The sequence below is a fragment of the Mesocricetus auratus genome, unplaced genomic scaffold (assembly GCF_017639785.1).
Source record: "Mesocricetus auratus isolate SY011 unplaced genomic scaffold, BCM_Maur_2.0 Super-Scaffold_100010, whole genome shotgun sequence".
NCBI lineage: Eukaryota > Metazoa > Chordata > Mammalia > Rodentia > Cricetidae > Mesocricetus > Mesocricetus auratus.
Window position 1 is genome coordinate 85,077,938 of NW_024429194.1, and position 139,669 is coordinate 85,217,606.

The 139,669-nt window shown below is 49.3% G+C and overlaps 6 protein-coding genes across 10 annotated transcripts in view; 3 read left to right on the forward strand and 3 right to left on the reverse strand.

Moving 5' to 3' along the window:
• The first annotated feature begins 13,447 nt into the window (after positions 1 to 13,447).
• Sun2 (Sad1 and UNC84 domain containing 2) lies at positions 13,448 to 30,074 on the forward strand. Of its 4 annotated transcripts, none has more exons than XM_040754128.1 (18): positions 13,448 to 13,581; positions 15,871 to 16,027; positions 16,775 to 16,965; positions 17,109 to 17,249; positions 18,133 to 18,228; positions 18,519 to 18,612; positions 19,982 to 20,061; positions 21,496 to 21,623; positions 24,000 to 24,254; positions 24,809 to 24,886; positions 25,250 to 25,293; positions 25,666 to 25,831; positions 26,119 to 26,340; positions 26,591 to 26,675; positions 27,014 to 27,129; positions 27,238 to 27,405; positions 27,588 to 27,680; positions 28,663 to 30,074. In XM_040754128.1, exons 2-18 carry the CDS (start codon positions 15,906 to 15,908, stop codon positions 28,774 to 28,776), a joined length of 2,193 nt encoding a protein of 730 aa, XP_040610062.1. In that variant the 5' UTR covers positions 13,448 to 13,581; positions 15,871 to 15,905; the 3' UTR covers positions 28,777 to 30,074. The 4 variants fall into 4 exon arrangements, with proteins under 4 accessions (XP_040610062.1, XP_040610065.1, XP_040610063.1 ...); XM_040754131.1 differs by having other exon boundaries at positions 19,988 to 20,061; XM_040754129.1 differs by lacking the exon at positions 13,448 to 13,581 and adding an exon at positions 13,966 to 14,069.
• A 1,663-nt stretch (positions 30,075 to 31,737) lies between these two features.
• On the reverse strand, positions 31,738 to 55,475 carry Gtpbp1 (GTP binding protein 1). Its single transcript, XM_040754133.1, has 12 exons — positions 55,260 to 55,475; positions 51,905 to 52,016; positions 45,099 to 45,279; positions 44,246 to 44,594; positions 40,215 to 40,338; positions 39,346 to 39,460; positions 37,367 to 37,511; positions 37,064 to 37,246; positions 36,212 to 36,347; positions 35,571 to 35,749; positions 34,060 to 34,260; positions 31,738 to 33,326 (listed from the first exon to the last, which is right to left on the reverse strand). Exons 1-12 carry the CDS (start codon positions 55,449 to 55,451, stop codon positions 33,234 to 33,236), a joined length of 2,010 nt encoding a protein of 669 aa, XP_040610067.1. The 5' UTR covers positions 55,452 to 55,475; the 3' UTR covers positions 31,738 to 33,233.
• A 7,300-nt stretch (positions 55,476 to 62,775) lies between these two features.
• Josd1 (Josephin domain containing 1) lies at positions 62,776 to 76,006 on the forward strand. The gene is made up of 4 exons (XM_005066988.4): positions 62,776 to 62,960; positions 72,113 to 72,241; positions 72,334 to 72,528; positions 74,017 to 76,006. The coding sequence occupies exons 1-4, from the start codon at positions 62,776 to 62,778 to the stop codon at positions 74,114 to 74,116; spliced, it is 609 nt and encodes a 202-aa protein (XP_005067045.1). The 3' UTR covers positions 74,117 to 76,006.
• Positions 76,007 to 76,692: 686 nt separating this feature from the next.
• On the reverse strand, positions 76,693 to 79,458 carry Tomm22 (translocase of outer mitochondrial membrane 22). Its single transcript, XM_005066987.4, has 5 exons — positions 79,359 to 79,458; positions 78,279 to 78,475; positions 77,996 to 78,114; positions 77,476 to 77,593; positions 76,693 to 77,298 (listed from the first exon to the last, which is right to left on the reverse strand). The coding sequence occupies exons 2-5, from the start codon at positions 78,393 to 78,395 to the stop codon at positions 77,224 to 77,226; spliced, it is 429 nt and encodes a 142-aa protein (XP_005067044.1). The 5' UTR covers positions 78,396 to 78,475; positions 79,359 to 79,458; the 3' UTR covers positions 76,693 to 77,223.
• A 4,480-nt stretch (positions 79,459 to 83,938) lies between these two features.
• On the reverse strand, positions 83,939 to 93,802 carry Cby1 (chibby family member 1, beta catenin antagonist). Of its 2 annotated transcripts, XM_040754135.1 has the most exons (6): positions 93,685 to 93,802; positions 91,314 to 91,425; positions 85,806 to 85,911; positions 85,605 to 85,723; positions 84,506 to 84,609; positions 83,939 to 84,210 (listed from the first exon to the last, which is right to left on the reverse strand). In XM_040754135.1, the coding sequence occupies exons 2-5, from the start codon at positions 91,389 to 91,391 to the stop codon at positions 84,529 to 84,531; spliced, it is 384 nt and encodes a 127-aa protein (XP_040610069.1). In that variant the 5' UTR covers positions 91,392 to 91,425; positions 93,685 to 93,802; the 3' UTR covers positions 83,939 to 84,210; positions 84,506 to 84,528. The 2 variants fall into 2 exon arrangements, with proteins under 2 accessions (XP_040610069.1, XP_005067043.1); XM_005066986.4 differs by having other exon boundaries at positions 83,939 to 84,609.
• A 349-nt stretch (positions 93,803 to 94,151) lies between these two features.
• Fam227a (family with sequence similarity 227 member A) overlaps positions 94,152 to 139,669 on the forward strand; it is a 54,657-nt gene continuing 9,139 nt past the window's right edge. The window contains 15 exon segments of the mRNA XM_040754134.1: positions 94,152 to 94,291; positions 101,638 to 101,847; positions 104,364 to 104,446; positions 112,195 to 112,264; positions 112,834 to 112,913; positions 115,055 to 115,201; positions 117,176 to 117,277; positions 118,058 to 118,162; positions 121,656 to 121,779; positions 123,988 to 124,095; positions 126,374 to 126,453; positions 130,393 to 130,480; positions 133,780 to 133,874; positions 136,096 to 136,253; positions 137,521 to 137,673. Coding sequence (XP_040610068.1) covers positions 101,706 to 101,847; positions 104,364 to 104,446; positions 112,195 to 112,264; positions 112,834 to 112,913; positions 115,055 to 115,201; positions 117,176 to 117,277; positions 118,058 to 118,162; positions 121,656 to 121,779; positions 123,988 to 124,095; positions 126,374 to 126,453; positions 130,393 to 130,480; positions 133,780 to 133,874; positions 136,096 to 136,253; positions 137,521 to 137,673 — 1,535 coding nt within the window. The 5' untranslated portion in view covers positions 94,152 to 94,291; positions 101,638 to 101,705.

Sequence of the window (139,669 nt, forward strand, 5' to 3'; positions counted from 1 at the left end):
GGTGTGCAGGAGGTGGTGGGGGCGCCAGTCTGGAGGAGCTGTGACTGATCACCGCCTGCCTTGCATCTGTTCGTTCCTTAATCTACCACACGTGGGTGTGGGTGGACAAGTGAGGCTGGCTTAGCAGCAGCCAAGGTGAAATAGTGGCTGGGATTATGGGCTCCAAGGTCCCCAGATCTGGTCCCTCTGTTATGTTCTAGGCCTCAGCAGCTTTGTCTATAGAGTGGGCATGACACTTGCCTCCAGAGGTCGTGTGGCCGCTGTCAGGTGGGTAGGTGATGGGGCCCCATAGCAGGGTACTTCCCTGGACAGTCCTCCTTTGTCTTCACCACAGTGTGTGAACGCATAATTATAGTTTAAGGGTGCAAGCTCAAAAGATGTCATTATAGCTAGAAATCAAGTGACCCCTCCGTGTTTCCCCCACATAAAATCATAGTTTTACTACTTCACGACCTCTGATAGTTAGCTTTAATTGTGGACACAACCTGGAACCACCTGGGAAGAGCCTCAGTGAGGGCCCGCCTGCATTGGGATGGCCTGTGGTGTCTGTGGGAAGACTCAGCCCACTGTGAGTGGCACCAATCCCAAGAAAAGGATCCAGAACTGTGCAAGACTGGAGAAACCGATGGGAGCTCAAGCGAGCGAGCGTGTCTGCTCTTGACCGCAGATGGGATGTGACCGGTTCCTTCACGCTCACTGTGACCTCCCCACGGCACTATAACCTGGAATTCAGACCTAAAATGAACCCTTTCTTGATTTTTCTGTCGGCTTAGTGCTCTGCCTGGTGAGCCCTGTGGTCTACGTTCCTGCACCGCTGCAGCCTCGATATGTAGGCTTAAGCTAAGTGTCTATCATTCAATTCACCAACAAAAGACTCGGAAGTCAGAAGCAGGGGTGAAACCCTGCTAGATCAGAGGAACCCAGAACCAGCTGACCTTGCTTTTTGGCTGGAGACCCAGCAAGAAACACATCTCTTCACTTGCCCCCAAACCAAAAAGACCCACCAAATCCCAGTCCCCAACCTTTCCTTCCTGTGTGTCTGTCTATCCAAATTGCTGGCTTCTCTATGGCTAATTCCGATCACCTAGCTGCTGGCTCCACCCCCTGATTCGAGGTAAACTTTACTGATAGTCTTGGAGTGTGACAGTGTGACCAAAATATCTGCAACACTTTGTCCCCTAATTTTTTTCAGGATATTTTATCATGGCAACAGAAATGAAACTAGGACATCCCCAACCTTAGCTTTTGTTCAGTACAAGCTAAGCACGGTGTGCATAGAAAAGATGTGTCGTAATCATTTCTGCACACAAAGGAAGTATTTAGTATAATTACTTCCATGGCTCAGCTAACATGCAACACAAATGACTCCAAAACTATCATGTGATGCAACTGAAAAGCCACAATCTCGTCACAAATCCCCTTCCTAAATTACACAGAGCATACAACGGGAGGTGTTCAGTGGAGCGCTTGCTGCCCAAGGCTGAGGACCTGAGCCTGACCCCCGCACCTGCGCAGAAGGCCAGGCGTGGCAGCACGCTCCTGTAACCCCTGAGCTGGAAGGGCTGAGACAGGAGGACCCCTGGGGCTCTCTGGCCACCCAGTCTAGCCACGTTAGCAAATTTCAGGGACTCTGTCCCAAATCATGAAGTGGGTGGGGGTAGGTTCAATGGCTGAGTGGGTAGTCACCTGCAGCCAAGCCTGATGACCCGAGCTCAATCTGTAGGACCCACATGGTGGGTCAGACAACTGTCTCATAAATTTCCTTGACCTCTGTACACTCTGTGGCATGCACACACCCAGAATGAATAAACAAAAATGTAACAAGGTGGAGAGCAATTGAGGAAGACTCAGAATGTCAGCCTCTGGCATACACACACACACACACACACACACACACACACACACACACACACACACAGATGCCGTACACCATGGTCATGTTTGCTTCTCAGTCAGGTAGATACCCCAGTCCACCTCAGTACAAAAACAACTATCAGATGCCAGTTTGAAGGGAGCAGAGATAAATCATTAAAGGAGTGTTTTTTCCCCCTTTTGTTTTTTTTGTTGTTGTTTTTGTTTTTTTGGTTTTTTTTTGAGACAGGGTTTCTCTGTATTGTTTTTGGAGGCTGTCCTGGAACTCGCTCCGTAGACCAGGCTGGCCTCAAACTCACAGAGATCCACCTGCCTCTGCCTCCCTAGTGCTGGGATTAAAGGCATGTGCAACCAACGCTCGGCAGGAGTGGTTCTTGACAGACAGCTGGATGTGGTCATTGCAATTGGGTCTGTGTTTACCTTCCTCAATGTACCAACTTCTGTACATTGTCAGCACCCAGCAAGGTCCACCAGCCTCTAAGGACTACATCAGGTTAAATTCAATGCAGCATTTGGAAAAGGAACTAGGAAATCAGAAACCCAAATCTAAAGAATGATGAATGTCACCAGGCAGTGGTGGCACAAGCCTTTAATCCCAACACCCAGGAAGCAGAGGTAGGTGGAGCTCTGTGAATTTGAGGCAACCCTGCTCTCTAAAGTGAGTTCCAGGACAGCCAGTGCTATTACACATAGAAACCATAAAAATAAAAAAATAACCAGGCGGTGGTGTCACATGCCTTTAATCCCAGCACTGGGGGGGGGGGGCAGAGGCAGGTAGATCCCTGTGAGTTCGAGACCAGCCTGATCTACAAGAGCTAGTTCCAAGACAGTCTCCAAAGCCACAGAGGAACCCTGTCTTGAAAAAACAAAAACAAACTCACAGAGGACATCTTGTGGCTCAGGTGAGGGTCTCACTGTGTGCTATAACTCAGGAATGCAGCAGAGTGGTGTAGACCCCCCCTGCCGTGTTGACACCTCTCCAGTCATTCTGTGTCCCCCTGTGCCTTGTCATGTCCCACCAAGGCATGGGCACCTGCTGTGCCTTAGCCACTCCATGACCGAGGAGTGCAGAGACTGCCCACAGAGCTTCACACACATCGCAATGCACAGGCAAGCCGCATGTGGCTCTTCAGTAGGGGAGGGCATTTACAAGGCCCTGGGGAGTGAGGAGGATCCCAGGTTTTCAGTCAAAGATGCGATCAGTAGGGAGTGGGCAGAGCCGTGACCTGCTGGGTGACACTAACGTTTTGGACAGAAGGAAGGAACCTGGAGCAGTGGGCAATGTGTCCTACAAGGCAGCAAGGCCACAGAGTAGGGACTGGGAGCTTGGGCCTTGTCTCCCAGCTTTGAGGGTCTGAGGGGGAACACAAGGGAGCCAGGCCAGTAAGAAATCTGCTCTGCTAACCAAAAATGGGTCTGGGCTGCAAGCCATGCTGCAAGGCATGGGAGAGCAGCGGCCCCTTCACTCAAGTCTGTCCTCATACCCTGAGCCTGCTGACCGGGGTATAATCCCCTCACCCAAAGTCCCCCATTGCACTGCATAGCAGAAGCTTTCCATCCTGGTTTGCAAGAGCCAGGTACCTTCCTCTCTTCCTAGGGCCAGAGGCCTGGTGTCCCAGGACTTTCAGGACATGAGCCATACCAAGTCCATGCCCTGGGACATCAGCCCCCAGTCCCACTCATCACCCAGGGTGAGCTGGACCCATCTGGGCCCGCTGTGACAGAAAGAGAAGCTCCTGCTGTCAAGTAAGTGCAGGCCCACCTTGCATCCCTCAGGAGGTTCTCCAGTCCTGCCCCAGCTGTCCTGCTCACTGTGGAAAATCCATCTACTGCTCAGCTTTCTGCTGGTGCAGGGCGACCTCCTGTGGCCATACATGGACACAGCATGGCTAGCAGTGCCATCTGGAGAATCCCGGGAGGAGTGGAGTGCCCGCCACTGACTGGCTCATCAGGCCAAAAAGGAAAAAACGATATAGCAGGGTTTTTTGTTGTTTTGTTTTTTTAAGACAGGGTTTCTCTGTGTAACAGCTTTGGATGTCCTGGAACTCGCTTTGTAGACCAAGCTGGCCTCAAACTCCCATAATGCAGGGATTATAGGTAAGTGTGACCACTTGCCCATATAGTGGTTTTGAGTCAGCCAGAACCTGACTTCTTTTTGTTTGTTTTTGGTTTTTCGAGACAGGGTTTCTCTGTAGCTTTGGAGGCTGTCGAACTCAAGGAGATCCACCTGCCTGCCTCTGCCTCCCCAGTGCTGGGATTAAAGGCGTGCGCCACCACGGCCTGACCAGAACCTGACTTCTGCTCTTCATTCACAAACATTTATTGAGCACTTCCTGTATGCTCTACTGACCTAGGTACTGAGGCATAAGCAGCCTCCTAGGTCGTCCCCACCCTCCCTGGGGCTACAGGTCAGCCAGGCCTCAGAGCCTACGGTGCTGGTTCAGCATCTCCAAAGGCTCTCTTCAGTGGGATCCAGTGACGTGGCTGGCCTAGCACCACCGCCTCCTCTCCTCACTCAGGCACACACCTTCTTCCTGAGGGCCATCACAAGGGCTGCAAATGCAATGCATGAGCACCTTCCTCCAGGGTCAGCCCCAGGAGATCATTTGAGTGACCAAGTGATGACGTCTGGTGGCACAAGGCCCCACCCCCAGGTTCACTGGGCTCTTTGCTTAGCTTTGCCCAGGATGGGGCGATCCTGGGCTGTCTGAGTAAATGCTGCTCCCACAAGCCCCACAGGTCACATGAGCATGAGTGCCTTGGCTAGGGACAGCAGGCAGGGCCATTGTCTCAGCTCCCAACTCTTAGTCATCCTGAAAAGCAAGAGAGATGCCTTGGGCTCTTTTCATCTTGTGGTTGGGGTGTCATCCCCAGAGCAGTCCCCCAAATCTACAATTCTCCTGGAGAATGACTATACTGTTTAGTTTCTGTTTGTTTTTGGTTTCTCAAGGCAGGGTTTCTTTGTATAGCTTAGTTGTCCTGGAACTTGCTCAGTGCTGGGATTTTAAAGGTGTGAGCTTAGTTTTTTGTTTGTTTTTTTAATTTATTTTTATTTTATATGTACAGTGTTTTTCCTGCATGTATGTATGTATGTGCACCACTTGCATGCCTGGTGACCATGGAGGCCAGAGAAGGCACTGTGATCCCCTGGAACTGGAGTTTCAGGCAGCTGGGAGCCGCCATGTTGGTGATGGAAATGAAACCTCCACGTCCTCTACAAGAAACCAAGCTATCTCCAACTGTCAACAAATCTAAAATCACCTGAGGAAAGAGTCCTTTAAAGTTTGTTATTGCATCTATTAATTGCATGGGGGGGATGTGACCGTCAGAGGGCAGCTTGTAGGAGTTGGTGCCTCTCTTCCACCATGTGGCTCAGGAGACCCAACTCAGATAGCCAAGCTTGGTGAGAAGCGTCTTGACTTGCTGAGCCATCTTGGAAGAGAGACTTATTTCCCCCAAGACAGGTCTTATATGTAGCTCTGACTGTCCTGGAATTCATTATGGAGACTAGGCCGGTCTCCAACTCCTTTCAGGCTGCCTGCCCCTGCTGAGCTTCCCACTACCGGGCTATGGCAGGGCATTTCTAACACCATAACTACAGGAATTGCCCAGCCCCTTCCTGGTTCTTGCCCAGGCTGCCCAGCTTGCATCTTTACTGGCCAGGCATTCTCAGCCTCTGGCCAGCAGCGCCAGGCATGGGCCAAGGCCTACTTCACAATCAGGAGCCTCTTCCGCTCCCCTTACAACCAGCCTGGGCCTGAGCACTCGTGGCCTCCCTGGAACACTGTTCAGCAGACTCTGCTAGCTCGTTGGAGCTAACAGGGCCACCCCAGCCATCTCTCTTACATACACCCCAGACAAGCCCACCCTCCTCCTGCAGACCAGTCTAGCTGTCACTCTGCTGATGAGCTGTCATCCTCAGTCTCCTGGAGCAGCTGAGCTGCTCCATCCCTTGCCCAAAGATCTCAAGACTGAGGGAAGTGACATACCTGAGACCTCCGTGATTCTTGTTACTCAAGACAGGGTTTCTCTGTAGCTTTGGAGGCTGTCCTGGAACTTGCTCTGTAGACCAGGCTAGCCTCGAACTCAGAGATCCTCCTGCCTCTGCCTCCCCAGTGCTGGGATTAAAGGCGTGCACCACCACTGCTCTGGCCCTTGTTACAATTTATAGATGGCTCTGTCCAAGTTTGCAGAAGTGTTCAGGGCTTTGCTCTGGCTCTGCTCCAGGAAGTTCCTGCCAACAGCAGAGAGTCCTGTCAACCACTGACCGGAGCACAGGAGCAGAGGGCTTGCAGGCCTGGGGAAGGCAGCATTGTCCAGGGTTTGCCAAGCAGGCACAGAGGGAGGAAGTGAGGTTAGTTTAGAAAAAGGGAACTTTGACCACTCCTACCAGGAGGCTCTGGGGGCTCAGCGTAAAGTGACACTCACTCACGGAAGTGGTACCTGATAGTGAGGGCACAGTTAGCGAAGGCCTGGGGCACAACTTCCTGCATCCTCTCGAGGACAGTCACCCAGCACACACGTAACTCCTCCAGAAACCAGCTGTGACAACCCAGCTGCTGACTGACTTGCCCTGAGTTTGCACTGAGGGCTGGTCATGGGGTCGCGCTCTCCTCACACACCAAAGTTCCCAACTGACAGGAGGGCAGTCTGTTTGCATAACATAGTGTTTGAACAGACAGATTGAGCACAGAAAGCTCATCTTCTCATAACACGATGGGAACCTCACCCAGACCCAGTTGCCACTCTCTCATCAGACGCAAGAAAGGAGGGAGACTATGGGAGTGAATGGGCACAGGGGACCCAGATGACAAGCAGGTTTATTTTTATTTTTATTTTATTGGCAGGGTGTGTGTGTGTGTGTGTGTGTGTGTGTGTGTGTGTGTATACGGTCATGACTAGATGAAGTCTATACTCAAGGAAGACCCCTGAGAGCATGGTAAGGCTGAAGGAGAGAGGAAGGGCGACCTCTTAGAGAGCTGAAGAAATGCCTCAGGGTATTGGGGAAAGGACGCTTACTAAGGGGGCCAAAGAGACTGCTGGGTGGTTAAGAGTGCAACCATGAGGACCTGTGATTGATCCCAGAACCTCACAAGAGCTGGGCATTGGGGCTGGTGAGGTGGCTCAGGGGTTAAGAGTTCAATTCGCAGCAACCATGTGGTGGGACTCACAACCATCTGGGACCTGATCCCTCTTCTGGTGTGAGTGAAGACAGGTCACTCATATACATTAAATAAATAAACAAAAGCTGGTCATCGTTTTGTGGGCTAGTAACCTCGCACTGTAGGGGAAGATGGCTGGGGCTTGCTGGCTTCTCCAGTGTCCGGGAGAGACCCTGCCTCAACGGAATGAGGTAGAGAGTAGTAAGAGGAAGACACCAAGTGCCCTCAGTTGATCTCACTATGGAATCGTTTTGAGTCTGGAGAGGGATGCAGAGAGGAGTCCAGGACCTAAAGAGCATGTCCTGGGAGCGGGGCCCTCATGAGGAATAGCCACAGCCACCCTGGCCCCAAAGCAAAGCTGTTTAGACTCTGAAGAAGAGGATAGCAGAGAAGGGGATTGGGGGCAGACTGGGAAGGGGACAGAAAAGGGAAGAAAGGAGTCTGGAGTATTGTGAACTAACGGGAGAGACGTAATAGGTAAGGGACTGTGGGCCTTAGGGCCTGCATGGCTGGATCTTGTCAATCAGTGGGAAAAGAGAGTTAGTAAGTCAAACTGACACACGTGTACTAGCCCCCAACCCTCCAGCACTGGTAAGCCCTCCTCCAGTTGGCAGCTCCTGGCCACGAAGCCACAAAGCCTGGAGTCTCTGGCCACCTGGAGGTCTTGTATGGCAACTGCAAGCTGTGCTGCCTACAGCACCCCAGGCATGCTGGAGAGGACAGACTGGCTGCAGCTGAGACTGCGACCCCCTCATCATAAACAGGAGACCTCCAGCCCGTCGTGCTGTCTGGGGAGCACTCTAGGGGCTTAGTATAGAATGCTCCCCCTAGGTTGGATGCTGTGGAGGCGGGCTCTCACAGGTCCATCCTTGCTCAGGGAAGCAGGCTGGACACGCCTAACAACCCAGAGCCTCCTCTGCCCCCAGGGATCTCTCTGCCCAAGCCCTTGAGGACCTTCACATTGCTGCTCTGTCTCCACAGCAACCTTGAGGAAAAGGAAGGGTAGTGGGATGCTATTGCCATTCTGTAGGTGGAGAAACTGGGGTCAAGTAGCCGCAGCCTGGAGAGTGCGGGGTGGAAATTTGCTGGGGATGAGGTATTGGTTTATCCTGGGGCCTCTCAGGCCACCAAAGGGACAAAGGAACAAGGCAGAGGTCTCAGAAGCAGGGCCAGGATGGGGCCGAAGATGCTTCTGCAAGCTATCTTAGTGAACTCGCTCCTTCCACAACTGCCCATAACTGAGTTGTTCCCTCTTGTTCCTCTTCCGTTGGCCACTCCTCCCACATTTGGGCACCTTTTCAGGCAGCTCCTTTGACCCTTCGAGTATGGGCAGCCATTGTGCTAGAATCCATGAAGTCTTAGAGGTCCATGGAAACTTCTTATTATCAGAAGGAAGAGATGGATATAATCAAGTTTGGAGTATGTTTGTCTTTATGTTAAATGATTGAAAATTGTACTTTTAGTATCTCTATGACGGAAGAATGTGTGTGTGTGTGTGTGTGTGTGTGTGGACGCATGCGTGACCACTCATATACACGCATAATCATTTTGGTGTACATGCCTGTGGAGGCCTGAGGTTGACATCAGATGTCTTCCTTTATCATTTTTCACTTTTTTAGTTTAATTTTTAATTGTATTTATTATGTAAACAGTGTTCTGTCTGCATGTATGCCTCCTGCACACTAAAAGAGGGCATCAGATCTCACTACAGATGGTTGTGAGCCACCATGTGGTTGCTGGGAATTGAACTCAGGACCTCTGGAAGAGCAGCCGTGCTCTTAACCTCTGAGCTGTCTCTCCAGCCCTACTTTTTAACTTTTTTTATTTTTATTTTTTTTTTGGGGGGTTTTGAGACAGGGTTTCTCTGTATTGTTTTGGAGGCCTGGCCTCGAACTCACAGAGATCCTCCTGCCTCTGCCTCCTGAGTGCTGGGATTAAAGGCGTGCACCGCCATGCCTGCTCTACCTTATTTTTTGAGACAGTCTCTTATTGAGCCTGGAGCTCATGAATTCAGCTCAAGCTGGCTAAGCAGCAAATCCCAGGAGTCCTCCTCCCTCCTCCTCCCCAGTGCTGGGCTACCAGAAAGTTTACAAGGGTGCTGAAGATCTGAACTCAGGTCCTCACGTTGCAAAGCAAGCACTTGATGGGTTGGGCCATCTTCCTAGACCCGGAGGGAGACTTTCTTTTTTTTAAACATATGCTATTGAAGTCCTTATGGCCTGTGACCCGTCTGGACTTATGTCTTATGGTGATGCACTAATCTGGTCAGTAGATCATCTCTACAGCCTGGTGCCCTGCCCTGCTTGACACTGCGAGCTGCCGAATAAACAGGTGCTCCTAATGAACACAAATCCATCACTGACAGATTTCTGGGGGGATCATACACTATCTGTACTAAGCTCATCATCCGCACATCATTTACGTGCCCATTGTTCAGACGGGGACATTGAGGCTGACACAGTTAAATAACACACCCCACATTGTTCTTCAAGAGTGTCTGAGTCTCAGGCCTGCTTTCGAAACCACTAGCCCAGTAATGTCCCTGAGGCAGCTGGCCCAGCTGCTGTTTATGTCAGAGGGATGACCGCCCATAGACATGGAGCAAAGACCCTCAGTCTGCCCCTGCCCTCCTTCTGGGTGCTCAGCACATCCAGGCCACTCCTCTGGGGCCCATCCCAGAACAGAGAGCAAGGGGCACGGGGACAAAGGGATTGTAGAATGTGGGAGCAAGCATGGAAGCCACTGCTCTGCCTGGGAGCTTGGGTCCAGTGTCACGGATGGTACCTAGGAACCTGCCACTGAATCACTGGCAGGATCTCATCAACAGAGAAACGGGAAAGAGACAAGCCAGGCCCCAGCCCAGCCCAAGCAAGGGCCTGGCCTTACGAGAGGCTGTGGGCCAGGCTCTGGAAGTGCACCTGAAGGCTGGACCAGGAGTCAGGAGACTGAAGGTCTAGAAACTATGTTTAGTGAGCATTTTATTAGAAGCCAGGCACTGTAATAGGCGTGGGGGTCAGAGATGATGAAAACAAGGTCATTCCAAAGAGTCTAGGCCAACTGCTGTGTGCCTGGGAGCGTCCACCTAGTAGAGACCCACATCCCTGACCTACTGTGACAGGGACCCCGTCTTTTCTCTCTTTGGATCAGGCTTCCTCTATAAAACAGCTTTACTGGGCTGGCTCCTGCTGACAGACTCTTGGAATTGTTGGATGAAAGAGCCCGTAGGTGCCCGGAGCCCCATGGCAGGGCTGGGCGGAGCACAGCAGCATCCCACATCAGATCCCAAGGAGGTGGAGAAACAGCCTCTGGGACCGGGGGCACCAGGTTTCTCAGGACTTTCCACCCTCTGGTACCTACCAAACGTGTTCCTGCAGCTAGGAAGCATGACATGAAAGTCCCCACCCTGCCAGGTTGGCCTGTGATGGTTAAATGGCAGACGCCAACACCCTGACTGCTGGCTGGTGCTGAGTTGGCAGGGAGAAGTGGGGGGGCCCTTGGTTGCACAGGAGTGAGAGTCTCCCACAAGAGAGCTCCGCACTTGTCACTGGCTGTGGAGCAGCAGGGCCTCGTAGCTGATTCCACTACCAGGTGGGTGTCGCAAGGGTGACCCCCGCGTTGGCTGTAGGTCAAAGACAAACTGAGGGAGGACTTGAAGTCTTACCTTGTCCTTTCCTGGTTTGACCTCACAGGGGAGGCAACAGAGTCCAGAAAGCCTCATTAACTTCTTCAAGGCCACAGAGTCACTTGGTGTGGCAAACAGAATGGCTGTTATTACGTTTTATAAAAAGAGAAAAATGACTCAGAGAGGTTCAGTGACCTGCCCTGGGTCACTGAGTGAGTAAGCAGGACACTGGCCTGGGGTCAGAGTCTTTATCCTTGGGCCACCAAACTCCACAGGAGTGGGCCTTCTTTCACTCACCTGGACAAGAAGGGGGCCAGTAGTCAGGGATGTCCTGGGGTCTTATGTTGGGGTAGGGGTGGGATGTTACAAATCTTTGGCTCAGACCACTGTGCTCTGATTCTCAGAGTCTCCAGTGCAGACAACTTCATCAAGAGCACTGGTTAGACTGGTTAGTTTCTGTCAATTTGGCACAAACATAAACATATTTGGGAACATGTGTAGAAACATAAACTGAATTATTTCTTTTTCTAGATCTGGAGCTGGAACCCAGGCCGTCGTGCATACTGTCCATGCATATGCTCCACCATGGAGTTATAAGGGAAGGCCTCACCACAGGCAAAAAATGGGGGACAAAAAGTCAGGCCCCTCTGTGACTGTCAGCTTCTGTGATGGCTCCTATTCTACCCATATCTCTGCCCTGCCCCAGGGTTGGAAAGACAGGACAGTGGGGGACCCAGGGGATGGCAGGGAGAAGGCTGACTTGTGAATGCCAGATCTCTCCAGAAGGGACAGGGGGTGGCAGGAGGAAGAAATGATGAGACACTAACTTGAAGGTCTGACAGGAGCTGTCATGATAATGGTCAGGAGACTTCGAGGGTCGAAGCAGTCATGAGAATCTGGGATACCGAAGCCAAGAACCTCCTAAAACCCAGCAGTGATTTCCCGTGGTTGCTACGACAAATGGATACAAATTTGGTGACTTAAATCAACAGAAATACATCCCCCTGTTTCTGGAAACTCCTGTGATCTGTCACTAGGCCACCCATAACCAAGGCGTGGCAGGGCCACGTTATCTCCTTTGCTCTAGGAAGCATCCATTCCTTGTTCTTCCTAGTTTCTAGCGAAACTCCTCCACGCGCTAGGCCTCGTCACTTGACCAGAGGTCAGACTGCCTCCTTTCCCCTAACCCTGCCTTTTCCTGAAAAGAATTCTTGTCACAAGGCCCCTGATAATCCAGAATCATCTCACTCCAAAATCCCTAATCACTTCTGAAAAGCCCTTCCATTTAGGTTCCAATCACAGAACCCAGGATTAGTACCCAATGATGTATGGAGCCGTCCCACAGGTGGAAAGATCGCCTGCAGCCAGCCCACAGGCACCAGCCCTGAATGCACAAACACCAACTTGGGAGGAGAGGGAAGCAGGCCCTGTGTTGGAGGTAGAGACACCTTCTCAGAGTGAGCCAGTACAGAACAGGGAGTCGAGAGTCAGTTCCCTGATTAGGGGCTGCTTCTAATCGGTGCCTTCCTTCTCTGCCAACATTCACGCAGGAGTCAGTACCCAGCAAGCTTAAGATGTTCAGAAGTAACACTAGTTAGCACAGCTGCCCTAAAATATTGTAAGGGTCTGGTTTTACACGGAGGTGGATCCAATACAGTACGAGCGTTTTCCTCAGTCTCCTACTGCCTTCTTAAACCAGCTTTTGCTATTTTATCGTTTCTTGTCCCATTTTTTTTCTTGGCTCTTTAACGCGATGGGCACTGGATCTCATCTTCCTTAGAAAAGAATGTACCAGAAGTGTTTTGTCCCCAGCTGCATCTGCTGAATCTTTTTTTGGGTTAGGGTGGAGGTTGGGGAACAGGCTCTTGGAGTCAGGCACTCACTCTAGGGGGAGGAAAGTGGAAGTATGTGTCACCAGCCCTACCGTCTGTCTCTTGCCACAGGCTGTGAACGGCGCCTTCCTTAAGACGAAATGCTGTTGTGAAAGTTTTGTTGGGGAGGAATGGGTTCTAGCCGCTTGGTTAGGCATGGAGTCCCACGCCTTTTATCCCAGCACTCAGGAGGCAGAGGCAGGCGGATCTCTGTGAGTTCGAGGCCAGCCTGGTCTACAGAGCGAGTCCCAGGACAGCTAGGGCTGTTACACAGAAAAATCTTGTCTCGAAAAATAAAGCAAAAGGAAAGAAAGAAACTCTGGACGTTCTGGCTAGGTATCCTGCCGATCCTGGAATCCAAACTTCACCCTCAGAATGGAAACAGAATTAATCTTCCAATCTCAACTTTACTTCTGAGTGGCTCTTCAAGAGAAACAAAACGAAACAGAAAACCTCCACGAACCTGTCCCCTTGTCTTTAAAATGGGCAGACACGGATGGCTTTGGCAAGCCGTCCACACCACCCGCACGCCACCCTTCAGCGCGAGCCCCCGAAGGGAACCTTCCACCCGCACCCTTCCCTCGGGCCATTTCCACAACACCCAGTGTGCGCCCTCACCTAAAGCCTTTAGGGCCCTGCGCGGGGCGCGCGTGGGCAGGGGCGCGCGAGGAGCACACTCAGCGCTCACAGCCCGGAGGTCGCACTCGCCTTCCACTTCCCACGCGCGCACTCCAGGGCCCACGCGGAGGGCGGGCCGAGCCGGGGCCTTTGTGTTCAAACCAGCCAATGGGCGGCGACGGAGGGCGGGGCGGGCCGTCTGGGCCCGGCCAATGGGCTGCAGGCTGTCAGCATTGACTGACAGGCGCACACATACACACTCGGCCACGCGCGCGCCGCCCTGCCCCACTCGCGCAGCGCGGGCCTCCGTCGGCTGCATTGTCCGCCCACCGACCCCGCGCCGTCCCGCGTCTCTGCTCCGCGCGCGTCCCGGGCCCGGCTCGGACCGGCGTGAGGCGCCGCCCTCGGGACCCCGACGCGGGAAGAGCCACGCAAGGTAAGGGACGGGGTGGACCCGCCTCCCTCGGACCCGCGCCTGCCTGACTCGGGTCGCCGTCCTGCGCCTCCCTGTCCGGCCAGGCCGGACCACTCCAGCCCCCGCGCGGCGCACGCCCCGGGCCACCCGCGGGCCGGCGCCCTGACGCATCGCGGTCACGGGGAGGGCGCTGTCCCCAGGCGGGACTTCCTCAGCAGCCTCCGGGGAGGAGGGCAGCCAAGACCCAGCCGCCCCAAACCGGCCCAGGGCAGTGCCACTGACCGATTCCTGGCACTGGAAGTTCCCAGCCTGCGCCACCTCCGCCTGTCACAACTCTGGGGGGGGGGGAGGAGAGAGAGAGGCCCATTTAGCTCAGTTCCAAAACAGCTTAACCCAACCAAACCAAAACAAAGCCATCGCGCGCCGGGGTGTGACTTAGAGCCAGGACAGGGGCTGAGCGCCTGGAGCACTCTGCGTGTCCCACGGGAAGTGGAGTGGAAATGTCACGTGTAAGATAGGGGCTACGTCTTAGTTGTAATGAGGGCTCTGGAGTGGGGAAGGATGTTTATCTGAGGGTTTGTAACTGACGGCGGGGTAGAGAAGTGTCTGTCCTAGCGACTCCCCACAGCGTAGACCTTTGTCATCTTGTGAAACCTGTATGGCTACTGTGGTAAACTATTTTGTGACAACAGGATGCAGCATGAAAAAGATAAGGGCCGTACAGCCCTGGGAGTGCTGGGAGGTGGCACACTGTAAGCGTTCAGTACCCTATCTCCCCACCCCCGGAATGATTAGATTCTTGCCAACAACAGCGTGGGTACTGCCTAAACATGTTCCCCCCTCCCCCGGCAAAGGCTTCCTCTGCTGCAGCAGGGCAGGGGTTAAGAGGAGGAGGGTGTAGGTGTCTGGAGCTCCCAGGTGGGGGTGGCAGTCATGGGTGGAACTACCTTATAAGGACTAGAATACAACCCAGGACCCAGGCCAACTTCCTGCGTTGGCTACTACCCGTTGGTCCCTTTACCAACACCGCTAAAGAGATTCAAGGATGCCAGATGGACATGCCTCCTGGGAAGGCGCCAGTTAGCCCAGACAGGAGGCTGCTTGTCTTGCTAGCTGGATGAACCCGACCTTCTGGTTTCCGTGGTCAGGGTTCAGGTGTGTTTCCCACCGCTGGGAGGTCGTTGTCTACCAGGACTATCAGGAGTGATACAAAGTCACAATACCTGGAGCTCTTGTTAGGATATACATTTTTAAATCCCTGCTGGCCCAGGCTCTGAGCCGCCTGTTTTGGTAATCAGCGATGAAAGCTTTGTTTACCAGCTTTGTTTACCTTCACTCACGTGTGCAAGGTCAGGTCTTTTCACCTTGGCCTTCTTACCAATGTCACCCCACCCCATGGGGTGACTGTGCCCGTCCCGTAGGCCAGACTGCAACAATACTCAACAGCTCCACCTTGTACCTTCTACGTTAGATCGTTAACAAATATTCATTGTGTAAGCACTGTGTAACCACATAGTTTACAGCTGTGCTCCAAGTGTGTGTTATATGGAGCTGTAACGCTATCCAAAAAACTTGTAAACCTTTTGATGGAATGCAAACGTCCAGACCCTGCAGCCCTCAGGTCTGAGCAGAGAGAGACCTGGCTAGTGTCCCAGGTTCCTCCCTTGTAGGTGGGGAATGATGGCCACCTTGCTTATGCCAGGGTCATTAATAAGTAGGAAAGGAACCAGATAGCCAGTGGTCACTTATCATTGCCACATCAAGATGTCACATTGCAAGGTGCTGAGGGACTGCAGAATATGAGCACCATGGCAATGTAGGGGTGAAGGGTTTGGGCACTCGGAATGTGGCGGGGGCCCTGAACCAGTGATTGTGACTGGAAGGAAGGAAAGGAACCGTGCCTGTGGAAAGGGAGCAAGGGTCTGAGGCTGGGCAGCATAGGAAGAGGATAAAGCACCCGTTTGGGGAGGGGAAGGGCTGGAGAGCACCCAGGAAATAGTTATCAAAGCACTACCAAGTGCCTGTCACAGGTCAATCTCCGCTGCTCATCAGAGGCCCAATTCTGGCTCCCACAGAGCTCAGCGCCAAGGAGGGTAAAGACAGCAACTAGGAAACCTTGCGAAAGGGGCCCTGGAAGAGGCTCCAGAGTCCTAAGTAAACCCCAAGGCAGGCAGTAGCCAGAGGTGAGTGGAGAGAGGCCCCGCATCACAGGGCTGCTTTGCCTGGTGTGCAGGGCACCTGTTCTCTGCAGTGAGGTAGTGTCTCCTCTGGGTAGCCCCACATCTTAAATGTTGTCCTGTCCCCCCCAAGTCTTTCTTCAGGAGAAGTCCCTACCCTGCCCCATCATGTCAAGACGAAGCCAGCGCCTCACACGCTACTCCCAGGATGACAACGATGGCAGCAGCAGCAGTGGCGCGAGCTCCGTGGCAGGAAGCCAGAGCACCCTGTTTAAAGACAGTCCTCTGAGGTAGGAGCAGCAGGCGGCTCCTCCTCGGGCCGCTCCTGTGGGTGGAGATGAGATGCCTGTGTTTGTTTGGTCAAGAGGGGTCTGCCTTTCTTCAAGAACCTGTAAGGTTGCCAGGACCCAGGATGCTGCCTTCGCCACACACTGTGAGCAGGGGCCACCCAGCCTCAGGTTCAGTGAACAGGAAGTGGGGAGAGGCAGCTTCACACAAAAGCCAGGCAGGAAACACCAAAGCTGTAAGCTGGGCTCACAACAGCAAGTCTACTGTGGACAGGTGTAGCGGTCCAGTCGCCTTCCCCAGGCCCACACCTCACATTTCACCATCTGTAGGGCCTCAGTAGCTGGCCTGTGACTGGACAGCAACGCCTGTCATCCTGCTCCCTTGCAGCCATAAGGCCCCTAAGGTTCTGGTTAGTCTGGGAGGCCAGGCCAGGTCAGGTTTGTCCAGGTTTTCACTAGGTTGTGGAAACGCCTAGTCCCACTAGGAAGCGTGGGTCAGTGTTTGGCTTTGAAGTTAGAAACCTGAATTGAACGATGGCTCCTACTGGCGAGCTCGCCCCTCTCTGGTGAGATTCAGTAACAGATGCCAGGAGCAGAGGAGTACCTGTGCTGGGAAACAGTCAGAAGTAGATGGGTTGTTGGTCGCCTGGCAACAAGACCTACCCACACAAAGTGGACCCACCAGGGCTGTTGGCTTCCCCTGCCTGGCTAGGCCGACTTCCTGCCTCTCCCCTCATGGCTGACCCACAGGACTTTGAAGAGGAAATCCAGCAACATGAAGCGCCTGTCCCCAGCTCCGCAGCTGGGCCCCTCCTCTGACTCCCACACCTCCTACTATAGCGAGTCTGTGGTTCGGGAGTCCTACATAGGCAGCCCCCGGGCCGCATCCCTTGCCAGAAGTGCCCTCCTGGATGACCGTCTACACAGTGAGCCGTACTGGAGTGAGTACCCCACTTCTCCCTCCTGAGACCTGGTCCCCAAAGTCCTGCCCTGTCGGTGCTCCTGGTGCTCTTCTGAGCATCCCTCAGCCCAGGTCCACCAGGGTGGATGCTGTGGAAGCTCATACAACCCCCACCCCTGCCAGGTGGGGACCTCCGGGGGAGGAGGAGGAGAGGCACAGGGGGCTCGGAGAGCAGCAAAGCCAACGGGCTCACCACGGAGAGCAAGGTCTCAGAGGACTTTTTCGGCTCTTCCTCAGGCTACTCTTCAGAGGATGACTTTGCAGGTAGGTACTGTCTCATTAGCCCATGTGAGTGGACTCTAAGGCTACAGGGGACCAAGGACACAAGGGGCACCTTGACAGTGTGAGAAGACCTCACATGTTGTGGGCACTTCCCAGCTTCACTGAGAGCCAGGGATAGTTAGTGGTAGACAATTTGCCTAGCAAACATACAACCTTGGGTGGTTCTCTGTCTCTCTCTCTCGTGCGCGCATGTGTGTGTGTGTGTGTGTGTGTTCCTACATGTGCACACCTAACTGGGTGTTGCACCACAGTTCTCCCTCCCGACCCAAGCAATACCTAAGACTTTTGTGTCCTAGATGTCCTCCACTAGTCTGTGAGTGACCCAGGACCATACCACTGTGTTTAGGGCAGTTTAACCTGGGACTCAAACATAGTCAATACTCAGTAATTTCTCTGCAGGAGTGATCCCCTTGTCTGGGTCTAAGCAACTGCCTGGAGTTTGTTAGCCAGGAGAGGGTGCAAAGGGGAAATAAGTTGTCAGGGCCTGGGGACGTGGCTCAGAGGCACAGTACAGTGCTCTAGCAAGCACAGGTCTCCAGCACCAGGAAAAAGATGTTGGAGATCTCCCATTCCATCAACTCACAAACATTCCTTGACCTACTGTGTGCTGGGCCAGTCTGATACTCTGGGAGGAGGATGAGAGGCTTAAGCTGGAGGGAAGCACAGGTCTCCAGCACCAGGAAAAAGATGTTGGAGATCTCCCATTCCATCAACTCACAAACATTCCTTGACCTACTGTGTGCTGGGCCAGTCTGATACTCTGGGAGGAGGATGAGAGGCTTAAGCTCGAGGGAAGATTGGGTTCCACATCCAGGGCTCACAGGGACTGTGAGGAGTTGAGTTTGCTTCCTTCCCTTCCCTGCAGGCTACACGGACTCTGAGCAGCATGGTTCAGGGTCAGGACTAAGGAGTGCAGCATCTCGGGCAGGCTCATTTGTCTGGACACTGGTCACTTTTCCAGGTGGGTGGTTGCTATGTGCTTGGCTACTTCCACACTCTGCAGCAGCCACTTCTTACTGTGTCTGACTGGACACCCAGGCCCAGCCCACGGAGTTGGGAAGGCCTGTTGTGGGGTAATCACTGGGCACCAGGAGCTGTGGGAAAGCCCTTGCAGGTTTGGGCAGGAGCCACTCCAGAATGGGCTGGGCATGGAGTGGGACGGAGGGTCAAGGGGTGGGCAGGTAGCACACAGATGGGGAAAGGTAGTGTGCTAAGTGTGACCAAGTCTTGGGCTTACTGGCCACTTTTCAGGCCGACTCTTTGGTCTTCTCTACTGGTGGGTTGGCACCACCTGGTACCGCCTGACGACTGCTGCCTCCCTCCTGGACGTCTTCGTCTTAACCAGGTGAGCAAGACTCCAGCCCTGATGATGAATCAGAAAGACCTGGTAGCACAGGGCTTGATAGAGCATCCGAGCTTTTGGCATTGTTAGTAACTCTTCCAGCCACACTCTGGGACACAGGTTTCCTAGGAACCAAGTACCACCCAGCTCAGCCACTTCCAGTCCTCAGAGAAAGGGTGGCTTTGCTCCTGCTGGCAAACCACAAACCATGAGGCACTAATTTAAAAGTGGGGTACAAAGTCCTGACTCCTCCTTAAGCCTGTGACAGGCTACATTCCAGAGGTGTCTGTTCATGGTCAGAAGCCATGAAGAGGCATTGTCCAAGGATGCTGTGGGGTTATTCCCCAAGTTCCCAAACCAGCTGGGCGGTGGTGGCTCACACCTTTAATCCCAGCACTCAGGAGGCAGAGGCAGGTGGATCTCTGTGAGTTCGAGGCCAGCCTGGTCAACAGAGCAAGTTTCAGGACAGCCTCCAAAAAAGCTACAGAGAAATCCTGTCTCGAAAAAAAAAAAAAAAAAAGTTCCCAAACCAGCAGAGCAGAGGCCTAGGGCCACGTGAGCACTGAGCAAAGGCTAGACCAGGAGGTCAGGGCATCTCTGGCCAAGGTCAGGTCATGGAGCATGGCTAGTGCTGCTGGGAACAGGGGCAGTCACCAGTGGACCCCAGAGAATGGAGAACCAGTCAGGAGCCAGTCCAGGTCAGCCTGTGCTGCCTATTAAGACCCTCTCTCAAAAATATATGTGTGGTGGGCGTGCGGGGTGGCTGCAGAGATGGCTCAGTGGTTAAGAACACTGGCTGCTCTTCCACAGAACAGATTCCTAGATCTTCCAGAGTTAGATTCCTAGTACCCACATGGTGACTCACGACCGTTTATAACTTCAAGTCCAGGGGATATAACGCCCTCTTCTGGACTCTGAAAGCACCTGCACTCACGCACTCATACGTCTACACATATACGCATAGTTAAAAATAAGTTTTAAAATTTGTAGAGCTTGGGCCCGGAGAGATGGCTCAGGTTAAGAGCACTGGCTGCTCTTCCAGAGGTCCTGAGTTCAGTTCCCAGCAACCACATGGTGGCTCACAACCATCTGTAATGAGATTTGGTGCCCAATTCTGGTGTGCAGGAATATACACAGACACAACACTGTATACATAATAAATAAATCTTAAAAAAAAATAGAATCCAAATTTCCCTACTCTTAGAACCTACAGGTACCATTCTGGTGGACTAGACTGGCCCTAGTCCCATGGGAAGCTCAAGGGTACATGTTTAATTCTAGTTTAGAATTCTAGAAAAGTCCCAAGGGACCCAGTGGAGCACGGAGGCCCAGATCCCACATCTGATGTCAGCCTTCTTTCTGCCCTCCCGAGGTCCAGGCACTTCTCGCTGAACCTGAAGACTTTCCTGTGGTTCCTCCTGTTCCTGCTGCTCCTGACTGGTCTCACCTATGGTGAGCAGGGAGGAAGGGAGGGGAGCTAGAGGCAGGGGCAGGGCGTGGCAGTGGCTGGGCTGACGGTGATCCAGTGGACTGCTGGGCCTGCTTTCTCATCCCCTCAACCCCGCCCTGCTGACCCAGGCTGTCCTGTCTGACAGTATCCCAGGGCTGAGGGGATATATGCCTCTTCTGACCTTGCTCTGGCTCTGGTACAGAGTGCCTCTGGGAGGAACATGCCCCTGGACAGCCACTCTGTGAGTAGCAAGCAGGAACTCTGAGCTATTATTAGGAGCAGTTATTTTCTCTGTATTCCAAATCAGGACAGAGTGTGCAAGTGGATTGTTTTTACAAGATCAAGTGAAACCTTTGGCTGCCTTTAAGCTAGAAGCTGTGAAACATCGAAAAAAGAACTGGCTGGGACATTAAGAGCTGCTCACCCACAGCCCTGCCTGGCACAGGACCTTCTTGTCGTCTTTGCCTCTGCTTCTCATGGGCAATTTCACTGAGTTTTCAGTTTCGTGTGATGTGGCTGTGTAGTCCCAGATTCACTTTCGATGACTGCAACAGCTTGTAGAGAGTTGTTTTCTTGTTTTGTTTTTTGGGGTTGTTGTTGTTGTTGTTGTTTTGGTTTTTGTCTTTGTTTTGTCTTTTGGGACGGGGCTTCTCTATGTAGCCTTTTTGTTTCCTATTACAAGAACAACTTGTTAATACCTAGTGGAAACTGGGCATCACCCTTAGAATAATAATTATTTTATGGCTTGTGACAGCGTAGTGTTTATCCTGTCAGCACTTTCCCAGGTATTGAGCACAGCTTAGTCTGAGCTTCACTGTTTTCTTGTGAGGTTGATGGAGCTGGTGTCTCAGCCAGGGCATGTGTAGGTGTGAGTAGGGAGGGCTCAGGGAGTGTGTCTACACAACCTAGTGACTGTGTATATTCCATTCGCCTTGCTGCTCATGGCAGATAACTAAGTGGCAAGCATGACTTGTCTTTCAGACACTCTGTTTCTCTGTGGTTGCAGTCTTGGGCCCTGATCCTGGGGCCTCGGTGTCCCACCTTGAAGAGGGTGCTGTGTGTCTTGAGTGATGCTCGGTGTCAGCAGCCCGTGGAGCTGCTCAGCCCACTCACAAATGACTGCTTGAGACACCTAACCCTTCTTCTGGATAGGGCAGCCAGTGGTAGTTGTCAAAGCTCCCCAGGGGGCTGTGCACTGAGACAGTGAGGACTACCATCAGGGCTGGGTTCCACCCTTGGAAATCTAGAGCTGGTAAAGGAAGGTGCTCTCACAGAAGTGTCACTGTCTTGGAATGATCGAAATAACCCAGAGACTGATACGAGCATGAATGAGCTGTGAGGTCAAAGGGTGTTGTTTCCACCCCTGGTAGAACAGCACTCACAATGAGTGACACAGGCCATATGACAGATTCTAAGCACTCTCTCCCTGTGCCTAGGTGCTTGGTATTTTTACCCCTTCGGGCTGCATACATTGCAGCCCACCTTGGCCTCCTGGTGGACAGCAAAGGAGAGCAGGAGGCAGCCGGAGGTGTGGGAATCCAGAGATGCCTCCCCACACTTGCAGGTGAGTCCATGGGTGCTGAGAGCGGGGAGTGGACTTCTCCGGCCTCACTTTACAGGTAGCACCCCAGCTCACACAAGCCACAAGACTGCAACACCCTTTTCTTGCTGTTGGAGGTATAGGTCATGGGGGAGCTAACTTTCCCCTAAACATGACTCAAGTTGTGTACATACTAAGAAAGCAGAAGGAAGGGGCTGGCAAACGGTCTTGTTGCCCTTCAGTGTGATTTCTCCATATTGCCACGGCTTCTGTGTGTAACATCCTGATCAGGCACCTCCCATCCTTCCCCCAACTTTAACTTGTGGCTTAAGATTCCAAGTATGTGGTTCTGGAAGGCCCAGTGGGCCCTTTTGGACTGATCCAGGACAGGTGGTTAGTGGGTTGCTTAGTGGGCCAGCTGCCCCCAGGTAATCTTTGTTCACCTACTAGGCTAGCCTGGGCTTGCTCCCATAGCAGCTCAGCTGTGTTCTAGGAAGGGGAAACAAGCCAGATGAGTTGGGACCTGGAGAATTATTAGGGACAGACCAGAAATAAGGAGGGAGAGGCAAGGAGAGGGAAGCCCCTCCAACAGGCAGCCTGCAGAAGCTGTAGACATGGGAATGAGAGACAGTGGTCAGTTTATAATCTGCTCAGGTCTTAAGATGGGGCAGGTGCAGGCTGCGCTTTCCAGGAGCCTGCAGTCAGTTGTGGTAGCAAGTGGACATATAACCAGAATGTAGTAGAAATACAGGACACCCAAAACTCTGTCCCAGGGCTGGGGGGCTTTTTCAGTGCACAACATGTTTGCTGTGTGAGTATGATCCCCAGTATGACTAATGCATACTTGTAACCCTGGTGCTGGGGGTGGTGATGGAGTCAGGCGGATCTTGAGGACTTGGCCAATCAGGCTAATGGTGAGCTCCAGGTCCAATGAGAAAGCCTGTCTCTAAAAATAAGGTGGAGAGCCATAGAGGGAGACGCCTAATGTCAACCTCTGGCCTCCCCTTGTGCACAAGCGAGTACATCTTCACATACATGTGCAAACCCACATGCGCACACACACACACACACACACACACACGAGCATGGCACACACAGATCTCTTCATCTCAGGAGGACATGGTGGCTTACACCTGTAGTCCTGGTACTTGGAAGGCTAAGGCAGTAGAATCACCGTGAATTTGCAGTTAGCCTGAACTACATAGTAAACCACAGGACAGTCTGGACTAAGTGAGACTCTTTCTCAACAAAACAAACAATGCACCCCCAACTCTTTGTCCTCTACTGATTGATTTGAACATCACTTGTACCCGCTGAGTTAAGCTTTTAAATTATGTATTCCAGTAAGGTCCTTTTCCTGACAATGATCTTAGTTCTTGAAATGATGGCCTTTGAAGAGATGAGGAGCAACTCAGTCTTGGGCCACTTTTCATTAGGAAAGGGGAAGTAAACCCAGCAGAGCTTGGTTTGTTTCTGCTAGTGTGGACACCAGTGAAGACTGCTGGTTTCGAGAGGTGATGGCAGGGCAGGGTGGAACAGGCTCCGAATGGATTCTGTGCTTGCAGCCTTTTGAGTCATGCAAGCATATGTTTAAAACAGAATTTCTAAAACCTGAAGTCTCTGCCCCAAAGTCCTTTGCCCTTTAAATTAGATTGCATTTTGTAATTTCTCTTGGCAAAGGTTTTGTTGTTTGACCAGAAACAGTCTTCAGAATTCATGACACACTATCCGATGCCAGCCTTAGTCTAAATGGCTGTTACTGTACCTTCTCTGTAGGACATTCATTTAAATGAGGAAAATGCAAAGCTTTTAAACTATTCCTCTTTTGCTGTGGTTATCTATGGAAGAGCAAAAGCATGTGAAAGCCAAAAGCTGCCCCCCATCCCAACCTTATACAGCTCATGGGGTGCCTAGATGGATCCTGTGACCATTCTGCAACTTCATGAAATTTTTCTGGCCAGTTCCTGTGTTCAGACGACCTCCTCACCCAGCCACCTTCCCCTCCACTCTGGGATCTGATGTTTACATGTTTAGGGAGCATTGCCCCGCCCCTCCCCCTGCAGTGCATGCCCTGTATCTCCTGGCACATGCCACAACTACTAGCCATGTCCCAGCTGGTTTTGCCTTTTTATTTTTTTTAAGTTTTTCTTTCCAAGAGAGAGGAGTCTCACTAGATATCCCTGGCTGTCCTAGAACTCATTCTGTAGACCAGGCTGGTCTCGAACTCACAGAGAGCTGCCTGCCTCTGCCTCCCGAGTGCTGGGATTAAAGGCGTGCACCTTGCTGTCATGTCCCAGCTGTGCTGAGTCAGGAGCCCATTGAATGCTCTTTCTGCCTGCTGTTTGAGTTCAGTCTTGTGGTAGGCTCCCCTGGGCCTTAACCTCTGTCCTTTCCCACCAGGCTGAGCAGCGAATCCTCTCCCGGGTACACTCCCTGGAGCGGCGCCTGGAAACTCTTGCTGCCGAGTTTTCCTCCAACTGGCAGAAAGAAGCCATACGGCTAGAACGCCTGGAGCTGAGGCAGGGGGCTACTGGTCACGGAGGCGGCAGTGGCCTGAGCCACGAAGATACCCTGTCTCTCCTGGAAGGGTTGGTGAGCCGTCGTGAGGCTGCCTTGAAGGAGGACTTGCGCAGGGACACAGTGTCTCGTATCCAGGTGGGGGAACAGCATTGCCTGGGTGTGGGACTGAACATCCCCTAAGGGTAATGCCATAGAAACCCCTGAAAGTGCACGTGTTGGGGTGAAGGAATCCAAGCAGGGCGTGAAGGGGACAGTAACGTATAACATAGAGTCACTTGCCAGGCACCCTGTCAAGGTGGGAATGACCATCTTCCATGTGGGAGTGCCTGGCATAGTGCCAGACACCAGTAAAGTGTTAGACACTAGGCGGTACTCCTTGTATTTCAGAGCCTTGCAGCATAAGGCCAGGAGCTGAAACCCTGCAGTTAAAAGTCCCAGAACAAGCCCAGTTACACTAGTCCTGGTCACAAGTGGTCCTCCAAGGGCAGCTGTCACACTTCAGTCTCTCAGGGCATGGTGACGCACACCTTTAGTCTCATTACTCAGGAGGCGGAGGCTGGTGGATCTCTGAGTTTGAGACCAGCCTGGTCTACATCTCGGAGTTCCAGGACAGCCAGGGCTACAGAGAGACCCTGTCTAAAACGAAACAAAGCAAACACAAAGACTAGTTTCCTCCTCATGTCTGGCAGGAAGAACTGGCCACCCTGAGGGCAGAGCATCACCAAGACTCGGAAGACCTCTTCAAGAAGATTGTCCAGGCCTCTCAGGTCAGTGGGCATGTAGCGCTGTACTGGGTATCTCACACAAACCCAGATCTGCCCTCGGCTCTTCCACGACTACTGCTGGGGTGTTGACTAGATGGGGAGTGTCTCATGCTCAGATAGATGCCCACGGGATGTGTATGGGACAGGGATGGTAGCTGCGCTGGGTGTGTTTGTGCTCAGTGAACGTAAACATAGTAAGAATGCGTCTAGAGAGACCCGCAGAAGGACTTCGGCTTCAACCGGTTTGATCTCTGCTCAAAGGGCTGGGAGGCCCCGAGGCAGGGATGTATGGTTAAGCAAAGAACAGGTCCTCAGATGTCTCTGAACTCTTCATTTCTTGTCCTTGTTCCTTCTTCCTGTTCCCAGGAGTCTGAGGCTCATGTCCAGCAACTGAAGACAGAGTGGCAAAGGTAATAGCTGCCATCTGGCCAAGGCCTCCTCTGCCGCCCCATTAGGGCTCTGCTGGTCCCTTGGGGAAGGCTGGTTGAAACTTAGCTTAGGGCCCTGCCTGCAGCGTCTCAGGGACAGGGCAGGTTGGTGAGGACTGGGGGTGGCAGGGCCCTGCAGTGAGGCCGGGGCCTGTGGGCTGGCCCATGTGACTCACGCTCTTATGACTGAGCTGGGAAGGCATGGTGTCGTGAATTGTGTACTCCAGAATTAGCTGAGACAGGCAAGCTAGTTCCCAAGTTCAGTGAGTGTCGGGCGTACGCCTATGACAGGAGTCTCTCCCTTCCTCACCGTGCCCTTCTCTTGCTTCCCCCCCCCCCCCGCCCCCCAACCAGGATGACCCAGGAGGCCTTCCAGCAGAGCTCTGTGAAGGAGCTGGGGCGGCTGGAGGCCCAGCTGGCCAGCCTGCGGCAAGAGCTGGCCGCCCTGACTCTGAGACAGGACTCCATGGCAGATGAGGTGGGACTGCTGCCACAGAAAATCCAGGCTGCCAGGGCTGATGTGAGTTGGAATTATGCAGAGCAGAGCCTGGGGCGAACATCTTCTCCAGACCACCCACCTGGGGGCGGGGTCTATCAGTGGGGCTGTATCCTGGCCTGTCGGTCTGGAGGCATATGCACCGTTAGACTGATGCAGACCTGGACTCTGGGGGAGATGCTTCCCGTTCCTGGTCATTGTTCCCTGGAAAGTAGTTCCTAACCTCTTCCCTCACTCTCAGGGTCACCAGCCCTGCCATAGCAACCCCTGGCCTTCTGCAAGTTTCTCAGTGTCACTGCTTTTGTCCCTAGGTGGAATCCCAGTTCCCTGACTGGGTCAGTCAGTTCCTTCTCCGCGATAGGGGTGCCGGTGGTGGACTCCTACAGAGAGACGAACTGCATGCTCAGCTGCAGGAGCTGGAGAGCAAGATCCTTGCCAGCATGGCTGAGATGCAGGGCAAGTCAGCCAGGGAGGCTGCAGCCTCTCTGGGACGGACACTGCAGAAAGAAGGCGTGGTCGGGGTGACGGAGGAGGTAAGGGATGCCTGCCCTCCCGGCACACTGCTTTCTTCCGGGAAGCTACAGACTTGAACAGTCCTATATAGCCAGCTCCTCACACATCCCAGGACATGAGTGACGGGCGTCCTGGCTGCATGTCTGGCCAAGTGTGGGTGGTGGAGGTGTACAAGGCCTGCTGGGTGCTGTTGGTGCCAGCAGCCAGTCCATGGGCATGTGGTGCCTGGGCCCCTTTCACACCACCACTGTCTCTGGGGACATGTTTCAGCAAGTGCACCGGATCGTCAAGCAGGCCCTGCAGCGCTACAGTGAGGATCGAATTGGAATGGTAGACTACGCCCTGGAATCAGGAGGTGTGTGCTGTCTTCACCGCTTGGCCTTAACTTGGTCCTTACTATGGCTAGTGCTAAGCCCAGGCAGCCCAGCGCTAAGCAGAGAGGGCTTGGGCTAGTACCGACCACACACCCAACCTGGACTCCCAACCAAGGCCACGATGGCTGAGGGAAGCCATGAGGTACTGGGTGGCATCTCTGGCTGGGAGAGGCCTTGTGAATCTGTGTTAGCACTGGGCTTGAGGTACATGTCCTTCATGGTCTGTGAGGAATCAGGCCATGGCTCTTCAGCCCTGGAACTGCCAGAGCTTATTGGGCCTCCCCACTGTGAGTTTTAAAACCTTGCTTTCCTGTGACAGGAGCCAGTGTTATCAGTACCCGCTGTTCCGAGACGTACGAGACAAAGACGGCCCTCCTCAGCCTCTTCGGCATCCCTCTGTGGTACCACTCTCAGTCACCCCGGGTCATTCTCCAGGTGGGCAGTCAGTGAGGCCCCATGACTCTGAACGCAGTGGGGGATGCCCCTGTCTCAGGCACAAGACCTGGATTAAAGCCTTACCCGACGCGCCTCTCACCCCTCCAGCCAGATGTGCACCCAGGCAACTGCTGGGCCTTCCAGGGGCCTGAGGGCTTTGCCGTGGTCCGCCTCTCTGCCCGGATCCGCCCCACAGCTGTCACCTTAGAGCACGTGCCCAAGGCCTTGTCACCCAACAGCACTATCTCCAGTGCTCCCAAGGACTTTGCCATCTTTGTGAGTACCTGGTCTGTGCGGGGTGGCGGGGTGGGGGTGTAGAGCAGGTGTCTTTGCTGAGTATCACATTTCAGTGGCCCTGGCAGTGAGGGGGTTAGTGCATTTAAGAGGAGAGCCAGACACCTGGTGAGAGTGAAGCGGCCCTCCCTGACTCTCCCCCGTTCCCGTATGCTTTTCTGCAGGGCTTTGATGAAGACCTGCAGCAGGAAGGGACACTTCTTGGCACGTTTGTCTACGACCAGGATGGGGAGCCTATCCAGACCTTCTATTTCCAGGTACACGATGTGTGCTCACGGGGTGGTCCCTCACAGCGTCAAGAGCAGGCTCTCCCTGTACTTGCGGTGCCAGGCACAGGGCTCAGAGATCTGTCTTTCGTCCTGCCTTAGTTCAGGGCACAGGGGAGAGATGACTCTCCTGTCTGTGACACAGCGATGACGGGCGCCACCGAAGTGAGTTCTATTAAAGAAGGGCTGTGACAAGGATGTAACTATGACGGATGTTCAGGATGACCATACAGTCAGCTAGAGTCTCAGAAAGGGCCTGTGGCCTGAATGGAAGTGGGCATTCCATCTTCCATGCCCGGCAGAGGCAGGCTCTGGTGCCAGCGATGGAGCTCAGTTCATTTTAATTCTTTGTGGTTGTTTTTCCTGTGTGTGTGTGTGTGAGAGAGAGAGAGAGGAGAGAGAGAGAATGTTTTGCTTGCATATATGTCTGTGCACCATTTGTTTGCCTGGTACCCTAGGAGACCAGAAGAGGGCTTTGGATGCCTTGGAACCAGAGTTACAGACTATAAGCTACCATATGGGTGCTGGGAATGGAACTAGATCACATGGAAAAGAAGCCAGTGCTCTTAACTGCTGGGCCAGCTTTTCAGTCCTGTAACACTATGGCTTTTAAGCATAGAGTACAGGCTAGATACACACTTCAGAAGACAGCAAGCCCTGTCCACAAGCCTCCCATGAAAGTTCCATGCACTGATAATGCTAACCATGGCTGGGAATGAATTCATTGGTCTCTGATGAATTGTGCTGGTCCTTGTTACTTACTTGGAATCCTGAAGTCTCCCAGGGCCTTTGGCCTAGGAACTTTGTTCTAGGAAATAGACAGAAACTTTAGAAATTCTGTGGATTTTTTTTTTTTGGTTATTTTTGAGCCCCAAGGGAGGAAACATCTGGCTGCTGAGGTGACTCCCTGAGCCCCTTCTGTTGGTGAGGTGTCAAAGGACACTGTGACATTGAGCCCCTTTTCTCTACCTAGACCTCTAAGATGACCACATATCAAGTTGTGGAGCTTCGGGTCCTGACCAACTGGGGCCACCCCGAGTATACATGCATCTACCGCTTCCGGGTGCACGGAGAGCCTGCCCACTAGTCATTTGAGACCTTGTGCCTGCTGCTAGCCATCCGGGAGGCTCACCCTTCCCAGCATCTACCCCTGCTCTGAGAGTAGGTGCACAGCAACCCACCACTGCCCGCACATGCTTGATTCGCTGACGTCCAGGAGCAGGAGTGAAGAGGCAGCATGTGTAGGGCGCCCTGCACAGCCAAGCAGCTTGAGGTTGCCAGCAGGCTCTCATGCCTCTCTCAGTCCTCCTAGAGCTAGACGCCTGCCAGGTGTATATATGTAGCATGCTTCGGAGGACTGGGAGACAGGAAGTGAAACTATATTTGGTGGAGGAACTGGCATCAGGGGGCCCCTGTAGGTGTCAAAGCCCCAGGGAGGTGAGCTAGGGGTCCTGTGGCCTTTTAGGGCAGTGCTCAGCACTATGCAGTGGGGATTGTCTCTGGCAGACGCTGGGTAAAGGCTTCTGTGCCCTTCCAGCATGGCAGGTACCATGGCCCATGGGGCCCCTGGGGTTTCTTGTATCCTGGAGGGTACCAGCTCCTGTGTGCCTCTGTGGACTGCTGTCTGTGCCAGCCTAGAGGGTCCCCAGTGTTGGGGACCATTGCTTTTCCTCCTGATGTGGGTGGGGCTCTATTCTGCACTTCATCCCTGCTGTACCCTGCCTGTGCCTGGAGCAAGCTTTCCATTCCCCCAAGGGAGGACCTAGGCTGTCTTTGGGGCCATTCCATCAGGGTAGGAGAGAGGGGAGATGACTTTGCAGGTTCTCCTGGTCCAGTGCCAAGGTGGTGAGGCTACACTAGCCCACTCCCATCTAATGAGACCCTAGTGAGGGCCCTGCCCATTCTAAAGCAAGTCCCTTAGGCTGTCAGCTCTGGTTTAGATTGTTTCCCTTCTGGTTCCTCCTCTAGGTGGGCAGTTGGGTAGGGGCTGGGAGGGAGGCTGACAGAAGTTACCTTGTATGGGGAGGAGGAAGAGACTTTTAGACTTAAGGGCCCTGCTGTATTATATATAGAATTCTCAAGTCTTTTTTTTTTTTAACTGAAAAGCTACAGGCTTGATTCCTAGCCCCATTCTGAGGGGCACCAGCTGTTACTCAGTTCCTAGTCCTGGCCTCTGAAGGGCTTGGCCCTGGTCTATGGGAAGGGTCAGAGGCGCTGCCAGGCAGGGCAAGCACAAGCCCTGCCCTCAGGGCTGTTTTGCGCTCTCCTGTCACAAATGCTGCACTGTTGGTTCTTAAAAAAAAAAAAAAAATCTCTCCAGACTCTAATTTATGCCTATGCAAAAAAATAAAATAAAAATAAAGACTGCCCAGGATCAATGCATTATGCATTGTTGTCGTCGTCCGTGTGTCCCCCCCCCATTGTCATCGTCCGTCCGTCCGTGTGCTCCCCCCCCCCCATTGTCACAGAGCAACTCAGCTGCTCTTGGAGATACAGGGAACCGAATTCTTAGCCAAATCACTGTACCCAAAGACTTAGTTCTAATGCTAAGAAACCCAGGCCTTTGGTTAAAAACCACTGGGATGAACTTGGAACCCCAGCTAAGGTCCACTCCAGTGTTTTCTGGACTTGAGGGCTAGCAGGAGGGAGTAAGATGACTTTAGGAGCTGTCAAAAGTACCGTGGAGGAGGATTCCCTGTCTCTGCTTAAACACCGGCAGAGGGTCTCAGGCTTAAGGAGGTGTCCCTGCAGGACCTGCCTGGGTCTGGGGGAGATCAGCTCAGGGTGATACTTTCACCAGGGCTCAGATGCCTCCTACTGACCATGGCATCTTGCCCAGAGCTGGTTCTTGCCATGGCTGAGAAAATAAAAGCAGGGACCGGTCAGCAGGCAGGAGAGAGCACTGGCTGGAGTACAAGTTGGCCCAGAGCCCAGAGACACGATCTGTCCTCATGGTCATTTCCACAAAACACACAGCACTGGGCAGGAAGAGCCCCAGCAAACAGTCCTGTAACTTGGCACACACCATCAGGGCTCAGTGTCTTTCCCACCTGAACAGGCTCAAACCCTCACAGCATTGTCTCCCTGACTTCCAACCCCAGCTGAATGCACCCTGCACCATGGCACATTCCTGTTACAACATCTCAGTGCCAGCCACCAAAGCCCTGACGACTGCTGCCTGTGATGCGAGGACCTGGCCACCTCCATCCCACTCCACCCTACAGCCTGTCCTAGAAGAGACGCTGCACATTCAAATTGCACATAAAGAAGGCGGGTTTTGCCCTTTTGAGACTGATGGATTAACAGCTTTATTCATTACTGACTACAAATGGGCTGGTATTTTCTCCAAATGGATATCTGAGTTCTGCACAGACCTTTGTAGTTCCTATTAATAACAGTTCAGTCAGCTCCCCTGGCCATACCCAGACCCACCGTCCTGAGGGGCTGAAGCCAGAGTGGTAGCTATTCTAGTGACCACTCCTGTTTGCAGGGGCACAGTTAGGAGAAAATGAAGCTCTACTGTGGCCCAGTGCTGTAGGAAGTCACAACCTCCACTGTACCATGTGCCCATGCTGTCATCCATTGCTACAAAGGCACCAGCCTAAGGGAGCCAGAGTGACAAACAAACAGGTGAAAACAGCTGGAGTCAGAGAAGTAGCCTCCAGCTGGCTGGGAAAAGCTGTGGAGAGCAGGAACTAAGGCTCTGGAGACGGCCCTTCCTTTCCCTGAGCTTCAGTGTTGTCAACCTCAGAGGTGGCAGCAGTGACTGCTCATCTGTGACGTGAACAAGCCCACCCACAGTAGTGCCACACTGCATGTAGCTTGTCCAGAATGCCTCTCCCTCACTCAGCAAACCCACATAACCCGGAGGCAGGGATCTGTATGAGGAAAGGGGGCGGGGGTCAAAGACAGCTAGTGGGGCATTTACACCTGCAGAAGTGGGGCCCCTGGAAGCCCTTCAGCTGCCACCAGGCTCACAGAGCAGGCAGAACCAGGGTCCCCATGGCAGTACCTCCACCTGGAAGGTTGGGCAGGGAACATGACACTGTCAACTTAGAACAAACTTTTATTGTGAATGCTGGTCTGGTCAGTCCATGGCCACGGGGCAGTGGCAACTAGAAACAGCTGGGAGGAAGGACAGGGAGGTAAGAGCAGTCAGGGGCAAAGGACAAATAAGAGCTTGGGAGTCAGGGTGGGGCTGAAGAGGGACCCAGCCAGCTGGGTATGTCCTGGCTGAGAAGGAGCACCCCAGCCTGAGATCAGGGTGCAGGGCTTGCCCACCCTTCCCCAGCAGTAGTGCTTTTGATGGCCTAGAAGAATCTCCACTGCCACCTGCCCATACACACTCCAATTGGGGCATCTAGGTTCAGGCCTTTCACTGCTGTGGTGCCATGGCTGTAACATCTATGTTGAGATGACATGGCTCAACTCAGAGGAGTACCTCCCCTCCTCGACCAAAAGGAGGTACTATACAGCTTGATTCCAGGAAAGCCCAGACCCAGTCTAGTACCTCACACTCTGAAGCTCAGCCAGAGATCTAAGTAGAAACAGGAAGAGCCTCCAGCAGGTACAGAAACCATAGTAGTCAGGGCCAGCCAGGCAAGCCCAGGATTGTCTCCAAGGCTAAGCCCACCCAGTTCTTTGGATCCATGGCAAGGGTCAAGAGTCATGGTGGGCAGCCAGGTGGTGGTGGTGCATGCCTTTAATCCCAGCACTTGGGAGACAAAGGCAGGTGGATCTCAAAGTTCAAGGTCAGCCTGGTCTACAGAGCTAGTTCCAGGATAGCCAGGGCTACACAGAGAAGCCCTGTCTTGAAAAACAAAACAAAAAATCAGGACGGGCGGTCCTATAATGCATCACCACGCCCTCTACACATCACAGGTGCCACTGGGAGCTTAGGAGGGAAAGGAGAGATAGGGGAGGCCACAATTTTCCATTAAACTCCCCAAATCTTAGACTGGGGGATCCCTGCTCTGACAGAAGCTACCAAGCCAAAAAGGAGCTTTCAGCTGAGGGGGGGCAACTGGCCAGGGAAGACAGGTGCCTTGGACTCCTGAGGTTCCCTAAAGGCTCTGAGGATCTCACTGAGACAGATGCAGATGGAAGAACAGGGGGGCAGCTCTCAAAGGCTAGTGGCCAGCCAGGACTGAAATGGAGGCTGACGGGGTCAGCTGCACTCCTACACACATCCTGTCCACACACACACACACACACACACACACACACACACACACACACACACACACACACACACACACACACGAGAGAGAGAGACACAGAGATATATAATAAAAAGAATAGAAAGTAAGGGCCCAGATGTAGAAAGATGTGTAAGAGAGGAGGCAGGCGGGACATGGTCAGTCCTCGGACATCTAGTCCTTCCCGATCTTATAAATTACAAGCCCCCTCTGGAAAATGGGGGTGTGGCAACAAGGATGCTCTGGCTAGGGCTGGAGTGGGCGGGTGGTGGTCAAAGATGCTCTGCCCAGCTGGTGAGCAGTAGCCAGAGTGAGGATCCCACGGGTCAAGTGGACTGGGGGATACTCAGCAGCCGCTGGCAGGAGTCACACAGGCCCCCTGGGACTTCACCTTGTGGCGCTGGCCCCCTCGTCGCCGGCCCCCACTGCTGGGCTTGGGCTAAAAGAAAGAAAGCAGGCACTTGAGAAATGGTGGACCTCTAAAGCAGGTCCAGGCAGTAGCCCCAACCTGGTCAGGAGCTTACAAGGGGAAATGGAGTCAACATGCATCACTGCTAACTGGGAGAGGGGCTCAGTAAACAGAACAGGGTGGAGTTACAAGGAGAGGGAGGAGGAGCCAACTGGGGTGGAGGTGGAAGAAAGTCAACCCTAGAACTGCCGTAGTAACAGATGCAGGAGCCTGCTCCAGCAAGACCAGCGAGAATCGACACAGGACAGGGCTAGGGGGAGGCACTATGCCTCTGTCAGGTCAGAAAGAACTGAAGGGCAGGCAAGTGAGCCAACAGGGTCTGGTGCACAGGAGGCACAACGACCAAGCAAAGGCCACCTCCCTCCTGCTGCAGACGAGCTCTAAGGCAGTGACTCTCCAGTGTGGGATCTCAGCCACACAGCACTGGAACCCACACAGTTATTATGAATGGGAAACCTTGGCTGGGTGTGGTGGCTCACACCTGTCATCTCAACACCAGAAAAGCTGAGGAAGACAGCCTTAAATTCAAGGCTGGCTTAACCGACATAGTAAAGTTCAGGCCAGTCTGGCCTACAGAGTGAGACCCTGTCTTAAAAAAAAAATCAAAACAACAAAAAGGGGAACCTTGACATTTTTCTGTTCTTTATTGATTATCAGTCCTGTTCCTCCCATCACCATGCTGGAGGCCAGAGACCCTGCTTACCTGTGGCTGGAGACCACTGGATGTGGCAGCCTGTGTAGTCGCTAGAGAGGAAGCTTCATCTCCAGTTGGGGGCCCTCCTGCCGCTGGCACCCCAGATGGACCTCCTTCTTCTCGTTTGCTTGGGGGGCCCTTTTTTGTGGGCTGCATTTTAATCTGCTGGGGCTTGGAGTTCATGGGGGAGTTGTTGGTTGTCTGGAGGAGCTGTGGGAGCCAAGTGGGCGGCACAATGTCAGGGTTGCCTGCCCAGTGCTGAGCGAAGCAGATGGCAGGAAGGCCACCTCAGGGGCAGAGCCAAGAGGCCTTCCCACTTCCCACCCTGAAGCCAGGACCACCATAGCGCTAGTACTGATGCTTCATGCCCTGCTCCTTCCTGCCCAGAAAGGCTCCAGCCCTTCCTGGGCCCAGCGGCTAGTCCTGCAGAGAACTCTCTGAACTTCTGCCACCCTACTCCTGAGCCAGGGTTTGGGCTGCTTGGAGCCTGCTGTGGAACATGCTTCCACTTCAGGCCCCCTTGAAGAAGCAAAATAAATGCCTGTCAGAAATCATAAAAGCTACCACCTGGGAGTAACTGACTGAGAATCTCCCCTGTGGCCCAAGTTCAATCTCACACACAACAGGAATGGAGACTGGCGGGGTCCTACAGACACTACAGTAGACTGGCAGGGTCCTTTACGACACAACAGTGTGTGCTGTAGTCACTGACAAACTGTCAAGAGGATAGGCCCAAGGGAAGCTTCTCAGGAAGAAAAGAGAACCCGAGGTTCATTCCAGTTTCAGACATGGAAACCATGTCTTCCTCTATATGGACAGGGCTCAAGTCCTCCACCAAAATGTCCTACTCAAGACCATGGGTGAGTTCTACAGCAGGCAAAAGGTGGGCTCCAGGAAAAATAACCCAAGCACCATGGGACCCTCCAACCATGTCCCCATGATACCCAGCATTCCCTCCAAATGAAGTGACCATGCTGTGGGAAGCCCTCAGGCATAGTCCCAAGCAAGCCCCAGGACCCAGACGTGGCTTCCCAGACACTCTGTCCCTCCCACTACCTCCTATGCAACTGTACCACAATGCCACCTTCTCTCCTTCAAGACAGCCTCCAAAGCTGTCTTAGGAGGTCTAGGGACAACTCCTGGGAAGCAAAGACATCACGGAAACCATCCCCTGGTACTGGTTCAGCTCTGCTGGGGCAGGGACTATGCCTCTAGCCCAGAATGAAGAATACTGGGTTCTCAAGAGGAGATTGTGAGCCGGGTGTTGGTGGTGCACGCCCTTATTCCCAGCACTCAGGAGGCAGAGGCAGACGGATCTCTGTGAGTTCGAGGCCAGCATGGTCTACAGAGCAAGTTCCAGGACAGCCTCCAAAACAATACAGAGAAACCCTGTCTCGAAAAAAGAAAAAAAAAGAAAAAAAAAAAAAAAAAAAAAGAAAGAAAGAAAAAAAGTGGAGATTGTGGTGCTCATGGTTACCATACTGAAGCTTCCTTGGGCAGGTGAGGTTCCCCAATCATACCTTGGTGATGGTGCCAACAGCCTTGGTGCGACCTTCCCGGAACACCAGTCGCTGGTCTATGTGCAGGTACTCAGGGGTCTTGATGAAGCGGAAGTGGACAGTGGCCTTGTCTCCTGTGCGCAGACAGTCTTTATCCATGCTCAAGATGGTAGCTGTCTGCCGGATGCTCCCACAGTGTACTGCCGAGAGAACCAGTCAGGACATAGGACCTACTCTGTTGATCTCAGGCTACAGCTATGTCTCCAGGACAGGGCAAAAACTCTGAGAGCCAGATACAGCAGGGTGACCTACTTTTAGATCTGATCCTGCCTCCTCTCATCCCTCCCCTACCCAGGCCTACGTGGCAGAGCCTGAGTGCCTCTGTGTGTACATATGCCTTCCCAGGGGACTGTTCTAGCACCTTGATGATACCACAGGCACAGCTATGCTCAGCAATCTTGGCAGGCAGTCCCTGAGGGTAGGCCTGGGTCTCAGAGCATCTGCAGTGCTGCTCAGGGACTGAACTAAAGGGGGAATGGCTTGGCTAAGCAGGAGACACCTGCCTTGCCTGAAGCTGGAAGCCTTGGGCTTAGATCGCTGGATCTCCTTTGGGAGGGCACTAGTACAGAACCTCTAGGGTTGGCAGGACCTTGGACACCTACCCATGGCTTGATAGCGCGGACTAATTGTGGTGGGATGGTGGAGGACAAGAATCTCAGCCTCAAATTCCCAGGAGGCTTGGGGATTCAGGCGTGGGGAAACCATCACCATGCCTTTCCGAATGGATGAGCGCTTTATCTGAAAGGAAAAAGGAGAACACAGAGCTCAAGGACCATGGTGTCCTTCAGGTTTACCCAGCCCAGTCCTAGAGAGCAAGATGTCTCTCTAGGAGTGGGAACCATTCCAACAGCCCTACCCCTCACTACCACCTAAGGCAGACAGTACAAGGCAGCCTCGGTGCTGTGACGTAAGCTAAACCCTGACTACTACCAGGAGGCTGGAAAGACTGCACAGACTCAGACTCAGGTCTCCAGCCACTGGGCCCTGAAGGGTGAGCCAAGAGCCCAGGCAGGCAGGCCTTCAAGTGGAAGAGATCAGAGCAGATCTGACTACCAAAGAAAACAAACCACAGCCCACTCTGCCTGTTCATTTTGGATTACAGGAAGTTAGGTGATCCCAGAGCTAGTACTCACACCTAACCCAGGAGACGGAAGACTGAGCAGTAAGAGTATGTGGCACAGATCCCAGCCATCCTAAGCTTAAGAGGGTGGCACTGTGCACAGGAGGGACACTCCTCTCTGATTGCACTGTGAACAAGTGACAACTCCTCGGGCCACAGGAGCTAAGGAGCAAAGCGTAAGAGACAAAACAGTCCCAGGGATGAGTCTCCTCCTCTGTGAAAAAAGGGTCAGTAACTCTCACCTTGCAAATGCAGCCACAAGAACTGGAAACAGTGAAGCACTTGGCCCAGACTTAGGAGAATTCAAGGAGGTTCTGGAATTATCCTCACTCACCTTCTTCAGGGCAAAGGAGGCTGTCTGGCCCCCCCGCACCTCCTTGACAGGCATGCGCTTGCGATGGATTGACTTGACAGCAATGGACAGGAAGTTACCCAAGGGGTCTGGGCCCAGGAGCAGTGTGTCATTCAACTTGATCAGGCCCCTCAGCGTGGTCCCAGACACCACTGTCCCCACACCCTGCCAAGGAGAAGACCCCACACTGGTAAGCTCATTCACACCACAGACTTGTTCCCTGAAGACAGAGCAGGAAGTACCCACCAGCCACCCACCCTGTGCAGTCCCACACAAGGCACTCACAGGGACAGAGTAGGTGTCATCTATCTGGAACTCAGCAGGTTCTTCCTCCTTGTAGCTAGTGCGAGGGGACAGGAGGTTGAGAAACATCTTGAGCAGATCGAGGTTCTCTCCTGTGACATTGGAGATCTGGAATATCGGGCACATCCTAAATGGAGAAGAATGTAAGGAAGAGACGCCTGGGCAGCCAAGACCTACCCACAGTCACCTGGTCCCTTTGGCTCTACTCTTCACTGTCTTACTTGTCATGACATCAGGAATTGCATAGTCTCCCAAGTACCTTCACAGGCTAGGGAGTCAAAGGAGCTGGAGTGGGGCTGTAACCCTGAAATATAGGCCCCCGATGGACAACTAGTGGTACTGAAGACAGCACCAGGTTAGAGAAACAGGCCAGGGATGGAGAGGTGGCTCACAGGTTAAGAGCACTGGCTGCTCTTCCAGAGGTCCTGAGTTCAATTCCCAGCACCCACATGGTGGCTCACAACCATCTACAATGAGACCTGGTGCCCTCTTCTGGCCTGTAGGCATACATGCAGGCAGGATATTGTATACATAATAAAAATAAATTGAAAGAGAAAGAAACAGGCCAAATGCTGGGCTGTTCTAAAGCACAGACCATGTCAGGGGACAGGTGGCTCCCAATGAGGCCCCAGTTCTGGGCAAAGGAAAAGAACAGTTATCAAAAGATGACCTTGGACCAGTGAGCTAAAGAGCCTCTTAGACTGTGCTCGTCAACATCTAGAGTCTAGATGCATGAACAACTGGAAGAGCTTGGTAGAAGGAATATCCAATAAACATGTATGCAATGAACAGACTCACTGAATAAATGTCAAACTGACCTGTGATTAAATTAGAGGGCTTTTGAGAAACAGTATAAAAACTCAGTGAGTCATAAAGACAGTGTTCCACCAGCCACGCAAAGGCTGGTGCCTTCTATGCTCATGACTTCCATTCCAGCACACAAGTGCCCTCTGGGGGAGGGAGAGGGTTCATCTTGGTTGCCAGCTTGATTGGATCTAGAACCAAGTAAGAAACAAGATTCTGGGTGTGCGAGCCTATTTCTGGGAATGTGCAGTTGAGTAAGGAAACCCCTCCCCAGTGTGCAGGGTTCTGTGTAGAACGCTGGGAGGCCCCTCATAATGCTTGGTGATGGCAGCTTCTCTAGGAGTGGTTAGCTCAGAGCACTGGCCCCAGATACAAAGAAGTCCAAGAGGGAAGGCTGGGCATGGTGGTGCCTGCTTTTAATTCTAGCACCCCGGAGGCAAAGGCAGGCAGATCTCTGAGTTTGAGTCAAGCTTGGTCTACAAAGTCAGTTCCATGACAGCCAGGACAAACAAACAAACAAATGAAATAAAAATAAACAGAGGTCCAAGGGAGAACAGGAGCAGAACCGCCTTTGCCTGCTCCTTGCTGCCAGTGCCCCTACTGTCACTGCCGCTGTGACTGCCTTCCTTGACAGCCCTGTTTCCTTAGCCTTGCAACATGGATTAAAGACCAGCAGCTCTGCAGGTATCCTTGAGGACTTCAGCTCCAGAGTGGAACTAATGAGGCATCCAACCTTGTGGATGAAGCAGCTATGGGGTTCTCCACCTCTCCATCAAGCAGTCACTGTTGGACTATTCAGCCTGTATTGTGTAAGCCAATCTGATATATCCCCTGAATGCTATATATTCATTCCATCAATTCTATGGTTCTAGGGAAGTCTGGCTAATCCAGGAAGTTAATAACATCCCCATATCTCATGTAAGGATGTGATGTCCCATCTTTCCAACCTCAGAGATTGGTAACTCACAATGTGAGGTGCCCCACTCAGGCTCTGAACAACCCTGATGGTCTAGGAGACTTTGTGCAAAGATGGAACCTTCTATTTCCTCCAACCATGTCCATAAGACCTCACGCTTGACTGGCTGTTTCCGGGCTATGGCTCGCTGTGGCCCTGCTGGCCAGGGTGCCTCCCCACCCTTCAGCCTTGCCCCCATTACCTCTCAGAGCTGAAGTTGGAGGCTGTGACAATCACATCATCTTTGCTCTGCACCAAGACAGGGATCTTCCGGCAGCCTGGTGACTTCAGCAGGCGCTGTAGCAGCTTCAGGGTTTCTTAAAGGGTGAAATGGAACAGAATTAGGGGACACAGGCTTCTCTCTGGCCAGACTTCCAGGATAAGACGGGTGCACTCAATACTGATGCAAGCAGGAGACAGACAGACAGACGGACCAGTGTTAAATGCCACAATGCCTGGAGGAGCAAAAAGGAAGATCAAAGCTGGGTGGGTACACGCTGCAGTGTACAGAATACAGATGGGCCTCTTTCCTAAGGCCATGAGTCTGGACACACAGACAAGTGCCTTGGGTTCTTCCCACAACGCTCTGCTTTCTGGAAGGTCTCATCTCAGGAATACCCTGGGCATTTACAAATCTGCAGGGACCCTTCTTATGAGACCTTCTAACGGGACAGCTCTCCGTTCAACTTGCAGCACCACAGAAGAGGTGCAGAGCCTAGTCCCCAGGCCTGTGTGGAAGCTTTGGTGGCTCAGGCCACAAGACTCCATCACACACATCTCTTCAACAGCCCAACACCTGCTGTTGGGGACAATGGGGAAATGGCAGACTAGGTATTTCATAGATCCTGTACTTGGAACCAAGAGGGAAAAAGAACAGAAGGAAATCCTAGAGTTTGTTTAAATCAAGAGCCAAATAGGAGAGGAAGAAGTGAGGGCTCAGCTGATGGAAACTGAGGCCAGCGTCTAGCACAAGCAGGGTGCAGAAGGTGCTGGGCTGAGGCTCGGGAGTAGACTGCCCCGAACTGAAGCACTGAAGACCCCAGAGGCTGCCACGCTGGAGGTCTTACTTACCTTGAAGGATGTTGGCAGGACACATGTCAATCTTGGTGACAACCACAAAAACAGGTACACTGAGTGCCAATGCCAAGCCCAGGTGCTCCTTGGTCATCCCCACGATGCCTGCATTGCTGCCCACCTGCCCGAACAGAAGGAACGGTCAGGACAAGGAAGGCGGAGACTGCTGCTGGGGGTGGGGGCGCAGGGACTCCAGCCTGCTGGTGAAAGCTGGACTGGGTGAAGTTCACTTAATCGAGCTCTGGTGATGGGGACTTAACACCTGAAAAGCAGGCCCTGGCGGCAAAGCCTCAACCCCAGCCACTCAGAGCTCTGAGACTTGGGGGCTGGAGAGATGGCTCAGGTTAAGAGCACTGGCTGCTCTTCCAGAGGTCCTGAGTTCAATTCCCAGCAACCACATGGTGGCTCACAACCATCTACAAGTCAATCTGGTGCCCTCTTCTGGTATGTAGGCAGAACACTGTATTATGTAATAAATAAATAAATCTTAAGAAAGAAAGAAGAAGAAGCCTGAGACTGAGGCCTGCCCGGGCTACAGAGAACTTTTAGGGCCATCCTGGGAAACTCGGTGACACCCTGTTAGAGGTCGACTCTGGGATACACAATCATCTATTTCCCAAAGTGTGTTCACTTTGACATCCCGGGTCTTCAGTTAACACGCCTTTAAAACAGGGCTAAACTAAACACTTCTATTTTAGAGGGTCACCTGATGTTTGAATCATAGTGGACACTTGCTGTATGAGCACATAGTATTTCTGGGGCTGCAGAGATGGCTTGGGTTAAGAGCACTAGCTGCAGCCGGGCATTGGTGCACACGCCTTTAATCCCAGCACTCGGGAGGCAGAGGCAGGTGGATCTGTGAGTTCGAGGCCAGCCTGGTCTACAGAGCGAGTTCCAGGACAGCTTCCAAAACAATACAGAGAAACCCTGTCTCGAAAAAGAAAAAAAAAGAAAGAGCACTGGCTGCTCAGAGGACCCAGGTTCACAGGTTCAGTTCCCAGTAACTACATGGTGGCTCACAACTATGCAAAACTCCAGCCCCAAGGGACCTTATGTCCTCTTTTGGCCCAGTTCAAATGCATGCATACAGGTAAAATGCTCATAAGCAGAAAATAAAAAATATATCTTAAAATTAAGAAAGTATCTTTGGCAGGAACACAAGAAACAAGACATAGACTGCCTCTGGAAACAGGAAGAAGGGAAACTTTTTACTACATGTTTTCTGTTGCCTTTTTCAAAAACATTCATGTTGGGCATGGTGGCACACACCTTTAATCCCAGGAGGCAGGAGGGGCTCTGTAAACCAAAGGTCAGCCTGATCTACAGAGCAAGTTCCAGAGCAGCCAGGGCCATTACACAGAGAAACCTTGTCTCGAAAATAATAAATAAACAACAACAAAAAAAAAATCAAATCAAACAAACAAACAAGCAAACAAAAAAGAAAGAAAAGGAAAAAGAAGGGTACTAGTATGTAACTCAGGTTGGCCTCAAAGTCATGATCCTCTTACCTCACCTCCCAAGGGTTGGGATTCTAGGAAGGAGCCACCACCACACTCAAGCCATGTTTCTGCTGTTTACACAAGTTTAATAAATGGATGACAGCCTAAGTCAAGAGGAAAATTGTGTTTGGGCTGAAGAGTATCCCATCATTGTCCTTACTCATTACAGCTCAGTTAGAAAATGCTTTTTAATTGTATGAAGAACTTGAATCTCTACGTAAAGACATAAGGAGGACATGCATTAGGCTATGGTGAAACAGTAGTATGTCTTTCCAGGAGATGCTAACTAGCTGATGCGGCTCATACACACGGTATACAGGCACCGAAACATACTAGACCTCATAAGTGGCACAATTATTATACATGCTAGTTAACTGTAACACAAATAGGAAAAAGAGAAAAGGAGGAAGAAAAGAAAAATGCTTATGCTAAGTTGGTTCCCAAATCTTTCTTATTTAAAAAAATATATACAGGATAGGAATTTTTAAAATTATTATTATTAGGGGCTGGAGAGGTGGTTTAGTAGTAAGAGCACTGGCTGCTCTTAACTCTTCCAGAGGACCCAGGTTCAATTGCCAGCATACACAAGGCAGTTCACAACTCTCTGTAATTCTAGACTCTGGGGAATCTGACGCCCTCTATTGTGGAATATTTGTTTAACCACACAAATGTGTTACATTTGTTTATGTTGCATTGTTTAATTATGTAAACATATGTTGCTATTTCACCTTGCCTGCCTAAGGCACCTGATTGGTTTAATAAAAAGCTGAACAGCTGAGCAGTGGTGGCTGGCCTTTGCCTTTAACCCTAGCACTTATGAGGCAGAGGCAGTCAGATCTCTGAGTTTGAGGTCAGCCTGGTCTACACAGTGAAACCTTGTCTGGGGGATGGGGGCAGGGAAGGGGGGGCACAGAGAGGGGGAACAGGGTGAGGGGACGGGGTGGGGGGTGGAGGGGCAGGGGGCGGACTGGGATGACTGAGCGGCCAATAGCTGAGCAGCAGAGGGATAGGTGAGGCTGGTGGGCAGAGAGAATAAATGGGAGGAAATGGGAGGAGGAATTTAGAGGAGGGGGAAGAATGAGAGAGACAGAGAGGGAGACGGGGCCAGCAAGGCAGCTGCCAGCCAGACACAATGTACGACATACAGAAGGAAAGAAGGCTGAAAAACCCCAAGGCAACTGTGCATGAAGAGAAGCAGGTTAAATTAAGGAGTAAGAGCTGGTGGGACAAGCATAAGGCCGAGCATTCATAGCTAATAGTGAGTCTCTGTGTCTTTATTTGGGAGCTGGCTGGCTGGCTGAGAAAGCCTGCTCCAACCCTCTTCTAACTCCTGTGAGCATCGGCACACATGTGGTGCACAGGCACACACGCAGACAAACACAGACACATAACAACAAACAAAAGAAGCTGAACAACCATTATTAGTGTGTGTGTGCATGCATGTAACCGTCAGAAGGACAACTGTATGGAATCACTTTTCTCCTGCCTTTATGTGGGTGCTGGGGGTCAAACTCAGGCCACAAGGCTTCCATGAGCCATCTTCCTCACCCTCCAAAGCCTACCTAATGTAATGGCCACAGGCCCAGTGGCCCCTATGGACTTCCACACTCAAGAGCTGGTGACAGCCCTTTGCAAGGTTGAAATAAGTGCGAGCAACTGCTGCCCAAGGAGCACAGGCAGAGGGGATGGGCATCCCCACAGCACATGCTGCTCCCTCTGGGCTCCAGTTTGAGGGTTGGCCTGAGAACCTGTTTGTGGGGCAACTTGAGCACGTTTTGTAGGAACAGATAGATACCTGTGTTTACCACACTTATTAGAACAGGCAGCTGAAGAACCAGGAGGGTGGAGGGACTTTGGAAGGACTTGAAAACTCACTCACTGTGCACGTGTGTGCACTCTTCCTCCCTCCCTCTCTCCTCAAAGCTATGGATAAGTACAGGAAGCTGAGCCCTCTGCCCCTCTCCTTTTCAGGGATGCTACATGAGGAATTGCTCCAACACATTCTCTGGGAGTCCTAGGACCAGGAGGGCTCCCACTGTGCAAGCCACCAGGTAAGCACAGGACGAGGCCCACACTAGCTTCCCAAAAAGCTGTACAATGGCTGCCACATCTCTCCCCCAGGCACTGAAGACACCACCAGAGGCCCCACTGACTGCTGCCCTTGGTTCTGGATATGGGGTGCTCTTCTCTCTTCTCCCCCATGCTGATCTTGAGAGTGCCACCTGGGGTGGCTCTCTCAAGCTACCTTAAGGTGCTAGAGAAAACATTCCTGAAGGAACTAAGGAGAAAGCCCCTATGCTTTTCCAAAAATGAAATCTGCAAGTGATACCTTGCTTTATTCCAGGAGGTCCCCTCCCTGATCTAAATGCAGGAGAAAGGTCAAGGTTCACCTGTGGAGAAGACCACAGAGCTCAGAGGGCTGAGCTCCCCGAGATCCCAAGCCTGACATCCTTACCCCAACCAGCAGGCCCCAGTCTCGGGTGATCCCCACCTCTCTGCAGAGCACCTCCAAGGGGACACCACACTTACCATGAGCATGCAGAAGTCAGGCAAATGGCCAGTCATGCCAAAAACAGTGGTCTTAAGGTACTTCTCATGGCCAGCCAGGTCGATGAAGGTAATCACCTTAGTGGACTTCTCACAGATCTTTGTCCATTCAAGGCTGCCACCATGGCTATCAGGCTTGTTCACTACATTGCCTTCACTGTCAAAGCCCAGAATGTCATTGCCCACGCTGCTAGTTCGACCAGATTCAATCTCATGTTTGTGGCGGAAGAGTTTTTGGCGAGCAAAGCCACGGCCATTGTCCAGCTCCCCGTGTGTTAGGACTCCTAGGAGGGTGCTTTTGCCAGCATCCACGTTGCCCACCACTGCCACCCTGCATGGACATGAACCCAGTGTGAGAGCTAGTTCCTGAAGAGACTACGCAGCTAGAGACCGGTCCCCGACTGAGGGCTCACCCCAGCACCTTCGCTCAGGACATCCCTATTCCTGGATGAGCACGGGGGTGGGGGGGGTGTTCCTTGAACTGTACCCAAGGAACAGACTTAGTCAGGAGTCCCAGCTCCTTTAACACCGACAACCCTAACCCCACTACTGGGAAGACCCCCAAAGTTCTAAAAGGCACGAAGCATCTCCCTAGCTCCCAATTTCCAACTTCCCAAGTTGATGCAGAAAGCATGGCTGGGCTTTCTCCCACATGTCCCAGATGGAGACTGAGAGATGGAACTCAGAAACAAAGAGCAGCACTTCCAAGACCAGTCCCCAAACTCTCCCATCTCAGGAAGACTGACTCACCAGTATCACAGCCGTTACCACATTCTTTGTGAAGCCCCAAAACGTCATGCAGCAGACCCCTGCAAGTGTTCTGTGGCCCCCTCACCTGACCTCCAGGAAGTCATTGTCTCCAACTCGTTTCCTGACTAAGTAATCACGCACACGGCCACCAGCTTCTTGACGCTCGCGCAACAGGATGACGTCAGCCTCTATCTGTTCCGCCATGCTCTTCACTGTGGCATAGGAGGCCTCCATGTCGGCTTCACTCAGCCCGTACTCAGTCCCATCTGGTGACAAGAGCCCACACATCAGCAGGAGAGGGAGTTCTGACCAACCAGCTTGCCAATAAGTGCGTCAGTCAAATCTATCTAAACAGACTCCCTTCTGGTACTGTAGAAAAACAGTGATAACTTAGGCACACACAGAGTTAATGTATGACAGTGCCACAGCTTCCCCTCCTAGCAGGGCACTGGGTAATCTATTCACGAGTCACCGAGATTCTCCTTGAATTTATGCCAAGCTTTATACTGGGTGCCCTCCGTGAGCTCACAGCCCCGAGGGAGAGACACAGGAAATTAATTAATGTCAATATGATTTGAGTACTACCCTGGAGAGCTGAAGGAAGAGAATGCAAGGAACAGCCTAGAGACGTGGAGGGCAGCTTTGGGGGTGCTGACCCCAAACTGGATCTTCAGAAGGTGAGAAAGGATATGCCAGCAGAGGCGCAAGCTGGAAGCATGGCAGACAATGGCCAGGCAGGGACAAGAGGATGAGCTGTGTGGGGAGCTGGTGTCAGGGAACAGAGCGAAGTGGGAGCGGGTGCATCACCAGAAAACAGCGAATGTTTTTATGCCAAGGCTGGGGGTCAGGCCGGACAATAACGTGGTCAGAGCAAAGGAGGCTGGAAGACTTTCTAGGCAGTAAGCAAGAGGCCTGAGCTGGAGCCCAGCAAAGAAGAAATTTCATCGCCCTAGGTAAGCAAAGAGGGCAGGAAGAGGGAGACGGGGAGGGGGGGGTGGGGTGCCGGCAGTGCAGGATATCTTAAAGGCCTCAGGTACAGTATCCGGCCAACACTTGGAAAAAGAATTTGAGCCAAGGATGTGGAGGTGGCAGGAAAAGGCTGAGCAACTAGCTTGAGAGTCTAAGAATAGCTACGCACCAGGTGCTTCTGTGTAGCATGGGGTTCAGTGCCCACCACTCCCTCAGTCCCTCTCTCAATCCCCTAAGCACACCTTGTAGCAGGCAGGGTACCCTCTTCTCTTTCATCACCCAGGTCAAGCCTGTTCTTCCACTTCTTCTTCCTCGAGTTCCCCAGAGCAAGCTCGCCAACTCCCAGGAAGGAAAACCACCCCCTCTCTCATTGCTTCTGCTCACCTGAGCTACCAACCATCTTCTGAATACCAAGGAACTGGCATTAGCCAATCTTGTGGACATTCATGCCCAGTGCTCTGAACTGACCACTCCTAAGGAGCTGCCATCACCAGTGACCCCCATCATCCTAACCACTACAACCCTGCCTGTCCAGCTAGAGCTCTCCTCTGCTCCCATCCTCTGAATGCCAGCTTCTGCCAGTGCACCCACCAAAGGCCCCCTTCTTCCTCCAAGCTTTCTACCTAGCTGTCCTCCTATGGCCTCAAGTGTCACTGCCAAGACTTCAAAGACACCCTTATCTAACACTGGCCACCTTGCCAAGCTCCATATGGAATCCAGTGGCCTACATGAAAACTCCTCCAAACCTGACATTCAGACTCACCCACTCACCCTGTAAATAGTAGCACACAAATCATTAGCATCAATAAAGCACTGGACACTCCCTGTAGCCCTGTGAAGCAGGCAGTGCTGTTGCCTTTTAACAGAGGAGTACACAACCTTACAATTCCAGCACTCCATGGGAGGATCGTAAGTGTGAGGCTCCCCTCCAGTAAAGAAAAGAGAGGGGCCGGGCGGTGGTGGCGCACACCTTTAATCCCAGCACTTGGGAGGCAGAGGCAGGCGGATCTCTGTGAGTTCGAGGCCAGGCTGGACCAACAGCCTCCAAAACAATACAGAGAAACCCTGTCTCGTAAAAACCCAAAAAAAAAAAAAAAAAAAAAAAAAGAAAAGAGAGGGAACGGGGAGGGAGGAAGGTAAACAGACACCAGACACTTCAGAGCTGGGGCTCAGAGGGGCCACAGTGTAACCTGGAGTCTCCCAACTCCAAATGCAGATACTCTCCCTTCCCCACTGTCCCTCTCACTGAGGGCTGTTCCTTCTTGAGCTGCCGCCCCCCCCCCCCCATCCTGATAAAGACAATACTCTGCTTCTAGTCACCTAAGTACAACCCTGTCATCTGCCCAGTCCTGCTGGTTCCTCGGGCCCCATATTCTATTGACTAACTGGTCTCCGAGAATCCAGTCTGTGTGTCTCGTCCCTGCACCACCCCCACAGGCATATTCCCCACTTACTCTCTCAAGGAAGCCATAGTTCTAACATTGCCACTTTCACATCAAAATCTCTGAATGCCGTTCCAGAACCAACAGTATTTCTTTCCACTCCAATCCTCTAAGTCACTGCCCCTGCCCCCCATCATTCTACACTCCTCACTCAGGTGCACTGTCAGCTCTGCCCCAGCACAAGTGACCCAGGAGCCCCTCCGTCTGGGTTCCCAGTCTTAGCTTTCCCTCATTTCTCACCCCAGACAGCCAATCAGCATGTCCCCGCAGGCCCATGCCTTCCTCACAGCGTCTGCCGTGCCCTTGTGCATGCTACAGAGAACATCCTGAGGATGGGGACCATGTCTTAACCATTCTGTGGTGAATAGCTTTTCTATCTCAAATCCTCAAATGGAAAGTGTAAAACCACTGAAGCAAGGGAAAGCTGGCGAAGGCCACAGGGTTCTAAATGAACCCCAGAATGAGCTCTGGTCCCTTCTGAGCTGGGGAAGGCTGTCATCCTCACTATCTACCTGCCTTGCTGGTTTGCAGTAGGGGCCAGCACCAATGTCACCTTCACCATCAGAACTCTCTGGTGGTCACATGACCCTTGTCTAGCATCCACCACTTTCATGACGTTAGGAGTAGACTAAAGCCGGAGTCCAGTTGCTGAGGACCACACCAGTTCTCATCAGATTTCCACCCTGCCGGCTCACTCACCTCTCCCACACGTGTTCCTCTCTCTACTCAAGGTGCTGTGACAGCTCACCAGGTTTAGCATGGCACTCAAGAACCATGAAAGGACCCTGCCTGCCTGTGCAGACAGACCCTGTGACCTCACACTCTCCTCTCCTCACTAGAACACATCTGGCCCATGCATGTGGTGTCCTCTGCCCTCTCCCACCGCTCAGAGGGGCAGCTCCTCCAAATACAAACACTGCGTCCCTGCTGTGCCATCTGTCACTCAGGGTTGATTAGGCTGACTTAGCTGGCTAGACAGGCATCCCTTCCCTCTCTCAATGCTCCATCTGTGTCTTTCCAGAAGCTGTGCTCAGCTGAGATGATGTCCTTCCTTGACTGAGAACCATTCATCAGTGACTGGTATATGAAGGACTGTGTTCCCCTGCTGGTACCTCCAAATGAGTGCTCAAGTCACGGCTTAGTATTTAAGAAACATTTAAATTCTTTTTGCAAGGCAATCCCATAATAAAACAAGTACAACCTAGGACCCTGAAAAACAGCCACTACTAACACTAACATTTCTATGCCAAGCGCACTCACTCCTTGGACACCTTGAGATTGTTTATTAGTACTCATATTTTCTTACTATTCATTTATTCTGAAAGATTTCATTTATTTATTTATGGTTTTTTTCAAGACAGGGTTTCTCTGTGTAGTCCTAGCTGTCCTGAAACTCTCTCTGTAGAGCAGGCTGGCCTTCAGAGATCCACCTGCCTCTGTTGGATTAAAGCTGTGCACCACCACTGCCCAGCTTAGAGATTTTGGTTTTAATTATGTATGTGTGGGAATGTGCAGCTGAGTGTAGCTATCCAATGAGACTGGGTGAATAGGTTGTCAGATCCTCAGAAGTCGGAGTTATGGTGGCTGTGGTCCTCCTAACATGCACGAGAACCAAACCCAGTTCCTCTGGAGAGCAGCACACACTCTCCAGCCCAATATTACCTGCATTTTAAAGAAACAAATCAACAGGGAAACCCGACTCCAAATTACTAGACAGTCACTGACTTGCTTCCTGAAATACCAACCTCAAATAAAGAACACACAGGTACAGAACAGAGTCCTCTTGGACTGTGTACAAGGTTTTTGTTTTTTTGTTTTTACAAGACAGGGTTTTTCTGTATTGTTTTGGAGGCTGTTGGTCCAGCCTGGCCTCGAAATCACAGAGATCCGCCTACCCCTGCCTCCCGAGTGCTGGGATTAAAGGCATGTGCCACCAACGCCCGGCTGTGTACAGGGTTTTTTTTTTTTTTTTTGGTTTTTCGAGACAGGGTTTCTCTGTGGCTTTGGAGGCTGTCCTGGAACTCGCTTGGTAGTCCAGGCTGGTCTCGAACTCACAGAGATCCGCCTGCCTCTGCCTCCCGAGTGCTGGGATTAAAGGCGTGTGCCACCAACGCCCGGCTTGTACAGGGTTTTAATGTATTTATTCGCATAACATTTCTCAGAGGCCTGGGCAGTGGTTGCACACGCCTTTAATCCCAGCACTTGGGGAGGCTGAGGCAGGCAGATCTCTGAGTTCAAGGCCAGCCTGGTCTACAGATCAAGTTCCAGGACTGCCAAGGCTATGCAGAGAAACCTGTCTCAAAAAACAAAACAAGAGCAATTTCTCTAAGGAAGGCCTCCCTGTTTCCATGAACAGTGGGAGGCCCTGGTGGAGGGAAGGAACACCCACACAGAAGAGCCTGGAAAAGAACCGAACTCTGATGGCCTCGTCATTGATTCAGTGCTGTCTGTGTGCAACCAGTTTAACCAGTTCAGATCTTTCTCTGCCTCCAAAGAACCCAAAGACAGAGTCGCCAAAATGATGTGTAGCTAATGAAGGGTGTGTGGGAGATGCGCAGATGAGAATTACATCTTACCTTCTAAAGGAGAGTTAATTAGTTCTGAGTTACTGGGCCATGGTAAAATTCAGACTGCATTAAAGCAGGAGAGAAAAGGGGAGTCTAAGTCTTTGGGGAAGGAGAGACAGGAGAATCAAAAATTCAAGGTCAGCCAGGGTTACAAAGCAAGACTCTATCAAAATAAATAAATAAAGTCTGGGTCTTTAAAGACTAGTCCTACCCCTTGTCAAAACTGACCTTTATGTGGCTTCCTACAAAGTAGGAAGTGACCTGAGTGGTTTCCCTTCTTAAGGCAGGACAGAGACATACTTGACAAGCTTGCAAAGAAGTCAATGATGTATTACCAAGCAGAGTGGCCTATTCTGAACCTGCGGCCTAGAAGCACTTGGCAATGCTGATGCACTCCCTCCCTTCCTCGACAGGTGACGTAAGCCTGCCTATCTCTCTGACCAGGTCTTCCTTTTAGGTGATAGGCAGGCGCCACAGCAGAGGAGTGGCAGAAGTGGGAAGGGCAGGGGAGATAGGGCGGCTGTTTCAAAGGCAGTCATGACAGGATTTAGAGACCAAGCTGTTGTCCCTGGTTGTCGTCTTGAGGCATTTCTAAACATTGCTTTATTTGTGTACATGCCATTTTTCCTTCTTGAGGGAGAACCAGCTTCATTCTGCTTTGTTTGGCTTTCTGTTGCTGGTGACAGAGCATAGGGCCCTGCACATACTAGTTGAGCCTTCCACTGCTAAGCTACAGGTGCAGCCCAGGGAACCAAATTTTAAGTATCCAAAACAGCTTTGAAAAATATCAAGATTTAGAGGAGCTTTAACATATGTGTCAAATAGTCTAAGAACACTTTTTTTTTCCAGTACTGAAGATTCAGACAGGCCTTGCATAAGTCAGACAATGAAGCAATGCTCCTGAGCTACACCTCTGGCCTTTTTATATTTCTTTTGAGACAGTGTGTTAGGATGGTTTGGAATCAGCAAGCACTCCCAAGCCTGGTAAAAGGCCTATGAGAGCCCCATAACTCAGACTCAGACTGCCAAAGAATTATTATGTGCCTTTCTGTGAGTCTCCTAAGAAAAGAAAACTGCCCCCAAATGATGCACACAGGCCCAGCCTGGGCTTCTTGCAAGTGATCTCAATAGTTCCCGTTTTCAGTTCCGGAAAGATAATGCTGTAATGGAGATGAAGGTAGTAAGTGGGTTAAGGCACAAAGGGTGTAAAGGAGCAGTGACTGGAGGGTGGGGTGGGCGGACAATCAATTCCAGGATCTCATCTGGGACTCTGACACGGGGTCTGCCTCTCTCTAAAACTAGAGGCTCCGTTATGATGAGTAAGCAGTCTAGAGGATAATAACCAGAATGGTTACAAGCCTGCCCAGATCTAGTAGGGGCCAGGAGGGACCTCTGTTATCACAGTCATCCAGACTGAGTGGTCAGTGTGGTCTGGGCCAAATCACCTTGAGAAGAAGAGAGGAACTGTGTCTTTTCCTTGGTGGCTTTAAGAAGAACCACAGAGATTCTCAGCTAAGTAAGAAAGAGAAGCAATGAGATCCATAAACAGGGCCTGAAGGGAAGACCTAGAGTTACCCAGCACAGGGTTAATTCTAGACCTACCTAGGCATTGCTTGCTTACCCTTACCTTAGATAAAAGGTTCCCTTGCCTAAAGCTTCGATTCCCTACATGTAACTGAGGAGTCCTGAGGTGAAGAGGAAGCATATGTAGAGCCTCCTGGACAAGGAACCTTGACCCCAAACTTGTCCTGACTACTAAGGTAGGAGCTGGCATTCAGTTGCTGGTCCCACCTCCAGACAGTTCTGCAGGTACTAACAGTGTGGCTGCACAGGAGACACGAGTCAAAAAGATGAGGGGGTGGGATGTGCTCTAAATAATGGTTTAAAATAAAGGAAAGGAAAACTATGCTCACCTGATCCCTGCCCAATGACATATATGGTCTCTCCGCATCCCTCGTCCATCCTCTCCCACATCTGCCGAAGTAGGCTGTCATACTGCTCTGATGTAGGGCTCACTAGAACCAGCTAGAAGAGAAACCAACAGCCTTAGGACCACACTCACTGAAGATTCCAAAGCCAAAGCCGATCAACAGCCTGATCAAGACCCTGAGAAAACCCCAGAGCACTCTAATGGAACACAGCTGTGCAGACCCCCCATACAATTTCTGCCTCTCCTGAAACAGCCTTATTAGACCCAGATGATACACTAAAATGAGTTATGTCTGCACCACAACCCACCGGAGCAGCGGTGTGCACAGCCTGCTGCCAGCTGCTTCACAGGAGGGTTAGGCCCCAAACAAGGGAGAAGGCAGTCTGACACAGCGGGAAAGCCGCTGAGCGGTGCTTTGCACCTCCACAACATCTGCCTACAGTGTGCACCAGGGAGTTCAAGGACAAACTGCTCACTTACAGCAATGCCCTCCACCCACAGGCTAGTGCTCCCACAATAACACAGGAATTCTGCTCTACCTTGTCTAAGATGTCTTGATTACTACAGTGAAAATTGCCTGTGAAAGGCAATCTTCGTTAATAAAAATTCTAAGGCCACAAAGGTTAGTATTATTAGTACCATGGGCTGTGTAAATCCTGTCAATAACAAAGTATCAATCACTTATTTGGAGCGGTTTCATTTGCCAGGTTTCATTCTCTAGCCACTCTCCTATGTGACCTTGAACAAAGAACTTAACCTCTCTGAACCTCAATTTTCTAGTCTATAGAATAACATAATGCATTTAGGCTGGTTCATGTCTGTGATACCAGTACTGGGGTAGCTGAAGCAAGGAAATTGCTGAATTTGAAGCCAGCCTGAGTTATAGAATGATATCCTGTCTCAAAACAAAATAAAAACAAAAATATCGGCCCGGCGTTGGTGGCTCACGCCTTTAATCCCAGCACTCGGGAGGCAGAGGCAGGCGGATCTCTGTGAGTTCGAGGTCAGCCTGGTCTACAGAGCAAGTTCCAGGACAGCCTCCAAAACAATACAGAGAAACCCTGTCTCAAAAAAACAAAAACAAACAAACAAACAAACAAAAAAACCAAAAGCATCTAGTTGAGCCAGGCTCAACTAACATTCAATACAAGTTATCTTCACCCAGTCATTTCTACAAAAACTGCATGAATCTCACCATTAATTGTTTTTTCTTGCTGGAAGCTTTTTTTTTTTTTTTTTGTTTTTACGAGACAGGGTTTCTCTGTATTGTTTTGGAGGCTGTCGGTCCAGCCTGGCCTCGAACTCAGAGATCCGCCTGCCTCTGCCTCCCGAGTGCTGGGATTAAAGGCGTGCGCCACCACTGTCCGGCATGCTGGAAGCTCTAAGAGCCTTAGCTCCGCACACTTTTAGCAATAGTGAGGTATAAACACCTAGAATCTACTTTTTTTCAAGGCTTAAATCTATTGCTCTCTCTTTCTCTCTCTTGTCTCTCTGACTCTGTCTCTCTCTAGTCCTGAGGATTTTTCCAGCCCTGTGATGAAGCAACAGTTCCTTACTCATGGCAATTAAATAAAAAAAGTCAAAAAAGTACCACCCTCTCACAATTCTGTCCCAACTTCCCACAGTGCTTTCAGGTTTCTTCGGCTCCCTGACCCTGTACTGACACCCAGCCAGTCCACTTCTAACACGCCCATTTAACTCATCCGAACTTACAACTGTAACCCAGATGCTGCCAGGGTTACACAGGCTCCTACATTTTGGATGCAGGTCTCCTTGAGCTTGGGCACCTCATTATGGTACTAGAGGAACCAGACAGGACCACCCTGACAAAAAGAAGCTAGCTGGCTTCCAAATGCCCACCAGAGACAAGGAGAAAGAACAACTGGGGAATCTCTTACTTAGGTTTCGGGGAGAGGTTCTTTCCAGTTTAGAGTCAAGTTTTATGTAGCTGTGCTCCCATGAAATGTCACAAACATTTTCAAAGCTCCATAAACCTCCTATCCAAGTAGTAATCATAACGTATCCTGCTTAGCTTCGGAGATTGGACGAGATCAGGCTCGTTCAGCATAGTATGGCCACAGACATCAAAGCACCATAAAATCTCTATTGTAATTATCAACAAAGGGAAGGGGGCAGGGTTATCTTTCATCAGCTGCTTTTTAATCCTCATAGGGAATTATCATCTATCTAGTCCAAAGGCTTACCAAGTCTCAGATATGGGTCTGGTAATATAATGGGTGCACTTCTAATTCTTGCAACAAATCTATAGTTTCTTGATGAAATAGCTGGAGAATTGAGAGGTTAAGAAACTTTCCCAAGGTCACAGAACCTCTTTAATGACAAGAGTTGGAAGAGAAACCCAGTCCTCCCTGTCTCTCCAAGTGGGCATTAGTTTCTTTAGTGACGTTAAACACTTTCTAAACACCAGTCACATCTTATACTTACATTTTTATTTTTCACAATGCTAAGTAGATGATGAGATCTTAATTTCTGCCTTCCTTCTCAACAACTCGGAAGACACTATTTAAAATTCCTTCCTTATTCCACGCATACAAGAGATGGCTCCACTACTGAGTGGTCATGCCCATTGTCTGTCTATTTTTTAAAGTTTATTACGTGGGGTGGGGAGCGTGCCAGGGCGTGGGTGTGGACTTCAGAGGACAACCTGTGGGAGTCAGTTCTCTAAGTAGGCAGGCAGGTCCAGGGGCTCGAACTGAGGCTGTCAAACTTAGGAGGCAAGCATTTTTACCAGCTGAGCCACCTCGTCAGCCCCATCCTCTTATTTTGATTGGGTGAACACGAAAAGTGGACACTCCTCGGACATCATACTCGCCGACTGAGCAACCACTTTCTGTTTCCTTTCCAGGGACCAGGAAGAGAAGCGGCTGCCACCCTACATCCCCCTCAGAAAGGCTACCTGTCTCAGCGAGCATCCCGCCCCCTACCCAAGCCACCTTGACCCTCGGCCATCCCGGACGCTCCAAGAAGAGGAAGACCCTGTGTCTCGGGGGCCCCTCCTGGGGAGGACAGGTTGGCCCACACAGGGACAGGGATTCAGGGCGCGCGGCCGGAGTTGGGAGCCCCGTTCCACGTGGCAGAGCCAAGGGGCAGCAGCGATCGAGGCGGGAGCGGAGAGCGCGGGAGGCCGAGTGGACGATGCCGGGTGCGGAGAGTGGGCCCGGGCCCGGCACGTCCCGGAGCGCGGCAGGTGGGTGGACTGCGTCCTTTCCCGCGTCCCAGGGAGGCGCGCCCTTGGACGGCCGGCTGCCCGCCGTCGCCTCGGAGACCGTCCGGCCCGCTCCGGTGCCCCTGGCCCCGCCGCCGCCTCCCGGGCCTACCTTGCTGGTGAGGTCCAGCTCCGGCTCGCCGTTGAGCGCTTCGCCGTCCTCGCTGCAGTCCGAGTCGAAGCCGCCATGGAGTCGTGCCGCAGCCGCCGCGGCCCGGGCCGCCCCCGGAGAGCTGGGCTCGGGAGCGAACATCGAGGCCGGTACCGGCGAGTCCACCGGGGAGCGACTCCGCTCCGCCGCCATCTTTAAGAACTTAGGCTAATTCTCAGCCGGTCGCCCGCCCTCCCTCCCTGGCTCATTTAACTAATTTATGCTCGGCCCCGCCCCCTCCCCGGAATAATTTATGCGTGGCCTCTCCTGCCTAGAGAGGGTGACACGCATCCCTAGTGGAGACACAAGAGACAGGTTCTCTCAGCCACCAATCGCTGCAACCCTCCCAATTACCCTAATGAATAATTAATAAGGCCCAAAAAAATCCCAACAACAAATGTCGGAGACGTCGGGAGTCGTGGTCCCACCTCGGGAGGGGCCAACACAGCGTGCACGCTACCTGCTTGGAGCTGTCTCGCCAACGAGAGCAAAGCAGAGGTTTGACTGACTTGACAGCGATCCAATGAAAAGAGACATTTATGCTTTTTTTCCTCCCTGTACCGCCCCCCTCACTTTCCAGAGGTGGAGCCAGCTTCCAAATCACACTGCAAAACAGTCCCGCCTAGAGCCTCAGGATGATGGACAAGAGCGGGACCCAATCTTGTTCTCCCTAGGTCCCGCGCTTCTGGCCACTGCTTACCCAGATAGTAAACTGCCAAATGAGCCTGGCACTCCAAACGACTGAAGGCAATCGCTGGAATACAATGTCCGGCGTGCTGGCAGGCGTAAGACAAATTTTATAGTAGAATCGATGCTATGTATTCCAAGAGTTGTAATACTGTAGCAGCCAGATCAAAGCAATTAATTAAACACTGACCTTAGGGAGCGCCATTCATTGACTCCTTGGAGATCAATTAAGTGAACAGAAGGGAGAGAATGGCAGCCCAAATACCAGCGTAAAACACCTCACCACGCTTGTGGTGAACGGCTGGGCCAGAGATCTAGGATCTGTGAAGGTAGTTTCCTATGGATTATTTTTTCCGTGTTGTCGCTTGTGGAAAATCCCGGCCCAAAACGCTGTCCGTGTGCCTGAAATTCCTGTTTCGAATGTCTGAAAAACCTAGACTTTGTTAGGTGAGTTCTGGTTTTACTAAGGTCTTATAATGCTGCCTGGCCCTGTCCACTCGTCCTTGGTAGAGAAAACATAGCAGATGTCTGAGAAAGTATGGAAGATTTAGGGTTCAGACCACATGCTATAGTGAGCAAGAGAAAGGGTTCAAAATAGCCATCGGCTAAATTTGTCGAGTCTATCTGAGACAGCAAAATTTTGTTTTCATTCTCAACCAGGTACCCCTGGAAACCTGGTCTTAGGTTTGTTGGTGGTTGTTGAGATTTCTTTATTTTTATTTCGTGGGTATGAGTGTTTGCCTGTGGGTATATCTGTGCACCGCCTATGTGCGGTGCCTGTGGAATACAGATGGAGCGCTGGAACCCTTCTAGATGAGTTACAGATGGTTGATGGCTTCCACGCTGGAATCAAAGCCAGGTCTACTGGAAAAGCAGTCAGTGCTCTTAACCCCCATCCAGCCTTTTTTTTTTTTTTTTTTTTTTTTTTTTTTTTGGTTTTGGTTTTTCGAGACAGGGTTTCTCTGTGGCTTTGGAGGCTGTCCTGGAACTCACTTTGTAGACCAGGATGGCCTCGAACTCACAGAGATCCGCCTGCCTCTGCCTCCCGAGTGCTGGGATTAAAGGCATGCGCCACCAACGCCCAGCTTCAGCCCTTGTTTTTGACAGTCTCAAACAACCTAGGCTGGCTTTAAAACTCAGTATGCCAATGAACATGTCCTTGAACCCAATTTTCCTGTCTCCACCTCCCAGGTGCTGGAAAAGCAGGTGTGCCCCAGCAGTAGTACTAGAGATGGAACCCTGTGGGGACTACAGACCTTGGCCAGAGACCCACTTCCCCATCAGCCTGGGACCAGGCAGCTATAAGACAATGTTTACTAAAAACATGTTTACTAAAAACAATACAATGCCTGGGGCAATAAGTTCCTGAAAAGGGCATGCCCATGGGAACCACCCTGACCTAGACCTTTTCCACAGACTAAACCGCCTCTTCTGACACACCCAAATCAGTTTCTGGTGTCAGAGCAGAACCAGCCAGGGGTAAGGCAGAGAGCAGAAGCCTTTCTGGAGGGAAGCCTTTCTTGGGAAGTTTTCTTGAGCCTTTTTGGGGCCTGCTTCAAGTTTTCTTTACATTGTTGACTGGTCTCTGTGTCATCAATCCCGACACTCTCTGCACATTCTTTGATACAGGCTGCCCAGCGGGCACGGCAGAACCCCAGAGCTCAGTAGGCAAGCACTCCACTAACTGAACTACATCTCCTGCCTGATAAGTTATTTTGATGCCTCCCCCTTTCCTGGATAAACTACTCATTACTCATTACTCAACCTACATACTTTTTATTTGATGTAGTTAAAAATATTAAAACTTTGTCCTGCAGTGGTAGTACACAGGAGGATCTCTGTGAGTTCGAGGACAGCCTGGTCTACAAAGTTCCAGGACAGCCAAGGCTACAAGAGAAACCCTGCCTCTAAAAACCAAAATAAATAAAATTTTGATTTGTTAGAAAATCCAAGTAACAAGACATTTTTTTCTTCATTAACAGATTGTACAATATGAAAGGTGTATTAGGTCTTAATCGGTCTCCTGTTAGACAGATCTTGAAACAATTGGAATCTCCAGAGTGACATTTTCTTTTTGCATACCAGCAAGTCACCTGGGCAGAGAGTTTTCACAGACAGATTAAAATGAGATTCAAAAAGAGAATTTGACCCTATGAACCACTCTTTGGCAAAAGAAAAGACTGAAGCTTAAGCTGATCACCCATGGCTAATGATTTCATCCATGATACCTATGTAACGAAACTTCCATAAAATCCTTGAAAAGAAGGTGTAGCAATTTGAATGTAATTGACCCCCATAATCTCATAAGGAGTGGCACTATTAGGAGGTGTGGCTTTGTTGGAGTGGGTATGGCCTTGTTAGAGGAAGTGTGTCACTGTAGGGGTGGCACAGTGTCTCAGGTGACTGCTGTTGCCGGCAAGATGTAAGGCTCTCAGCTACTCCTCCAGCACTGAACCTGCCTGCTGCTGCCGTTCTCCCCGGCATGACGATAATGGACTGAACCTCTGAAACTGTAAGCAAGCCACCCCCAATTAAATGTTTTCGTTTATAAGTGTTGCCACGGGGCTGGAGAGATGGCTCAGTGGTTCAGAGTACTGGGTGATCTTCCCGAGGATCTGGGTTCAATCCCCAGCACTCATAAGACAGCTTACAACTGTCTATAACTCCTGTTCAGGGGATCTGAGACCTTCACACAGGCATATATGCAGGCAAAACACCAGTGTACATGATATACAAACAAATTATAAAAAAGATTACGATAAAAAAAGAGCAGTCATGGTTGTAGTGTCTCTTTACAGCAATAGAAACCCTAACTGAGACAGGGGGCTAGAGAGATGTGGACCATTTCCAGAGGGCAAGTGTTTGATTCCCAGTACTCACAGGGTTGCTCACAATCATCTATAACTCCAATTGCGGCATGCTAGGGCACTAGGCATTCCCTTATCACACAAACATACGTGCAGATATAACACCCCTACACAAAAATAAAATAAAAATAACAACCTTCCTTTCAAGGACAAAGTCTAACTTTAAAATAAAATAAAAATAACAACCTTCCTTCCAAGGACAAAGTCTAACCTGGGTTCCAGAGAACTGGATACATGAAGGTTTGTGTGTGTTGTTCATATATGCACATGTGTGGAAGCCAGAAGTTGATGCTGGGTGTTTCCTTAACTCTTCGTTAAAAAAAATTCACTATTGTGTGTGTGATGTACAGTGGGCACGTATACCATGCACACATATGACACTTTGAAGACAGTTTTGTGGAGTTGGTGCCCTCCTTCCATCTTTACATAGGTTCTGGTGATCAGACACAGGCCTTCCCACTTTCACAACAAACACCTTTACTAGAAGAGCCATCTTAGCCGGGCGTTGGTGGCCCACACCTTTAATCCCAGCACTCGGGAGGCAGAGGCAGGCGGATCTCTGTGAGTTCGAGGCCAGCCTGGTCTACAAAGTGAGTTCCAGGACAGCCTCCAAAGCCACAGAGAAACCATGTCCCGAAAAACAAAACAAAACAAACAAACAAAAAAAGAAGAGCCATCTTGCCAGCCCAATCTCCATCATGTGCATCCTCAAGCTCACAGAGATCCATCTGCCTCTGTTTCCCAAGTACTAGCCTTAAAGACATAATGCTACGCTTAAAAAGATTTATTATTTATTTATTTTATGTATAAAGTATATTGGAGGAAGGTAAGGGAGTAGGGAAGGAAAGAGAAGAGAGAAAGAGAGAAAAAGACAGAAGCAGATGGATTTATTTTTATTTTATGAATATAACTGCTTTGCCTGTTTATGTATGTGCACCGTGTGCATGCCTGGGGCCCACAGATGTTGAAAGAGGGTATCAGATCCCCCGGACCTGGAGTTACAGATGGCTGTGAGGGCCATGTGGGTGCTGAGAACTTAACTGCTGTACAATCTCTCCAGGCCCCTCTATCTTATTTTTGAGAACAAGTCTCTCGTCTTACTGATTTGACTAGACTAGCTGCCCATGAAACCTAAGGGCTTTCATGCTTCACCCGAGATTACAAGGGACTGTGCCTGGCTTTTTATGTGGGTGCTGGAGAGCCAAACTCAGATCCTCATCTGGTGCAGTCAATTAATTCACTGAAGCAACTCCCAAGCCCTAAGAAGGTTTCTGAGGATGTCTCACCCAGAATGGGCCTGGAAGCCCCTTTCCCACATACTCTACTGTATGTCTCTATCATTTGACTGTTTCTCTGTACACTTCATGCTATCCTTTGTAATAAATTAATAAATATAGTGCATCCCTAGGTTAAGAGGATTATTGTAGCAGATTGAGTTAGATCATGGAAGGGCCGGGAGAATGTTTATAGAGCAGGTGGACCAGAAATCCCAGAGGTTCAGACTCCTGAGTGGCACCTGAAGCGAGAGGCAGCCTTGTAGACCATGGCCCTTTGTTTGTGGGTTCTGACAGTATTTCCAGGTGTTCAGAATTCAGTTGGTGTTTGATCACTGCTTGTCTGAGGGTGGGAGCTGAGGTCCCAGTCGTGTTAACTCTATTGCTTCGGTTGATATTTAGCATCTTATGAAGAAGGAAGAGTCCAGTTTCAGAATACATTGGTTCCTGACTGGAGAAAAAAAAAATGTCCTTCTCACTATAGGTTTTGGCCAGAATGGATATATGGAGCACTTGCTTTTTTAATTGAAAGGGGGAATAACTGTAAAAAGTGTCATTTTAGATTCTTTTTCTGAAAATAGTTTAGACCAAGTTCAAACCCTTAATTCGCTACAGACACAGTGATTTCAAACAATTTATCCACCTCTTTGTGCTTCAGTTTTCTCCCTAGAAAAGAGAAAAGCCTAATGTGACACTTGTCAGTAAATGAGTCAATTAAATATGCAAAGCCTTTATAAAAATGCTGGCTGCACTGCAAGTCCCTAGGAGCTAAATCCTATGTAAGTACACTGTGATTGTTTGGTGGTCCACAGATCACAAAAACCGTTAAGTAGTCTGGGGAGAGGCAGAGGACTCCCCACCACGTGGTCATCACTCAGAGGTGTTGCACAACAATGTGCATTGGAACTTGAGTGGGGAAACCACCGATCTGAGAGTGCAACTCTGTTGTTTTCCAAACAGAAATCCAAAATTAAGGGAGCTAGAGACAATGACAATTTTAATCTATGGGAAACTTCAAATAGTCTGCCTTTTTACACAATGTACTCAGCTAAACTCAGAAAATAGGAAGCCCTCGTTGGTAGAGTACCAGGCACTGCACAAACTTGTCACTCTTGGTTATTTAATGAGTTCGAGGCTAGCTGAGCTAGTACGGACGGACACACACACACACACACACACACAGGAAAAAAGAAAACACAGAAGGGAAGGCCTAGTGACAGCCACCAAGAGGAGGTTGCAGAGCAAAAGAGCAGCGGTTTGTGTGGAGTGGACGTGAATATGACACTAAGGATCTGAAATAGAACGCTCGTTTCCATTTGAAATATGACTCCCGGCGAGGCTCCTGCCCTCAGCGCTCAAAGAAAACCGGAGGCGGTCGGGTCCACCAACCAAAATTATGCCCGACCGCGTTGGTAAAGTGCTTGGAAAGCCGGTGAACATAAGTGGGCCAGGGCAGCAGCCGCTACCCAGGCTCAAGAAAGAAAGGACTCCTCCCGCAGGAGGGTCCTGCGGCGTCCAGGCGGGAGTCGGCGCCGGGGCGGAGCTGCAGAGAGGCTACCGCAGTCCAGCGGGCCCGCGCCCCGCACCGCAAGCCCGGGGACATCCCCCTGCAGCCGGCGCAGGCTTCACACGGACGTCAGGGGTGACGCGAGGTTGGCGGGCGGGGTCAGCGCGGGGGCGTGTCCGGGGCGCGCGCCGGGCGAGCGCCGCTGACGTCGGGCTCAGGTGCGCGTGCCCGGCCGATCTGCCTCCGGCTCGCCCGCGCGCGGCCCAGGTGGTGACCAGAGAGCTCCCGGCGAAGGCGAAGGGGCGACGAACGGTCCCCGTGGGGCTGGCAACCGGAGGGCGCCGAAGGGCGCCTCACGTGACAGGGGGTCGCGGCAGGGACGGCCAGCCGGGTGGGCCAGGGCTACGTGGGGCGAGGCAGGCGTCCGGCCGCACCCTCGCGGGCCAGGCGGGACCTCCCTGCGGCGGCGCCCCGCCCGCCGCTCCGGTTCCCCGGCCCTCCCGCGGCTCCGCCCGCACACAGGCGAAGCGTCCCCTGCGCTGGGCCGAGTCCGCCAGCCTCCCGGCGGGCATGGAAAACTGCCCCCGAAGCCCCCGGGCGGCCCGCGACCGCACGCCCGCCGGCCCTCGCTAGCTGTTGGCATCGGGTGTTTTCTTCCATCAGCCAGCCGAGTCTTCGGAGTCTGTGGCGTTGAGATTCGGACGAAATGGAAGAAAAGGAGCGATGTGACCCATTCGGCTTTGCCCTCCTGCATTGAGGCCTACTTGGCATCTGCAGAGAGGAAAACACAGCCAGGAAAACGTGTTTTGTTTTTTTCCCAACCCCCCCCAAAGGGGGTAGAAGAGGAGTGAAAGGGGGAGATCTTAGGTTTTATATGTTCTTTTTTAAATTCTGCACTTTGAAAGTGGTGGCTAAATAAACTAATTCAAAAGTTTTTTTTTTCTATCCAGAAGACAGAAGAGGTGGATTTTTTTTTTGTCTCTTTTGATTCCAACCTTTTCTCCCAGTGACAAAGCATAAATCATGGACACCAGAGAATAAGGTGAACCCTCAGGAATCTGAAAACAGAGAAGCCTAGACCTTCTGAATCAGGGAAGGAGTGGGGTGTTTATCAGCTCTGTCAGGAACCGAAATCGAAAACCATGAGTTGCATGCCATGGAAAGGAGACAAGGCCAAGTCTGAATCCTTGGAACTTCCCCAGGCAGCACCCCCACAAATCTACCATGAGAAGCAGCGCAGGGAGCTGTGTGCCCTTCACGCCCTCAACAATGTCTTCCAGGACAGCAACGCCTTCACGCGGGAAACGCTACAGGAGATTTTCCAGAGGTAAGGCTCCCTTGCTTGGCATCGCGATTCCCGCTTGGTATTTCTGAATTTGTGTGGGTGGTGCGATGCCTCGGGGACAGAAGCCTGCAGACCTGTAGGTTTGGGGTTAGATGCTGTCTGCCACTCTAGGGAGCACAGGAACGGGAGATAACCACCCCCTCTGGTGTTGTGGGGTAGCCTCAGCAGTGCTGTTACCACGGATCTGGTCCGACAGGGGACTCCATGTTGCGTGTGTTACTCTCATTTTGTGGTGAAGACAGAGCTCTGCAGAGCTCCTTAATTTCCTCCAAATAGCCCGGAGAGCCATGGATTCAGGGTTGAGTTCAGGTTTGTATCTCTGCTGGTGGTCACTGCCATAATGCCTCCCTTCCAGACCCTGTCACCAAGGTATTTGCAGTCTAGAAGGGAGACAAGATTCACCCACATGTCACCAAAGGTGGGACATGATGGGCACCACAAGAAAAGTGCACCCACAGTGCTTAGCTTTTCTGAGGCCGTGTGTTGGCTAAGGTGCTCTTTATACATTATTTTGTATGCTGCTCCTCACCGTTCGTTGTTTTACTGGTAGAGAAATGGACAGAGTGGTCTGTCCAAAGCAGCTTCTAAACAGCAGAGCTGTGAGAGGAGCCGACTCCAGATACCTCCTCCTCCTGCAGTGTGGTGTCCTTCTCGGGGCTGGTGAGAAATTGAGAGATGGAGTGTGCACACTATGCAGAAGGGCCTAGTGCAGCCCCGAACACTGTGTCCCCGAAGGAGAAACCGATTGCCTTTGGACCCCTTAGAACACACACCACTCCACAAGTGGTCAGAGTTCAGCTCCATGCCTGTTACTTTGACTTTTGAGAAGTCTTTTACCAACGGCCTTGAGAGTTTTGTAGCATCTGCTGGACCGAGCGAGCAGCAGGCCTGCAGTCTGTAGCAGCCTTGACCGTGAGCCTGTCTTATCCCTCCAGCTGGAAAAGGCTTGGTATACCCAGATCTCAGGCAGAGAAAGCTCAAGAACACTTTAAAGCTCCAGAGGACCTTTTTAATAATCCTCATTTGGAGACGAAAAAATCTGCTGCACAGGGATTACGGCTGGAATCAGCCTGTTTTGTTTGGGGTGATTTTTGAAGCTTAGGTGTGGACCACTTATCCTGAAGGAACCATAGGTCTCTGGAAAGAGCTCCAACTTGAATGCTCCTACACAACTACAATGAGAGTAATTCTTTCTCAGCACCAATAAAGGTCAGAGTCATACCTTTGCCTTAGCGCAGGGCATGTGTCATTTGCTTCATGGGCACTCTCTGCACATACAGGAAAATGTCTTCAACCATCCAGTCATGTGACAGAAAGGAGAACCCAGGCATCTGACTGCTTCCTTTTGGGCAGCTGTTCATGTTTCTTCTGGGCAGTTCTGAATTGTTTCTTAATCTATAGCCAGGGAGAAGGAAATGGCTCACCGTGAGTACCTGAGTATGCTTGGTACTTTGTAGGGCACACTGACCTCAGAGCAACCTCAGCAATGATCCGGGGAAGCAGGACAAGGTTATGGAGATGTCTAGTTTTACCCACCAGTGAACAAATGTCAGGTTATCTACTGTTAGTAGTATTACGTAGTTAGTCGTACTCAGGTTGACAGATTTTGACCTCTGTGAGTTTGGCTCCTGGACTGACAGAGGAGTTAAACTTATCTTGAGACCACTTACAAATCGTCACTGTGCCATTCTGAGAGCCACCTTTGTTCAGGCAGCTGAGTCCTCAGACTCAGCTTAGGAGGTAGGCTCTGTTGTTTGTCATTATTCCAGAAGACAGGTTATCTACTGTTAGTAGTATTACGTAGTTAGTCGTACTCAGGTTGACAGATTTTGACCTCTGTGAGTTTGGCTCCTGGACTGACAGAGGAGTTAAACTTATCTTGAGACCACTTACAAATCGTCACTGTGCCATTCTGAGAGCCACCTTTGTTCAGGCAGCTGAGTCCTCAGACTCAGCTTAGGAGGTAGGCTCTGTTGTTTGTCATTATTCCAGAAGAAGAAATCAGTACAGGGAGTTTGTAGTTGCTAATGGCCAGGTTTGGGCCCAGGCTCTATAGCTCCAGGGCCTGCTTCCTGGCTGCTTGCTGCAGATAGGAAAAGCTTGTCAGAGAGCAGGAACTTCAGTAGCTGCCTTTCCAGCTAGGGAGTGGGCTGGACTTGGGTCTGGGCCCCATCATCAAGTGTTTGTGGGTAACAGTGGGCGTCTTTCAGATGAGTTCTCCCTGAGTGAAAGATGCTGAGAATCTGCTGAGCACCCACAGGGACCAGGGCCCTGTTCCTTTCAAATTGTGTTGTTTCTCTGTTCCCAATCAGCACAGTACAGGCTGACCTAAGAATTCCAGAAAAGGAGTTACATTATAGAGCATTTTTAGCTGTATGGATAAGTAGGGACATGCACACGCGCGCGCGTGCATAAATGTATGGAAGGAATCCAGAAGAAAGGAAAAAGAGGTGAGAGAGAGAAGACTAGCTACTTGCAGTGTGCCAGGTACTGGGAGGCTTTGTAGAGAAAACAAGTTGAGCAGGGCTCCTCAGGGCTGTTTGTGGGACAGGTCTCAGAGACTGAGGTGCAGAGAGAGCCATGGACACTGGAGCAGTTTAGAAATGAATAGATGGTCTCTTTAGAAGACCATGGCAATCAGAGATGACTCAGCAGTTAAAAGCACTCACTGGCTACTCTTCCAGAGAACCTGAGTTCAATTCCCAGCACCCACATGGCAGCTCACAATGTCTGTAACTCCAGTTCCATGGATCTGGCACCCTCACACAAACATGCATGCAGGCAAAACACCAATGTGCAGGTGTGTGTGTGTGTGTGTGTGTGTGTGTGTGTATGCACACACAAAAACACAAAACCATAAGGAAAAGGAAAGAAACTGGTATTCAAAGAGAAGAAAGCTGACAAGGTTAATCCTTGCTGATTTAAAAATGTGGCTCATGAGTGGTAGAAATGGGAGGAAAATGTTGATAAGAGCTATTTTCTGGGAGGAAGTTCATCGTAACAGTTGAGTTTTAGCCAATTAAAGGAGGAGAAATACAAAAGCAGGGTGGAGTTTTAATGGAGTTGTGGAGAGGAGATGACTCATGCTAGGAAGAGACATGAGTAAGAATTTAGAACGGAGCTAAAGCAAGGGAAGGGGTCAGTTGTAACTGAAGCTTGATCCTGGAGAAGACACCTCAGACAGTAAGCACCTGTCATCCGTGTATATTTCACCATGTATGTGTGTGTATGCATGTATGTATGTATGTGCTTTGAAAAAAAAAGGGCTTAGAGGTGAACTCATAGAATAGCTTTTAATCTTTTTTGAATTCGTGACCTTGTGTGTGCTTGGCAAGTGTTCTGCCGCTGTACACATCGCTTGCAGTAACTGTTTATTTTATTTACTGTGTTTTATGTGTAAGAGGGCTTTTTTTTTTTTTTTGGCCTGTGTGGTGATATTTTGTTTAAGATCTAACAAAGCTTTCCTAAAGGTAAGAGTGCAAAGCTAGCCACAGCCATAGAGGCCAGGCATTGGTGGTACACACCTTAATCCCAGCACTTGGGAGAAAGGCAGATGGATCTCTGTTAATTCAAGTCCACCCTGGGCTACATGAATTTGATCCAGTCTAAAAGAGAAACAGAGCTCACACTAAGGTTATCCAACATTTGATATCCCACACCTTTAATCCCAGTGCCAGGAGGAGGCAGAAGTTCAGGGAGTCTGAGGAGCAGTGCAGTGGGGAGCAGTCTGAGGTTTGGTGGATCTCCTCTTTGGTCTGAGCATGGTAGAGGTGAGAACTCTGGAGTGATTGGCCATTTTGTTTCTTTGATCTTTAGCATTAACCCCAGTATCTGTCTCTGGGTTTTTATTGTTGGTGCTACATGCCTGTATGAATGTCTTTGCACCACATACATGTGTTGGATTCTCAGGAACTGGAGTTACAGATGGTAGTCATCAGTCATGTGTGTACTTGGAACCAAACCTGGGTCTCTCCAGCCCATGTAGTAGCTAAGTGCTACTTTTTTTTTTTTTTTTTTTTTGGCTAGGCTACTTTGGAAATGCTTGGGCCTGAAACATTTTATCGGGCCCTTTCCTATTATTTCAGTAAACAGATCGGTGCTTTTGCAGCTAGCTGTGCACTCCCCTCCTGAATAGAATAGTTACTAAATTCTGATTAGACAGAAACTAGCCTGGTGACAGGGGAACATACTAATGAAAGGAGGAACCCGAGGTTGGGCATGTTGATGAATGGTCACAAAGAGAAAGCACTCTGGTTTCTCCACCATTCATTCAATCATGAGAGATGGAAGGAGTCACATTTAAAAGTCTGAGAAGGTGAGAAACCTAAGAAGAGTGTTGAGGGCTTTTGTTTATTTTGGTTTGTTTGTTTTGGTTTCTGAGACCAGGTTTTTCTGTATAGCCTGACTGTCATGGAACTCACTCTATAGACCAGAGATCTGTCTGCCTCTGCCTCCTGGGTGCTAGGATTAAGGGCATGTGCCACCACTGCCTGGCTAAGGTCCGTGATGGGAATACCTGACACGTACCTACTCCTATGAGCTGTGTTTTATTTAGAAATATACCAAGAAACTCTGATAAAAGAAAGAATTAAGGGAGGAAAAAGTTGATGAAGTTTCTCTTTCCTTCCCTCTTTGTTAAAATCCAAAATCACCACCATATCAGGCATAGTAGTGACTTTGGTGGGGACTGAGGCATTAGTGGTGACCTGGGCTGGAACTCACCCTCAGCTTTTCAAATCTCCCCCAAGTTTGCTGGAGTAGCAAGCACCAGAGGCTTGCTGCAAGCCCCAGGGTTTCTGTAGAGACCAGCAAGACCATCCTGGGCAGCAGACACTACCCAGGAGGCTCTGGTGGAGTGCTGCCATAGTGGGGAAGTGACCATGGGCAGTTCAGTGTCTTCTTAGAGCTAGAGCCTCGCTGTGCCCCTACCTGGCAGCTGTGTGTGACTGTGCAAGTGGCTGCAGCCTTTGCACCTCAGCTTCCTTATTTACAGTAAAGATTGTAGGATTAAATGATAAAACCCATGAAGGAGCTAACCCAGTAGGCAGTCATCAGTTATCCTTAAGAGTAAAAGAAAGGACTTTGGGAGGACAGGGGGAGAATTAGGGGTAGTCAGTCCCTCTTCAAATGACCAGCCCTATAGAATGGAATGGAGATTGTTAGCATTTCCCATATTGATGAGTTTGGATTTGTCTTTGAAAGGAGATCTCATGTAGCCCAGACTGGTCTGGAACTTGTTATATGTAGGAAGATGACGCTGAGCTTCTGATCCTTGGCCCTCCACCTCCACCTCCCAAGTGCTAGATATTGATCCCTACATTGACCAGTTTGATGTGTTCATTAGATGCAATGCCTGGCTGAGAGATGGCCTTAAAAAATTTCAGGGACTCACTGTTTGAATGCATGTCAAGTGAATTCTTCGATAAATTGATGGTGTTTGGATAGATTTGAATTATGGGGTCCTCTGGGTCTCCCTCCATTTTCAGAGTCAGGAAGGATTCTGTGGTGACCTGAAGTTGAGCCTGAAGAAGCTGTGGGGTTTGGCTTGTAGCAGAAGTAGGATAGACCACTACAGGTCACATAGTTTTGGTGTCTGAAGTATACCAAGTTCCCTGGAGAGGACAGCAGTGTTGAATAGGGTAGGACCTGGAGTTGGCAGTCCTGGAGAAGGGGCTGACAGGATGCCTTGGTTAGTGTGGCAGAAATTGTGCGCTGAACTGTAGGAAGGAGATGAGTTGGGAGTCTTTCATAAGCTCAGTGTGCAGTAAAGAAAGAGTGGGAATAGGCAGGAGAGGGTCTGAACCTTAGCAAGGTGTTTAAAGAGCTGAGAGCAGGACGAGAGATGTTGGAACAGCAGTCCTGATGAAGCCTTCAGGACAGATGTCTGTGTAGTCGTTGGTGTTGCGCCCTGAAGCACAAAGTATAACCTTCTTCTGTAAACTCAGGATAAAGACTGTATGCTAGGGACTCGTGGAGTCCCTATAGAAGCCGCTTTACTTGCTGGTTCATTCTCTTGTTACTGTATTGAAATATTAGGTGCCTCTCAGAGCGCCCAATTATGAGCATTGAATTGGGAGACTCAGGAAAACACTGCCTTGGGCGGGAACCTGCAGGGAAGTAACCAATAGGAGGTCCAAGTCTTAGTCTTTTTTTTTGTTTTTTTTTACGAGACAGGGTTTCTCTGTATTGTTTTGGAGGCTGTCCTGGAACTCGCTCTGTAGACCAGGATGGCCTCGAATTCACATAGATCCGCCTGCCTCTGCCTGAGTGCTGGGATTAAAGGCATGCACCACCAATCCTGGCCCAAGTCTTAGTCTTATCTCTGGTGGTGTCCTCTTCCTTGTATTGGTCAGAACTCTCCAGGAAAGATTGAAGCCACACAATAGGCTCCTGAAGAGAGGGTAGAGGGAAAGGATCTGCTTCCCCCAAGCTTGGCCTCTCTACTGCCTTCTCCCACTGCCAGGAGAAAGCCTTTGCCCTAGTCCTACATGTTTCAGCCTCAGGACTCAGGACTCAGCAGCCCTTTCTGCTTAGCAACCTGATACCACTTCCCATCCCATCCTGAGTCTTGGTCTCCGTTGTAAGCAACAAGACTGGAATCCCTTGGACCCAGGTTTGAGCTTAGTTCTTGAGCTGTTAGTGTGCATGGGTTAGTCAGTTAAAGTCACAAGCCTAGCATTCCCAGCACTAGGAGTCGGAAGCAGGAGGATCAGGAGTTTGAAGTTATCATTGGCTACATAGTGACTTTGAAGCTAGCCTAGGCTACATGAGACTTATTTGGGATGATTAGAGGGTTCGAAACAGGGTTTCTCTGTGTAGTTCTGATTGTCCCGGAACTGGCTCTGTAGAGATCCTGCTTCCGCCTCCCAAGTGCTGGGATTAAAGGCATGTGCCATCACTACCCGGCCCCCTTTTGATTTTTGAGACAGCATCTCACACTAGTTCAGGCTAGCCTGGAACTCTCAGGAGTCCTGCCTAAGACTTCTGGTTGTTGGGATTACACGTGTACATTACCATCCCCTGGGATTGGATAACTTTTAACAAAGCCAAGGGCATGTTTATCTTTGAAAAATGGGGCTCATGATATAGTTCAGTTGGCAGAGTGCTTGCTTGGCATGAATAAGGCTTCAGCACTTGCTAACACCCACCCAAATCAGTACAGGTGCTGTTTGAAGTTTTTGTTGGTTTTAAGCAAGATTTCTTAACATCTTAGAATTGATATTTTTTTTTTCCCAAAGTAGATATATTCTCCTGGAAATGACACCGTGGCAGCCTCTGGATATCTCCCTTCCTGAGGAAACTGTCACATTTCCCTCTCCCTTTTACAGGGATGTTAGAGATATATTGACCCATTATCATGTGACACACCTTTAATTCCACACTTGGGAGGCAGAGGCAAGCAGATTTCTGAGAGTTACTGGACAGCCAGGGCTATGTAGAGACTGTGCCAAAACAGCAGCAACAAAAAATATGTTGAGCTCCCGTCTCCTGGTTTGTCCAGACTGTGAAAACAAAGTAATAGGATTGAAAATGCTTTCAGTACAGGCCTCGGCTAGAAATGGAATTGCAGAAGCTTAAAAAAAGGCTTGAGATAGGTGGGGTGGTGCAAACCTATAATCCTGGCAAGAGGATCCTGACCTCAGGGCCAGCCTGAGCTAGTATGGAGACCTTAGTTTAAAATCTGGGTGGACCACCAGAGCCGCAATTGAGTTTTCTTTGTCTGGTTTAAGGTTTTTTGTTTGTTTCCAAGACAGGGCTTCTCTGTCCTGGAACTCAATCTATAGATTTGGCTGTCCTCAGACTCAGAAATATGCCTATTTTGCTTTTTTGTTTGTTTTTTTGTATAGACATACATGCACGCAGCACACTGTAGTTTAATATAGACCTTGTTAGTTTTTATTGTATTTCACTTGGCTCTAGTTCATGCATTTATGCTGCCTGTCTCAACTACTACACACACCTTTGAATATTTAATGATTACTAAAGTACAAGTCTTTTTTTTTAAAGATTTATTATGTATACACCCTTTTGCCTGCATTTATTCCTTAACAGCAGAAGAGGGCACCAGATCTCATTATAGATGGTTATAAACCACCATGTGGTTGCTGGGAATTGAACTCAGGCAGGACCTCTGGAAGAGCAGCCTGTGCTCTTGCTCTTTTTTTTTTTTTTTTTTTGGTTTTACGAGACAGGGTTTCTCTGTATTGTTTTGGAGGCTGTCGGTCCAGCCTGGCCTCAAACTCACAGAGATCCGCCTGCCTCTGCCTCCCGAGTGCTGGGATTAAAGGCGTTGCGCCACCACTGCCCAGCTGTGCTCTTGCTCTTAACCTCTGAGCCATCTCTGCAGCCCTGAAATACAAATCTTAAATAGAGCATTTAAATTCCAAAAAGCAGGAGTAACAGTTGCTGCCTGTGCCATTTAAAACATCACATCAGCAGTTTTTTGTTTTTGTTTTTAACTTTACAGTGAAGGTCTCACAATGTGGTTCCAAATGGCCTACAACTCACTAGATAGATGAGACTGGACTTGAACTCATAGAAACCTGCCTGCCTCTGCCTCCTCAGTGCCAGAATTAAAGATATGCACTGCCACTACTGCACCTGTCAGTGTTTGTTAAAAGTTTGTATCAAATCAGAAATAGCAGCAGTAGGAAGGCCGTGGTGACAGGAATTCATAAAGGAGACCAACACTTCCGTGGAACATTTCTTTTTTGTTTGTTTTTGTTTTTCAAGACATGGTTTCTCTGTGTAGCCCTTGCTGTTCTGGAACTCTGTACACCAGGCTGGCCTCAGACTCAAAGAAATGCATCTGTCCCTGCCTCCCGAGTGCTGGGATTAAAGGCTTGTGTCCCCACCACCCAGCTGATGGATCATTTCTTGGGGTCATTCCTTTCTTGTAACACTCCTCCCAAAAGGCCAGCTAGGTCTCAACCTTCCTGAATTGTTTTACACTGGGAGAGGCAATGTCTAGGTTAGCAGGAGCTAGGCATGCAATGCTTAGGTAGAAACTTGTGAGACAATTCTGCTGAGGGAACCAGCTTCTAGGGCAGTGCTGCAAAATGCTTTTCTGGTGGTACAAGGCTGGGAAGGCTAGACAGATGAGCAAGCCTAAGCTTTTCCTTTTACATTTATAGGTTGTCTCCAAATACTATGGTGACACCCCACAAGAAGAGCATGCTGGGAAATGGGAACTATGATGTGAATGTCATCATGGCAGCACTTCAGACCAAAGGCTATGAAGCTGTTTGGTGGGACAAGCGCAGGTAGAGAACCAAACTTGATGCCAACCCCAAGTGAATGGGGGCAACCCTGGAAGAGTGGCTGCCCAGAGCCTGACACCTTCTCTCTCCTGCAGGGATGTGGGTGTCATCGCTCTCACTAATGTCATGGGCTTCATCATGAACCTGCCCTCCAGCCTGTGCTGGGGTCCCCTCAAGCTGCCTCTCAAAAGGCAGCACTGGATCTGCGTTCGTGAGGTGGGAGGGGCCTACTACAACCTTGACTCCAAACTCAAGATGCCGGAGTGGATTGGAGGCGAGAGTGAGCTCAGGTGAACCCCCAAAGGCTGAGCTGTCGGGCTTTTAGCTTGGTGTGCTGGGGAAGTCAAGCTCATCTGATTATTTGACAAAGGAAATGAAATTCCTGTATCCTTGGATCCTTGTCCTCCCTTTTTGGAATCATACATAGGGTCTTAGATTGAAGACTCAATTAGGATTCCATCCCTTTGATGAACAGGTTTCACATCCTGTGACTGTAGCATTCTGGTCTGGTGGGGCTAACACTGTCACTGCTCCATTTAGACAACTGCTAGTTAAGAGAGGAAGATGGGCTGGAGAGATGGCTCAGCAGTTAAGAACACTGGCTGCTCTTCCAGAGGTTCTGAGTTCAAGTCCTAGCACCCACATGGTGACTCCCAAATATTTATAATGGGATCTGGTGCCCTCTTCTGACATTCAGGCATACATGCAGACAGAAACTGTATACATAATAAATAAAAATAAATCTTTAAAAAAATAGAGCGGAAAATGACATTCAGCCCAGATAGCGTTAAGTTTCTCTGTGACTAAAGGTTTTTTGTTTTTGTTAGAGACAGTGTCTCTCTACGTAGTCACAGCTGTCCTGCAAACAAGGCTGACCTTGAACTCAGAAATCTGCCTTCTGCCTGCCCTTGCCTCTTGAATGCTGAGATTAAAGGCATACACCACCACTACAACCCAGCCCTATAACTGAAGTTTTTTCCTTTTATTTTTTTAAATTTATTTAATTTTAAAAAATTGTTTATGTGCATTGGTGTGAGTGTCAGATCCCCTGGAATCTGAGTCACAGACAATTGTGAGTTGCCATGTGGGTGCTGGGAATTGAACCTGAGTCCTCTGGAAGAGCAGCCAGTACTCTTAACTGCTGAGCCATGAGCCAACTCTCCAGCCTCCTTTTATTATTGTATGTGTTCAGGTGTATGTGCTCTGGGCATGTATGGAGGCCAGAGGACAATTCCCAGGGGTTTTCTTCTTTCACTCTGGGTTCTGAGATCTCGTTCAGGTTGTTAGGCCTGCTTTGCAAGTTCTTTACCTTGACCTGGCTCGGGTATGCTTTTGTTTGATACTTAGAACCAGTGAATATGTAACCATTAGAATACACTGTGTTCTAGAATTCACCAGCACATTAGTGGAAGTAATATCTGAGAGTGAGAAGAAATTGAGACTGGAATTATAACGGGAATGGAGGGGTAACCAAACATGGAAAGTGTAAGTCAGTCACCCTTGGAGTTTTAAGATAGACAAAGGGTGGTGGTGCACGCCTTTAGTCCTAACACTCAGGAGGCAGAGGCAGGTGGATCTCTGAGTTTGAGGTCACCTGGTCTACAAAGCAAATTTTAGGATAACCAGGGCTATTCAGAGAAACCTTGTCACAGAACAAACAAAAAGGATTGCCATGGTGTTAAATGGGGAGGCTTCTATTCTGGTGAATGGGTAGCCCCAAGACTGCAATCTGCAACTCACTAGTGTCTCATTTCTTGTTGCTGTTCCCTCTTTCATAGGAAATTTCTAAAATACCATTTGCAAGGAAAAAACTGTGAACTACTACTGGTGGTACCAGAAGAAGTGGAAGCCCATCAGAGCTGGAGGGCGGATGTGTGACAGTTCTGCTGGGCCCGCTCTGTGCCTCAACCCTCCAGCCCTCTTTGATGTGCTGTGGCCTCTGCAGTGGGTCTGTCCAGCCACCTCCCCAAACATCTCATTGGGTTTCCCCCTCAAATCTGCCAGTGCAATAGGACAGGTGTGTGGACTGTCACAGAGCCACCAAACACTGTGCCTGGGGGAAGAAGATAGGAGCTCTCAACACTTAGAGCAAGCCATTGAATACCTTTTTCTATTTCAGAGAGGGAACTGAAAGAGGGGTCCTTGTGGGGGGCTTGCTTATGTTCCCTTCTATGAGGACTTGACACAGGTTCTGCTGGTAGTTGTCACTGATGCTCAAGGCTCACAGGGAAGTTGCCTCCTCTTTTTCTCACCTGTAGCACCAGGGGGTCTGAGGACACAGTACATGCAGAGCCCAGTGACTAGCTCGAAGGACCCAGAGCATAAGCGTCTCAGGAAACTGTCAAGCCCCCAGCAGTGGCACCACATGCCCTCTGCAATCCATAATGCCACCTCCTTTTTAATCCTAGGCAGCCGTGGAGTTTTATAATGAAAAGTTCTGATATTCCAAAGTATGTATTTGCACAGTATTCCAGCAAAACAATGGTGAAAAAGATGCCTAATTGTGGCTGAAGCCACATTAGGACAGTCACAGGTGGCCTTTCACTCCAATTATGTCCCTACCATTTCACTACAGTGACTTAGGAGGCTCTGGGGCAAAAGACAATGAAGAGGGACAGTACTCCTAATTGGCCCATTTTAGCAAAATCAGCAACACATCATTGCCATCAGATTCCAGTTAGGGACAGAGTCGGATGAGGAAACTGCCATGAAGGTGAGCCTTAGTTTGAGAACGAGGACTGCTAGGAACATCCTGGGCTCCAGAGTTGTGGCAGCAGAGTCTCAGGTTGGTCATGTGCATCATGTTAGAGGCTCTGGGTTTGGTATCTTGTGTAGTTTCCTTTACAAATTGAGGGCTGCCTCCTTCCCACTTCAAGTAGTTGTAGGTCATTTGTCTTCTGTAATTTTGAAAAATAAATAGAGGAAATAAATACCGTACCACACACCAATGTGGTTGTGTTGGCCTTCAGGGCAGGTGACCTGGCCAGCCCTTAGGGAGCCATGGTCTCTGCAGGTCTGAGAGCTGCCCCACTGGCCAGGTTTCTTCCCTTGGCAGCAGAGCTAGCCTGAGGACTTGCATGTCAATCCTGAACAAGCTTATTGGGGTGAAGCGGGGGCTATCTCCCCACTGTGACTGGAGTGCATGTTTACACCAGCACTTTTTCTGCACATGTATCTTCAATCCAACAAAGCTGATTTTTATTGAGTAGCAGAGGCCCCAAGTGGCTACTGCATTATGATCAACCACCTCATCTGTACCGTTTTCTACACTGGATCTGCTTGGCACCATGGGGAGCTCTGACCCTGCACAATGACATTCCAATCATTACCAGCCAGAAGTTATAGCCGACCTGCTGATTGTCACAAGCAGGACCTTGGGTCTATTGGCACTGTCGGTGGTTGTAAGCCATTTCTTGGGAAGAGGAGACTCCTCCCTACGGATTTGCTTGGGCCTGTGCAAATGGCACTGCAAAGGAGTCCCATGCACGTGGAGTCCATGAGCCAGTGGGATGTACAAAGACGCTTAAGCATTTCAGGGCTGGTTCTGTTCATATCCAATTCTGGTGCTTAGGAACGGGGACCCATGTTGATGCCCAAGGGCAAAAAGCTCCATTCCTTTTAAGGAAGTGGCATCCTGACCCTGATGCCCAGTAAGGCCCTAGGCTTTTTCTTGCTTTATTCCCTTTTTTTTGTTGGCCTTGTGCTGGGTTTGTTTACAAAGATGTATTTTGTTTAACCAAATATTAAAAATGAAAAACTGAACACAAATCTACTTGTTGCCTAACTGATTATGTAAAGACCTTTGTCTGTCAGGGTGGTGGTGACACATCTTTAATCCCAACACTTGGGAGCCAGAGGCAGTCGGAGCTCTGTGAGCTCCAAGCCAGCCTGGTCTACAGAGTGAGTTCTGGGACAGCCTGTCTCAAAAATTTAAAAAAGTCAGTCTTACCAGGTATGCCTATGATCCCTCAGCACTCAGGAAGACTGAGTTAAAGGCTAGCCTGGACCATAGAGACACTCTACTGGATAACAGACTCTATTTGCAAACTTTCTCTCTCTCAAGACTAAAAGGCAGTACACACACTTTAAACAGTTTATAAGTACTGTGAGCCTTTATTCCCAGCACTCAGGAGGCAGAGGCAGGCAGATCTCTGTGAGTTTGAGACCAGCCTGGTCTACAAGAGCTAGTTCCAGGACAGCCTCCAAAGCCACAGAGAAACCCTGTCTCAAACAAACAAAAACTGCACATCCAGAGCGTGTCCTTCACTTTCCATGGGGAAGTCTGAAGCTGATACTTAGATTCCAGGCAATAATACTACATTAAAAAATAAATGTTCCTTTTCCGTCTTGAAAACTTCACTAACTTAGTCGTATGGTTGAAAGAGGTGTTGGCAGTGTCTCTGGCTTTCTAAAATGGCCTAGTTTAAAATACCACCACAAAAAAAAAATGACACTTTCAGTTGGAGTTCTTTTAATATTTAAATACAAAAAGTGAGCACTGGCTTCTTTACACAACACGAAGGTTTAACAGCCAGATGTGCAGAGGAAATGAGCTTGCTCTGTCCACAGTCCCCATCTGGCTAAAGCCACAGCCAGCCTCCCTCCTCTCCAACACACAGGGATTCCTGTAACCGCAGCTGTAATGGATTTTATCAGTTCCACATTGTTTACATGTCCCAGACATTTTTGTTCTTTTTTTTCTTCCCCACAAGGGTCATGTGAGAACTTCGATTGGACCAATTTACTAAAAGGATAGCGTGGAATAGCCTTCCACATGTACTCTAGCATCAGATAGAGAACAGGAAATACATGAGAACGCTATAATGGGCACAGGTGCAACTAGAGTCTCTCCATAAGAAACGAGACAGTTCCCACCAGATTTAAACAGATGGGTGTGCCAAAGTTTAAAATAAAAAGTCCAAACAATCAGCAGTTCAAACAACTGAATTTCAAAGTTCTCCCACCAGGACAAATACCAAAGAAATCTAGATCTTCCCAGGAAGTGGAGGTAGAGCCCCTGGCATTCCTCCTGACAGCCCTGTGTTAGGCCCCAAGAGTATCTGGAAAAGGAAAAAGAAGAGTGTTAAGGCACTGTATAGTTTCAGTAGGTCTCATCTGTCACACATACAAGGGAGCAGCCAGGCACCTAAAAGTGCAGAGACCTACTCCCACGCAGGCTTGAGTGCCAGCTGCAGCACAGGCCTCCACCGCTGGCTCAAAGCCCCGCACGCGCCTACCTGCCGCTGCTGCAGCTGTTGCTGCTGCTCCATTTGCAACTTTTCCGTCTCAAAGACAACTGGAAGCACCAGGATCATAAAGGAAGTGGTCCCGATCCACAGAGCTGCCCTGGAAAATCTGCAGAGGGAGAGTGTGTGCGGTGACGTGCAAAGAAAAGCGGGCAACCTAGCCACTCCCGAACCGGTGACAGAACTGCCAGTATGCCTCCCTCGATGTTTCTCAAAGTGTACCCTATCCATTCCTAGCAAAACACTCCTAGCAGAGGCAAGAGGAGCCGTGATTACCGAGTGATTGCAGTAACAACCTTACAAGCCTCGCGTACGGAAACCTTAGATAACATGGAAGAATCCCCACGACCCTGCCAGACAACTCCCCTCTGCAGAAGACCAACCACATTTGGGATACGATGAGTCCAAGGTCACTCAAGCTCCCGTCGGTGGCTTCCGAGGCCCGGTGTCCTTCGACAGCACCAGTTCTCCACTCACACTCTCGGTATCTGTCTCTACATTCGTTCCTTACCTGTACATCTTCTGAGCCACGAAGAGCGAGAGATCAAAGGTGGCTCCGGCGGCAGACCGGACCCTTTCAGGGAACATCTCCGTCAGACCCCACAGCCTCTCCGACAGGGTCTCATCTAGCTGTGGTGGAGGAGGTGCGGGTTGTAGGCGAAGCCGCAGCAGCACCGGAGCCGCCGAGCCCTGGGCCCGTCCCTTCCCGGCCGCGCGGAGCAGACGCCCTCTCGGCTCGCGGCGCCCACGCCCCGACGGTTTGCTCCCGCCCCGCTCCCCACACACCCCTGTACCTCGTCGTCATCATCCTCTTCCAGCTCCTCTTCGGCCTTCTCCGCCTCGGCTTTGGGGAGCAATTCGTCCGGAGACAGAGGCTCCCCAGCGCCTGCAGCAGGGACGGCGGCGGCCATGGCTGTAGGACACCGGAAGCGGAAGGGAGCCGGCGAGAGCGGCCCGCCGCTAGACAGAGCGTCTTCCGGAAGTGGGCTGGCTGGAGAAAGAAAGCAACAGTCCTCAGGCTCGCCCCCTGGGTGTTGCCAATCACTTAAGATCAGCCAACAGAAAGAACCCTGAAGAGTTTATGCAAGGAGAGACGCAGGTGCTTCTCAGTTATTCTGTGCAGTTGGGCCTGGGCTGGGTCGCATACATGAATATTTAAAAGATTTTTTTTTTTGGTTTTAAGAGACAAGATCTTTAAATACAGCCCTGGCTGTCCTGGAACTCGCTCTGTAGACCAGGCTGACCTCGAACTCAAAAGATCTACCTGCCTCTGTGTGCCTCTTTAAACTCCTGAGTGCCTAGTTTAAAGACCAGAGCCACCACCACCGGGTGAGAAATACTTCTCTCATAGGCAGGTTTCACTATGTAACCCAGACTGGCTTCAAACTCACAGAAGTCTGACCGCCTCTACCTCCCAAGGGATTAAAGGTGTGCGCTGCCACACCCTGCTCTCCTTGATCTATCTATCTATCTATCTATCTATCTATCTATCTATCTATCTATCTATCTATGTTTTTCGATTCAGAGTTTCTCTGTATTGTTTTGGAGGCTGTCCTGGAACTCTCTTTGAAGACCAGGCTGGCCTCGAACTCACAGAAATCCTCCTGCCTCTGCCTCCCAAGTGCTGGGATTAAAGGCATGCACCACTAACATCCAGTGGGTTTTTTTTTTTTGAAAAGGTTTTCGCCGGACGTTGGTGATGCATGTCTTTAATCCCAGCACTTGAGAGGCAGAGACAGGTGGATCTCTATGAGTTGGAGACTAGCCTGGTCTACAAGAGCTAGTTCTAGGACAGCCTTCAAAGCCACAAAGAAACCCTGTCTCAAAAAAACCAAAAAATTTTTTTCAATAATATTGAAATTTCAGTAAATTACCAAGCGATGAGAAAACAGTGGGATCATACAATGTCACTTTCAGACCACTGGAGGTAGACAAGATGACCCAGAGGAGCCTGAGCTAGGAGCAGATGACAGTTAAGGAGTGTGACAATCAAGCACTTCAGGGTTCCAGGTCCAGCAGCAAAGGCCACACATGGTGAGTGGAATCCAGGTCAGAAGTCACATAAGAGTTCCAGTGAGTGACTACAATCCACCTGGGAAGGAGGGTGTTCTAGAACCCTCAGCTCCCAGCTGTTCCACTGCCTCTTCCCTCAAGGCTACAGTAACTGCCATCCCTGTCTATGTCCTGACATAATCTTTCCTGAGGTGTGGGGCCACATGGGTCTCTTGGGGAAGCTAACAGCAGCTGTAAAAGTCCGCCTGCACCTGCAAACCAAAGTGCAGACTTCTTGTGATTATTGCCTCTAATACTGTCTCATGCCCACGGAACTTTCTATTTCAGCTCTTCAGTGACAATCCTTCCCTAATCCAATTCAGCACAAAACCTCACAAAATTGTTGCCATGATTACAAGAAATGTCAAGGGGCCAGCATCAGTCAGTTTCTAGTTTGACTAAGAAAGGCTTTGAGGAGGCAGGTGGTGGTGGCACACGCTTTTGATCCCAACACGTGGGAGGCAGAGGCAGGCGGATCTCTGTGAGTTCAAGACCAGTCTGGTTTATAAGAGCTAGTTCCAGGACAGCCTCCAAAGCCACAGAGAAACCCTGCCTGGAAAATGTGCCCCGCCCCCCAAAAAAGAAAGGCTTTCAGGAAGAATTTTAGCCAGAACCTGAAGGAGATTTCTACCCCAAAAGGAAACTTTTTGTTTTTCAAAACAGGGCTTCTCTGTGTAGCCCTAGGGACCATATTGGTATTCAAGGGACACACTACTGCTGGAGCCATGTTGGTCTGAAATTGCCTGTGTGGCAACCTGGGGCTGTGCTGATATCCGGGCCAGGCTGTTGCCAAAGACCATGTCTGAGTCCATAGTCCTACTGCTTCTGGGGTCTGGTTGATGTCTGTGTCCTGTGTTGCCACCAAAGACCACAGAGACGCCCAAGGTCTGGGCCATACCCTGTGATCATGTTGGTATCTGTGGGTCATGACACCACCAGGGCCATGCCAACCTGTGCTGCCACCCAGGGCTCTGGTGACATCTGGCACAAGATCTTGCTGAGGACTATATCTGGGTTCATGGCCCTACAGTAGCCAGGGTTTGAGCTGATGTCCATTGCTCCTGTTACCACGGACAGCTGTGTGGACACCTGGGGTCTGGTCAGCCACCTGAGATCATGTTGATGTCCTAGGGCTATGCTGCTGCCAGGGCCACACTGATCTGTGCTACCCCACCTGGAGCCATGGTGACATCTGGGCCAGAGTTGCTGCTGAAGGCCATGTCTGTGTCCACCGGCTGGAGTGTTGATCTCTGTGGCCCATATTATCACAGGGGGCCACAGGAACAACGTGTGTTGAAATCTGAGGGCCAAGATAAACAGGCACCACCTTTTGCTGGCCCTACCCCTCGATGGCATTGCAGCAAAGGAGCTGGTCCTGTCCATCATGGACCATCCCTTCCACTCCCCATGGCATGGTTGTAGAAATGCTGACTCCATCCCTTGTCTGAGGATGGCCAGCCCAGCAGCCTGGAATGACCAAATCAGTTACTGCCTAGACCCACATCCAGAGCTTTGAGTTGGCCTACCCCAACATCTACCCCACATAAGACCTGCTGGAGCGACTGAAGGGACCAGTCCGATGGAACTACAGCCAAAGGACCTCCATGATATGGGGCAACAGCAGGATATTGGAGAGGAGTCTCCATGAGAGTCCAGTATTGATGGTGTAGCAAAAGCCAGAGGCCTCAAACCAGACCAATGAATCATTGCAATGGACATTTACAATTAAAGATAAGTGGACAAAAGGGTATACTGTGAGACACACTGCAGCTCCCAATGCCACTAAAAAGAATGAAGAGATATTATGGAGAGGCAGGAAAATGGAGGAGGCAAGTAGTCGTTTTGTTTTGAATATATTTTTTAAATCCAAGTGCTTTAATCCCAGCACTCAGGAGGCAGAGGCAGGTAGATCTCTGTGAGTTTGAGGCCAGCCTGGTCTACAAGAGGTAGAAACCCTGCCTCAAAAAGACATGCTGAGCATGATGACTCTAGTCCTCGGAAGGTAGAAGTAGGTGGATCTCTGTAAGTTGGGGGGTTAGCCTGGCCTATATATGGAGCTCCAGGACAGACAGGATTACTAAAGAGATTGTCTCAAAACCAAAAGTGCTTAAGTCTCTGATGGGGGGGAGGCGGGGGACAGGGACGGGACATGGGGGATGGGACACCAGACACAAAAATAGTCTTCCTAAAGGAAATAGGCTTGGAGTGAAGATTGTGTTTTGTTTCTAGACATTTTTGTTAACAAGGGTCACCCTTGGCCCCTTCCCACAGCCACAACTGTCAAAAAAGCCTGGTGAGCCCCACGTGCAAGTGTCATGTGCACTGACAACTTCAGCTCTTCTATTCCTACCTCACTGTGTGGTGCGAACATTCTAGTCCCTTCAACCTGTTCTTCCTACACAACCACCAGGGCGATGGCAGCCTTCTGCTCAAAGTCCTTCACTGCACAACCGCCCTATGGTACTGGCTCTGGTACCTGCGTAAGGTACCAGTGGTGGCAGGGAGAGTCACATCATTGGGCCATCCAAGTGTACTCTGCTGTGGAATATTATTTTAACTGTGTAAAGGTATGTTATTTTTGTTTATGCTATATTTAATTATGTAAATGTTTGTTTAATTATATAAACACCCGATTGGTCTAATAAAAAGCTAAATGGCCAATAGCTAGGCAGGAGAAAGGATAGGCCGGGCTGGTGGGCAGAGAGAACAAATAAGAGAAATCAAGGCTCAAGACAGAAAGAGAAGGAATAAGAGGAGGGAACGAGGGACATGCCAGGGCCAAGAAGCCAGGCAGACAGATGCCAGCCAGAGAGAAGCACCGAAAGTAAGACATACAGTAATAAGCCCTGAGGCAAAAGGTAGATAAGGAGGACAGGTTAACTTAAAAGAGCTAGCCTGATCTGGGCTGATCATTCAAAACTAGTAAGTCTGTGTTGTGAATGGGGGCTGGTTGGTGACCCAAAAGAAAAAGCCTGGTACAGTACCCACATGACTCCCAAGGTGTCAGCCAAGTTCCTTCTCTTCTACCTGCCACCTCACTAGAATGGTTTCTTCATCTCAAAAATAGTACTGATGTCATGACAATTAAAAGTGGATGTCCAGTATCAGGAGTTCTCAATAAATAGTTGCCAAAACTGGACACAAGCAAACCCCACTGTTCCATCATCTTTACTTGTACGGCATACCTGGATCCCTTTATGATTTCCTCAGTATTAAGCATTCTCTTGGGCTGGCAAGATGACTCATGGGATGAGGATACAAGCTACCAAGCCTGACAACCTGCGTTTGATCCTCATGACCCATATGGGACAGAGAGAACTGATCCTGAAATCTGTTCTCTGACCTCTACATGGAACAGTGGGGCACATGCAACCTCTTCCACAAAAACAAATAAATAAAATGTAATAGAACTAAAGCTGAAAAAAGAGCCAGGCAGTGGTGGTGGCCCACGCTTTTAATCTCAGCACGTGGGAGGCAGAGGCAGGTGGATCTCTGTGAGTTGGAAGCTAGTCTTATCTGCAGAGTTCTAGAACAGCCAGGGCCACACAGAGAAACCCCATCTGAAAAAAAAAAAGGGCGGGGTTGAGGGGAGAGTGGAGTAGACTTCCAGGTTAGGCGCTTGCTCAGGGCTAAGGAGGTGCAGCTGTGAGCTGCAGCTCTCCCTCAAGCTTGCCTCTACATCCTCTGCATGCTTTGCTGGCCACTAGGGGAGACTATAAGCTACAGCCTCAATGTGGGCGGTCCCTCCTGTCACTGTGAGCTGGGACTCAGAGGCCTCCAGCACTTGCACTGTAGTCTAAAGCCGTTTCCAAACTGGTCTCTGAACACTGGCTCTGCAATTAGGCAGGTTAACAGGGCTGAACTGAAGGGATGTGAGACCCAGTGCAGAAGACTGAGCCCACTGCCAGACTCAACACCAGCCCAGGAGGGAGCCACGGAGACAGTCAGTCCCCTGTTTAAAGCCCGGGGCTCCATGCCTCGCCACGGAGACAGTCAGTTTAAAGCCCGGGGCTCCATGCCTCACCACGGAGACAGTCAGTCCCCTGTTTAAAGCCCGGGGCTCCTTGCCTCAACCCGTGTCCCCTGCCTGACTCTGACAACTAGATGCCCCTCTGGCTGGATCACACTAACTTGGGCACTTCTGCCATCCTTCCTCACCAGGTCTGGACCACCTAGTGGGCCACAAGTGCCACCTCCCTGAAGCAGGAGAGCAGAGGGATTCGGACATGAAGTCATTATTTCTCTTCTAGGGTGGTTCCCCACTCCAAGGTGCTGTTTTCCTAACCCTGAAAATCCTTTTGGTGGAGTAGCAAAAACTTAAAACACAGGCTCTGCTTATTTCTTGGGAAACCCACACTAGTTTTTTGTTTGTTTGTTTTGTTTACCTATTTTGCTACACAGATTATTGAACACCATTTAATAAAAAATAATAACAGGAAAGAAAGTAAATTACAACGTGCTGTGGAAGGTGGGAGTTTGCTGCTGGGAAGCTGATGCAGAAGAGGCCGTGGACTTGGGATGAGGATGCTTCCAAGGCAGAGAGAACACGACAGGAGGGGCAGAGGACCCAGACCACTTATTGTGCACCCTCACATGAAGTGCTCTCTGGAACCAGAGCCAAAGCCCAGATACCAGTGTCAAGAGGTGAACTGCCAGGTGTCTGAACACGGTGCTCTAGACATGGAGAGTCGTATGCTGTCACCTGAAGACAGCAGCCAACAGCTATTTTCTAGACCTTCCTGGGGTTTGCTTTAGGTTGACACCCTGGGTGGTGTCTGTGGCGTCTCCCAAGCTAAGGCCTGGCTTAGAACCTTGTTCCTTTCATCCCACGCTACCTCCCCACCCCCAATCCAAGGGAGCATGGGTCTGTGAACACTCTCTCCTAGGGCAAGTCTATTCATTTGACTAAAAACCAAAGGGCCCTGCCACCTCCCCTTCCCCGCCAGGGGTCAGTGGCTCCTTCTGCTACCCTCGGGAGTGTTCACAGGCACGTCACTTCCTCCTGCGGTTGGTAACCTTCAGCTCATCCAGTTCTTTGTCCTTTAAGTGCGACTCAGCAGTGGTCTCTGAAAGCTGGAAGGAAAGCGTCAGACTGTTACAAAGGCAGCCACGTCCAGGCCATGCTGCAGGCTTGCACGGCTACTCTGCCCCAAGGAAAGGCCTGCCATTCCTCTTCAACAGGCAAGCCTGGGCAGTCCAAGGAATACTCCTAATTCCAGTGCTCAGCACTTGCATCATTTACAACTGTGTGCCATGCCATGTGAAGGATGAAAAGGACGGGTCCTGCACTCTACAGTTAGGGCATGATAAATCACTTTGAGTTGGACAGCACACACAAAGGCACTCAGGGAGCAGTGCTGTTGTTCCTTTGCCCCCAAGGGTCATTGAACGAGCTTTACAGCAGGAGACAGTTGACCCTGGAATGAGGACAGAGGACGGGTGGTCTCTACTTCCAGAGCAAGTGTGTGGCTTGTATTAGCTCCGTGAAGTAGGCGCTACTCTGATGCCAGGTGTCCTGCTGGAGATCGAGTCAGGCAGCAATTACGCAGTGGGGCAAAGATGCTTCGTGTTGGCTGCATCATGCCTGTCATGGCCATGAGCATGCGCCTCCAGGCCCAGAAGACACAAGAGACTGACACTGATTGGGTATGTGCACTCAGCAGGTCTGTGCTGGACACTGATTGAGTCTATTTGAGGCAGGACATCCCCACCACCCCCAGCACCTGAGATACCTCCATCCTAACCTCCATCCCTGCCACTATCCTGGGGCATTCAGTTCTCACACTGCTTCACTGGAGAACTCTCCACTGTACAGAACTCTTCTCCAGTGTCCATGCCAGCTCTGCATAGACTAAAGCACCGCCTTCCACAGGCTCAGGGATTGTGGGTATTGTTATTCATCCCTGCTCCAGCCTTTGGTGACAAGGTTGGCTTTTATATTCGTGTTTGGATACACAGGAAATGTACTTGGCAAACAGCCCCGGGGAAATCAGTTGGGTAGCTTTACTCAAGGGAGGGACTCCTTGTAAGGGGAAACCTAGGCATCACTTCCAGATTGCCTTCCTCACCATGTCCAGTAGGATGTCCACTTTGAGCCGCAAGAGATTATTCTCTTCTTCCAACTGCTGGTTCCGTTTGCGCAGACGCTGAGTCTCCCTCCGATCCACGCCCCCACTAATCACTGTGTCTAGAGGAAGCACAGAGCAGGATTGGAAAGGGGATTCCTTCCGCCATCCTCATTTGACAGAGCAGCAGGAGGGACCGCTCACCTGCTACCCACTGGCCATTTTCAAACTTCAGGTTTTGCCCTGCCAGGTTCATGGTGGGAGTTCCATAGTCAAGGCCCAGCTCCAATTCCCGCGTTGACCGATCTAACTGTGGTAAGACAGTAGGATGGCTGAGGAAGCCACAGAATAAGAGCTCACATCCCAGCTTCTCCCACTAGTTCCAAGCCCAACAAAACATGCCTATCCTTTGCTGAGACAGGTTTCACTCTGTAGCCTGGCTGTCCTGGCACTCACTATGTAGACCAGGCTGGCCTCAGACTCAAAGAGATTCACCTGCCTCTGCCTCAAGAGTGCTGAGATTAGAACATACTACTACACTGATAATACCTGAAATACCTTAAAAGGCTAGACTATCAAATTATATATAGCAAACATTTAAAGTAGAGGCTAGGAAAATTGCCCGGTGGGTAAGAGTACTCGCTGTGCAAACAACTGACCTAGTTTGAATTTCCAGCACTCAGGTGTACCCACATGTGTCTGTAAGTCCCAGTGCCATGTGTGGTTCAGGAGAAGTAGATGGGAAACAGGAGGCTCAGTGGGGTTTGCTTGTCACTAGCCTAGGTGAAAATGTCAAGTTCCAGGCTCAGAATGAGACCCTGTCTCAGGGAATAAGGCAGAGAGTGGTAAAGCAGGACACCCATGTGCCCTTCTGGCCTCTGTGCATAGTGCCCACCCACCCGATTTAAACTGTAAGAGGGAAGGCATGTTCTGTTTGACACTTTGGATGTTCCAGAAAGGCTGTATAGCCTGTAATTTGTAAATTCAAAATTTTGTGTCTACTTTACAGTTCAAAGAATCCATTGTACATCTTTTTTGTTTTTTCCGACAGGGTTTCTTTGTAGCTTTAGAGCCTGTCCTGGAACTCGCTCTGTAGACCAGGCTGGCCTCAAACTCACAGAGATCCGCCTGCCTCTGCCTCCCAAGTGCTGGGATTAAAGGCGTGCGCCACCACCACCCAGCTCTCCACTGTACATTTTTTTTTTTTTTTTTTTTTTTTGGTTTTTCGAGACAGGGTTTCTCTGTAGCTTTGGAGGCTGTCCTGGAACTCACTTTGTAGACCAGGCTGGCTTCGAACTCACAGAGATCCGCCTGCCTCTGCCTCCCGAGGGCTGGGATTAAAGGCGTGCGCCACCAACGCCCGGCTCCACTGTACATTTTTATATGTGTAATGTACTTGGTTTTAATTCATTCTCCCCTCATCACTGTATATTTATAATAAGGAAACTTGTAAGTTGTAGTTTGCTTCATATAGTTATGAAGAAGCATACAATTCTAACAGTTCCTGCTAGGTCTTGTTTCATGTGTGACAGTCTAATTTCTGTATTCATTGACAGAACTCATCAAACACTCCCTAAGTCAGGCCTGACTCCCTAGCATTCAGAGATGAGTAAGACCAGCTCTGCTGGAGAGTAGCTTTTGCCCCTGTGAGGGAGACATGAGTAGCTCAAGAAGCAGGTCCAAGCAATGGGTGCTCCCGTGCGCACACACACACACACACACACACACACACACACACACACACACACACTCACACACAGAGCATGCACATGCGCACATACACATACTAGGAGCATAAACACACACACTCACACACAGAGAGCACATATACACACACACAGAGCATACACACATATACACTCACACACACAGAACACGCATGCACACACACACACACACACACCAAGAGCATATACACACAGAGCATACACACACACCAAGCACCCGCGCACACACACTCAGAGCATAATACATTCCCAGAGCACCCGCATGCGCACTCGTGCGCGCACACACACACATACACTCTCACACACAGAGAGCACACACACAGAGCACACACACACACAGAGCATGCACATGCGCACATACACATACTAGGAGCATTCACACACACATACACACAGAGCACACACACACACACACAGAGCACACACACACACACATACACTCTCACACACAGAGAGCACACACACACACAGAGCATGCACATGCGCACATACACATACTAGGAGCATTCACACACACACACACACAGAGCACACACACACACACACACAGAGCATGCACATGCGCACATACACATACTAGGAGCATAAACACACACACACTCACACACAGAGAGCACATATACACACACAGAGCATACACACATATACACTCACACACAGAACACGCATGCACACACACACACACACACCAAGAGCATATACACACAGAGCATACACACACACCAAGCACCCGCGCACACACACTCAGAGCATAATACATTCCCAGAGCACCCGCATGCGCACTCGTGCGCACACACACACACATACACTCTCACACACAGAGAGCACACACACACACACAGAGCACACACACACACAGAGCATGCACATGCGCACATACACATACTAGGAGCATTCACACACACATACACACACGCATACACACACAGACACACATACACACAGAGCACACACACACACACACACGCATACACACACACACACACAGAGCACACACATACACACAGAGGGAAGGAGTCCTTCAAGTGTGTGCTGAAATATCTATTGCTCAATCTGGATTGACCACCCTATTTAAAGTAACAACTTTGTTTACACGCTACTCTCCTCATTAAGATATCTGAATATTCTAGGCAAGTACTCTACCAGGGAGCTATATCCTTTGCTGTGTGTGTGTGTGTATGTGTGTGTATGTGTGTGTAGGAGTGTTCATGTATGTGCAGGCACATATGTGGAGGCCAGAGAACAGCCTCGTGTGTCATTCCTTTGGCACCATCCATATTAAAAAAAAAATCAGGTCAGGCATGGTGACACACACCTTTAATCCCAGCATTCATGAGGCAGAGGCAGGTGGGTCTCTTTGAGTTTGAGGCCAGCCTGGTCTATGGGGCAAGTTTTAGCACACCCAGGACTATATAGAGAGACCTTGTCTCAACTCTACACCCCACAAAAATAAGAAATTGATATATAGGGTATTAGCTATCCTACGGCATTTTCAAAAGTATGTAGTCGATTCTCTTCTCCCTTCATCTTTGCATTTTCCTGATAACTGTCCTCCACTCCAGTCACTTCCCTTCCCCCTGCCGGTCTCTCAGCACCTATGTTGAGAGAAGTTCTCTCCATGGCCCGAAGCTGAGAAAGTAGGCTAGGCTGGCTAGCCGGTGAGTCCCAGGATCCTCCTGTCGTTAGCCTCATATCATCATCTGTGTCCCACCCCATTTACATGTCACAATGCCCAGCACTTTAAAATTTATTGTATTTCTAAAACTAGATTTATTTGTTTACTGTGTTTTGTCTGCATGCATGTATGTGCACCACTCGCATGCTTGGTGCCTGTGAAGGTCGGAAGAGGGCACTGGGTCCCTGGACCTGGAGTTATGGATGGTCTTGAAGCGCCAATATCTGGCAATACTTCTTTTTTCTTTTTTGTTTTTCAAGACAGGGTTTTTCTGTGTAGCCCTGGCTGCCCTGGAACTCACTTCTGTAGGCCAGGCTGGCCTTGAACTCAGAGATCCACCTGCCTCTGCTGGTACTGGGATTAAAGGTGTGTGCTGCCACCACAGATGGCAGGGCTGAGACAGACTTTTTTATGAGAATGCCCTCAGGACAGGGGTTGTCCCAGTGAGACCACCAGGTGCATCTGCATCATTGATGTCTGGAGGGAGGCTAAAGGCCCACGGTATGGAAACCTAGGATCCCAGAATGTTTAGCCCTGGCCTAACCAGGGCTGCCACTGTGACTTTAACTGGGGACTAGAGGCAACAGACTCAAAGACTTCAGAGCTGAGTTTATCCTTGCTGCCTTACCCACTGACCCATGAAGGATTAGCTAATCTGCACAGCTGGTCATGTGGGAAAGGACAAGGAAACTAGGGTCATCATCTCTGGGTATGTAAGAGTAAGCAATATCACCCAGAATTAAGGTGGACGGGAATGTGGTGGTATAATAAGCTGTTTTTTTTCTTCTCGGGGGTCCACCACCCAGCTCCCAAATAATGGGAGCTTGTCCTTAGTTATGACTTCCCTGCCTTAGTGTGTCTTGTTGCTAGTCAGCTTTTCTTAACTTAAATTATCCCATCTACCTTTTCCCTCTGGATTTTTGTCTTTCTCTTCCATAAATCTTTCACTCTTACTCTGGCTGGCTGAGTGCCTGACTCTTCTTCTTCTCTTGCTCCTCTTTTCCTTGTTTCTCCTTCTGTTTATCCTCTCTGCCTGCCAGCCCCCCCATCCTTGCTCCTGCCTTGCTACTGGTCATTCAGCTCTTTATTAGACCATCAGGTGTTTTAGACAGGCAAAGAATCACAGCTTCACAGAGTTACACAAATGCAGCATAAACAAAAGTCACACATCTTAGAATAGTATTCCCCAATGTGGTGGAGACAGAGGACCCACCAGAGCAGTGTAATAGCCTCAAATGTGTTTGGGCCACCTCTTTTGGAACAGATGTCCTTTCAAATGTCACTAAATGGTGGCAAGCCAGCATCTTCTGTGATTCCTTCAAAAATAAGCTTGATCATTTTTTAAAAAAAGATTTATTTTGTGGCAGGGTGTGGGGTTGCACACCATTAATCCCAGCACTTAGAAGGCAGATCTGAGTCTGAGGCCACCTTGGTCTACATAGACAGGTCCAGTATAGCCGTGACTACACAGAGAGAACCTGTTCCCAAAACAGCAACAAAAGATTTGTTTTAATTTTATGATTTTGAGTGTCCTACAAGCATGTAAGTCTGTGAACCTTGTAAACTTAGGTCAGAAGAAGGCATTGGGTCCCCTGTAACTGGAGTTATAGATGGTTGTGAGCTACCATGTGGGTACTGGGAACTCAACCCAGGTCCCCCACAAGAACAAGTGCCCCTAATAGCTGAGCTATCTCTCAAGCCCCTGAAATTCTCTTTTTTCAGGGACAGTGTCTCTCCCTGTAGCCCTGGGTGTCCTGGACCTCTCTATATATAGAGCAGGCTAGTATCAATCTCAGAAGTTCACCTGCTTCTGTTTCTTGATTGCTGAGATTAAATGTATATACCTCTATACCCAGCTTGAATTTGATCTTTAAACATGACTGAAATTAATTCTTGGACAAGCTTTGGGACTAAAATGTCAGTCAGGGTGGATATCATCACCTGGGACCAAAATCAGAATGAGGCTTGGCTATTTTAGTCGGTTCTTTTTTCTTTTTTGAGACACGGTCTCTCTGTGCAACAGTCCTGACTGTCCTAAAACTCACTTTGTAGGCCAGGCTGACCTTGAACTCACTGAGATCCACCTGCCTCTGCCTCCTGAGCACTGGGATTAAAAGCATGGGCCTATTCTGCTGATAGAGAAAGACAGAAAAAACTCATCCAGTTCAGGGCCACCACTGCTGGCTATCAGTGGGTTCTTGAATAAGCCCCAACTGTAATTCCCACACAGGAATTCAAACTTGACTAACGATATAAACTAAAGGGATGCCCTCCCGCAGTGCTGCTTCTCCACCCAGACCCCAGACTCACAGAATGCAGGTTGGAGAGAGAGGCAGACTTCCGAGGAGGGGTCTTCTTTGGACTGAATATACTCCCAAAGAGAGGCATTCCTGACTTGAGGAAACTCTAGCACTTCCTTCTCCTAGGGTCAAACAGATCAGAGACTTTATGTCATTGGTGTCAAATCATGAAAACATTTCAGCCATTGACACTTACCAAACCTGGCAATATCTACTGGGAAGAGTTTTCCTTTTAGATAGAATGGCAAATGGAGGCCTGAGGTCCTACAAGTCCTAGTAGGAACTCCGAGGCTTTGGATGCTTCCTATGCACCAGGCACTATGCTAATGCCTTTGTATAATCTCCTTTAACTCACAATTACCCCTTGACAAGCTCCTCCTAGTCACCCCATTTGGTTGGTGACATCTAGAAAGCTAAGGTCTGCAGTGGTAACAGGCATTTGAACCAAAGTTTGTGTGGCTTCACAGTTACGTTAAAAACCTGGACCAGGGTGGCCTCACCAGCATAACAGTGTGCACCAAGGAAATGAGATTTTTGTCCCCATGAGCTAGTAAGAACAGCGCCAGAGACACTAACTTCTGCATATCCGCCATTTTAAAGCCAAGAAGCTACAATCTGGGTATTTCATTCTCAGATTGACAGTGGTGCTTATCACTTGGTCCATATATCAAGTCACCTGTCCTGTTATGAGAGGTAAGGTGTCTCAAGAAAAGGAGAGAACCAGAACATAGTGGAGCTGACAATGACAGTCACCATTATACCAGCTTTAGTCACTACCTCCTGCAAAGCTCATAAAATCACTAACATCATTCAAGTTTGGGAAAGAGGTCAACTTTTTGTTGTTGTTGTTGTTGTTCTTTGAGACAGGGTCTCCTGGAATTAGCTCTGTAGATCAAGCTGGCTTTGAACCCAGAGATCTGCCTGCCTCTGCCTCCCGAGTGCTGGGTTTAAAGGTGTGCGCCACCAACGCTTGGCATCTTTTTAATTTAGGTATAACAAAGAGGACACCAGGTTTGGTGCCCTGTCACTTTCTGTCATATTCCCTTTAGATAGGGTCTCTCACTGAACCTGGACCTAGATTTGGTGGCTAGCAGGTCCAAGTAGTCCTTTCTCTGCCCCCAACAGTGCTGGAATTACAGGTGTTAATCAGGCATTTTACTGTGGGGTGCTGGGTACTTGAATTCAGGTCCTCATACTTGTACAGCAAGCACTGGTATTCACTGAGCCTTTTCCCCAGTCCCCTTCACAAATTATTAGGACACACAGACACAGACACAGACACAGACACACACAGACACACACACACACAGACAGACAGACACACACACACACACACACACACACACACACCCTTCTAGATCAAGGCATAGGCCATCTCAGCACCCTGTAACTCTCTGGATGACTTTATAATCAACTGGCTGAGATCCTAGGGTTCTTTTTTGTTTTGTTTTTCCAGACAGGGTTTCTCTATGTAGACCAGGTTGGCCTCAAACTCATAGAGATCCACTTGCCTTGACTAAAATACCCTTAATCTTAGTGTTCTTTAGTGAAGCTTTCTCATAGGGAGGGCTCAGGATCAAGAAAGTTAAGGGGCCATTCCTGATTTCCAATCAACTCCAGTGCTCACCCTCAATGGGATCTCAGCATTTTATCCCCACAAGGGCCTCAAGTGTTTTATTTATCGTTATTGTTTCGATGTGGATGGGTGTTTTGCCTGCATGTAAGTCTGCGTACCATGTGCCTTGGGTTCTCAGATTCCTGGAACATGAGTTACCGGTGGTTATGAGCTGGGAATGAAATCTGGATTCTCTGCAACAGCAACTAGTACTCTTAGATGCGGAGCCATCTCTCCAGCCCTCGAGTTCCTTACTGACAACCAGGAATAACAGCACCCAGCTTGGAGAAGTGCTTCCGTGTTTACAAGTTGTTGGCACATCTGATGCTCACCATAACCCCGGGAAGCAGATCCAGCTGTGCCCTTCTCAGGGAACTGTACTTACTGTGCGAAGCTTTAGTTCGCATCAGGTTATAAAATGCATTACCTTCATCCTGACAAGCAAGTAAAGGAAGCATCCTTGGTTTTCACTCGATTCTCAAAGGGGGAAAAAAAAGCGTTTCGAAAGACTTAAGAGCCAACTTTAACTCTGCATGCGCACGGGCCACGGAACCATAGGAGTTCGGTACCGATTAGAAGACGCCCTTCAAGTGGCGGGTCAAAACACCGTCCGGAGTCACCGTGGCAAGATGCGCCCGCGGGGCACGCCACCACCCGGCCTGCCCGCCACCCTCTCCAGTGGTACCAGGGTGTCCCACCCACCTCGCACCCACCTCCCACCCACCGTGGCTGGCCCGAGCCTTCGAACGTCGACCCCCAGACGTACCCGGTGCGCCTGCGAAGCCGGCGTCCAGAGCTATCCCCTACCCTCTCGCAAAGATCCGCCCTCGCCGCGTCAACCGCCGCGACTGCGATTGGCGGGCGCCGGGCTCCCATCGCGCGCATGCGCATCGGCTATGGCCTTCACCACTGAGGACGGAGGGGGTGTGCCCTCCCGGACGGGCCTCCGCGGAGCAGCTGGGCCCCCGCGGGTTCCCTCCGGATCACGAAGCGAGGAAGGCCTTGGGAAAGCCTTCTGGGGTTCCTCACGCGCTGAGCGGCCACAGGCAAGGCGAGGAGTGTCCCCCCCTAAACACGTTGGTCTGGCCCCCGGATAGCGGCGTCGTCGCCATGGTAACCGCGTGGGGCCGCCACGGCGCCGGCTCAGGGCCGCATTGTTGTGGGAAAGGAGTGTGTAGTGACCTGGGCTGGACTCACAGTAGCAAAATGGCCCAGTCTCCGGCTTCCCCGCCCCGGGCACAAAGCAAAGCGCGCCCCTTCCCGGTGATTTGGGGGCCGCGGGTGCCGGCGGCCATCCAGAGCCTGGTGGGGTCACCGGAAGGACCCGTGCTGGAACCCGTCCTGAGGCTCTGGGGTTCCGCCAAAGCTTCCAGGTAAGACAGAGGAACAGACAGAGGACGACTCCTTGCCAGCAGCAAACTGGCTCCTGCCAGGCTTGCCTCCTCCTCGTGACTGTGAACAAGGGACACTGAGGTCCAGGAAGGTCGGTCGCCCAGTGAACAAGGGGCGGAGAATTGGAGAATCCCATCCAGCATTCCTCAAATTCTGTATTATGTTCTGTGTGGCGAATGGAGAAATGGGCCGCCCAAGAGATGTTTCCTGGCGGCCTAGTGGGTGTACTAGGTGTCATTCCAGCCGCAGGGGACAGGACCAAGCAGTCTGTCTACAAACGGTTTTCCTCCACCTTTGCCACACTGCATTAGAAGAGAGAGTTTCACGTTCAAAACTAGCCATATCTAGCCTAGCACTCAGTGTTTCAACAGAAACGTAAAGCAGACCACATTTGTAATTTGCAGCCTTCTGTTGTTAAAACCTGAGCCGTGTGCACGCTGATCCCACGCTTAATCGAGCCCAAAGCACCTTCGGGTTGTTTTGTTTTGAGATGGTCTCACTGGATAGCCCAGGCTGCCCTGGATTTCTCAACTCGTCCTACTCGGCCTCTCAGTGCTGGGAGTACAGACATACACTCACTATATCCCTGCACCTTTTCCCTTTTTTACATTTGGGGTTTGACCCTGGGTCTCACTATGTAGTTCTGGCTGGTCTCCAAATCCTCCTGTCTCTGTCTCCAGAGTGCTGGAATTGAAAGCTAGTACTACCACACCTGTCCCTACGCAGTTAAAAAGTAAAATAAAAACAGATTTAACTTGACTATAGTTTTAGTTAACTTGGCTTGTCCAAAATATGCTTAAATGTAAAGATTTTAAAATTTACCTTGCTTTGGTTTTTAATTTTAAAACAAAATTTGCCTTCAGTCCCATGAACCAGATTTAAGAACTTTGTTTTCATGTGTGGCTAATGACTACCAGGATGGGCAATATCCATTAACCTCCTCCTAGCCTTGTGACTTCTCTTCTCACCTTTAGTTAACTCCTGCTGTTCCTTCCCCACCTTGACCTCTGCAACTAGGTCAACACTGTCAAGCGCTTGAGAGGCAGAGGCAGGGACCTCCATGAGTTGAAGGCCAGCCTGGTCTACAGAGCAAGTGCCAGGCCGGCCAGGACCCTGTCTCAAAAGAAACTAAACAAACCACACTGTGTCATCTCTGTGAACCTCCTATGGAAGCAGGAATGACTAAGTCACTGTTATATGCATAACTTCTATAAAATATAATTTGTAGTTTGCACTTATTTTAGTTTTACAAGTCTACCCCAATAGTCAGCCCCACCCGGGTGACATGGATCCAGTCTGGCTTAGCTCACTGTCTCATTCCCAGTTGGAGCACACTTGCAGGTAGGTCTGTGGGAACCCCTTAGTAAATAGTCACTGAATGGCTGAAAGTTGGCAGTGAACCCCAGTCTGACCCCACAGTCTGCTTTCTACATGCTATCAAATGTTAACTCTAGGGGATTATTCAAATCCCATCTGCCAGAATGCCTGCAGGGGAAAGGTTCCTCATCTCCCACTCATCCAACCCCAGCCCCTGGCACAGTGCTTGCCATGGCGCAGCTTTCAATGAAGCTGGCTCTCCCTCTTCTGCAAGCAATGACAGTAAAACCTTACTGTGCTCCTGAGCATACATACCCTTAAATGGTATGAGGAAGAATTCAGCCCAGAGCACTGTGTGTATTTTAAACGTCCCTCTTTAGAAAAACACTACTCAGCTCTCACATTAGGCATGAGTGGTAGCATTAGACTAAAGCTGGAAGCTTCTGACAGTCATCTGCGCCCAGTTTCTCAGAGAACACAGTAATTTTCCAGCCGTTGGGGGAATGGGTAGGAGGACAATGAGAAGCCCAAAATGTACCTGCCTCCTCTTACCTCTCCCTGCTTGGCCTATGAGGCTAAAGACTAGGAGCTTAGGGCAAGAAACAGTACTGACCTGGGCCTGGGCCAGTCTTTCCTTCATCCAGTGGACTCGGCAGCGGATGGGGTGGTGTGGAGGGATCCCTGCAGCCATCAAAGCCAGCAGAGTCATGATCAGAGGGAGATAAGAAGGTAGTTCTGTTCAGCAGGACTCACTAGCTGGTGTTGGTTCAAACTTTTAGAGTCTGATCCTGAGTAGTTTATTTTAGTCCTGTTTGAACACAATTATTAAAAAGAAGTTTCCTGGTGACAGTTAACTCAATCCCATGTGCACAACAAAACTTAAGATAGGACTTAAAAACTCTTTGTAAAGGACAAGTGCTGTCTTCCATAAAGATGGGTTCTATAGATAACCAAGAAAAAGTTCAAGATAAACAAGTGTGATAAGGGCCTGGGGCAGCTTAGCTCTAGAGACTGAGACAGACTAGCTCAAGATAAGGGTGGCCTGGCCACAGCGATAGTGCAGAGGTCATCAGGCTGTCAGTGCCTTCTGGGTGGGAAAACAGGTTGTACATCTCTGCCTTTGAAGAGAACAGCACTGTGTGTTTAACTTTCCTGGTTTCCCTAGTGCTTATGTGTGAGCAAAGGACCTACGTGCCTCCTACAGAGCAGTCTGTGATAGACACCTTCTAAAAGAAACCAAGTATTGAATTGATTACTCTAATCCTAGTGGTTACCCAGGAGTAATTCTGCTGATAGAGAAAGACAGAAAAAACTCATCCAGTTCAGGGTTTATTTTTTGAGACAAGATTTGGTGAGGTAGCCAAATCTGGCTTTGAACTCTTTTTTTTTTTTTTTTTTTTTTTGTTTTTCGAGACATGGTTTCTCTGTGGCTTTTGGAGGCTGTCCTGGAACTAGCTCTTGTAGACCAGGCTGGCCTCGAACTCACAGAGATCCGCCTGCCTCTGCCTCCCAAGTGCTGGGATTAAAGGCGTGCGCCACCAACGCCCGGCCTGGCTTTGAACTCTTGATCCTGCCTGAGTCCCAACCTCCACCTTGCTGGGGTTTTAGACAAGTCACCATAGCTGGCTGCCAATTTCATATATTAAGTGCTGTAACAGATGAAAGTAGATACATAAGAGTCATGGTTCTGGTGGCCTGGGATAATTCCAGGTTTTTCCAAAGATGGTGTATCACCCAGGGAAAGACATGGTCATTAAGAACATGGAGTGACCTGACCAGCTAGATGGCTCAGCAGGTAATGTGCTCATCTCACAAGCTGATGACGTGGGCGCCATCCCCGGACCCAGGTGGAGGAGGAAACTGGCTCCAGGAGGTTGTGTTCTGATCTCCACATGTGCTCCATTGATGTGTATCCCTGCCCCCATTAATGAAGATATCTTAAAAAGAACGGATCATGCTAGGGAAGTGGGGCGAGGAGTGTGGTTAAGGAGACCTGGGTTAGTTTCTCCATGACCCTAGCTCCCTCCTTTCATTCTGAATGAGCTGCTTGAGGACAACAAAAAACTTTAAAAACCATAAAAAGGAAAGCTAAAAGTTCTTATCATGGGTATGAGGAGGTGTAGGCATCGTCAAATTAAGAGAATAAGTATGGAGTGGCGGCACACGCCTTTAATAACTGCACTCAGGAGGATCAAGTGGATCTCTGTGAGTTCAGGGCCAGCATGGTCTACAGAGCAAGTTTCAGGACAGCCAGGGCTACACAGAGAAACCCTGTCTGGAAAAACAAAACAACAAAAAAGTATGGGGCTGAGGATAGAGCTCAGTGGTGGGGAGCTTGCTTAGCAGGCCTGGAGCTCTAAGTTAAATACCTACCATGGAGGCGGGGGTGGTGGGGCATCCACTTAGTGGTAAATGCTTACTGTGCAGACATGAGGACCTGAGTCTGGCTCCCCAGATCTACTGAAATAAAGCTGGGCTTGCTGGTGTGTTCCTGTGTCAGAACATGGTCCAGGAATGGAGTCATGTGAGGAGATTTCTGAATGCTTGTGAGAACTCTCCAAGAATACAGGACGAGTTCTGTGATCTCAGTCTCTTCAAAACAGAATGGTTCTGGGAACGTGTTTTTTGTGCTTCTCCCAGGTGTAGTGGGTATGAGTGAGTTTCTTCAGATTTCTCGTGTTGCTTGCTGGTATTGTTTGGAGAAGCATGTTTTGCCACGTACAGCTTGTACTTGGGATTCTACACGGCTTGCACTCAATGAGAACTTTAGTCCTATGTGACCTTGCTTAACCCTGAGTATAAATTGTCTGAGGGTCTGAATAAAGTTGGCGATAGCATTAGACTTCCATCTGCGCCATTTTTCAGCTCCATTCACCTAAGTCCCACTACTTCTAGAGTGACAACACACCTGTGACCTCAGTTAGATCCCAAGACTTGTAGATCAGCCACTCTAGCTGAAATGGGGAGCTCCCAGTATAGTAAGAAAAACCCTGTCTCACAAAACATGGCAGAGAATTGATAGACAACATCCTCTGGCCTCCACATGTACCTACATAGGTATATGCACAAGCACACACACACACACACACACACACACACACACACACACACAGACAGAGAGACAGAGAAAGAGAAGCACTTAAGTCTTAAAATCCTGTTAAGAGTGAGCTTCCTGCTTCCTGTTTTAGCTTAGGTGCAAACACAGCCAAAAATCCACCCTGCGCTGGGGAGGGGGTACGATGCCTGCAGTACCAGGGACTGCCACAGCTAGTTCCCTGCCAGGCTCTCTCTTGAAGGCCTCTGGCCAGGTGGGGCCAGAGTCTCAATAAGTGCATGCAGGAGGAGTGAAAGATTGGTAGATTAAAGTAGACTTTTAAAGTATTTTATTTTTAGCCAGGTAGCAGTGACACTCGACTTTAATCCCAGCACTCAGGAGGCAGAGGCAGGCAGATCTCTGGTCTACAGAGCAAGTTCCAGGACAGTCAGGGCTATAGAGAGAGACCCTGTCTCAAAAACAAAACAGCAACAACAAAAAAGATATCTTATATCCCTAGGATTTGAAAATCAAGACAAATACACATCTACCAGCTGAGTTTTCTTAAAGATAGATTTTATTTTTTATGTATGTCTGGGCTCATGCCCACATGCAGATGTGAGAGGAGGCCAGAAGAGGGCATCAAATCACTGGCGTTAGAGGTGGGTGTGAGCTACCCAGCCTAGGTGCAAGGACCCAAAGGCAGGTTTTCTGTAAGAGCAGCAAATACTTCCCCAGCCCTCTGCTGTTTGGTTTTGATTTTTATTTTAAGGTAGATCTGTTTAGTCATTACGATTGGGGATGTGTGCCACCGTGCACATATAAAGCCAAACACAACTTGTGGGAGTGGGTTCTCTCCTTGTACCATGTAAATGGCACGAGTCAAGTTCAGGCCGCCTTTTCCTTCTGAGTCGTTTTGCCAGCCCCTGCCTGGTGGCTTGGACAATTGTTTCAGGATGACATTTGTGTTTTAAGGCCTCTGTCACGTGCATATTTTGCTATTGCACTTCGCTGCTTGGAAGGCTTTTGTAGTGTTTTGATACTACCTGTTTTATTTCTATTACCTCGATGGTGTTCCTTGTCCAAGCCCGTGGCCACCTGTCCTCCCCAGCCAGGACTTCACACATAGGATTCCACAGTTTAAACACCACCTCACTGCCACTGCTCAGGGAAGGTAATGATATGGCGACCACAGCAGCTCCTTTTTACACCTCCCTTCCCCTCTTCCACTGCCTCCTTTCCCACTTCCCCTCCTCTGACTCCTCTGGGAAATGGTTCAGGAACTGGGCAGTTTAGGCTGAGCAGTTGAGGGGACTAAGTGATCGCTGGGTGGATTGAGAGCCATTACTGTTCTTGCAGAGGGCAGGGCCTCACCTCTCCTCTCGGGCTAAGCCTTGTGTGCAGACTCCTCTCGGGCTAACCCTACTGTTCTTCCAGCATCACTCAGGCTCTGCCTGGTCCTGTCTTCATTGGTTCTCATCTCACTGCTGAACTGTATCCCCGCATCACAGAACTCTGTCTCTGAGGACCTCAGGACTCATTCAACAAATAGCCCTCCGAGGCCTCAGATAGCACTAGGCTTTCCATGGTATATGTAGTTGTTTTTTTTTTCAAGACAGGGTTTCTCTGTATTGTCTTGGAGGCTGTCCTGGAACTCGCTTGGTAGACCAGGCTGGCCTTGAACTCACAGAGATCCACCTGCCTCTGCCTCCCAAGTGCTGGGATTAAAGGCGTGCGCCACCAACGCCCGGCCTTATTTTTATTTTACATATATATGGGCATTCTACCTGGATGTATGTCTGTGTGAGGGTGTCAGAGCTCCTAGAACTGGAATTACAGACAGTTGTAAACTACCATGTGAGTGCTGGGAATTGAGCCCAGGTCCTTAGGAAGAGCCAACTGCTGAGCCATCTCTCCAGCCCCTCCATGTTATATCTTTAAACTCTGCTGCCACCAGGGAAGCTACATCTTTCACATGGTGGTTCCAAGGGTTCCATAGGCACCAGGCACTCAAGTGCGACACATATATAACTGCAAGACATATTCATATATAGAAAAATAAAATATATCCTTTAAAAAAGTCATATACGGGCCATGCAATGGTGGCCGTGTGTCAAAACAAAAACAAAAAACAAAAAAACAAAAGAGCCATACATGGCCTCCAGTGCCTGTGGCCCTAGCATTTGGGGGTAGAGACAGTGGAACCCAGGGGCTCGTTGACCAGTCAGACTAGGTAAAAGGTGAGCTTCAGATTGAATAGAAGATCCTGCTTCTAAAAATAGGGTGACAAGTGACAGGAGAAGCTATCCAATGATATTACAAACATGCGTCACATATATATTTTTTAATTTTTTAAAGATTCATTTATCATGTATACAGTGTTCTGCCTGTATGTATGCCTCCTGCACACCAGAAGAGGGCACCAGATCTCACTACAGATGGTTGTGAGCCACCATGTCATTGCTGGGAATTGAACTCAGGACCTTTGGAAGAGCAGGCAGTGCTCTTAACTGCTGAGCCTCTCTCCAGCGCCCCCATATATATTTTATTTTAAAAACTGGAGATTTCAATGTGGACATTACTTTGATAATATGATCCAGATGTAAAGGATGTGGTAATGGCAAGGCAATTGAGGGGAGACAACTGCATAAAATAGATAACTTTGAGTAAATATTTTGCATCAGTTTGAAAAAAAAAAGGACTTTCCAACCAAAAGGCTTTCTTCCTTCTAATTAATTGTATGTTATAGGCCTTATCATTGCCTCTCAGCAGGCTGTTATGTGGGTTCCCCCTTTTGTTTTCTAAGATGGTTTTATTTTGGGGGGTTTCAAGGCAGGGTTTCTCTGTAGCTCTTATAGACCAGGCTGGTCTCGAACTCACAGAGATCCACCTGCCTCTGCCTCCCAAGTGCTGGGATTAAAGGCGTGCACCACCAACGCTTGGCTTCTAAGATGGTTTTATGCCATTTTACCCCAGCAGGTTGACTGAATAAAGAGCAAGGTTGGAGTGGAAAAGAGAGGAAACTTTTTGTTTGCCAGTTTACAATGGAATCTCTCAAGAAGATGGACATCATCAATGTCACCGCCTTGCCAATGATAGCAGTGGACGAGCGCCTGGTGGTCTCTGTCAATGCACGGAAAGCACTGCAGAATGCTTTGAGGAAGCAGTTGGAGGACCATCCACCCAGTATCCTTCTAATGCAGTCACACCAAGTGCATTTGAGTCTTACTACTGAGCTTAGGTCCATGTGTTACCTGTTAGCCCACTTTGCATACCATGGGGATTTTCTCTGTGTACTTAAGTCCTATGTAGCCTCTAAAGGGATGTGATATTTTGAAGGTTTTTTTTTTGTTTTGTTTTTGTTTTTGTTTTTTCGAGACAGGGTTTTTCTATGTAACTTTGTAGACCAGGCTGGCCTTGAACTCACAGAGATCTGCCTGCCTCTGCCTCCCAAGTGCTGGGATTAAAGGCATGCACCACCACACCCAACTTTGAATGGTTGCTTAGCTTGAGGTTTAATATATATATTTGGTTTTTTGAGACAGGGTTTGTTTCTCTGTGTAACAGTCCGGGCTGTCCTGAACTTGCTTTGCAGAGCAGGCTGGCCTAGAATTTAGAGATCCACCTGCTGGGCTTAAAGGTGTGTACCGCCACCTCCTGGCTGAGGTTTGTTTTAAACAGAAGGAATTCGAAAGAAAGATGCCCAGGTCGTATCTGCTGAAAGAGGAGAGAAGTTCTATATTCGCTCCCCTTCTCCTTTCCAAAGAATTAGGACTGTGGGCATAATGGACAGCAGCTAGGAAGTCAGGAGCCAGCCCTCCGTCCCCAGACAGGTGTGCTCACTGCCCAGGTTGTTCATTTCCTCCGGTTGACCTCCCCTCCCCTCCCCTCCCCTGCTAGCCCTCCTACTCAGGCTCTGTCTGTCCCTCTGGCATCACCCGGGCTCTGCCTGCCACTGCCCTCTCCCTGGTCCAGCCTTCACTAATCCTGGTCTCTCCACTGAAGTGCATCCCTGCATCAGACAACCTCATCTCAGAGTCCATCCAGCAGATAGTCCTCTTGGGTTATAAATAACCCCAGGCTTTAAGCCTTGCTGCCAGCAGGCACACTGCATCTTCCACTGTCTCCCTCACTTCCCATGGTCCTCTCCCAAACCTTTGTCAAGACACCGGCCAGTGTGATCCCATCTGAATCTCTGCAGGGCCTTACTTTCTTGGGTCTCTTTCCAGCGCCCTTCTTAATCCACCCTCAGCTTGGCCTTGTCTGTGTCACATGTCCCTCCTGGGGGACTTCCCAGTGGTAAGAGCACTTGAAGGTAATGGAAGGGAGAGCGAGCCTGTTTTAATGGGGAAGGAGTGGAACCACAGGATTATGAGCTTACGGGGGCTGTGTCCTGGAAGACCCTGAGGCTGAGACGTGAAATGTAAAAGGAGAAAAGGTAACAGATATGTAGAACCAATCAGATCATAGAGACGTTCAACTGAGAGGCGGTGATAGCAGGGGGCCCCTTGGCTCAGTCATCCCACACCTGAAAACGTCTCTTGAAGAAACATCCCAGGGGTTGGAGAGATGACTCCACCATCAAGAGTGCTCACTGTTCTGGGCTTAGTTAGCAGCACCCACATCAGGCTGCTCACAGCCACCTGTAACTGTAACCAGGGCATCCACAGGCACTTGCATGCACATGGTGTGCATACGCACACTCAGGCACAAGCGTGGATTCATAAAATTAAAATATCTTTAAAAAAAGAAAAGAAGTATTCCACAGTTTGAAACTTCTCTGTGGCCATGCTAACTACAACATTGTTTATGGTCGTGAGAGGCTGTAAGTGGCTTGCAGAGAAACAGCCAGCAACAGGAAAGCTCCCTAATAGTATGTTCTAAGTGGCCCATATGGCGTTACGAAATCGATATTTTCCAGCCGTCAGACAAATTCTTGTGGAAGAGAAGTTATGGAGGTGAACCAGACACCATTGACATTGTAGTTATGCTTGCACGAAACACGGGGCACATGCCTGAGGTAAGAGAACCACTACATAGACATCCTGTTTTCCCTATCAGAAACTGAAATGAGACAGGCATTGGTGGTACACGCCTTTAATCCCAGCACTTGGGAGGCAGAGGCAGGTGGATCTCTGTGAGTTCGAGGCCAGCCTGGTCTACAAGAGCTAGTTCCAGGACAGCCTCCAAAGCCATAGAGAAACCCTGTCTCAAAAAACAAACAAACAAAAAAAACCCAAACACACAAACAAAAAACTGAAACGAATAAAAACCTAGAAGGAATGCTCTCAAGACTGACAGAGAGACGGGAGGCAGTGTGGACATCTTTTTCCAGGGTGGCTACCACACAGGAAACTTATTATCCTCCTCTTTCTTGTTATTGTTTGTTGGCTTGCTTTTTTCTTTTTCTTTTAGATATATATAGGATATACACTATAGCCCTGGCTAGCCCAGAGATCACTATGAAGTCCAGGATGGCCTCAAACTCATGGCAACTCAGCCTCCTGAGTGCTGGAATTACAGATGAGTGTTCATACCAGTCCATTGGTTTTCATTTGTAAAACTGACTCGCTCAAACATGATGAAGTCGTGCATATTGGTAGAGGGAATGAATGTGCAGCCTGGACCACCCTTCTTGCTGAGGAGACCCTTCTGCTGTGTGTGACTACCTCCTGGAGTTTCCTTAGCGGCTTGCCTCCCAGCATGCATTGTTGGCTCCATGAGCCAGGTGAACCAGAAGATTACTGAAATAGACCTGGGCTCCAGCCTGTTGACCAGCACCTTGGTGAGTTGAAGCAGATGCTGGAGCTGAGGCAAGGCCTTTGGGAACAGAGGGCCCTAGGGAGGGTCATCGAGGTGTTGCCCTTCAGGCCCTGCACCTCTACAAACACGTTTGTACAGTTGAGGTTTCAAAGTTCACTTTTTAAAAGTTAGCAGACTTTAAATGTATGTGTGTGTGTGTGTGTCTGTGTGTGGGCGCTTTTGGAGGCCAGAAGATGGCGTTGGATACCCTGCAGCTGGGGTTATAGGTGGTTCTGAGTCAATGTGGAGGATGGGTACCAAACTCAGGTCCTCCCAAAGAACAGCAAGTGCCCTTAACCGCTGAATTATCTTTCCTGATTCAGCAGGCTGCTTCTTAATAAAAGTATACAGTGAAATGTATACCATATGCCCCACCCCACACATGTATAACCTCCATACTTCAGTTACCATCAACAAACTCACCCTGACCCAGCATTACCGCTGACTTCCCTGTTTAATTAGGCTTCCTTCCCTCCTGAAGTTGTGCATGCTAAGTATGGACGAGGCTTAATGGTGTTTATCTGCCTCTGCAGTGCCATACAGAGTAGTTTCACTCCCCAGCTGCTGCACACAGTCCTTATCTCCCAACCTCTGGCGTCTGTGTAATGTCACCCCTAAAGAATGCCATGACATGGGACTCGTGCAGTATACCTTCTTCACCGTGGTGGCTTCACAAGGCTCTCCCTTGGGTTTCCATGGATAGTCCATTCCTTTATAGCATTTGTTAATACTCCCATTATGTGGATGGACCATAGTTTGTTGACCTACTCCCCTCCTCAGGGGCATGTAGGTTACTCTCATGCTTTGGCAACTAAGAATAAAGCCAGGCATCCCTGTGCAAGCTTTTGTGTCGCTGAGTTTAGCTCTTTTGGGCAAATACCAAAGAGCACAGTGTCAAATCTGCTTCCAAGGATTGTCTTTCCACCAGTGAGGTCTGGGGTTCCTGTGCTCCGAATCCTCACAGCACCTGGTGCTATCAGGGTTCTGAACTTGCCCGTTCTGATGGGTGTGTGGTAGGGTTTCCTACACTGATCTGACAACACGGCGTGTGGCGCATTCTCATTGTTTATTCGCCGTCTCTGTGTCTCTTCCTCTTTCTCCTTCTCTCCCTCCTTTTTCCTCCTCTTTCTCCTCCTCCTCCTCATTTCTTCTGCTTTTTGAGACAGGGTTTCTTGTGTAGTCCTGACTCTCCTGGAACTCACTCTATAGACCAGGCTGGCCTTGAACTCACAGAGATCCCTCTGCCTCTGCCTCCAAGTGCTGGGATCAAAAACATGTGCCACCACCACCCAGTTTTCTGACTTCTTTGATAAGTATGGGGCTCTCAGTGTTAACTGAGAGCTTGACTCACCCAGGAGTTTGACCTCTGTTGGTGCCTGTGGGGAGCTGTCTGGATAATATAATTGAGGTGGGACACCCTGCCCACTGTGGTGGCACCCATATGCTGGGCTCCTGGATTGTCAGAGAAGAGGGACTTAGCATGCAGTCAGCACACTATGCTTTCCAATGGGTTACAGTATGACTGCTGCTCTGAGTACCTGCCTGCCACTCCCTGCCATGCTGGGTGAGCCTCCTAAGCTGTGAGCTAAAGCAGACTCTTCCCCTCTTTTTTCTTTCTTCCTTTCTCTTTCTTTCTTTCTTTCTTTCTTTCTTTCTTTCTTTCTTTCTTTCTTTCTTTCTTTCTTTCTTTCTTTCTTGTTTTTTTAGAGACAGGGTTTCTCTGTGGCTTTGGAGGCTGTCCTAGAACTAGCTCTTGTAGACCAGGCTGGCCTCGAACTCACAGAGATCCGCCTACCTCTGCCTCCTGAGTGCTGAGATTAAAGGCATGTGCCACCACCGCCCGACTAACTCTTCCTCTCTTAAATTGCTTTTGTAGATTATTTTACAATGTCTACGGGGGGGGGGACAGAACAACTAAGACAAAAGTGTTTCCATTTTTAAAACTTTGAATAAATCTTTTAATGGACATACCTTTTGCAAGTATTTTACCTCAATCTGTAGCTTGTCATTTCATTATTTTGACAGTGTCTTTGGAAGAACAGATGTTAAAACTGTTAATGACTTTCCACTTCATCTTTGGTCTTTGGTGCCATGTCTAAAAAGTCATTGCCAATCCAGGGGGCATTTGGGAGCTCTGACCTTATCCTCTATGGTTTTAGAGTTTTGCATTTTACATTTAGGATGGTGGCCCATTTATTTTGACTTGGTTTCTGTGACCCCCGCAGTTTTCACCTCTGTTCATTCATGCTGAGCCCCAGCAGCTCATCAGCAATGGAGTAGAGTCTCCAGTGGCACCCCAAAGCTGATGCCTCTGGGATTCTGCTTCAGTGAGTTGATCCCCAATCTCTTCCCACCTTTCCAGTCTGGGGACAGCCACCTGCTCCATGGCTTCAGTCCCCACAGTTCTGAGAAGAGTTGTTGGTGTTTCAGCGTGTTCAGACTTGGACTTGCTAGAGTGGTCACGACTGTGGGTCCCTTACCTGATGGCCTAAAGAGCAGAGTCTGCAGATTAATCTGGTTTCATTTTTATTAGAATCTGAAACCCTTCTGTAATTCTCAAACAGACACACTGACACTGTGGTTCGCTGGTCACTTCGTGGCTCTTCAGGTCCCAGGCAGTCCCCAGGGGTTGTGCACATGTTGTGTTTATCTGTTTCACTTTGTTTGTTTTGTTTTTTTAAGACAGGGTTTTTCTGTGAAGCATTCCTGGCTGTCCTGGAACTCACTCTGTAGACCAGGCTGGTCTGGAACTACTGAGACCCACCTGCCTCTGCCTCCCTAGTGTGTGTGCCTTTCTTAAGGGACACGGGCCACCAGATCTAATGAGAGGGACTCAGACTTGATGGCCCTTGCCCCCTGTTGGAAGTGCAGTTCTGTAGGGTTCTCTGTGGTGCTGGAGGAAAGTTTCCCTGGTGGTGATGGCTGCCTCTTCCTCCTCTCTTCTCCTCTTTTCCCTCTTCATTCTCCTCTTCCTCCTTCCTCCTCATCCTCTCTCCCTTCCTCTTCTTTCCTGCCCATTACTGCCCTTTGCTTTTTTAAGGGTCTTCCTGACCTGGTCCTTGACCTGTCGTGTCCCTTCACCTCCCCAGCTTTCCTGTCACAGCATCCAGCTTTTTGCCAAGTGCCTCTGACCCCTAGGTCCTGACCTCATGATTTGCCTCCAGAGTTTCTCTCTCACCTTAACCTTCCCAGATCAGCTTCTGAGCACTCTCAGTTCCCGTGCCACTCCTCTTGTCTCTTTAATGTCTCTTTAAAATTTCTTTCTTTGGGATAGGGTCCCATTGCCAGGAGACCCAGTGCTTGGGAAGCAGAGGCACAGGCAGGTGACTCTACGTGAGTTCGAGGACAACCTGATCTACAGAGCAAGTTTCAGGACAGTTCAGGGCTACACAGAGAAACCCTGTCTTGAAAAACCAAAAAACGAAAGAGAGAGAGAGAGAGAGAGACAGAGATAGAGACAGAGACAGAGAGACAGAGACAGAGAGAGAGACAGGGACACAGAGACAGAGACACAGAGAAACAGAGACAGACAGAGAGACAAAGAGAGAGAGAGAGAGAGTCTTAACCACATAGCCCTTGTTGAACCAGAACTGACTATGTAAACCAGGTTGACCTCTAACTCACAGAGACCCCTTTTTCTCTGCCTACAGAATGCTGGGACTAAAGGCGTTTATCAACACACCTGGTTCATATTTAAAAATTTTAAATAGCCAAGTAATACGTGCTGTTCTATAATATTCAGACTGTATGCTGTTCTGCAATATTCAGACTGTCTGTATGCTGTTCTGTAATATTCAGGCTGTCTATGGCTGTTCTGTAATATTCAGACTGTCTGTATGCTGTTCTGTAATATTCAGGCTGTCTATGGCTGTTCTGTAATATTCAGACTGTCTGTATGCTGTTCTGTAATATTCAGGCTGTCAGAAAGTGGAAAGTCACTCTTTTCTTGCCAACTTTCCTCCCTAGAAGGAGTCATTGCTATTCCTATGCTGTGGATTCATCTAAAATTTTTATAGGTTATGGGTACTACATTCCTTTAGGTTATTATTTTTTCTGTCTGTTAAAAATATATATAAGCAGGATCATGCTGTAAATACTTTCTTGTGTGTTGTTTTTGCTCTTTTGGTTTTTTGGGGGTACACCATCCAGCTCCCAAATAAATTACACATGGAGGCTTATTCTTTCTTATGAATGCCTGGTCTTAGCTTGTCTTGTTACTTTTCTTTTTCTTTTTTTTTTTCTAGCTTGTCTTGTTTCTAGCCAGCTTTTCTTTTCTTTTTCTTTCTTTCTTTTTTTTTTGAGACAGGATTTCTCTGTTTTTTTTTTTTTTTTTTTTTTTTGGAAGCTGTCCTGGAACTTGCTCTGTAGACCAGGCTGGCCTCGAACTCACAAAGATTCACCTGCCTCTGCCTCCCGAGTGCTGGGGTTAAAGGCTTGTACCACCAACACCCAGCCCTCTAGCCAGCTTTTCTTATCTTAAATTATCCTGACTACTTTTTCGTCTAGGCTCTTATCCCTCTCTTCTGTGAATCTTCCTTTCCTTCTTACTCTGTGGCTGGCTTTGTAGCTGGGTGGCTGGATGACTGAGTGACTGGGTGGCTGGCCCCTGATGTCCTCTTCTCCTTGTTCTCTTTCTCCTTCTCTAACTTATTTCTTCTACTTATCCTCTCTGCCTGCCAGCCCCATCTATCCTGTCTGCTGCCTCACTATTGGCCGTTCAGCTCCTTATTAGACTGTCAAGTGTTTTAGACAGATAAAGAATTACAGCTCCACAGAGTTAAACAAATGCAGCATAAACAAAAGCCACACACCTTAAAGTAATATTCTACCACAATCTCTTAATACCTGTTTTTTAATTAGTTTATCCATTCATTTATTTATTTTTAGAATAAATACCTCTTTTGGGGATTTTTTTAATAGTCAGTACTATTGGCCTACCCATGATTTTAGTGGCCTCATAGTATTCCAAAAGTTGGATGTAGCATAATCAATTTATCCTCTAATGACAAATATCTCAATGGTATCTTTTTAAAAAATTTCGCTTTTTATTTTATATGTATTTTTTAAAAGATGTATTTAGTTATTATGTATACAGTGTTCTGCCTGCATGTATCCCTACAGACCAGAAGAGGGCACAAGATTTCATTACAGATGGTTGTGAGCCACTATGTGGTTGCTGGGAATTGAACTCAGGACCTCTGGAAGAGCAAGTGTTCTTTTTTTTGTTTTTGTTTTTTTTTTGTTTTATTTTGGTTTTTCAAGACAGGGTTTTTCTGTGGCTTTGGAGGCTGTCCTGGAACTAGCTCTTGTAGACCAGGCTGGTCTTGAACTCACAGAGATCTGCCTGCCTCTGCCTCCTAAGTGCTGGGATTAAAGGCATATGCAACTACGTTCTTAACCTTTGAGCCATTGCTCCAGCTTCTCAATGGAATCTTAAAATGTGTTTGTGTGTGTGTGTGTGTGTGTGTGTGTGTGTGTGTGTGTGTGTGAGGCCAGAAAAGCAGACATTACAGGCAGCTGTGAGCTGCTATGTGGATGCTGGGATTTAACTCAGTCCTCTGCAAGAGCTCTTAACTGCTGAGCCATCTCTCCAGCCCCTCTCGGGCATTTGAGCATAGTGAACTTATGCACATTCTCTGTGTGCATATGCTTTAGGGCTTGATCTAGTTTGCTTCGTGTTGCTGTGATACAACACTTAACTTACTTCCTCTTACATCTCACAGTCCATCCCTGGGGAAGCCAAGGCAGGTACTCAGGGCAGGAATCTGGAGGCAGGAGCTGGAGCTGTTTCCTGGTTTGCTCTTCGTGGCTCACTCAGCTGCCTGGCTTACTGTCTGGCTTCCTTCCTTCCTTTCTTTTAAATTTATTTTATATGTATGACTGTTTGCCTGCATGCATGAATGTGTGCCATGTGTACCTGGTGCCATCAGAGGCCAGAAAAAGACACTGGGTCCCTGGAACTGGAATTATGGATGGTTGTGAGCCTCCATGTAGTTGCTGGGAATTGAACCTAGGTCCTCCGAAATCAACAAGTTCTCTAAAGCACTGAGCTATCTCTCCAGACCCTCAGTTTGCTTTTTTTATACAACCCAGAACCACTTACCCAGGGATGGCATTGCCCAACTCAATCATTAATCAGGAAAATGCTCCACAGACATACCCACAGGCCAATATGATGGAAGGTCCCTCTTCCCAGTGGTTCTAGTTTCTTTCAAATTGCTATAAAACTAATCACAGGGTTTATTTGCATTTGTCTGCAGAACACAGCCCTAGAAGTAAATTTTTTCAGTGAGATAAATATAGTCAAATTCTTTCCTAAAAATTAGCTGGGGGGGGGTTGTACATGCATACTTGGCATGGCACACATATGGAGGACAGAGGACAGCTTGTGGGAGTCAGTTCTCTCCTTCCATCACGTGGGTCTTGGGGATCAAACTAAGGTCATCAGGCTTTTGACCGGCACCTTTATATGCTGAGCCCTCTTGCTGGCCCTAATTTTCTTTTTATACAAGTGAAGCCATTCAGCCAGGCGGTGGTGGTGCATGCCTTTAATCCCAGCACAGAGGCAGGCAGATCTGTGAGTTCGAGGCCAGCCTGGTCTACAGAAGCCAGTGCCAGGATAGGCTCCAAAGCTATACAGAGAAATCCTGTCTGGAAAAGCAAACAAACAAACAAAAAAAGAAAAGAAAAGAAGTGAAGCCATTCTTTGTGAACGAGGAGGGGACCACTAACATCCCGGCCCTCCTCTGAGCTGGGATGGGAATAACAATAGAGTACATGGACACTCTTCCTGGAATGATTCTGTGCATGTACATGTTCATGTGTGGAGGGTAGCACTGGTTGTGTGAGCTTTCCAGTCAGACTGCCAGTCTAAAACTCCTGCCAGAATTCTGGCAACATCCAGTAAGAGGCCTGACAGTAATCCACCTACCCAAGGGCATTCACAGGGATCATGAGGTGTAACTCATGCCTGGCCTAGCTGGGTCTTAGAGGAGCACCTGGTCACAGCAGGGATGGTATCTGTGTGTTAGTGCTCATGGAAGACGTCTGTGTAGGTCTGTCTGCTCTTCCCTCTCTGTCCGGCTTGACTGTGAGGTCACTTCTCCCATCCCAGAACCCATCCTGCTGGGCAACACAGCCAGCACTTCCATAGATAACTCTCTCCAAGCACAGCTAGCCCCTTAGCTGCCAGGAAATACATTGTGAGAGCTGCTAGCGTTCACTTTTCTTTCTTTTCCTCTAAGGTGAGGGTGGGGTACATGAGAGATAGAGTGGGCTCTGGTGAGAGGTCAAGGGTACTGATTGATGTTAACCCTAGTAAGTGCCCATGTGACCCCTCTGTGCTGGTGTGTAAAACACACTGAATACTTTCTCTTGGGTCCTTACAGGGACCACTGAAGATAGGTATTATTATTACCTTCTTATAGAAAGTTGCACATGTATACCTGTGGGTTACAGGCAGAGCCCTGCTCTGCACCCTGTGCTCCGCAGAAGGGAGCCTGGAGGACAGCTGAATGCAACGGTGCTGGTATGAGAGATGTATTGATGACATACAAGGGGACCATGTCACTGACACTGATGGCTGAGGTCCCTACTACCCAGTGGGCAGAGACTTGGTACTTGCCAGTAAGGAAAAAAGCTCTAATCCCTGACCCCTGACCCCTGACCCCTTCCCTGGATTTGCATCAATCTCTAATTCCCTGTTTTTTCTTCTTCTTTTGGTTTTTGAAGGCAATTGAGGAATATGAGTTGGAGAAGATGTCTTTAAAAGAGAAAACTCACGGCAGCCTGGGAGACAGAGGCAAAAAATCCTTTCTCAGTCTGAAAAGTGTTTTTGTGGGGTTTGATTATTACTTTTTTAAGTTCAGATTCTTTTTAGTGCTTTTGTTTGGTGGTGCTCGGCATGGATCCCAGAGTCTTGCACATGTCAAGCATACGCTCTGCCACTGGGGTGGACCCCGGTGATTTTTTTAATCATTGAAATGCAGTTGAGTAGTTCTACCTGAGGACAGTTTCTGTCCTCTTCTGTAGTAGCCTTCTATCATACTCTACTTTGGGCAAGGAAGGAGGGAAGGACAGGGTCTCACAGGGCTGTCTACTCCGTGGCACATCACACCACTTTGCTTTGATCCCTGTCCCTTCATAAAGCCCCACCTGGTGGCGCCATCAGATGTATTTGACCCGGGAAAGTCCTGCTGTGGAGAGGAACTTGTCTAGAGCGCAGTGTCTTGTCTTCCCTGCTGCTTCTAAATAGACAGGCCAGGACCTAGCAGCCTGCTTGTCACCAGACAGCCCTCTCCAGCAGCCATAGCTCCCAGTAGCAGGCACACCCACCGCCCCTTACATCTAACGTCTCTCCTCCGTTTTCAGTCAAGCGACCAAAGGAAGAGGCACCGATATCGTGCAAAGGCTCAGAGCTCCGGAATGCCAAGCTGATCCTGACCAAATGGGTAAGAGCCTAGCACCGTGTTGCTTTCCCAGTGGTTTCCACCATGTACAGAACGGGTTTTATTCCTTGGGAAGGAAGACTTGGTGCCTAGATAGTGAGTCACAGAGAAAGTGTGGGGTTCACTTTTTCAAAGATCTGGCAATACTTTAATTCTACAATTGCTCATGTCACTCTTGAAAGGGCAGAGATGAGTCCAGCCTTGGCAATAGGAGTGTTGCAGAGCTCTGTGTCTGTTACTGTTAGATCTGAGGCATCTCTATTAGAAACAGAGTCCTCCAGTTTCACCGTGATGGCGCCACACAACTCCATGTGCCTTCTACACAGGCAGGTCCAATGTCACCTCTCTACTCACCGCCAGACTGGTTATAGAGATCACTGCAGACACGCCAGGAAGCCGAGATGATGGTCCAGGGTCATGCAGCATGTCACAGGAAAGGCCAGCCCCCCTCTAATGCCAGCAAGTCCCAATCTTGTCGAGGTTTACTACCTCAGGCCGGGGTTGTGGCTCAGGGGTAGAGGGCTTGTCTGGCATGCACAAGCCCCAGGTTCTGTCTCCAGCACTGCAATTTATTTTTTATTTCAAAAAGAACCCCCAAAGATGGTTGCTTTAAATATCCAGATCACCTATACCCAAAGCCTTAGGAAAGAATGTGTTATCTTTTTTGAAAAAAAATACATTAATTTTGTGTGTGTGTGTGTGTGTATGTGTGTGGGGAGGGTGCACATGTCATGGCATACATGTGGAGGATGCCTGAGGACAACTTGCAGAAATCCGTTCTGCCTGTGAGTCCCAGGGCTTGAACTCAGGTCATCAGACTTGGCAGCTAGTGTCTTTACTCATGGACCCATCTCGATTACTCCTATTTCCATTATGTTTTTTTTTGGGGGGGGAGTTTCAAGACAGGGTTTCTCTGTGGCTTTGGAGGCTGTCCTGGAACTAGCTTTTGGAAAGCAGGCTGGTCTCGAACTCACAGAGATCCGCCTGCCTCTGCCTCCCAAGTGCTGGGATTAAAGGCATGTGCCACCAACGCCCGGCATTTTTGTAACTTTTAACTTAGTAAATTCCAAAACAGCATGAAGCCTGGTGGTTAAGTCTGTAGTGAAATTGCCTTACACACCATTGATGGTGCCTAAGTGTAAATGCCCTGCCTGAGGTGGAACATTGAGTAAATGGCAGAGTGACCTCTGATTAAGGATCAGCGCAGTCATTCAGAAAGTCACTCTCTCACTGTCCCCTCCCACAGCCACCTTAGAAAAAGTAAACAGCTAGCCCACCCTAGAGCAGCCAGTAGGTGTAGAGGGTGATGGTAACTGGACCCCTTTCCCACTTTTCTACATTTTCCTGCATTTATTTTTTATCAGCTGTCATGTTTGAGTTTGGCTATAAAAATTAATTTAGCCAGGCATTGGTGGTGCACACCTTTAATCCCAGCACTCAGGAGGCAGAGACAGGCAGATCTCTGTGAGTTCAAGGCGAGCCTGGTCTACAGAGTGAATTCCAGGACAGCCTCCAAAACAATACAGAGAAACCCTGTCTCAACCCCCCCCCAAATGAATGATACATATTAAGTACTGCCATATATTGAGACAGTTACATCCTTTGATACAATATTACTGTTTAAGAAAATCATGCAGGTGGGACAGTGGTGGCACAAGACTTTAATCCCAGCACTCAGGAGGCAGAGGCAGGCGGATCTCTGGGTTCCAGGCCAGCCTGGTCTACAGAGTGAGTTCTAGGACAGCTAGGGCTACACAGAGAAAAACTCTGTCTTGAAAATCATGCTAAACAAATGATCCAAAGGGGAGGGGGACCATATACTCTAAGATATTAATGAAAGTAATCAGGGAGAAGTCAATCAAACTATAGCAGCTTAAATGGTAATTTTGAGAGTTTTATATATGTGTGTGTGTGTGTGTGTGTGTGTGTGTGTGTGTGTGTGTGTGTGTGTGTGTACACACACACAGGCCCTGGAGATGTCTGGAGAGTGGTGCCGGGGTCAGGAAGCCCTCGTCTGCTCCCTGTCTGAGTCTGTTGCACTGTCTGTGTATAGAAGGGAAAGGTGTGCTACTGTTTTAAACTGTCAAGAGGATGAACCCTGTTTTCATTGTATGCTTTTTATTTATTTATTTATTTCGCTTCAGAAAACAGCAGATAAGAATCTGCTGGCAGAGCTACACAAACACCCACAGTTTGATGAAACTAAGCCCAACAAGCTTCCCAATGGCGTGGACTTCTGTGACATGGTGGGCAATGTGATCCGGTCTGAGAAAAACCCTCTGAGTGGCAAGGTAAGGAAGAGAGCAGGGGGCCAGCTCTGCCTTAGCTGTGCACACACACATGCGTGTCTAGGTCAGTGGACTCTCTGTGTGAGGGATGGAACCCAGTCATCAGTATTAACAGCAGGGCTTTTCCTTGCCCAGCCATCTTGCCAGCCCTTGAGTATGTTTTAATCACCTGTCCTACTAAGAAACAGCTGGAATAGGTGCCTTCCTAGACATGTGTCCATCTGTGGGCTGTCTGCTGCTCTGTGGCACAGCACTCAGCCTGACTACCGTTACTTTCCAGTCAGAACAATTATGGTGTGGATGTGAGGTATCCCCAACAAGGCTTGTTCCCAAACGTAATGTTCAGAAATAGGGCTTTGGGGAGTTATTGGCTATGAGGGCTCTGCCTTCATCATCAGTGCACTGATGGATTCCTAACTTGATAACATGATGGGGATTGTATCAGTTGCTTTTCTCATCACTGTGACAAAATACCTAAGGGAGACAACTTAGAGGGAAAGAAAAGTGTTTTGGTGTCATCATCGTCCCCCGTCGTCCCCCGTCATCCCCTGCCACCCCCCCACCCCCCCACCCCCGCCAACCCCAGACAGGGTTTCTCTTTCTAACAGCTCTGGTTGTCCTGGAATGAACTCTGTAGACCAGGCTGGCCTGGGACTCAGAGATCTGCTTGCCTCTGCCTCTCAAGTGCTGGGACTACAGATGTGAACCACCACCTGGTGGAAAGAAAGCTTTAGTTGTTTGCTTATTCCTATCTCTGAGGACGCATGGTTTCAGAGGAATTTTTAGTATTTCATGGTGGGATGGCAAGGCCAAATGGATCTGTCTCTGTCTATGGCAGTGGGAAGTGGAGGTTGCTTGTTTACATGGCAGTAGATAGGAAACAGGGCAGAGCCCTAGACTGCAACTAGGACTAGGATAGGCACCTTGAGAGCTGTGCATGCATAGAGCTTTGGAGGGAAGCGTGCCAATGCCCGAAGATGCTATGCATGTGTGAGGCAGTACCAGAGGCCGGTGACGACTGCGTGGAGGTCTGCAGAGGGAAGTCGCTCAGAGTGCTAGGCCTCTTCATCTTTTATGGTTGCGTAGTCTCCGTCCCCCAAACAGCGCTGGTCGTTGGTCACTGGTCCATTAACTCTTAACTAGTCAGCTCAGCCCTGCATTCCTGGGACTCACAGGGCAGCTGTACTCACTGCTGCACCCCCCACCCCAGCCACCGCCCTGTCTCTATTTGTCTCTCTTCTTCCCCTTTTCCTCCCCTTCTCTTCTCCCACTCTTCCTGGCTCCCTCCTGCTGCCTCGCTGTACTGAGTCAGTCCCCACTTAGCGAAATGAAGAATGAAGCTGTATGATACAGTGGCACACACACAGGCATCATTCAGTAACATGTATTAGATGACGGGGCAATATAAGCTAAAATTTCTGTTCTTCTGAGATTGTGAGCAATTGTTTTAATTTTGACTTGCATGTATTTATTACTGATTCAGTAGAATCTTGTGACTCTGCCCTTTGCCTCCGTGTAAATGCCACACAGGTTTGCAACTGTTGCTGTCCAGGGTGAGAGGGAGGGGTACCTGGGTGCCTCCATCTAGAGTTGTGGGTTTCTAGGATGGGCTCTGCCCCTTGCTGGCCTCATTAGTGTGGGTAAGTCTTTTGAACTCTGCAGTCCTCAGTGTCCTGAGCTGTGGGACCTCCATTTCCTAGTGTGTGATGATAATGCGTGCTCAAAGATTCCAGCTAGCTTAAGAGAAAACATAATGTCACTTAGCATAGGGCCATGGAAATCATGCAGACTCCCTGAAAGGTTAGGGGCCTTTTTAGTTTGTTTGTTTTCATTGCTAGGGATTTGGCCCTCAGGAGGCTGAGGCAGGAGAATCACAAGCTCAGGCATGGGTGACATAGTGAGACCCTACCTTGAGCAACAATAGCAGTAATAATAACAATGACCACAATACTAATGCCAATTTCATTTCTTTTCAAGTCTTACTGTTCAGACAGGGAATTAGAGAAGTTTCTATCTTCTCCCTGCCTCAGTGCCATCTGGCTGGACAGCTTTTGGTGGATATTTCATGAACGGTACCAGGTAAATGTGAATCGGTGTCTCCTCCCGCACTTGCTGTCCTAGGGAAAACCAAGATACCAAGTCCTGTCTTTAGTGTGAGCAACAAGTTCCTCTGTTCCCATGAGTCATCTCTGCAGATTCAACCTGTCACCTCCCTACTCAGCCCCACACATGTACCTGAACTTTAGCTGTTACCCAATTCCCTGCAGCTCCAAGCTTCAGCAGACAGCCTCTGCTAAGTAGTGGGTCCCCGACAGGGGTGAGAGGAGAGCTTGGGACCTCCTGGCCCAGACTTAGGAGTTTCCCTTCACTGCCATGTCATACATGCTTCATAGATGTGGGCAACAGACAAGCAGCTCGTTCCTCAAAGCGTATGAAATTAAGTCTCTAGATCAGTGGTTGGCGACCCATGGGTTGTGACCCGTTTAGGGGTCAAATGACCTTTCACTGGGGTTGCATGTCAGATATTTGAGTTACAATTCATAACAGTAGCAAAATTACAGTTATGAAGTAACTACAAAAATAAGTTTATGGCTGGGGGTCACCACAGCAAGAGGAACTGTGTTAAAGGGGTCTCAGTGTTAGGTGAGAAGCGCTGCTCTAGAGAGTAAGACTTCAGACGCGAGAGCAAGGCTTCGCCTGAGTTGCAGACCCATGCCAGCTGTGGTGGTGCGTGTTGAAGGCCAGCCTGGGGTCACCTGGTGAGGCCATGTCTGGTAAAACAAAACCAAAAAGCATGACTTCCCCTTGGAAGCTGCAGCAAGCATGCTGGTGATTCTGTGCCTGTCTCTCACCTGGCAGCCAAACAAGGAGATCCAGAACAAGCTGTTTGATCGAATAGCCCAAAATTACGCCTTCCTGTTGTTCAAAGAGGTCCGGTCCCACTATGAAGAGGCACTCATAAAAGTGAGTGTCACCTTTCTCTTAGAAAACACCTTTGCAGGGCTGGAGAGATGGCTCAGAGGTTAAGAGCACTGACTGCTCTTCCAGGGGTCCTGAGTTCAATTCCTGGCAACCACATGGTGGCTCACAGCCATCTGCAATTCAATCTGATGTCCTCTTTTGGCATGTAGGCAGAACACTGTATATGTAATAAATAAATAAATCTTTAAAAAAAAAAAAGAAAAGAAAACACCTTTGCTGGCAAGAGAATGCCCCAAACAGGCTTTCTTTCTTTCTTTCTTTTTTTTTGTTTTGTTTTTTCGAGACAGGGTTTCTCTGTGGCTTTGGAGGCTATCCTGGAACTCCCTTGGTAGTCCAGGCTGGTCTCGAACTCACAGAGATCCGCCTGCCTCTGCCTCCCGAGTGCTGGGATTAAAGGCGTGCGCCACCAACGCCCGGACTCCCAAACAGGCTTTCTATAATGGAGTAAAAGCACCTGTGCCCTAGCTTATAATGTAGCTATTGCAAAAAAAAAAAATGGCTGGGTCCTACACTCACTGGGGAAGATGCACCAATATGTTTTTAGTTGGGGATGGTGGGGGAGGGAGCAAATTATTGAACTCAGTGTTTTGGTTTTTTTTTAAAAGATTTTATTTATTTATTATACACTCTGCCTCCATGTACACCTACAGGCCAGAAGAGGGCACCAGATCTCAGTACAGATGGCTATGAGCCACCATGTGGTTGCTGGGAATTGAACTCAGGACCTCTGGAAGAGCAGTCAGTGCTCTTAACCTCTGAACCACCTCTCTAGCCCTGAACTCAGTGTTTTATTTTATTTATTTATTTATTTTGTTTTTCGAGACAGAGTTTCTCTGTATTGTTTTGGAGCCTCTCCTGGAACTCACTCTGTAGACCAGGCTTGGTCTCGAACTCACAGAGATCCACCTGCCTCTGCCTCCTGAGTCCTGGGATTAAAGGCGTGTGCCACCACCGCCTGGAACTCAGTGTTTTAAAACTATGTGTATATAGCAATCACACATGTTATAACAAACAATTCAAGCCAGGCGTTGGTGGCACACACCTTTAATCCTAGCACTTGGGAGGCAAAGGCAGGTGGATCTTTGTGAGTTCAAGGCCAACCTGGTCTACTGAGTGAGTTCCATGACAGCTCCCAAAGCTACATAGAAACCTGTCTGGAAAAAAACCAATTCAGTTCATGATCAATTGCATCTCTGGCAGTGGTCCCATGAGATTATATCACATATATCTAGGTGGCAAGCCGCTATAGTTTGTGTGAGTACAGTCTGTGATGTTTACTTACATGCTGGTGAAATCACTTATTGATGCAGTTCTCAATGTATTCTCACCATTATATGATAACACAACTCTGTATATATGCACACACATGCACACCCAAGAATAGAAAAAAATCTGGAAAATATTTGCCAAGTTCTTAGCAGTGGTTATCTCTAAGGAGTGAGGTACTAAGAGCTTTCACTTTTCTGTCTTTTTAAGAATTAAAATCTTTTTATCTTATGTGTGTGCTATGTGTCTGTCTGTACCATGTGCACATAGTGCCAGCAACAGTCAGAAGAGGCCTTGGACCCCTGGAACAGGAGTTACAGCTGTCTGTGAGCTGCCATGTGGGTGCTGGCGGTTGAACTGGGGTCCTCTGGAGGGACAGCCAGTGCTCTTAACCACTCCACCATTCTTTTTGTTTGTTTGTTTTTCAAGACAGGGTTTCTCTGTATTGTTTTGGAGGCTGTCCTGGAACTCACAGAGATCCGCCTTCTTCTGCCTCTGCTGGGGTTAAAGGCGTGCGCCACCAATGCCAGGCCCACCATTTTCCATCCTGTTTGCTACTCTGTTTCATGTTTCTGTAGTATTTAAATAAGCTTGTAATGTTAGAAAGAGAAGTGTAAACACCTGTGTACCTTTTGTGTGTATGTGTATATGAACTAAAGAGATTGTTAGAAGAAAATGTGTCCAAATTTAGATAATTTGCAGGTGAGGAAGGACAGTGTAAACATGACTCAGGAGAAGCAGCCATAAAGCAAAGACTGATAGATTGAACTATGTAGCCACACCATATGTGTGTGTATGATTATATATTTGCATATATGTGTATATATATATTTTGTGAGACAAAGTCTCACTCTAACCAAGTCTAGCTTCAAACTGACTATGTAGTCTCGAATAGCCTTAAATTCTCCATCCTTCTGCCTCAATCTCCAAGTGATAGGATTACAAACCTTTGTAACTGTCGCTATCCATTGACTATATAGTTTTTTTGAACTGCTACACAAAAAATTAAGATGTAAATAACAAACTATGCAAAAATACTGGTGGCATTTTTTTAGATTTGTTTTTTAATGTGTATGAGTGTTTTACCTACATGTATGTGCACCATGTTCATGCCCGGTACATGTGGAGGTCTGAAGAAGAAACTGGATCTTCTAGAGCTAAAGTTGCAGATGGCTGTGAGTAGCCTTGTGGGTTCCAGGAGTTGAAACTGGGTCTCCTGCAAGAGTAGCTAATGCTCTTAATCAGTGAGCCATCTCTCCAGCTCCTGGAGGCATATATGCTACACAACATAAAGAACTCTTGCAAATGAGTAAGAAAAATTCAACATCTTGGCACTGGAGAGATGGCTCAGCAGTTAACAGCTCTTGTTCTTACAAAAGACATGGGTTTATTTCCCAGAACCCATATGGTAGCTTACAACCACCTTTAATTACAGTTCCAAGGAATCCTATATATTTTCCTGACCTCTGCAGGCACCTAGCATGCATGTGCTACATGGACATATATGCAGGCAAAACACTCAAGTCTAAGACAATTTTAAAAAAATGAGACGTCGCATAGATCCATGGATAAAGTACATACGTGAGAAATTCACCAAAGAAGAAGTATGGATAGGAGAAAAATTTAGTCACAAAACAAAACAGAAATCAAAATAATAATTGAATACCCTTGGAGCTGGGAATGTATTCCGGGAACAGATGTGAGGTCCTAGGTTTAGTCTCCAACATCACACAGAGAAGAGGAGAGGAGAAGATCCCCTTTAAGCTTGTTTAGTGGTTCACACCTGTAATTCCAGCATTCAGGTGGATGAGAGAGGATTTTCATAAGTTCTTAGACTGCATAGTAAGACCTTGTCTCAAACAAAGCTGAATTGATCCCATTTAGGGGAGATAGTAATAGGAAAATGTGTGTGTGTGTTGGTGTATGTAGCTCCGTGTCTTGCTATTTCCTTGGCTGTGCTCTGGGTAGAGTTCAGAAGCACTGAGAACACTGAGGAGGCGTGCCGGGAAAATTGGACGTTGCTGACTGAACAGAGCCTGGCTTCTAAGGAGTATCCTCAGTGATACCCAGAGATGGGGAGGCTACCCAAGGAGGAAAGGAAGGTAGCCTGGTTTGGGGAAGGAATTTGGTCCCAGGTTCTTGGGTCAGCCAGGTCTGTTTTCTGAGGGCAGAGCCACAGGGATTGATGCTGAGCTCTGCTTCCTCCCAGAGGCTCCCGTCGCTTCTGAGCAAAGCCCTGTACACCAGCTTCTGCTGCTGCTTCCCCCAGTCTTGGTTCAACACCCACGAATTCAAGTCGGAAATTTGCAACACCATGAACCTGTGGATCTCAGGTGAGAGGGCAGAGGATTCCTACCAACTAGAGGAGGAAGTTGGTGCAAACTATTTTCCAGCAGAGGCTGGGTGTGTTTTTCGACTGCCTAACACTTTGCATCAAGACAGCTTCGCTGTTCTCTCCTTAACCGTGAAGAGTCTGAGTTTGGTATTGCATGCCTGCATCCCTCGCAGGATTTTGTGAGTTCAAGGCCAGTCTGAACTCATGGCAAGACCCTGTCTTAAAAACCTCCATGAATGCCAGGCAGTAGTGGTACACATTTAATCCCAGCACTCAGGAGGCAGAGACAGGTGGATTTTTGTGAGTTCAAGGCCATCCTGGTCTACCTGGTCCAGGACAGGCTCCAAAGCTATAAAGAAAGCCAGATCTGGGCATGGTGGTTCACACTTACAGTCCTGGCACTGAGGAGAAAGAAGCAGGAAGATTGCTATGAGTTCGGGCCAGCCTGGGCTACATGGCAAGTATCAGGCCAACCAGAGTTACTTAGACCCATCTCAAAACACCAGAGAGAAAGAAAGAGAAGGAAGGAGCAAGGGAGGGAGAGAGGATGAGAATGAGAGAGAATTGAGCTGCAGTCCCTTTCCTTTTAGACAGTTCTGAGACATGGCTGCCTGATCTGAGCCTGTGCCTCACCACAACCACAGGGAGCAGGCAGCAAGTCCCAGCTCAGCCCTGCTGTTACCCACGTGCCATGGACCCCAGAGTAGCATGGCCCATGTGGCCACCACAGCCCACGTCAGCATACACTGAGACACTTCCACATCGGCTTTCCCAGATGTCTCCGATCCTTTCCCTGACTTCCCTATCTTGGCTTAGAACCTTCCTGAGGTCATTGAATGATGCTATTTATGAGAATTTTTGTTGGTTAGATTGTGCGAAACAGGCAACTTTGACAGTTTATGTCAGAAGCAAGAAGGTAACAAGGTCACTTCCTCATGAGCTTTGTCACCATGGCGAAGCCGTACAGCGGCCAGTAGGAAATATGGCTGGATCATAGAGGAGGAGGGGCACGCTTTGGAGGATCCCTATGCAGGCTGCCTAGTGCCTATGTGACAAGGGTGTCACACAGCCCATTTATCTACCTGCCAGGGAGATGTAGCTACTAGTGTGTGGTGTCTCTGCCCAGGAGAAGCACAGCAGAGATTCAGTGGCCAAGGTTCCCATTCAGGCTCATCATGGAGACACCTCTATCTATCTGTTAGCTCAGTTCTGGAAGGCTGGCATTTAGATATGCCACAATGTATATTGACAGCCCAGGGACAATAGCTCACTCATTAAAAGAAGTTTTGTGTCAGTGTAAGAAACTATTTGCCAGCCGGGCGGTGGTGGTGCATGCCTTTAATCCCAGCACTCGGGAGGCAGAGGCAGGCGGATCTCTGTGAGTTCGAGGCCTGGCTGGACCGACAGCCTCCAAAACAATACTGAGAAACCCTGTCTCGTAAAACCAAAAAAAAAAAAAAGAAGCTATTTGCCAACTGTGTTCCCAGATTCCAGCCAAGGCCTAGCCTTGCAGGCCTTTCCAAGACCAGCAGCCTTGGGCCTGCTTTGTGAGCTCTTCACTCACACCTTTTTAGCCCTCTGAACCCGAAGGGTTAAAAAAGTTCAAGAGCAGTGTCACGTTTTAGACCCAAGGTTGTTCCACTCCAAAGCTAGGTCTTGGGACACTGTGGCAACCTGTCATTTCCTGCTGCCCCTTTTCTCTGGTCTTGGTTTTGCCTCGCTAATCACTAGCAACAAACCTCCCGTGTAGTCCTATTGCCGAGTGGAAGCAGCAGCATTGCACAGTGGCTCAGATTTCTCCGGTGACCCTTGGAAGCATCATTTCTGGTGCTACTCTTAGCCCTGAGAGTGTGTTGAAGAAACCTTTGCTGAGCACTTACTGCTGCCAGGTCCAGCAGGAGGCTCTGGGAACACAGACATGACTGCCCTAGCCCCGCCCCTGGGGAAGGGAGCTCATTTTCCAGCAGGTAGGACACTGGGCAGCTGCATCATCTTCATTAGCACTTGTCATGGAGTCACACCCACGCTCCAGAGGATGGCAGGGCAAGTAGCGTTGTCCCCATTCTTTAGGTGAAGAAATCCTCTAGAGGGGGAAGTGACAAGGCCAGGACAATGCTGGTAGCAGATCCCTGGTTCCCTGTAACCAGTAGGAGGCGCAAGACCTCTGTTTCCCTTTGTCCTACTCCATTCTCTTGGCTTCTTTTAGGGACATACCCCTGCCCACAGAGCTATGACAGTTGGGACTACTCAGAGCTGGATCCAGAGAGATCCCGGAGAGAAGAATTAATGTTGCAGAGCAGTCGACTTTTAAGGGGTAAGTTCCCTGCCTTGGCCATCTCTTCTGCCCCCTTCCACAACCCAGCTACCATGTAACTGAGGCAGAGTAACCAGGGCATTGATGTCCCCACCAGGTTCTCACTCATAGACTTCCAAACTGGCCATCAAATGAATAAAATACCAGTGTTTATGAATATGGGGAGTAGAATTTTACATTTGGTAGAAAGGCTGGGGACACCCAGTTCTGACACAGGGATTGCCTAGTAGGTACAAGACCATGAGTTCCATCCACAGATCTATAAGCAAACAGGCAAATCTACCCTCTTGTCTGTCTATTCTCACATACTGTATCAGGTACGTGTGTTTTATTATTATCTATGAAGCCTTGTGTTTTATACTCTAACCATTCTGTACATCCTAGTATCATCTATGAGACCTGCGTGTTCTATACTCTATCCAATCATGTCTTGGTGGCACACACCTCTAGTATAATCACTTAGGAGACTGAGACAGGAGGCTTTTCTTGAATTTGAAACTAGCCTGGTCTACTACAGAACAGAAAATTCTACTTCCCACATGTCCACTGGGAGTACTCTAATAGTTCACTTTGGTGGCTAGTTGAAGAGTCTGTGACAATTATGTCATGTCATGTCAAGAGCTCTGTGAGCCAACCCCTGGGCTGAGAGAATCACTGGGCATTTGAGCCTTGCCTCTCCTCCCTATCCAGGGGCAATGGGAGGTACTCCAACCACAGCATGTGGATTGCACCGCCCTGGGTGGAGACAGGGGACAGAGGCTACATGGAGCAGTGCCAGGACAGCCCTAACACTGGCAGGGTGGAGCATCCACACTGAGATTTGAAAGTAAATGTTTCAAGCAGGTAGAGGGAAACCCAGTGGTGTAGAAGCTATGGTTAAGTCATTGGACTCATAGCTGAGCAAGACCCCCACCACCTGTAGCCACAGTGATGCTGAAGCCTCATGTTGGGGTTCCAAGTAAGAGCCTGGCTGCACCCCTTTTCAGAGAGCAGGCTGCAGTGTCAATCTGGAACTTGTAATAGCCACCCCCCTTTCCAGAACCAGACCCTGTCACTGTCACTGTCCTAAGCAAACAGACATGCTGTTCTCAGCCAGCAGGTACAGACAGGGTTTCTCTGTGTAGCCCTGGCTAGCCTGGGACTCACTCTGTAGATCAGGGCTTTTTTTTTTCAGAGGAAAGGGAAAAAATGAAAAAGGCCAATCCTTAAATTATCTTTATTCCTGCCTCCAATGATTAGCTATGCCCAGTATTTTTTGTTTTGATGCATTGAAAGTTTAACAACTTGTCATATTAATAGTTTTTCTTAGTTTTTGGTGGTTTCAGGCCTCAAACCCAGAGCCTTAGCACATTCTAACACTAAACTCTAACCCTGCAATACCTCAGCCCTAGATTTTTTTTCTACTTTTGTCGTTGTCTTAAATATTTTTCTGTTAAATTGTTTTTAGATTTAATGTGTATGAGTGTTTTGCCTGCATGTATGTCTATGTGCCACATGTGTATGCTTGATGCCCACAGAGGTCTGAAGAGGGCGTTGGATTCCCAGAAACTGGAGTGACATATGTTTGTGGCCACTGTGGATGCTGAGAATTGAACCCAGGTCCTCTGGAAGATCAGAATGTGCTCTAACCACTGAAAAATCTCTCCAGCCCTGGGTTTTCCTTTTCAAACTTAACCCAGCCAGGACTGTGGGAATGCAGCTTCTAATCCCAGCTCTTGGGAAGCTGAGGCAAGAGCACTGCAAATTAAAGGCCAACATGGTCTCTACAGAGTTCAAGGCCAGGGCTAGACAGTAAGACAGTGTTTCAAAAGCAAGCAAACAAGACAAGTTTAAGAGGAGTCAGAAGGCCAGGTGTGGTGGCACACACCTTAAATTCCAGCACTTGCAGGCAGAGGCAGGTGGGTCTTTGTGAGCGTGAGTCTAGCCAGAGTTACACAGTAGAGAGACCCTGTCTCCAGCAGGACAAGTCGGGACTACACAGAGAAATGCTGTCTGAAAAACAAAAGAACACTGTGTCTGGTACTTGGCTCAGTTTTGTAGAATTCCAGGTTGTTAGTCTGTGTACAAAGCAGTGACTTTGTTTTGTTTTCCTGTGCGCTGTGCCCTGCACATGTGGCCTTGTAGACATTATTCTTTGCTTGCTTGTCAGCTCTGCCTCCATGAACAGGGGCCCGTTCTCGCCTGGGGCCAGCTCTGTTTCTGGTTTGGCTCTTGTCAGTGCTTCTACAAGCTCACGTGCAGTGGCCAGATGCCACAGAGCAACTTTTCTCTCTCGTAGGAAGAGAGTTCACCCTCTTCACTTGTAAGAAAACCTCCCTCCAGAAGGTGGACAAAAATAAGAAATTCCATCCCTTTCAGGTAAGTGGAGAGCATAGACCTGGGCCCTGAACTCCACAGAGTCCTGAAGCTGCTGCAACTGTGGGTTTCCTGGAGAACTGTTGGCCTTAGTGAAAGGCACAGCCCTGCCCTCAGATTATGCACATATGAGAGGAACATGGGGACAGACACAGGAACATGGGGACAGACACAGGAACATGAGAGGAACACGGAGACAGCCACAGGAACATGGGGACAGACACAGGAACATGAGAGGAACATGGGCACAGCCACAGGAACATGGGGACACACACAGGAACATGAGAGGAACATGGAGACAGACACAGGAACATGAGAGGAACATGGGGACAGACACAGGAACATGAGAGGAACACGGAAACAGACACAGGAACATGGGGACAGACACAGGAGCATGAGAGGAACATGGGGACAGACACAGGAACATGAGAGGAACATGGAGACAGACACAGGAACATGGAGACAGACACAGGAACATGAGAGGAACATGGAGACAGACACAGGAACATGAGAGGAACATGGGCACAGACACAGGAACATGAGAGGAACATGGGCACAGCCACAGGAACATGGAGACAGACACAGGAACATGAGAGGAACATGGGCACAGCCACAGGAACATGGAGACAGACACAGGAACATGAGAGGAACACAGAGACAGACACAGGAACATGGGGACAGACACAGGAACATGAGAGGAACATGGAGACAGACACAGGAACATGGAGACAGACACAGGAACATGAGAGGAACATGGGGACAGACACAGGAACATGAGAGGAACAGACCCAGCCTTTGAGTCCAGGCTGAGTCCCAGATGGCACAGGCTCGTGGCTTCAGGCTCACAGTTGGGTCTCAGTCCTTCTGTCTCTCTCTGAGTCTCCTCCCACCCTGCTTTTCTCCCCATCCCCCACCCCCTCCTGAGAGTGCAATCCAGACCCTGCTAGGTTCTACTACTGCACCACAGGCGCAGCGTACCGTGGCTGATGATCCCCATCACTCATACACAGAGCTGGTTTTCTTGGTCCCATCTAGCGGATGCTCCTGATGAAGCAAGCCAAATCCCCTTTCTTTCTGAGCATTCATGTGGTCTGCTCATCACTCTGACCATGGCCATGTCCACACTGATCTTGGAGCCCTAGGTCAACATGTCTTTTTCTGATGTCTGAGAACCCATACTTGACACCACATGAGGCCTGAAGCTATGTTAGATGCAGTGTATTTACCCAGGAGCATTCAGTATGGAGAGGTTGGGCTTCAGCAACCCAGTCCATGCCCTGTGTGCCTCTTGTAACAGTCTCCAGTCCATGCCCTGTGTGCCTCTTGTAACAGTAACAGTCTCCAGTCCATGCCCTGTGTGCCTCTTGTAACAGTAACAGTCTCCAGTCCATGCCCTGTTTGCCTCTTGTAACAGTCTCCAGTCCATGCCCTGTGTGCCTCTTGTAACAGTAACAGTCTCCAGTCCATGCCCTGTGTGCCTCTTGTAACAGTAACAGTCTCCAGTCCATGCCCTGTGTGCCTCTTGTAACAGTCTCCATTTCCACTGAGGTTTTTTTTTTTGCTGGTTGGAGTTCTCCCCCTGCTGGTATGTCAACTCTGAGGGAGGGATTGTCTCCTGCCACAGTCTGAACCCCTTCATCTTCCAAGGTAAAGCACCAAGAAGGCACTCCGTATGGTATTGGGACTTCATGATGGTTACCCTTTGTGAGCTCTGGGCCCTGTGCTTAGCATGGAATGGAGCTGTATAAATATCCCTTCTGTCCCAAGCACAGACAGAATGGCCATTGCTGAGGCCAGCTGTTCCTCAGAGATCAGCATCAAAACGTCACTCAGTGTTCAGACACTGCAAGTCACAATGCTCAGAACAAGCAGGTTTCTGTGTACTGCAACACAGTCCTTCTGGCATTCATTGCAAAAATCCAGCTAAGAGATCCCTCCTTCTATCCTGGAAACAAATAATAAGAAACGGGAGCCTGGGAAGCAGCTGAAATATGAATGGCAAACTAGGACAGAGGGAGTATTTAGACGCGCTGACGACAGAGCTCCTTAGCATGAGCAGACAGTTCCCCATCTACTCAGTGAGTGTAGCTGGCTGCATTCAAAACATGTATCTTGGGGCTGGAGAGCTGGCTCAGCGGTTAAGAGCAGTGGCTGCTCTTCCATAGGACCTGGGTTCAGTTCCCCGTTCCCTGTCTGTAACTCCAGTTCCAGGGAATCTGGCATCTTTACACCAATGAACAGAAAATAATATAAAATAACGTATTTTAAAAAAGCATGCATGCCGGGCGTTGGTGGCCCACGCCTTTAATCCCAGCACTCGGGAGGCAGAGGCAGGCGGATCTCTGTGAGTTCCATGCCAGCCTGGTCTACAGAGCTAGTTCCAGGACAGCCTCCAAAAAACAACGCAGAGAAACCCTGTCTCGAAAGAAAAAAAAAAGCATGCATCTTAGGGGCAGCAGACTATCTGAGAGTCCAGAACCCAGGCCACCAAGCCGTGATTTCTCCATCTGTCTTGTGCTCACACATTGAGGACCTGTAATAGATCCATCTCTTCTGTGACTCAGTTGTAAATCAGAGCTCCCAGAAACCTGTCAAAGACTTGGTCAGGTCCTCCGTTCCTTTAATGAGCTTTTTTTAAAAAAAGAGTTATTTATTTTATGTATATGAGGTCTCTGTCTGTATGCATACCTTTCTACCAGAAGAGGGCACCAGATCCCACTATAGACGGTTGTGAGCCACCATGTGGTTGCTAGAAATTAAACTCAGGACCTCTAGAAGAGCAGCCAGTGTTCTTAACGGCTGAGCCATCTCTCCAGCCCTCTTTAATGAGTTTTAAAGAAGATGGTGGAAGGCAGCCTCTATAAAGAGGAATTTGAGTTGGAAAAATGGCGCTTTGTTGATAAAAGCATGAAGACCCAAGTTCAATCCCCAGAACCCATGTAAAAAAGACTGGAGCTCTGGCTGCCATCTTGGTCCCTGAGGATAGTGTCTTCAGAATGAAACCTGAAAATGGGGGAAGTCAGGAATCCTGAGCCTTAGCATGGCTGCGTGGGAGAGCAGGTTCTAGCTTGAGCCACTGTAAAGAAAGTGCCCCACACGTCGGGTGTTGGTGGGGCATGCCCTTCTCTGTGAGTTCGAGGCCAGCCTGGTGGTCTACAGAGCGAGTTCCAGGACAGGTTACGAAACAATACAGAGAAACCCTGTCTCAAAAAACCAAAGAAAGAAAGTGTTCCGCTAATAGTCTGGGAGGGCTTCAGGACAGGGACTGGGTTTCAGTGATTGACAAGTTACAGATACCACAGTAGTTGCTAAAAAAAAAAAAAAAAAACATTGATGGAGGCCATGCACTGCCAGACTGCTTAGAAATGACCAAAGTGAGCCGGGCTTTTCCAGGACAGCCTCCAAAACAAGAGAAACCCTGTCTCGAGAGAAAAAAAAGTGAGAAAGGACCGCAGTGGGCTTGGAGCCGTTTCTGTGAGAAAGGACCGCAGTGGGCTTGGAGCCGTTTCTGTGAGAAAGGACCGCAGTGGGCTTGGAGCTGTTTCTGGGAGCCGCGGTGCACAAGCATGTGGCAGGTTGGCTTCGTTTTAAGGAACCCCAGGGAGCAAAGAAGTTCACTGTCCCAGGTCCCTCGCAGCTGAGTGACACCCACTGTTGCTTGGCCCCCACTCCCCTCCTCCCTTGTGTTTCCCCTCTGATCCCATTCTCTCTGCCACGGTTTGGAAACTATCAGGCTGGGCAGAAAGCTCTCCTCACGAAGTTCCTTTCCTGAGAGCGGTGAGGGACAGCTAAAGGGCGAGCATTTCTCTCACGCCAGTTTTGCTGGCTTTATTATTTTTAATTTTATTATATGTTATATATTTTTATTTTATTTTTAAAGTGAAAGCATTTCTCTCATGCCAGTTTTGCTGACTTTATTATTTTTTTAATGCTCCCCTGAAGTCTTCTGGTTTATATGCAGTCCACGAGAGAGGCTTTTCAAGGAGGCTGACCCCAGAGGATAGCTCACGATGCCACCACACCATGAAAGGTAAGCAGGCTGCTATGGAGGGCAGCGCCATCTGGCTTCTGAGTCATTACCCCTGAAGCCCTGCTGCATGGACCCATCCGAACAGACTTGCTTTTCCCTTGGGTTTGACCTGGACCTGGGCACCAAGCAATGGCTAGGAGAGGGGGCATTATTATGTCAGATACACAAGCTCCTCAAGTGCACAAGACATTCCGTGTGACAAAGAGCCCTCTGCTCCCAACCCCGTTCATTACCACATCACAGGATGCAGTTCCACACGTCCTTAGCAGCCCGAGGAGTTTCCTAGGGGTTTGGGGACCGTTACTCAGTCTAAATTAGAACTCATGGCTTCAGTGCTGAAAAGAATTCAAGGCCCATCACTATAGCAAAGCAGAGGTAGAGAGTTTATTAAAACACACACACACACAATCATGACATGGGGACTTCTGATTAGTTTTGAATGCTCCACGTAACTGAGGCTATTCCTGGCCAGCTCTTTTAGCTCAAGTGAATCTGTTTCTCTTTATCCACCTTTCAGGGCTTTTTACCTTTCTTCCCTCGGTGTATCTCCCTTTCCCTGCGTCCCACGTCTGGCTGGCGGCTGCCTGTCTTCTGGCCCCCAGACTGTCCCTGTCTTTTTCCCGTGTTCTCTTCTCCTAAGCCTGGATTTCTCCTCCTGTTTATTCTCTCTACCCACCAGTCCTGCCTGTCCCTCTTGTACCTAGCTATATTCCATTCCGCTTTTTATTAGACCAATCAGGCAGCAAGGTGAAACAAATGCATCACAACCCCTCTTTACATAATTAAACACACATCCTTACATCAGTAAACAAATGCAGCATAAGCAAATGCAACACGCTTTTACACAGTTAAAGTAGTGTTCCGCAGTATAAACATGGGTAGCACATCTTTACATAGTTAATATTCCACAACAAAGTGTTACCTATTGTTTATACAATAATGATATATTAGATTTTTTGGTGGGGTTTAAAGTTACTGTCTCACCACTGGATGGTCGGTCCTATGGGGACTCAGGAGTACAACTGATAAAATGAAAGTCTAGCCCATCTGGAATAAGAAGGTAGGTTTTTTTCTTTTATCTTTCCTTGTTGTGTAGACTAGGATGACCTCAAACTCATGGAGTTCAGTTTATTCTGCCATCCAAGTGCTGGGATTAAAGTCATGTGCCATCCTTAGTAAGGATGTGTTCACTGTAAGTCAAGTTGAGTTTCGGCAAGATTCCATGCCATATCTAGAGAAGGAATGAGGCCCTACCCATGCTCACACATTCAGGCCTTCACTGCTGTTTGAACACAAAGTGCCTTCGTGCAAAGGGCATTAACTGTGACCAGCGTTTCCCACAGATGTGGTTGCTTGTGCTGGATTTCTTGCTCCTTAACTGGCAAGATGTCAATCAGACTCTAGGGTATTTGGGCTCCCCAACACCCCCTTTTGATTTTAGAAATGGGATCTCTTTGTGTAGCCCTGGCTGGCCTCAGACTCACAGAGATCCGCCCCCTCTGCCTCTGGGATTGAAGACATGCTCCGCCACCACCCAGCTTCCCCGCCCTTCTCATGTCCCTGTAGTTTGTCTTTCTATCCTACCTCAACTTTACAGCTTTGAAATTTTTCTCCTATTATTTTATGAGTGTGTGTGTGTTTGTAGCATAATATATAAAGGACCCAGAGACAGATATTGAGGCTCAAGCTTCGAGCTGAAGATCAGAGAAGCAAAGCAGCCAGCCAGCTCTTACCTCTCCCTTAGCTCAGACCAAAGGGGCGCTCCTCAGACTGCTCCCGACTTCACTGCTCCTCGGATTCACTCAGACTGCTATGCTCTCTCCTCATCACTAGAGACTGACTCTCAGACTGAATGCCTCTGCCTTTTCTACTTCTCAAATCCTAGGATTAAAGGTGTGAGCTCTGATTCACTCCCCAGTAGCCCAGGGTGATCTTGGACTCAGAGATCCATCTGCCTTTCTCCTGAGTCCTGGGATTAAAGGTGTGTACCTCCACTGCCTGATCTCTATAGCTTGAGGCTATATGTGTGGGTGCCTGGTGCCCAGAGAAGCCAGAAGAGGATATTGGATCCCCTGGAGCTAGAATTACAGGCGGCTCTGGGCTGCCACTGTGGGTGCTTGGAACCAAACCCAGGTCCTCTGCAAGGGCAGTATCTGAATCATCACTACAGCCCTGGATTTATTTTTATATTTATTCAAATTATGCGCATGTGTACATTTTTTGAAAGTGTATGCCATAGGTGTTGTTTGGATGCCCTTGGGATCCAGAAGAGGGCACTGAATTCTCTGAAGCTGGGGTTAAACGCCATTGGCGAGCTGCCTAATGTGGATGCTGGGAATTGAAGAGCAACATAAGTTCTTAACCTATGAGCCATCTCTCCAGACCAAGACATTTCCTTCCTTCCTGCTGCTGGGGGCTGAGCCCACCTTAGTCAAGCTGTCTACCACTGAGCTACAACCCCACCCTAGACTAATGACACTTTTTCTCTTGGTGTGTTGGTGATTTGGTACCACTGTTCTCTGCCTTCCAGTGCTACCATGGAGAGCTCTGCAGCCATGCTGGTGCTCTGTTTTCAGGCTGTTGTGTTTTTGCTTGTCTTCGAGCCATTCTCTGCTAACCTCCTACGGGGAACCTCAGTTTTGTATAGAAGCTGGATTGTTTTTTGTCTTGTAGCCACAATACCCATTCTGTTGCTGCTTATCATTTTAATAAAGCTTGGGTCTTTCCTTATCCTATGACCCCACCCTCTTTCTTTCTTTTTAATTTATTTATTTGGTTTTTCGAGACAGGATTTCTCTGTGGCTTTGGAGCCTGACTTGGAACTCACTCTGTAGACCAGGCTGGCCTCGAACTCACAGAGGTCTGACTGCTCTACCTTCCAAGTGCTGGGACTAAAGGCGTGCGCCACCACCTTTCAGCTCATCCACACAGTCTATAGATACTTTATCATGGCACTTGAGTTAGTGTGACACTTATTATTTACGTGTCTGCTTTCTGCTCAGTATATTAGGAGATCCTTGAAGATAATCTGTTTCTAGCACCCAGCATGAACCTGGTATGGAGTAGATGTTCGTGATTATTTGGGCATAGAACAAGGATGGACAAACAGATGGACCAACATAGCCTATAGCTGTTTGTCTGGCTATCAAGCAAGTAGAGTCATCTGGCTCCCCTGTAACTCCAGAGGGCTAACATCTTGCACCAATCCCAACACACTAGGGCATTCTCACTCTAGCAGGAAGCTGAGACACACCTGGGCAACTGCCCACAATCACCCTTTCGCTGTATCCCATTGACAGATCATCCTGTGTCAACCGTGTTCTCCAGGAAAGCCACCCTGCAAGTCAAGAGGATATCGGAAGCCAGAGCATGCCTGAGTTTGTTTCTGAAAAAGGTGAGCTTAATGTGTGTGCATGCTTGTGATTGTATATGTATATGAGTGTGTGTGGGTGTGTAAGTGCTTGTGAGTGTGTGTGCATGTGAGTGCAGGTATCCTTAGAGGCCAGAAAAAGATGTCCGATCCCCTGGAACTGGAGTTATAGGCTGTTGTGAGTCATCTGACTTGGTCACTGGAAACCATACTTGTATCCTCTGGAAGAGCAGCAAACATTTTTTTAAAAGATTTATTATGTATACAGTGTTCTGTCTGCATGTATGCCTGCAGGCCAGAAGAGGGCACCAGATTTCATTATAGATGGTTGTGAGCCACTATGTGGGTGCTGGGAATTGAATTCAGGACCTCTGGAAGAGCAGCCTCTTACCCTCTGAGCCATTTCTCCAGCCTGCAGCAAACATTCTTAACTACTTAGTGTCTCCAACTTAAGAGCAAAGGTGATTTAAAGGAGACATGGCCAAAGAATCTTCATCTCATGCAGGTGTCACGTAAGAGCAGGGGTGTTTCTGATTATCACTCATATGATGCCAGCAGATCTCTTAAGGATGATTTCTGGGTTATTTAAATTCCCAGGCTGGAGCCAGGTGTGGAGCTCACACCTGTAATCCCAGCACTTAGTAGGCTGACTTGGGGGCATTGCTAAGCATTCCAACCAGCCTCAGCTACATAGCGAGTTCTAGGCTATCCTGGGCTACAGAGTCAGACCTTGTTCTCTGAAGATGTAAATAATATTTCTTCCTATTTTAAATTCAGACCTTCATGTGTATCAGGAAGAGAGCTGTGAGCCTGTTTCCTTCTCTGTTATAGAAATAAATATAAATAAATATACCTTCTCAGTGGCTTCAGATCTCTGTGCCACCCCTCACCACCCTGTCCAAGCTTCATGTCAGTGACCTTTGTCTGGAAAACAGAAAACCAGCTTGGACCATCTTTGGTCCCTGGTGCTAACAGCTGTTGGATCTGCTCCACAGACGGAAAGAAAGGAGCGGAACACTTATGTCCTGATCTGTGGTTTAGTCTGGGTAAGAGGTTTTAACATCGATGACAAATGGGACAGCTGAGGACCTGCAGAAGCATTGTGAAAAAGTGCTGAGACTTGGCTTTTTTTGTTTTGTTTTCAATTAAGACAAGATCTCAGTGTTTCCCAACTTGGCTTTGAACTACAGATTCTCCTGCCTTAACCTCTCAACTGCTGTCTGTGTTCACCACCACGCTCGGCTCCTTTCTGTAACAGCCTGCTTGTTAATTAGGATGATAATTTTTGCCCTTGGTGAAAAATTTAGTCTTAAAGGTTCTTGTTAAATGTGTGTGTGTGTGTTGTCTCACATGTACAAATGACATGGAGAAAAACCTTACAGAAATGGAATTGCTACAGCAATTAGATTGTTCCTCAAGAAAATAGTACAGTTGGAATTCACTTGCCCCTAGACCTATGCTGCAAATTGTCTAGTTATTTCTTGCTATCCTGATAAGGGAAATGGCTATTTGTTATTGCAATAGACCACATATACATAGATCTTTTTAAAATTATTATTATTATTAATTTTATTAGCCATTCCCTGAGGTGGCATCTTAAAACTGGAGTTACTGGGTCAGAAGCATGGGTGCTGTAAACATGGAGTGTCAGTTACCTTTCCTACTGCTATGATAAGATACCCTGAGAAGGGGCCTGGAGAGATGGCTCAGTGGTTAAGAGCACAGGCTGCTCTTCCAGAGGATTAGGGTTCAATTCCCAGCAACCACAAGATGGCTTACAACCATCTATAATAAGATCTGGTGCCCTCTTCTGGCCTGCAGGGATAGGTACAGGGATACGTACAGACAGAACTCTGTATAATAAATAGAACAACCTAAGGGAGAGAGGCTTTGTTTGGGCTCACTGTACAGACCATAAAGGTGGGGTATTGTCAACAGCGGGGCCTAGAGGCAGGTGGTCGCATTGTGTCCACACTCAGGAAGCAGAAAGCCATGAATGCTAGTTCTGAGCTCATGTTCTCCAAGTCAGACCATCCTGGATCCCTACACAGGAACGGCCACACCCACAGTGAAGGTGGATCTTCCCCTTTAGTCAATCAAGATACTCCCTCAGAGATGTGCCTAGAAACTAAGTAAGCCCTCACATTTATGTTTGGAGACTTGTTCCTTGAGTGACTCTAACCCTGTTAAATTGATGACACTCATCATCACACAAGACAATATCCTTTTCTTTTTCCCCCCTCAGTCCCATCCTGCCTGCAAATGCCCCAAGCTGACTTCAAACAAATTTGATCTTTATGGGAACAGCCCGCTGATTGTGTACTTCTTCCTCAACTACTCCAAGCTGCAGCAGCATGGCCAGGAAGTGCTGATCAGCAGGAGAGAGAAGACCAAACTCATCCCATATCCTTGTCACCAGGCTCCTGCCACCTCTTTGCAGGGTGTGAGGGGACACATCCAGGCTCTAAAAGAAGGGTATTTTTTTTCTTTTGGAGAGGTTCTTGAGTTAGGGTCTCACAATATAGTTGAGGCTGGCCTCAAATTCAGGGCAATTTTCCTGTTTCAGCCTCACGAGTTCTGGGATTACAAGTGTAAATCACCAGACCTGGCTCTTATCCCCTTTCATAGATAGATAAATGGAGACATAGATGGTGATAGTGGAGGTCCCACAGCTTGTCACAAATGCAGCCGAGATTAAAACGAAGGGTGAGAGTGTAGCAGAGGAGAAAGGTCTTCTTTGTTTTGGTGTTTAAGACATTGTCTCATGTAGCTCTGGCTGGCCTGGAACTCCCTGTGTCCTTGGATTTGATCCTCCTAATTCCATTCCCAAGTGCTAGGATTACTGGTGTGCATCACCATACCTGACTAAAAGCAGGGCCCTTTCAGTATAAACTTGAACAGTGAAGCTGAGTGTGGCAGTATGTACCCATAATGCCGGCACTCGGGAGGGTGGGGCAGTAGGCTGACTATTAAGACTACATAGCTGGATCCTGTTTTAAAAAGCCAAATCCACCTGGGCTTCATGGGCACACCTTTAATCCCAGCGCTCAGGAGGCAGAGGCAGGTGGATCTCTGTGAACTCAAGGCCAGCCTGGTCTACATAGTAAGACATTCTTTAAAAACCAAACCAAACAAATCCCAAACACCAAACCAGAAAACAGATGTGCCATCAGGCCTCCAAGGAGTGGGATGTTGGAGTCCCTTCTGCTTGGCCATTGTGATGACAGACTCCAAGCCCAGACTATTCAGCTGGGCTCAGAACTAAGCTGGTGGACTGTGGCCACTGTGATCTGCAGAAAGAACCAGTGATCCTGGGGAACCCCCTGGAAACAGCGCCACACTGCCCAGCAGCAGATGCCGCCGTCCTTCCCCTGCAGACAATCTAAGGCAGTATTGTCTGCCTCCATGCCATGGACAGGGTCAAACAGGGCTTCATGACAAGGTGGGCACTTCCTGGTCACATAGAGGGCAGCTTTCTTCATTCCCAGGCTAGCCCTAGCTGGCCTCAGAAGATCACTGCCTGTGTGGGTTTTGGGTACCTCCTCCGTAACTCCAAAGCACCAAACTTTGTCCTTGGTGTAGTTCATGCGTCCCTTCCCATACACAAGGCTCAGCCACTAGCAGGGCTTGGGGGCAGCACAGAGGGCCATTCCTTGACAGCAGAATCCACTGACTCTGCCATGACCTATGCTGACATCATCCATCTGGCCACCAAGAACATGGAGACTCGAAGGATGAAGCTCAGGCAGCTGTACCGACTGCATGAGAGCGAGTGGACCTACTTTAACAGCTACCTAACAGATCTGCGAGAGAACTTCAGGAGGTAGGAGGGTGTAGGCTCAGAGCCACGAATGGACACCTGTCCACAGCAGCAGCCAGCAGGGTTCACTGAGCACAGTCAGCTTTCCTGTGGCCACATCAGAACCAGCTCATTCAGAGCCTAGCTCTGTGGTGTGTGTGTGTGTGTGTGTGTGTGTGTGTGTGTGTGTGTGTGTGTGTGTGTGTGTGTTTCCCCACTGTGTGGTAGCTGACAGTTGTAATTCTAGCACTCAGGAAGGTTGATGCAGAATTACCCCAAATTCTAGGCCAGAGTAGAGCACAGAGGCGGAGCCTATCTCCTGCACACACACACACCCCTCCACTGTGCCAAAAAAAAAAAAAAACGCTCTTTTTTAAAGGTTGACATCATGGTGTATGCCTGTAATCCCAGCACCTAGAAAACTGAGGCAGGGGCTGGAGAGATGGCTCAGCGGTTAAGAGCACTGGCTGTTCTTCCTGAGTTCAGTTCCCAGCAACCACATGGTGGCTCACAACCATCTATAATGGAATCTGGTGCCCTCCTCTGGAGTGCAGGCGTACATGCAGACAGAATACTGTGTATACAATAAATAAATAAATCTTTAAAAAAGAAAGGGGGGAGGAAGGAAGGAAGGAAAGAAAGAAGAAAGAAAAAACCGAGGCAGAAGCATCCCAACTTGGAGTCTAACTAGCTCCAAAAATAGACCTGGCGTCCTGTGAATGTGCATAGGGTTAGGCGAGGGTGTCTTTCATGCTGTGTTTCCTCTGCTAAGCCCCAGAACCTGTCTTTGATACCCAGCTTATGTGGGTGCTGAGAGCCAATCTTTGGCCCTCATTGATTGCCCAGCAAGTGCTTTTAGCCACTGAGACTCCTCCTTAGCACTGGGATTGAGAGACACCACCCACCATGCCTGGCCTTTACGTGTGTACTGGGGTTATGCTCATGTCCTAGTGCTTTCATGGCTATCACTTTACCAAATGAGGCATGTCCCCAGTCCCCTGAATGTCTAAATAGCAAAATGGTATTCTGCTTTGTTTTTTCAATGAGGGCCAGCTCTGGGATGAAAGTGGCCATGTGGAAGATGAGTCAAAGGTGGGGAGGACGCTTTGGGGACATTACTGTTTGTTCCCTGATGGAGCCCAGGTCAGGAGCATTAGCTCTGATGTTGGGCAAACTAAAGTTCTCTCTGTCTTATTTTCCATGTCAGTGAGACTCCCCAGCCAAGCTGTGAAGGGTGTAGACTCCTCTTCCATGAACACGACCAACACTAGCACCTGTCTCACTGTAGATCTAGCCTAGCTCAGAGGTATTGGCTGATGAAGGGGAGGTAGGGGACCCCACATCAGAGCACTGCAGGTCCCCAGCAACACAAGGCATTTTAGCCAGGAAGTTTGTGGCTGGAAGATGGGGAACAACCAAGGCCATCCATCAGGCAGCTGCTGAACCTCCCGTAGTAGCGGGAGGAGCCTGTCTGCCCTTCTGAGGGTTACACTGAGCAGGTGCAGGGCCATTGCTGGAGAATTAATTTTCCTGTGAGTCCAGAGCACAAGGCCTCCAGCATATTTGCAGCAGAGCACCCAAGATTCAACATACTATTGAAAGAACTCCAGGAAATGTTCCTACGTTTGATTCTGTCCTTGTGATGTCTAAAGGAAACAGAGAAGTATATACAGCCGTCTCCCTGCTTTTCTTTTTACATTTGTGTGTGTTGTGTGTATGTGTGTGTGTGTGTGTGTGTGTTGTCTATGATTGGCCTTGAACTTCTGAATAGTTGAGTATGTACTGCCAACCTAGCTTATGACATCATCTTTAAAATTTTTGATTTATTTTATGTGTGTAAGTGTCTTGCCTACCTGCATGTATGTGCACTTCCTTAATGCCTGGTACCTATATAGAAGTCAAAAGAGGTTGCTGAATGTTCTGGAATTGGAATTACAGATGGATGTGAGTTGCCTGCCATGTGGGTGCTGAGTACTGGTCACGGTCCTCTCCAAGTGATGCCAGTGCTCTTAACTGCTGA

What these genes read in the sequence shown, in the direction of transcription:
- Sun2 (XM_040754128.1), top strand. Translation starts at nt 15,906, where the DNA reads ATGTCAAGACGAAGCCAGCGCCTCACACGCTACTCCCAGGATGACAAC. An exon ending in GACGTCTTCGTCTTAACCAG is followed by an intron (nt 18,613 to 19,981) that starts GTGAGCAAGACT and finishes TGCCCTCCCGAG; the next exon opens with GTCCAGGCACTTCTCGCTGA. An exon ending in AGATTGTCCAGGCCTCTCAG is followed by an intron (nt 24,887 to 25,249) that starts GTCAGTGGGCAT and finishes TCCTGTTCCCAG; the next exon opens with GAGTCTGAGGCTCATGTCCA.
- Gtpbp1 (XM_040754133.1), bottom strand. Translation starts at nt 55,451, where the DNA reads ATGGCGGCGGAGCGGAGTCGCTCCCCGGTGGACTCGCCGGTACCGGCC. An exon ending in AATGACTTCCTGGAGGTCAG is followed by an intron (nt 44,595 to 45,098) that starts GTGAGGGGGCCA and finishes ATGTCCATGCAG; the next exon opens with GGTGGCAGTGGTGGGCAACG. An exon ending in CTGTTGGCACCATCACCAAG is followed by an intron (nt 34,261 to 35,570) that starts GTATGATTGGGG and finishes TGGCTCCCACAG; the next exon opens with CTCCTCCAGACAACCAACAA.
- Josd1 (XM_005066988.4), top strand. Translation starts at nt 62,776, where the DNA reads ATGAGTTGCATGCCATGGAAAGGAGACAAGGCCAAGTCTGAATCCTTG. An exon ending in CTACAGGAGATTTTCCAGAG is followed by an intron (nt 62,961 to 72,112) that starts GTAAGGCTCCCT and finishes TTACATTTATAG; the next exon opens with GTTGTCTCCAAATACTATGG. An exon ending in GTTTGGTGGGACAAGCGCAG is followed by an intron (nt 72,242 to 72,333) that starts GTAGAGAACCAA and finishes TCTCTCCTGCAG; the next exon opens with GGATGTGGGTGTCATCGCTC.
- Tomm22 (XM_005066987.4), bottom strand. Translation starts at nt 78,395, where the DNA reads ATGGCCGCCGCCGTCCCTGCTGCAGGCGCTGGGGAGCCTCTGTCTCCG. An exon ending in AAGAGGATGATGACGACGAG is followed by an intron (nt 78,115 to 78,278) that starts GTACAGGGGTGT and finishes CCTCCACCACAG; the next exon opens with CTAGATGAGACCCTGTCGGA. An exon ending in GTGGCTCAGAAGATGTACAG is followed by an intron (nt 77,594 to 77,995) that starts GTAAGGAACGAA and finishes CTCCCTCTGCAG; the next exon opens with ATTTTCCAGGGCAGCTCTGT.
- Cby1 (XM_040754135.1), bottom strand. Translation starts at nt 91,391, where the DNA reads ATGCCTCTCTTTGGGAGTATATTCAGTCCAAAGAAGACCCCTCCTCGG. An exon ending in CTCTCTCCAACCTGCATTCT is followed by an intron (nt 85,912 to 91,313) that starts GTGAGTCTGGGG and finishes GTCTTACCACAG; the next exon opens with TTAGATCGGTCAACGCGGGA. An exon ending in AAATGGCCAGTGGGTAGCAG is followed by an intron (nt 85,724 to 85,805) that starts GTGAGCGGTCCC and finishes TGCTTCCTCTAG; the next exon opens with ACACAGTGATTAGTGGGGGC.